This window comes from Alexandromys fortis, unplaced genomic scaffold, assembly GCF_014885135.2.
Source record: "Alexandromys fortis isolate MF-2015 unplaced genomic scaffold, M_Fortis_MF-2015_v1.1 scaffold_24, whole genome shotgun sequence".
Classification (NCBI taxonomy): Eukaryota; Metazoa; Chordata; class Mammalia; order Rodentia; family Cricetidae; genus Alexandromys; species Alexandromys fortis.
The window spans coordinates 14,608,062-14,743,034 of record NW_026067906.1 but is presented as its reverse complement, the minus strand read 5'-3'; the positions used below and the strand labels follow the sequence as shown (position 1 = coordinate 14,743,034).

General features: G+C 42.8%; 2 protein-coding genes across 5 annotated transcripts in view; both read left to right on the top strand.

The window, feature by feature from the left end:
- Positions 1-6,083, top strand: part of Tbc1d15 (TBC1 domain family member 15) — a 57,100-nt gene extending 51,017 nt beyond the window's left edge. For all 3 annotated transcript variants that reach the window (XM_050135495.1, XM_050135494.1, XM_050135496.1), the window contains 3 exons: positions 2,033-2,149; positions 2,658-2,744; positions 4,764-6,083. In XM_050135495.1, coding sequence (XP_049991452.1) covers positions 2,033-2,149; positions 2,658-2,744; positions 4,764-4,982 — 423 coding nt within the window. In that variant the 3' untranslated portion in view covers positions 4,983-6,083. The remainder of the gene's footprint in view (positions 1-2,032; positions 2,150-2,657; positions 2,745-4,763) is intronic.
- A 9,938-nt stretch (positions 6,084-16,021) lies between these two features.
- On the top strand, positions 16,022-112,383 carry Tph2 (tryptophan hydroxylase 2). Of its 2 annotated transcripts, none has more exons than XM_050135581.1 (11): positions 16,022-16,126; positions 18,828-18,977; positions 21,502-21,685; positions 21,804-21,904; positions 27,720-27,787; positions 48,612-48,808; positions 53,381-53,516; positions 76,695-76,821; positions 101,477-101,572; positions 111,955-112,088; positions 112,209-112,383. In XM_050135581.1, the coding sequence occupies exons 1-11, from the start codon at positions 16,022-16,024 to the stop codon at positions 112,381-112,383; spliced, it is 1,473 nt and encodes a 490-aa protein (XP_049991538.1). The 2 variants fall into 2 exon arrangements, with proteins under 2 accessions (XP_049991538.1, XP_049991537.1); XM_050135580.1 differs by having other exon boundaries at positions 16,022-16,134; positions 18,818-18,977.
- The last annotated feature ends 22,590 nt before the right edge of the window (positions 112,384-134,973 follow it).

The following is a 134,973-nucleotide window of genomic DNA, read 5'->3' as shown; positions in this document are numbered from 1 at the left end:
ATGCAGATTTTGTCTTTTATGTGCGCGCGCGCGCGCGCGCGCACACACACACACACACACACACACACATACACAAACATCCTGGTTGACACACTTCACTTGCAAGATCAGTTAGTAAGAAGCAGAATTACAGAAGCCAAAAAGCAAGGGTAGTATATTTAGGGACTTTCCTGGATCCTGGAACTATGGACTACGTCTTTGATGGATTAAGTCTTTGTTCCCATTTTGACAGGTGTTGGAGCCTACATACTGGGTTTGAAGGTCAGAACGGTGCCCACTACCATGGTGTCAGTTGTATTAAGGTCTGGGAGCCTGTTACGCTAGGACTACAGGCCAGTGTCATCATGCTAGGCCAATAACTTCCCATTCTAATTTCTTGTTTGTTTTTATGGTGTTAGTGATGGACCTAGCCATGTGCTCTGTCACTGAGACATACTTTAGTCCTCATTATGCTCCCTCCCTCCCTCCCTCCCTCCTTCTCTTCCTCCCTAGTTTTTCTTTATTTTCAGAAAAGGTATAGTTCTCTTTAATTCCTATCCCTGTTCCATTTCTCTTTCTTTTTCTATAAAGGAGATTCATTATTCTGTATGGGGTGTGTGTATTCCTTTATTCCATTTTCTACTTAGGATAACTGTCATTGAAAAATAGAAATTACTTTATTGCTATTCTTGAGTATCTGTTAATAACAGCTTTTAAAAAGTGCAATATGGGTATAGTGTCTTATTATTGTCATATCTATATAAAAACCAAGGAATGATAGAATTTCTGCCAAGGAAGGAAATGTACTACATATGTTAAGAATAATCTGTAGCAGAAAACCTTTTACAACTGGGGATTGGTCCTGTGCTACCATTAGAGAAGGCTGTGTGCAGTGTGTGTTCTGCATGGATTCATACTTAAATGTGTGTCAGATATGTGTCATCACAACCTGAACATTTTTATTACAGTTTGTTTTCATACAATATACTTTAATCATGTTTCCCCTCCCACAACTTCTCTCAGCTCCCACCCCTCCCTACCTACCCAGTCTTCTTTCTCTCTCTCTCTTAAAACACACAAGAGCACACACACAAATAAAAACTAACAAAATAACACACACACACCCCAAAAACAAAACAGAAGGAAACAAACAAACAAAAAAGCCCACAGAAAACCAAAACCAAAGAACTGTGGAGTTGTTTGTGGTGCTGTGACTCCTGGGCACGGTGCCTGTCCTGGAATGAGAACCTGAGCTCTTTAAAGATGAATATTGTTACCACTTAGCTGGACTAACTCCTCAATCTGTGTTTACCAAATAGCTTGAAACTTTGAGGTTAATTGCCTTGTAATTAAATTTCTGAAACTAGATTAAGTTGATTTATTCCTGATGAAAGTAAAGGATTTCTGCTATGCTCCACTAGATTGTTTGCTGGTTTCTTTTTTCTGCCAAGAAAAGATGTCATTAAATACATTACTAGGGGGAAACAAAGTTCTTGACTTGGTTGACATCAACCCATATTTAGGATAAAATTAGCTATTACTCAATGTAGTCTCTCCAGTTTTTGTTGGAATCAAGGATATTCTTGATCTTGGGAGTTTTTCCTGCACATGGTGTAGAACTATCTCTGGCTCTTTCTGCTCTTCTGTACTATAATTAGGCCTGTTTTAAAAATTAAGGTGGATTTAGTCCACCTTAATTTTTCTAAGTACTGAAGATTTGTGAGAAAGCCAAAGTGCAGGAAAAATAATGAAAGTAGATCTAACCTTTATATTTTAAGACTGACCTTTATGAGTGTGCCATTAGTCAATAGTGCTTTTTTTATTATTAGCTATTTAAAGTAGATATTATTTGAAGTTATTTGAAGAGTCACTGGAAGTATATCAAATGTTACACTTGATTTTAATTTCTTTGTAGCCCCTTCATGTCTCATCTGTTAGGTAGAAAAATTAGGCTATCCCAACTAGGCATGTTTTATTGCTTTAGTATTGGCATGTATCTTTGAGGAAATAATGTAGAGTTGATTTTGTTTACTAAGTAATTTATGTTTTGTAGGTAATGTGGACGGAACTACCCTGTAAGAACTTTCATCTTCTTCTGTGTTGTGCTATCCTGGAATCAGAAAAGCAGCAGATAATGGAAAAGCATTATGGCTTCAATGAAATACTTAAGGTGGCTGTTCTCTCAGTAGATGGTGGTGTTCTGGAGCTTCTCTCTGGTGGTCCTTTCTCCAGAGTATTGTTGAATTTCATGAGTAACTCACATTGTCCATAATACCTGGAGCTGGCCTGGCTTTCTGAGAGTTTATACTTTAGCAAAGACATATTGCTCAGTTGTTATCAGGTCCCTATTTAGGAAGGAAAGTAAATTCAACAAATGTTTTTTTATGTAGATTAGTTTTTGAAAAAACAAATTGCCTTTTGCTTGTAACTTTAAGATAGAAGACTTGAGATGGTTGCAGGTTTAATGTTCTGTAAACTTATTAGCTATTCATTGGCTTGAAAACCTGAAAGAGTCTAATAAAAGATGTATTAGATTTTCTGTGGATTTGTAATTTGTAAATATTTTTATATAAAGCGTAATATCTGTAGTGCAATATAATTAGTAATAAATTGTTAATGTTTTAGAGCATAATAGAGCTTTCTGTTTTGATTATTATTTTCTTCTGTTTATTTTTTAGCACATCAATGAATTGTCCATGAAAATTGATGTGGAAGATATTCTGTGTAAAGCAGAAGCAATTTCCCTGCAGATGACGCAGTGCAAGGTATACAGTGCTGCAAATAATTGCAATATTTTTCTCCCTCTTTTTATCAGCAAGGAAAGATTTTCATATAAAGCAAGTAAATGACAGTCAGCATTTGAGGGCAGACACAAAGCTTTTTTCTTATTTACCATTGTAAGTTTACCTCACTTAATTGAAAACAGTTGACTAATTATACCAGATTGGAAACACTTAATTGGCAAAATGGCAAAAGTAATGAAAATATTTTTACAACTGGAGGCTGTAGACTTTAAGTGGCAATACATTATCCAACTTAATGAATGCAGAACAGGATCTCTTATTATTTATGCAGCATCCAGCACCAAAGGGAGGTTCTCACCAGCAGCATGTGGATGGCAGTGTATCTTACTGCATTGTTATCAGGCTCTTATTTCAAAAAACAAAGACAAATTTAGTGTTTTATCTGAATTTAAACCATTATAGTTTGGCTTCTCTGTCTCTCTGTCTCTCTCTCCTCCCTCTTTCCTTCTTTCCTGTTATTTTAAAACTCAGACAATTTTATTTTAAAATTATATTAAAGATAATAGAAAGTTGCAAAGCTCAGTAGCTGTTCAGAAAAGAGGATGGAAGAGGAAAGGAAGAAGCCATTCTGTTTAGGCCGGTGTGGTAGCCAGCAGCCATGTGGTGGTGGTGGTGTGTGTGTGTGTGTGTGTGTGTGTGGAGGGTTGGAGAAGAAGGAAAGAAGGAATCGCAGAGAATCAGAAAAACAGACTTGGGTCTTGGCCTGCATCAGGAAAGAGAGGAAGAGGATGGGGGTAGGGAGGAAAAGTTGCACTTTTCTCTCTCAAGCTCAGAAACAGGCAGACCGAGCCAAACCCTGCAATTCATAGGAACTGATGGCATTTTCACTTTTAAAAGACTTTTTGTTTCAGTTTCATCATCCCCCACATGGGTCCTTTAGTTGTGTAGTTTAGCTCTAGGGAAGTTTGATAGCTAGTCTGTTTCAAAACCTGCCAGTGAGATAGAATAACTATAAAGAGGAGAGAAAAGGTTAATCCTGAATGTTAGAAAACTAGATGGGTTTGGTGGTGCATCCTTGCAGTTCCACCATTGGAGAGGTAGAGCTATGAGGGTCATGAGTTTAAGGCCAGTCTCAGCTATATAATGAGTTTGAGTCTAGGCCTGGACTACACGAGCTCCTGTAAAATTCAATGAAATGTAAAGACCATAGCAAGCAAGCAGACAGCAACAGGCAGCTCCGGGAGATTCCTGGGATAGAGTAATTTGGATTAACTTGGATAAGATCCAGGAACTGCTCCTGTTTTGGTTTCATGCTGTTGTGTGACAAAACGCCAACTAAAAGCAAAAATAAAGAGGCCTGGGTTTTTTCCCACCTACAACATTCCTTTATTGAGGGAAGTCAGAGTGCAGGAACTTAAAGCAGAAACCATGGAAGAGTGCTGCTTCATGGCTCACTCACAGGCTCATGCTTATTAACACTTTTAACAGATTTATTTCTGTGGTGTGTGTGTGTGTGTGTGTGTGTGTGTATGTGTCTGTCTGTCTGTCTGTCTGTCTGTCTGTCTGTCTGTCTCTCTGTGAGCATATGAGTGCAGGTGACGAGTTGGGTTATAGGCAGTTATGAGTTAACTGAACGTCCTCTCCAGCTCCTCCCCAGGTTTCTTTTGCAGCCCATCCCAGGAGTACTTGTTCAGGGAATGGTGATGCCCACAGTGGACTGGGTCCTCCTACATCAATTAGCAATCAGGACAATTCCCTACAGGCCGCTCTGATCTGGGCAGTCCCTCAGTTGAGAATCTCTTCTCAGACGACTCAAGGCTGTGTCACGTTGGCATTTAAAGCTAACTAGGAAACTTTTCTGAGACAAAATAGATGACTAGAATCTCACTTATAATACAGAAATATGTGAGAAGATTGTGTGGCACTTAACACTGTTAGATGTTCAGAATCCAAAGTCAAGTAGTATTAAAGGATTACTTTGTGTAATTTTTCCTCAGTAGTGAATAAATGTTATTATATTTGATTTTTGTTCATACTCAGGAATTGCCACAAGCAGTTTGTGAGATCCTGGGGCTCCAGGACAGTGAAGTTACAACACCAGATTCAGACACTGGAGAAGACGACAATGTTGGCACTACTTGTCCCACCTCTGCGTTTCCAAGTAACACCTTCCCCGTCCTTGCCGCCAGTGAAGCCAAAGACGACAGCTCAGCACAGACACTAGCATCCCCAAATGCCTGCAGATTAACACCTGCATGATCATCTGTCTTACATTTTTAGAGATACTTTGTTGCAATTTCTCTTTAAGTACGTGAAAGGTAGACATTTACAGTCTTGGTGTTGGTCATGCTTTAAGGTTTCTGGAAAGACAGTGTACTGATGTTCTTGCATTAAAGCTTTACAAAGTTTTAAACTAATTATTTTTGTAGTTACTTCTACCAAATAGCCTTTCCTTCTCAATGACATTCCTTAGTATTTTTATAGCTAAGTGCATTGTATTTTTTTGCTGATGAACTGGGATGGGATGAATACTACAAGTGGATGCCTTGGGAATTACGCACTCTGAAAGGCATTCACTGCGTTTACTCTTAGTAGGCTTTGGATTTGATAAAATTAACTGCTGAGCCTTTATAAAGCATTCTAAGATGAGATGTTGCACAGTGATGAGATTTAAAAATGCAAACAAATTCGGTTTTTCTATTGTTTACAACAATATTCAGCTTAAATATTTATGCTGGTTGAATGTGATTTAAATTAGACATTTTCACCAATGTAGTTACTGTCTGGATAAAGAACATCAACCTTAGCAAGTGGATTGGCAGTCTGTTTTTTACAAAGAACTTTTCTTCACTTGTACATAAACTATACATAAGTACTATTTATTGAGTATAAGAAAGCATAGTCCTATTTTCTTTAACTGAATAAACTTGACTATTGGTTTATATAAGCTGATTCAACAAAATTAATACATGGCTTCAATATAAGATCTTTTTCAAAGCTATTTTCTTAACTGAACATTTATTTAATGAGACTACATTCAACCCTATCTATACCTGGTATAATTTTAAAATTAATCACTGTAACCTCACTTTACTAATAATGTTTATTATCTTTCCTAATAATGCATTAATTAATCAGATCTTTAAATTTTTATAAAATATTCTTTTCATAAAGCTTATGTCAAAGATTTCCAGGCACTGTCATGAGTATCAAAGTCATATTTTTTGTATATGAATGAAGCTGTTTTTACCATGCAGTATTGCATGATTTTAAGTTATGTGGAATTAACATAACTGATTCCGTTTTAATTGTAATTTGTTAAACTCTTGTACATATCATTAAAATAAATTTAAAGCTGAAGTAGTGTTTTCAGTTAAATTATACTTAGACAATACTGGTTCTTCATCAGAATGACAAAGTGGCCCTCCACATACCGCAGATTTTCATTATTTTCATCATCGTTCAGTGAGTTGTAGAGGTGATAAACAAACGACTCCTTTTATACTTGACACTCTTGAAAGCCTTTGTCATCAGTGTGAACACGTCACAGTGTGTCTTGAAGGACACAGTCATGAGTCAGTGAAGCAGCTGCTTTGCAATGGTCATGGAGGTAGACTGGTGTTTTTCCTTCCCTAGAAAGTAAGAGTACCAAAGGAACTTTCCCCCAGTTGAGTATTTACTGACAGTCATGGCACTAGAACCATTAGATACAAGTTTTTAATATCATGTTATCTCCCATCAGTTAATAATGAGTGAGCCTGTCTAGAAAAAGGAAACTGCTCACAGACCAGCATCCCCAGCCTTTCATTTCCTGCTGTTCAGGAAATTGCTCAGAACATCTTGATGTCCTCCTTATTCTTCCTGGACAGTGGGTGTTCGGACTTTTTCCTACGTAATACGATATCTACTTGAGATTAAAGAAAATTTAATATGTTTCATAAGTTGAACTTTTGTCAAGTTCTAAGACTTAAAATAGTTTTACTAAGCTATGCTTTTCTGTCAAGCACATTTTTTAAATATGGGAATGATAATGCGTTAGAGTTGGTAGTCTTAATTAGTCAACAAGATCCAGTTAGGAAGACAGTAAACTTGAGCTGTTGGTATTGTTGGAATATATAGTTCACAGATAAATTTCTTGGAGTAACTTTTGAAAAGATATTTTCAGTGTTCACAAAATGTTCTACCTGTTCTACCTAGACCCATGTAGCATGTAGAAAATGTATGTTATCTGATACATAAGAATGTTAAAATTTAGATAAATTAGTTTCTAATTTTAACTGCATATTTTCAATTTTTATGAGTGTAGGGAAAGGTTTATATTTTAGAACCTGTTTATGTTTCTAGATTTTCATCTCTTTATATGCAGAAAACTTTAGTTTTGGTTAATAGACTTTTTAATTTTAATTTTAGTAATTTTTTTTCAGGAGAATAGTTGTTTTTGAACTTTATAGTGCCCGGAGTATAAGCAAAGTACAACTTTGGAGCTGCAAAGATACCCTGACTTATTGGGAAGCCAGGCTATATCTAGAGCTGTAATAGAACAGCTCTGGAAGTTGGAGCCACAATAGGAGAGCTCAGCCCTCGAGGGAAAGGGACTTGTCTTGTCAGGAAGCCAGGCTACCAAGACAGAGTTGGGATGGGTCCTGATTGAATCTTAGTCCCATGTGCCCATTCCCAGCACAGTTTATGTAACCTAACATGGTGTTTATGGGCTTACCTGTGTGCATTGATGTGCTAGGCATTTATTTCACTTTTGAGTTTTCAGAGGGTGTCCAAAGGTCTTAGAGCAGCAGTGCTCAACCTGTGGGTTGCTACCTCTTTGGGGTTGTTGAACAACCTTCCCTCAAGGATCTCCTCAGACCATTGAAAAACACAGATATTTACATTACAGTTCATAACAGTAGCACAATTACAGTTATGAAGTAGCAGCAATATTACCTCTGGTTGGTGGTCACCACACCATGAAGAATATCATTAGGAAGGTTGAGAGCTACCGTCTTAGGATATATGAAGCCTTGGTGCATTTGTATTTTTATAGCGAAATCATTTCTCAAAAGTGTTTTTTTTTCTCTAAGGTTGAGAAGCATTGTAAATTATTTAATAATATAATATAAAATTTATGATTCATGCTAACTTTATGTGCTGAACCTCAATTAAAATATTGAGTGTTCATCTATACTTCCTTTTACTCTCATATATAGAGTCTTCAACATTCAGTCAGTCAACTCTTAAGAATGCTTCATGAAAAAGTGGAAAGATAATTTAAGTTTATAGATCTGAAAATGGTACATCTAATTAGTTACATAAGAATACTCTTTGTGTTCCCCAAATCTCTGCAATAGTGAAGAAACAGTAGAATAGGACATTCTTCAACGTGCAAGGGAGATATGAAAAGTCAGCTCTTAAGAGGACTGTGGGAGAGCCCGAGGGCCTACCTAGGGGCCCCTGTCTCTGGAGTGGGGCCACTGGGGACTGGACTACTCCCTAATCTTCCTCCTCTGGTAGCCGTCACTCCTGGAGGTTAAAATAAAGGAGGTATCAGTCATTTTGCTGTTTTGCCCAAAGCCCCTGTTGGTTGTGATTTCAAATAATTCTGTCAATTTCCAGTTCTGCCTCTGCTTCCATTTCTTCCTTGTCATCCATGCTTTCAAACATTTGATGATGGAAGTCACAAAATAATTCCACACCAGTTCAGAATTATGAATAATAAAAGGGTTATTTATTTAAGGGAAAACTTACAGATCACTGTCCTAGATAACTGTCCCCTGCGTGAATAGGAACAGAGCCTAGCAACCGGGAGACAGAAGCGAGCGAGCGAGCGAGCGAGCGAGCGAGAGAGAGAGAGAGAGAGAGAGAGAGAGAGAGAGAGAGCGCGAGAGCGCGAGCACACTACAGCTGCTTTTTACAGTATCAGAGACCACACCCAAGTGGGCTGGTATCTTAAAGGCTATTGGCTGAAGGGGCAGAATGTGCTCCCACAGCACCTCCCCTTTTTGTTTAAATAAGAGTTCCAGACCCAATACAAAACTATAAACAATAGGAACAGATATCAAGTATAATTAGAATTACAAGCAGCATAAGCAATATTAAGCAAAGAATGTATGCTAAATGTTTTAATAAACCTTCTATCCTAAGGAGTCTAAGCCTTGGCTAGATCATAAGAATATAGTAACTACATCTAATCTTCAACCCATTGAAGGCCTGAGAAGGGAGACAATATTACTTGAGCAGGCAGGAAGTACAATGAAGCAGCTTCCAAAGTGAGCAATATATGATGGAGACAATTGGCTAACTGAACAATCACCCAAAGTCTTATTTTGCAATGTTGAAGCAACCAACTTTGGCTAAGGGCTAGTATAACTGACAGACTTTTCCAAGGTAAATTTTTCAGAACCATCTTACCCTGTCTTGGCAAGATTTGACAGTCTTTTTCCTTGTGTCTTGCTTATCCATTTCTGGATATCATGTACTTCAGTGTTTGAGGTATGGGCAGTTCCTTGCCCAAAGGTCAATTGTGCCAAGAAGAAAATAAACTCCAAGTGGAGTGTCTTTGGTGCTCAACATTTTCTTGGGAGTAGATTGGTGCTGTCAGGAGCAATCATGTCTCATGTCAACAGATCCTTGAAGTGGTTGATAGGTAGATAGCTCTACCTATCTAGACAGAATACAGTCTCTATGTATCTAAGGAACCTAATTGATCTGACTGTATGTACAACAAACATGAACAACTATTGACCTATAATATTTAATACCTATATAACTTAAAGACTAAAACTTCATGTCAAAATATTAAATAATCTGTAAACAAATGTGCAACAAATGAGGACAATGACTTCAAAATGTAAACAATCTATAAGTATCTTTATCAGAGGTAGGAGTAATACATAGTACAATATGAAAATACATCCTAAAAGTTGTATCAATATACAAAATGTCCTAAACAAAGGTAGAAACATACATATATACAATCTGACAGAATAACTTTGCATAGGTGTACAAATAATGTAAATAAAAATAACAAATATAATTTGAACTTGTATCATTATACAAAATTATACCAATGTAAGTTATTCATAAATAATAGCTCACAAGCATTCACTCTATTACACATTATTATTTATTTTTTAGAACAAACATAGTTTTCACCCTAACCCTCTATCTAGTTCAAGTAATAATCAACAACCCCTAAACAGTGTTCCCAACCCTAAGGACAAACATTTTTGGGATAGGTTGCATCATCCTCTGGAATTGCTTCTTGCTGTCATGGGGGCGATGTTCTCTTAATAAGATCCTGCAAAAGTAAAGTGATGGTTAAGTTTCAAAATTACTCTCTAGTGTAGTTGCAAACAATAGGGTTTTCCAAAATTTTTATTTGGAGTTCTGGCCAGAACGTCATGAGAAGGTGCACCATTTCAGCATCTGGTACCCAAAAAACTGGTCTTATAGTAGCACTATTAGCATCACAATGTCATCTCAACCAGGCAGAGTTGTTGCTGTGGGGCCCCATCTTTCTGGAAATTTCAAAGATTACTGCAGTCTGCAGTCATTACCCAGCCAGAGGAAGCAAGATGTGACTGCCTGGCCGAAAAAGGTACTGAGCCACATGGTTAACTCAGATAAGAATTATGGGTTAATGTAAGTAATAAGAATTAGTTAATAAGCCTGAGCCAATGGACCAGTTTATAACTAATGTAGACCTCTTTGGGACTAAACAGCTGTGGGACCTGGTGGGACAGAAACATCAGTCAACAAACATGGCCTAACATGTCTATGATTTCAGCTTACATGGCCTGGGTTTCTGGGATCTTGACAAGACTTACTGGCTTCCAAAAGTCAGCTACTTGTTGGACCACAGCCTGTTTATTCATCCCCATGAACATGGAATTAACACATATGTTGGTTGTAGAGAGCTTGCTTACAGCCTGCCTTAGCCTGAAAATTCCTCAACTTGAACCACACAAAAGGCATCCTTCTGGCCCTTTGTGGCTCTATCCTTCACAGATTGTTTCCCTTTGGATGTCTCCTATCTGCCATCGGCAACTCTTGTTTTCTTTTTTTAGTGACTATTGGCCAGCTGTTTTTTTTTTTTTCCAATAGCCCATGAGAACTTATTGCCCTGCCTGGTTTTTCATTCCCTCCTCCAGGATAGGGTATATGTCTTTTGTGTTTCTCTCTAGTCACATAAAGACTGTTTCAGAACCAATGACATGTGTACTCTTTAGGACTTCATTACCGGAATTTGTCTCCATTTATTATTGAATAAAATGTGAACAAGAGCAGAGCCTCCCGCAGGGATTCTGAACAGCTTAATCAGTTGGTTCCCACTTGCAGCTGCAGGTAAGAGGTTTCACCTGGTTTGCTCACATTCTATCTGGTTTTCTGAGAAATATCTGGTACTCTGGCTAATCCAGGGAATGGGAATTGCAGGCCTCTGAGTGTGCTGAAACCAATGTCAAGCAAATGAAGAGAAAGTTACTGAACTCACCTATTGACATTTTTAAAATGGTATAGCTTATGTCTTAGTAGATATAAGTGTTGACAGAGATTTCTGTCCTGCCTGGTCCTGCAGTTGTTAAGTCTTAAAGAATCACACAGGGGTCTACATTAATTATAAAATGGTTGGCTTATTAGCTCAGGCTTCTATTAACTCTTATAACTTATATTAGCCCATAATTCTTGTCTATGTTAGCCATATGCCTTGGTACCTTTTTTGGCAAGGCAGTCACATCTTGCTTCCTCTGTGTTTGAGTCATGACTGCAGACTGAAACTTTTCCTATAATTCTCATTACCACGCCTCTACTTCCTGCCTGGTCACCATCACCCCACCTACACTTCCTGCCTGGCTACTGACCAATCAGCATTTTATTAAAAATAATACAAGTGATAGAATAAAAGACCATTGTCCCACAGCACGTAAATATTCTCCTGTGGAGATTGGCTTTTCTGCATGATCACAAAGATGAACTTTTGCCAAATATTTCCACTTCATAGTCAATAGTTTTTCACGTTCAGGGTTAGAGAGTACATTGATGACACGCTGGATTTATTCTTTGAGTTCCAAGATGGAAAAGCCATACTCCTGGAAGTCAGCAGAGCCTATTTCCACCACAGTACAGCAGTGAGTGCACCCAAGGCAATTCCAACATGGTGAAGACCAGTATCACAGAAAGAGGGTTATGGTCAGGCTAACCCAACAGTGGCTGTCCCCTGATGGAAAACCCAAGAATCCAATCGTTGTTCAGTCTACGAGGCTGGATGTCTCAGCTGGTCATCTTCTATGTGGGAATCCTGGAGAAGTAGGCTCTAATATCAGTGAAGAAATACCTTAGCATCAGGATATAGGGGTGAGGGCAAGCAGGCAAAAGGCAAAACTGTTTTCTCCCTTGTCCTGAAGGTGTGGCCCAGATTTAGTGTGGATCTTCTGACTTGGAATGATCCAATCCAGAAAAGTCCCTCATAGGTGTGCCCAGATGCTTAGGTTTTAATTCCAGATGGTAGTCGAGATGACAACCAAGAACAGCCATCACAAGCACTGTTTGTTGGCCACATGGTAGGCTAGCAAAGTTGAGAGAAATAAGGGCTGTGATTATTCACAAGAGTGAATGAAAAGCCTGTCTTCCTAGGGTCAGCAAGGACTTCTCAAAAAAGAGAATGTGGATTGGAAATGCAGGTGTCGTGAGGATTGGCTGTACCCAGTTGTATTTCGAGCATTTGTATGTTGGTATAGGTAGACAGCCATTTTAAGCTATATGTGCAAACCATCCATTCATATTGCCTATGTGCATGAATGCAGGTACTTAATTACTGCTAAGCTACTATGTTCTAACCAATCTCAGGTACATACTTCATGAACTATATATGTGTGGGCTGGAACTGTCTGGCAAAGAAAACGGTGCTGTATAGAAGCTTGTATGGGTTTCTTAAAGGAAATCATTACAGGTTTCTTTTATTTCCTATTGTTAATAAGCTCTTACTAAATCATGTGAAATAGGCTAGAAAGTTGCTTTAGTATAATAAGTGGTTGGAGAAGTTAAGAGCAGATGGTGTGAGTATCGAGCTGTAATTGCCAAAGAACCTGAAGTACATACCCTGTGGGATTCAGGAGTCAGATGCCAATGGAAAACATCCAGACACACTGACAATTGCGTTGGTGTGTATTAGAAAACCCAACCCTTTCTATTGCCTTGTTCAATGTGGAGTTAAGAGATACAAATATGAAATAATGGGCATGATGTTTTAAAATCAATATGACAAGTTACCCAAAGAAAAATGACCAGACTTTGTGTGGCAGGCATCTCGGCCTCCAAACTGCCACTACTGCTTCCCTCTTACACTCAGACTGCTTCCCCCTCACACATCTGCCTCAAGGAACTTCATGGCTGCTCTCTCTTCTTCTTGGGGAAGTCCCGTTCCAGTGAATGAAAGTGGTCACAAAGTCCCATCCGTAGACAAAGAAGCCGTTTGCAACTGATACTTGCTAGGAAAGGGAAACTCTCTTTTCCCCAGTCAAGTGTCATTGGGTACAACAATTCCACTCCAGCTGGAACTCAACAACTCAACTCTTAGGTGTATATCCCCCAAAAGTAAAAACATAACCACAGAAAGACTGTACAAGATTGTTCATGATGACATTAATCATAAAAGAAAAGGCAATTAAAAATCACCAGCTGATGAGAAGGCAAGCAAAATATTGTGTATTCTAAGTTGACTATCACTTGGTGGTGCAAAGGAATGAAATATGCAATCCCTAAAACTGATGCAAGACCACACTATGAGTGAATTTTGAAAATATTGTGCTATGCAAAAAAAAAAAAGCGCCAAACACAAAGAACCATGAGTTTGCATGGTTTTGTTTATATGGAATGCCTAAATGTGAAAATAAACAATAAAAAAGAGGAAAAAAATCAAGGCAGATTTATGATCGCCAGGGGATACGAGGGTGGAAGTGGAGAATTGCCACAGGGATTCTTTAGGGAGTAAAAGCAATCTAAAACATACAATCTAACAGTTGGTTATAATTGCTGTCTTAAAGCAACTTAGAGTGTAAGAGTTTGGTCTACCTGACTCTTCAAGGAACGGGACTTTTGTCTGGCTTGGATTTGTACAGGTCTTGTGCATGCCATCATAGTCTCTGTGGGTTCATATAGGCATCAGTTTTGTGGCATCTGGATGGCACTTTCCATGGAGACGTCCATCACCTCTAGCTCATACACGCTTCCTGTGTTTCTTCTGCATTGATACCTAGAGGGGAAGGGTTTGATAAAGACATTCTGTTTAGGCTTGAGCGCTCCTAGTTTCTTCATTCTCTGCACATTGTCCAGTTTTGATTCTGGCTTAATTACCATCCACTGCAAGAAGAAATTGTTCCCTCTACCTCAAACCATCTCTTTGCTGTTTCCCGTTGCCTATGACACGGCCAAATTATCTTTTAAAGATTCAGCCTGGACAACTCCCCAAAGAGTCTCCGGATTCCATAATGTATTGCTGACTACTCTGTAACTTGCGCTTTTGATGTCTTCTGAAGAGAGGTCAATCTCCTTTGTTTCACTTGCTTCTCTCAGCTGGACCGCTTGTGGGTCCGTGTTGAATCTTATATTCTTTTGCACCCACAGGATTTAGTTACATTGCTCAATACAAACTCAGGGCTCAACAAATTTTTGTTGAGTTAGACATCTGGTTTGTTTGTTTGTTTTTAGATATTTATTTATTATATAATAATATAATAAATAAATATAAATAATATAATAAATAAATATTCTGTCTGTGTGTATGTCTGTAGGCCAGAAGAGGGCACCAGACCTCATTACAGATGGTTGTGAGCCACCATGTGGTTGCTGGGAATTGAACTCAGGACCTTCGGAAGAGCAGGCAATGCTCTTAACCACTGAGCCATCTTTCCAGCCCAGACATCTGGTTTGTTGAGCCTGCTTTTGTTTATAGTCTTCTTTTTTTGCAGTATTCGAGACTGTACAATATCATGATAGAGAACATGGATCCTAGAGTCAAATCACCTGAATTTAAAACCTACACATACATGCATACATATGGGTGTCAATAACTCTCTCTTAATGCTGTCATGATAACTGATCATGTTTTGGCCTATAAAAGTACATAGAAAGTGTTTAGAATAGAAACTAGCAAAATTAGGCATTTCTCAATGTCAACTATGATTTTTAGAATTACTTCAGTTTATTCATTAGTATTTGCTTTCCTATTAGTTTTTAAGCATTGATCTTTGGTGAAAATACAAGCTGAATGATTATTTTCCGAGTTGGATCAAATAATAATTATAAAAACCCACAACTATCCAGAAACAAATAAAACCCAACCAGTGTCAACACATATACTTTTGTTTTGAAGAGTCTTCATTTTGTTTTCTAGATAAACAAACTGTTCAAGTCCCAGGTTTTGTTTAGTTCTTCAGTTAAACAAATACACTTGGTAAAGACTTTTCTATCTCCAAAGGATTGGCAAGCTCTCCAAAGTTGAAAAAGTAAGAATATAATTTTATCTATTGCCTGTCAAATTGCTGGATCTGATCACGTCACAGATGGAAGGAAACATTCACTGGAAGTATCAAAGAAGTGCTGGGTTTGTTTTGGTTCCCATGCGTTTCTTATTTAGTGAAGAGCATTTTAGAAGGTTAGTGTCTAAGTCCAAGCCTCGCACTTCTTTTTCAGAACAAGAGCTTGAGTATCCCTCTACATAGAGATGCTACAGGTTTTGCAAACAGACCTTTTTATGAAAACCATCACACACAGGCACACATGTAAAATTTGCACATCATAACTTGTCAGCTCTCAGAAAACCTTTTTAGAATTTTTTAAATTATTTTTAGAAAGCACAAAGCCCTTAAATTCGTAGTTGCTTAAAGACTGCGGGTAACTTTCCAGTAGCAGGCTTTAGAGCTAACCTTAGAGGACTTGTGTTTTGTTGCAAGAAGAGAAAAATCACCCCGATGCCATTGTTCTCCATCATCTCCTCCCAAAGAGCTACTCGACCTAGGAAACAAGCAAATCTCATCACGAGCTCAGATAACCCCAGGCTTCAGATCTGTAATCTGACTGTGGCCATCAGCAACCAGAAATGAGTTTTTTCTTATCAGCTTTCCATCAGTGCCCAGTCACTCATATAAAAAGAACACAGGGAGGGAGGCAAGCACACTGCTCTTCAGCACCAGGGTTTCTGGACAGCGCCCCGAGCAGGCTGCTGTCACTGGCCTCTTCCTCCTTCGTCTCTGCCAGGGTTGCCCCTCTGGTCCCCCCTGCTGCTGAGAAAGAAAATTACATCGGGATCCATGCAGCCTGCAATGATGATGTTTTCCAGTAAATACTGGGCCAGGAGAGGGTTGTCCCTGGATTCAGCAGTGCCTGAAGAGCACCAGCTAGTTGGCAGCTTAACAGTGAGTACTTGGCACTCTCCCGTGTTCTGTAGGGCAGCAATTGTTTTAACCGCACCATATGGACCTGCTGTAGAGTAAGCATGCACTTCGACTCCCTCCTGCTCTGTAGTCTTGTCTCACCACCTCCCTTCTGTCTACCTGAGCTCTTTACAAAATAAAGCAGGGGGCTATTTGTGAAGAGATATACTTTTCTCAAATAGTCAAGTTCCTTATGGTGAAGAGTGGAAGGTTATGCGAATCAATCTCCTAAATTCACTCCTCCTTCAAACTATAGAACATTGAAAGGCCGATAGGAAGATTTGGGAGAAAGAATTAAATATATTTCTATGGTTTCTACCAGACAGTGCGTCTCCTATATCCCTCCCCACCCCAACTTGTCTTTGAACACAGAATGTGTATTCTTGATTTGAAGCACAGGTTTTGGAATAAAAGAGGAGCCATTGTCATCCAGAGGTTTTCCTGCATGCTACTTTATTCCCCTTTGTATAGGTTAATGGATGAAATAATGAAATACTCCTTGTGTCAATATTTGCAAGATATTTTTGCATTTAAAATATTGACATTAAAGAATGGTATTTGTAAAGCTACAGTTCTTGCAGAGGTTTAGCTCCTAATTTGAGCAATAGTTATGAGATTTAATAAAAACGGTACTTTTGTTTTACTAACAAAATATACCCAGGCTTCTGTCATTAGAACTTTTAGGGGCTTTTTTTTAGGGGCTGCTTCACTGTTGTCTTTCCTGTTTGTCAACAGATTCCAAATTCAGCTTGTCAGAGGAAAAAAAAATCACGTTGAATGCTTTAGTTCCATACACATGCATTCCACTTATTACCTCACACGTGTTGAAAAATAGCCCCAGTAACTTTCTTAGCACTATTTGAATCAATTTGTGAAAATGAGGCCAAAATGTAAAATAGAATTTTTCTGACGCTCAAATATCATGAATATTTGGATAAGAAGTTACATTGAGGGATTCTGGAGCCAGAACAGAATGCCAGGAGGGAAACACAGGAAAAAAAACCTCAGTTATGGGTAATGTATGACCCTTTCACAGGAAAATGCTCCTTAGACATAGGAGATCTGGGGATGATGCGGAGAGGCTGAAGCAGATGTTGAGACTATGAAGAAATTTGAGCTTTTAATGACTAAACCCACTGTCAAATGCCAGTGCCGGCGTAAACTTCTCTCCCTCAAGCCATAAATAATAAAATATCCTTTCCTGTTACATGTAAATTCAGCGAGTGAGACAATCTTAATGCACGAAAATAAAGCCAGGAGAGAAATTGAAGGAAGACAGCGGCAAATCACTTTTCACTGGGGTCCTTATAAATGTGTGGGTCTCAGTTCCATGAGGATGTCATAGGCTAGTGTGATTATGTTATCCTACCATTAGCTAGGGAGACAGAGAGGTCTCTGTTTGCCCAACTCTGCTTTCATATGCAGTGAGTACAAAACAGACCGTCATAATCTCATATTGTCTGTCCAATGAAAAGTTCCCAGCTTTGCTTCTCAAATTCTGCGATGTGCTCTGAATTGCTCGAATCTGTTATTTTTATCTTTAGCCAGAAGAACTTAGTTATTGCTCAGATTCTCTTGGTTGTTCCTAGTGGTTAGCTAGGTGGTTCTTTCTCTCTCTTCTGCCTTTCCGACTGCCTGTTTTATTTGTGACGGAAATGTACCAGTCACTGTCCAGGATCAGTTTCCCACAGCGGGGTTGGTTGGACACACTGTTCGGTCACGGACTTCCTCAGTGGGCAGGCAGCTTTAGACTGATGGTTTGGGATGGCAATGTGGGTCTCGATGGAGAAATGATCCTTTCCCACCCATGTCCTGACTTCTTTCAGAATGCAATAAATACTTCTGTTTTAAGAGACTTCATTGAAGCTACCTTTGCTCTTGCCAAAACTATGTTTGGTCTTATGTTTGGTATTTTTACTCATTAATACAGTCTACAGATGGACCAATGAAGATAAATAACCAGATTTTATGCTGCAAAATTGCCTGAAAAGAAAGGCAGGAATTCCTTTTTGAAAGGAGGAGGAGTGGATGGGGGGGATAGATTTTGGTGAGGGGGAAGGAACGGGGAAAGAGGAGGGTGGGGAAACTGTGGTTGGCATGTAAAATAAATGAAAGAATTTAATAAAAAAGAGAAAATAAAAGGCAGAGATTATCTACATATATTATTTTATACTATTGCAGTGGTTCTCAACCTGTGGGTTGTGACTCCCTCTGCAGTTTGGGGTCGAACATCCCTTTCACAGGGGTTGTTAAGATCATCAGAAATATAAGATATTTACATCACAATTTATAACAGTAGCAAAATTACAGTTATAAAGTGGCAATGAAAGTAATTTTATGGTTGGGGGTCACCACAACACGAAGAATTGTATTGTATTAATGGGTCATAGCATTAGGAAGGTTGAGACCCACTGTTCTTACTGGTAATTAGGTTTTCATCACCATCAAACTAAAGGAAGCCTAGCCTTCCTTTAAGGTAATCCTCTAGACACTACCTTGAAACAGTGCAAAGAGTACCTCAGCATAGAGTAGACTAGAATTTCAGACAGCTGAGCGCCATGAGGACTCCACTGTAAGCTAGTGTGATGGATAGGGCGTCCCCCATTCAAGTGGGATCTCTAGACAAATTAAATTACGGAGACCTCTGGAATCTGGCTGATATTTGTGCTTCTATTTCTTGAAGCTAAATAAAGCCGTTGCTGGCAAGAATGAGGACAAGAGGGGAAGCAAAGGGGGCGGCAGAAACGACACCGCGGAGAGCGGCAAGACGGCAGTTGTGTTCTCCTTGAAGAACGAGGTCGGAGGGCTGGTGAAAGCGCTGAGACTCTTCCAGGTAAATGCCAGGTGCCCGTTTGCAACTTTACGGCGGCCGCGTGCCTGGCTGCAGACCTGTCGCCTGATCTAAAGCCATTCCCGAATCCATTTCTGGTTAACATCAGAAAAAACTTGGACGGAACTGATTGTCCTGAGGATTTTACAAGGGAAGCTGGATCTGCCTAACAGCGAAATAAGCAGGTTCATGGGAACTGTAGTTTATTAGCTCAGAGTTAGCCTGTTGGGAATCCTGTACACTGTTGCCAGGTAAGAAAGTCTGTAATTCAAAAATGGGAGCTTTGTAGTTGAAAATGCAAACACACACACACACATACACACACACACACACACACACACACACACACACACGGTGCTTCCAAATATCAAGATTCTATGCCCTGCTTTGATTTACTAAATTTGAACTGTGCTTATGTAATGAAAGCATATTTATTGCATAAAGTGAGATACGTGATTACAGATACTTCCTTAATAATGTGTGTTATGTAAAGCTGTATTACTATCTATCTATCTATCTATCTATCTATCTATCTATCTATCTAATCTACATATATGTATACACACATATATTTTGAAGAAGTGACTTCTAGAAAGGTATGGCACAGTCTCCAGCATAAATCCCTGTTTTGTGTCCTAAATAAGGAACTTAGGTGAAGGGGAATGCCTTGCACACCTGCTGTTTCCGCCACCTTAAGTAGAAACCCTCACAAATGTGTCTTGTTGGATGCCAATGGCTGGTTGCCAGGGATGTAAGGTGAAGGGTTCGGCTCTTCCTGTGCCTTAGGCTGTGGAATAGTAGACACATAGTTCGGGGATTTGGAGCTGTGCTCGCTTTGTTGGTCAATCATTACCTGCTCCTCAGTTCAATTTCCTCATTTGTAAAATGGCAATAATGATAATTCCTACCTAACTGGGTTGTTGGGATGAAAGAATATGAGGGTGTTTTGTTAAGTGCAGACAGGAGGCATTATTTGTGATGTCCCTAGATGACCAGAGATGGGGATTAACCTGATTCAGAAAACGTCTCCTCGTTACCTTCTGGCCTTGAGGAAAAGATGAGGGACCATAAACAGTGTTAATGGAAACCTGGAGTAGTATTTTACACATAATTATGCCATGTAGGCCTGTGTCCACACAAGGCCCAAAGGCAAAGCCAATTCAATTAGACAGCTGGGTGCTGTGGGGAAAAAAAAATCACCTTAGAAGGGGTTTGCACTTTGAATTTGCACACTGCCCACAGCTAGTCACCGGGCCTTAGACAAAGCCCTCAACCCCCTGGGACCTCAGTGCCCCGGTCTACAAATATCCACTCTGACCCAATCACACGTTAAAAGCCCAAAGTGGCACAAAGAACGTGGAGTCTTTTGGGCCTTGAACTTAATATTAACCCCACTTTGATTATATTAGCTAATTTATAAGATATGGCATTATTGCAAAGCTTAATAAAAAAGAGAATGAGAACATCTAGGCATGTCTCTGAAGCTGTGCTGAAATCCAGTGTGACAGGGAGGCGTGTGCTGATGGGGCAGGGCATGGCCAGGAGACCTGAGCCGACAATTGACAAAGGAGAAAGGCGTGCCAATGGGGAACTTCAGCCACATTTTTAAGCATTAAAGTTACGATTCTTCGTGGAATAGCTTGTTGTAAGAAGACTCACAAGATGGCAGCTGCAGAATATAGCCCAGTGAAGCTAGCCCAGTGGATGCCAGAGAGTCGCTATGTGCTCCTGTTTAGGGGTATTATTTCTGTGTTCTGCCTCTTCTCTGCACTTGGTCTGTTTTCCTTTTGCCTGGGACAGCCTCTCTTCCGTGCTTTTTCTGTTTGTTTCCTAAAGTTTGGGCTGTGCTTTGATCAATATTTTCCAAATCTTAGGTCGTTTTGCACACCCTCTGTTTTCTGCCTGCCATTTTTATTAGTCACAAATTTTCTAAAAAAGGGTTGCTTTATTTTTTATTTTTAAGTTATCGTTATATGTAGAAAGCGTCTTGCTATGTGGCCTAGAGGAATTTGCATCTGAGTGTTGGGATTTTAGGCACGCGTCATCATGCAGGCATGATTGCTTTATTCTTAAACTTTATGTTAAAAGGAAGCCTTTTATTATTGTAAGATTGAGATGTGGAGCTTTGTGTTTTTCAAGAGTATGAAAACACAAAGTTTAGGATACTACATTATGGTAGTGTACTAGGCAGGCTAATGTCCTTGCTAATCTTCACTCAGTAGCTGTGGGATGTGGACCCCTCTGAGAAATGATGCTTACGATCAGGATATATTTTATAGTACCTTTCTTTTATGTGTCTTCAATGCCTTCCTCTTTTTATGATAAGACAGGACAACCTACATGGAGGCATGGCAATTAGTCTTCCTTATGAATCAAAGTAGTAACTGGGAAAATTCTCACCAAAGCATAGCCAGTCCTCTCCTGCAGGTACTTGACACTTCACTCCTTGATAGCCACACACGACTACACACACACTTATTCACCGTGACCGGAGTGTGATTCAGACGTATCACGCATATTTCCACAGGAAAAACATGTCAACATGGTTCACATTGAATCCAGGAGATCCCGGCGAAGAAGCTCTGAAGTCGAAATCTTCGTGGACTGCGAATGTGGCAAAACCGAGTTCAACGAGCTCATCCAGCTGCTGAAATTTCAGACCACCATCGTGACCCTGGATCCGCCTGAGAGCATTTGGACGGAGGAAGAAGGCAAGGGGGATTTTCGCTTTTCTTGCTTGTTGTGTGCTTTTGCAGTCTGACGCATGATGCAGAGGGAAAAGCACGGCCCAGCGAGCTAATACTGTCGAACCTGCGCTGTTCCCAACAGAACTGGCGGATGTACTGTGGTTTCCGCGGAAGATCTCGGAGTTAGACAGGTGCTCGCGCAGAGTTCTCATGTACGGAACCGAGCTGGATGCAGACCACCCAGTAAGTGTCTTGTGGGATCCCTTCCAGGGTCCTCTCCCGGCCGGCTCTGCCCTGTGCCAGATGCTGTATGTGCTGTGTTCTGTGCTGAAATTTCTTATCTATCCCCTGGCAACTGAGAGCAGACTTTGAGATGATTAAGCTTCCCTGTACATGTGTTGGTTGGAAGGAGGTCAGAAAGATGGCATTTTCACATACGGTTTATTTGTAAAATAGTTGGGCAGGGGAGGAGATTGTACGCCTTGGAGGATATTTCTGTGGAATTAGACAGCCTAAAATATACCTGCAGATGGTGACCCTTGGAAGAACGATGAACTGAAAAATTGATCACACCTTTGGGGAACTAGGGAAGACCGGACGTGATGGGGCTCGGTGAGAGAGTAAAATTCTTGCCATTTTCCTTGACTGGAGGTAGTTAGGAGCTGAGTTATATGCTTGACTTCAGTCTCAACGGAAAGGCAGAAGAAGGGCTTTAGAGTAAGGCCGTGATGGAAGAGACATCCTTCCCACAGCCACTCCGAATCTATCCACCATTTCCTCCTCTACTCCAATAAAAGTGACCACCGTTAGGAGAAATATGACACTTGGGCGAGCATTTCCCATCTTTCTCCCCCGCCCCATTTTATATCAGTTTTTATTTAACACAAGAGACCCGGAACTTCTTTATGGCCAGAGTGAAGTACAGCGAAGTAAGCAATATACACATTCATTATGAGCGTCCTTCCCTCCCCCGGCGTCTAGCAGTGGGCGGATAGAACAGTGAAATCTAAGCGGATCTGTCATGCTTAGTGAAAGGAAGCCTTTGTGTTATGAGGGTAGCGGCTCGCAGAAACTCACACTATTGAAGATGGAGAAAATCTGAGAGTGCAACTGTATCATTGTACCCTGAATAATGGTACCTAAGTGTGGGCGTAGGATCGGCAGTAGCACCAGCATCTGGGGCCTTGCTTTAACCACTGCACACTTCTTCAGTTCGGGATCCACGGACAAGTTCAACAGGAACCAACTATCATGCAAAGTAGTCATTTGGTGCAATATCAGACCAGTTCAAGCATTCCTTTCAAATAAATGGTTCGGCAACCTAATGTTGCATTATATGTAAAAAGCTGAGATAATGCATACATAGTGTGTTGTGTTCACAGCATAGCACAGAAATCCACAGTACTTCACACAGCAGCCGCGGAAAACCCTTTAAAACAGTGGCTTTAGTCATCTTTACTAAAGCTTTTAAATATTTCCCCTCTCTCACCCAGTCTCAGTGGAACTGGAATTAGTGCATGCTGGTTCACATGATTTGGAGGATGGAGACTGCATGGATACCAGCTGCTAACTTGCAGAATGACCTTGGCGAGGTCCATGTACCTCTGAACCTTGGGGTTCTTGAATGTAAAAAGCAGGAATAGAAATTCTTATGGTCCTCAAAGGGGTGATTGAAAAGCCTACTTAAGAAAGCAACCGGAAGGCAGTTTGGCAACAGGAAATGCTTTATTTCAGTGAGGGAACTGTTGTATTAAACCATCCAGATCAATATGGAGACAGTAGAGGTGCTTTTGAGGACCTCCCATGTCTAAAAGCTCTCTTAGTGGAGTTTTAAGGATCACTTATCCCAGAGGAAGGAGTATAGCCATTTGGATGAAGCCACCACAGGAGCCACTGACCTTGCTGTGAACAAGAGGTATTCCAACACCAGGAGCACATTTTTTTTTCTGTGCTTAATTTTATTCCATTACTCCCAATCACACCTGCTTTATAATATCTCCACTTATTTTCTGTGCAGCCACTTGAAATAATTGCAAGTCCTTAGCCATCCCCTACGTCTCTTGCCATTGTTATAAGCACACCAAATGTTCATTATGCAAAATCTGATATTGGTAAGCTGGTGTTTTTGTGAGTTTTTATTTGATGTGGATGGGGGGGGGTTGTCTAAGCACTTCTTACATCTGAGAATGATTAAAATTCTAGGAAAGACAGAGGGACTCTTGCCACGGGACAGTCCAGGGAGGGCTTGGAACATATGCTGTGTTCTGGGATTTTTTTTTTAACTAGGCAAAGATGTGTTTCATTTGTTTATACTGCAGAATATTATTTTTACTGCGTAAAGGTTACTTTTGTTTATGCCGCATTTGTTCAATGATATGAGGATGTGTGTTTAATCATGAAAAGATGTGCTGCATCGGTTTCACCTTTATCAGACCAATCAGTTGCCCTAATAAAGAGCCGAACAGCCAATAAATAGGCAGAGAAAGGATAGGCAGGGTCAGCAGGCAGAGAGAATAAATAGGAGGAGAAATCTAGGCTAAAAAAGAAAAACAAGGGCTGAAGAGATGGCTCAGAAGTTAAGAGCACTGGCTGTTTTTCCAGAGATCCTGAGTTCAATTCCCAGCAACCACATGGTGGCTCACGATCATCTGTAATGAGATCTGGTGCCCTCTTCTGGCCTGCAGGCAAACATGCAGGTGGAACACTGTATATGTAAATAAATAAATAAATAAATAAATAAATAAATAAATAAATAAATAAATTCTCTGGCTTTTTGGGACCCTAGTCTGTTTGGATGCACACCTTCCTAGGCCTGGATGGCGGGTGGGGGGAGGATCTTGGACTTCCCACAGGGCAGGGTACCCTGCCCTCTCTTAAGGAGGGAGAGGAGGGAGGAGGGTGAGTTGGGGAGGAGGAGGGGAGGAAGTGTAAATTTTTGAGTGGAAAAATAAAAAAAAAAAGAACAGAGAGGATAAACAAACAAAACAAAACAAAACAAAATGAGAGAAGGACATGAGAGGGACATGTCTGGGGCAAGAAGCCAGGCAGGTGCCAGCAAGCAGACATAGAGGAGCAGGGAAAGTAAGATATACAGAAGAAAGGTAATAAACGCCAAGGCAAAAGGTAGAGAAAGAAAAAGAGGTTAATTTAAGTAAAAAGAGCTAGTCAGAAATGTGCGTAAGCTAGGCCAAGCATCCAAAACTAATGGTAAGTCTCTGTGTCGTGATTTGGGAACTGGTTGGTGGCCCCAAAGAAACACCTGGTACTTACTGTGCTTCTTTGAGAAAGTGTTAAACACATGAGCCCGCGGCTCTCAAATCTTAATAGACAAAGAAATTGCCCGGGAAATACTTTGAGATACAGTGATTCACTAGGGAGGGCTAAGAGTCTGCATGTCTTGAGAGCTCCCAGGTGAAGCTCACACTGGGGGATATGGATCCAGGATTTTTGACTTGCCAGGTCCTAGACTGGGAGGGTCTTCCAAGGTGTGGTCCAAGATTCTCTCTTCTGATGTGTGTGTGTGTCTGTGTGTGTGTGTTAAAAAGAAACTTCAAGATGCTCCCCAGAAGCTCAGGGAAGGAGGCTTTTCACCAGCAGACTGTTTAGGGGGGTCTTTGTGGAAAAGGGTCTGTAGCAGATTCCATGGGGTCCAGGTGTGAGAATTAGCATCCTAGCACAGTGAGGCTCAGCCAAAGCGACCCACTTCAATCATCTGTGGGGAACAAAAAAAAAAATGTTCTCACTCTTCAGAGCTTAAATCAGAATCTCTGGGAGGAAGGGCCAGGTTTGAAGTATTATTAAAATTGCCCCAAGTGGTTCTAATATCACACCAGGGTTGAGCTGCTTGAGATGCCTGCTTGAGTTGCCTCATAAATTGAACTGGGCACATTAGGGCTCAGGCTGAGTCTTCAGTTCACTTTGATTTAATTTGGGGTTGGGGTTGTACAGGAGGCTCTCTCTGGGTCCCAGGGTCACCAGAGTTTTACAAATAAATATATAAGGTTGCCCAGTAGAATTGGAAAAATTTATCATTTATTGGAAATTGAAATTAAACTGGGCATCTTGTATTTTTAGCTGGTACCCTACCCCTGGCTTCAGTTCAGAATAGGTAGCCAAAACTGGCGCGTGTCTGGAATGGCTGGTTCAGCTAGCTAGCGCCTCTTACTGCGCCAGTCGGCGGATGAATCCAGGACGCTCTGGATGCCCCGCGCCTTTTGTAATCACTGCTACTCTGGGCTAATGAGGCATGATGAGCAAATCTCTCTCTTGCGTCCCCGGAAAAGGTGCAGGTGTTTGCTGAGGCGAGGGTTGAGAATCTTCTGGAAACCAGCAGATTTTGATGCGGTTGCCATGGTGTCCAGCCTGGCAGGAACCGGGGGACAGATGCTATGCTTTTCATGGGACTCTTTTTCCCTTTTTTTTTCCTGGCCTACTTTCATTTCGAATCATGAATGTGCTTGGAATTCTTCAGCTTTGCCACCCCAGGTAGCCTGTTTTACTCGTGAGCGAGGAACCCACTTGCCAGCATGATTCTGTCTACCCTCTACAGCAGGAGACCTTTTATTTAGGCCAAAGACCTATTTGTAAATGTGGTAACTATAGTCACAAGCTTTGTCTATAAGCATTTTAGGGTTTTACAAGCATGCCTACCAGCCTTTGTTTAAACAATCTGAATTCCAGGCCCAAAGAGGGGGAAAATGCTGGCTACTGTGTGTGGGTTTCCTCATTTTTTACAGAGTCTTACTGTGATCTGAAGCAGTATTTCTTTCCCTCCTCCATTGCTAACTCTGGCTATTCCAAAAAGAAAGGTAACTCTTCAGTCATGTCCAGCCCATAGCCCATGAGGATTTTTGGCCTTGAGCCCCATTCTCTTTCAGCCAGACAAGAGAATCAGGTTGTTTTCTAGTGAGTTTGTGTTCCTATTGAACATCCCACCTTGCAGCAATGGCTGTGTTGTTACTCAGGCCAGAAGAGGGCGCCAGATCTCATTACAGATGGTTGTGAGCCACCTTGTGGGTTGCTGGGAATTGAACTCAGGTCCTCTGGAAGAGCAGTCAGCCATCTCTCCAGCCCCCTACCATTGAATCTTATAGCCCCTATAGACTACACTCTTGCTTGTCCTATGTGGTTCATGGCTTCTATCTCCTGGCTGCTCATGGTGGTATATGCTTATACAAGTAAGAAGTAGACACAGTTCCTCCAGGACTTTTGACACCTTGAAGAAACAAATCCAGAAAGAATTGGTTGTCTTTGTATGAAAAGAAAAGGAAAAAAACGAGAAGCCCGTTGACGTGAGGAGAGATGGTTGGGTAGACCAGAAAGTAGAACAGGGAGACTTGTCAGGAGTTCATGGGAACGAAAAAAAAATGACAGACTCAGTAGTTAATTTCCCAAGTGGACGAGGTTAGGTAAAAATATTTTTAAATTATAATTTGAAAATTTAGATAAAACTCTGACAGTTGGCTAAGACACATTAATGACGGAGAGTCCCTCAATGGGACGAATGGGGCTAGCCTGCCCTTGTGCGTGAGGCTTGTCCTCCTGCTGCAGGGTGTGATCGCAAAGTACAGCAAAACCTCTTTAATTCACGCTAATTTGGGGATTTGATAATTACTCAGAGCGACCGAGTCTTCAGTAGATGTTTCATTTATTAGTTATTTACACACAGCAATTAAAATTTGGTTAAACGCGTCAAACCTGTTTTAATGAATAGGCTAAGATTAACCAGTTATTAAGATCAATGACTCGCAAATGATACTTGAAAACCTAAAGATACTGGGGAAAATATTAGTTTACTTAACTAAGCCCCGCCGCTTGCCTAGTGGGAAGATAAACTCTGGCCCGAATTCCCACACATCCCAAATTAGCAGACCCAGATGGAAAGAGGTTTTACTGTAAGCACAATTCGCCTTTGCCTGTGTCATCAAGTCGGTCACCTGAGGATAAGATTTACATTTGAACTGAACACTCAATAAACACCACAGTGATTTTCTTTTAGGCCTTCGGTGGCTCATTTTTCGGCACTTTGTTAAGTAACTTAATCTCTTTTCTGTTTAAGGGATTTAAGGACAATGTCTATCGACAGAGGAGGAAGTACTTTGTGGATGTGGCCATGGGTTATAAATAGTAAGTACCTACATAACTCTTTCTTGTCAATGGCTAGTTGGGAAAAGCATGTGCTGTGTTAAAACAGCGCTGCCTTCACTTTAGCTCTTGCGGAAGACGGGCACGGACCGCTTTAAACACTCTCCCATTCCCTTGGCTTTCAATGCTAACTCTGATGTCTGACATCTGGGTGTAACTGTGGCATAATGAGACCTGTGGGCCTCATGCCAAGTGCTACATGGACAACAACCCCTGCATTTGCAGCTCCATTAAGGCAAGGAGCCATTTCCGCTCACTCTGCCAGGCTTGAAGACTCTGCTCCCGTTTTCCTTTGACTTTTCAATAACTCACTTCAGCATCCCCAATGAAAGGAGAGAATTAGGCAAAAATGGACAAAGGAATCCTGTAAGCAGCCAGCCTAGAGCTAAAATGTGCTTGCTTTCCATGGACAGGAAACTATCCTGCAAATCGGATGGATTATGGAAGAGTTTAATAATCACGCCGCAGGGACAACAGGGCTGGGGTGACGTTTGAGTGAGGACTGTATTGTAGATGGTGATCAGAGGCAGTGATGGCTGGGCGTGTGTACTGTAGAGAGATGGTCAATGGTATTGACAGCTGAGCGTGTGCACTGTAGACAGTGATCAATGGTATTGACAACTGAGCATGTGTACTGTAGATGGTGATCAATGGATTGACAGCTGAGCATGTACACTGTAGACGGTGATCAATAGTATTGACAGCTGAGTGTGTACACTGTAGATGGTGATTAATAGTATTGACAGCTGAGCGTGTACACTGTAGACGGTGATCAATGGTATTGATGACTGAGCATGTACACTGTCGACGGTGATCAGAGGCAGTGACAGGCTGAGCATGTGGCTGGCAGGGATGTGCATGCTTATGATATGCTCTGCTCGGAAGAACAGAGTGAGCGTCAGGCCCTTGCTCATGCTCTCCTCGCTGGTACAGCTTTCAGACTTCCACTTTTTCTGGTCTAGGACCAGCAATATGAAGTTTGTTTTCAGGACAAAACATAAATGCATGCCTGGTAGGGGAAAGATTTTTTTCTTACTTTAGTTGAGACTAATTAAGGGGTTTGCTTGATTTCAGAGGCAAATGTACCATTGATGAGGATTTAGGATGCCATGCGTGCTATAGAGGACATCAGTGTTACCTGCTTGCTTTCTTTTTTTCTCTCTTCCTATTTCTTCTACTCTTTACCCCCTCTTCCCTCCTTTCTCTCATTGGGCAAATAATTTGCTCATTCCTAGCTTCCCTTTGCTCTCTAAAACATGTCCCTCCCTACTCCTAAGGCCCAGGCAACCTTCATCCTTTTGCCGTTGTGCTTATAAAAACGAGAACTGTATGGCACAAGCTTTTCCACAGTATCTACTCTGTTCCAGGCAGTGTCTTCCCCATGCTGTGACTTTCTACATCAGCACACGTGACTTGCTGTGGCCTATGCCTAGTCTCACGCCCCCTGTTGCCCAGCCATTGCTCTCTATCCCTGTGTCCCAAAGTATCCCAGTCAGCTAGCCGGGAGAGGACCCTGGTGGACTGAAGTCCCTGTTCAGAGGAAGCTCCAGACGCTGGGCCAAGACAAGCTGGTCTGGTGGTGGTATGTCCCAAGGACCACTCATAATAGAGTGGCTTGAAGTCATTGGCCTGAAGGAAGTGCATTTATATGGGGAAGAGGGGCCAAGTGTTGTTGGGGTTTCTGTCCTGCCCGGTTCCCACAGTCGTTAAGTCCCAAAGAAATCACACAGAGGTCTACATTAACTCTAAACTGATTGGCCCATTATTCTTGTATATGTTAGCCACATGGCTCAGTACCTTTTTTTCAGTGAGGCAGTCACATCTTGCTTCTTCTGTGGCTGGTCCAGGACTGCAAAGGAATGAATGGGCTTCCTCCTTCCCAGAATTCTCCTATCCTCATTGACCTGCCTCTACTTCTTGTCCGGTTGTCCCACCTATACTTCCTGCCTGGCTACTGGCCAATCAGTGTTTATTTAAAATATAATTGACAGAATACAGATCATTCTCCCATACCAGACAAGGGTTTTGCGGGGGGCGCACCTCCATAGTTAAAGAGCTGAAGGACTCGATACTTACAACTGAGTGCTCAGGAGACTGAGCTAGGTGTGAAGCTGCCAACTCACCCACTTCTCAGAAACCAGCCTCACAGAACCCTCTCTGCTATCCTGGGGAACAAGAGGGACTCTTCGGTTCCACAGCAGGGGAGGGTGTGTTGTATCTGAGCATTGTTTGGTAAGGTAGAGAACCAATCAAGAAGTGCTCACCCCAGAGACTTTGTAATCCAGCAGCCTCAAAACCTACCCCTGGGACAGTGTGCTGAGGCTAGACTCTGTAGGCAGAATAACAAAGCGCTTTGAAGCTGGAGTTGGACTGTCTGGGTTGAAAGGAGAGTGGGCTCCACTGTCTCCTCAAGCCCCTTCATCTGTGTGGTGTGTCTATCAGCAGGCCCCGTCTGACAGGGTTTAGCAGGGATGTAGAAAGACGACGCATGCACTGTGCCTGGCACCGCGCCTGGACCCCGATCGGGGCTCAGCACATCAGTTGCTATTAGTGTCTTCCTGCCATGCTTTTGCTTGCTCATTAAGATACCGCCGGGTAAACTGATTATTTCTGTGCTGACAACAGTCCTTTTCATGGAGGGATTTCATAAAGAGAGATTATACTCCCATTTTTCACGTGCGAAAGAAGCTGTCAAGATACTGGTAACAAACTGGCAGTTGTCGCGGGTGCTGCTTGGGAAACGGGAAGAGTGGAGAAGTTACTTACGAGTTGTTAAAGCCAGGAGAACATGACCCGGGGGCTTGTGCAGTGCAAAGAGCAAAAGATTTCACTTCAATGCTGCATTTCCTCAAACTTGTATAGCCAAGGTTTACCCAGGTTTGAGGATGAGTAGAGGATAGCTCACTTGTGTGCACAGTCAAGCACATGTGTGTGTGTGTGTGTGTGCGTGTGTGTGTGTGCACAAGTACACATCTGTGTTTACAAGCTCATGTGTTTGGGCTCCCACGCCTGCTGTAGTCAGGTGGAGGAGGGGCACAGAGACTAAGAAATTCCAAATGGACCTAAGACTCCTGGTTTTTGTTTATAGAAAATGATAGGGTTTCTCATTGAGCTAGGTGGTTTCTAGTGCTGATGGCTGAGTGTACAATGTTGAAATTAACTAATACTCCAATGACTTAATAGAAGGTCCTTTTAGTGTACTTTGACCAGATTTTGCAAGCCCAAACTGGTAGTACTGGTCTGAGGACCAGATTATTTGAAATTAGCGTAGTATTGAAAAAATAGCATGCGAGGGACCCGCCAACTGTTTGATGACCCAATTAGGATCTTTGGGGTGGGGTGGGGATGGGGAAATACTGGTCAAGGGGGGTGTTGTTTTTGATTGACTGAAGGAATAAAGGAGAAGTACCCAGATATTATTTAGGGCCTTTGGTTTATACCTCCTAAACACAATTATAATTTGTCAATATTCAATAAATAAAGATAGGTACTGCCTGGCATGGGGAGAACAATTTGACCTCAGTGATTACACAGGGCATCCTGGACTCTGGGGAGCGGTGGTAGGTACATGGTCAGAAACACTGAAAGCGGTGGAGTACAGGTGTTTTGAGGTTTTGAAGGGATCACAGGTTGTAGTCTGAGGGGGGTCTCGGGTAAGAAGGAGAAAGAGAAATGAGATACAGAATAATATATATTGAGAACACGGCCAAGAAGCCCTCCAGGGGACTTGTGTTGAATGCTATATATATTTTTTTATGATAGTCTTGAAAGGATAAAACAGGGGGGGAGAATCAACACAAGCAGAGAAAAATGAAAAAATTCCACTGTGTGATGAAAAAACAGCAGGCTCAGAGTCCATATGACCGTGAACTCCAAAGAGGTGAGGGAGCGGAAAAGCGCCCGCATGCTGAGAATTGTCAATAGACGCCACTCAGGCACAGGTCTGATTGACAGTGCAGCTGAAAAACTTGATTGATTAGCCAGAGGCCTGCAGCCGCCCGCAGACAGGCCCTTCCGCTCAGTGTCTGCAAGGGCTTAATTGTCTCACCAATAATAGCCCGGGAAACAGTCATTAGTGCAAGCTTTATGCCTCATGGCAGACCTGAGAATGAACACCCAGCCCAGGGAGGGCACTGTAGGAACCTCTGCCATGTAGCTCACACCCTGTCCTGCGCAAAGAAACCTAGGATAAGAGAGGGGAGGATGCCCCTCAATGATGTGATGGGAACGTAGACTTGTAGTTCCAAGGAAGTGCAAGTGTGTGTGTGTGTGTGTGTGTGTGTGTGTGTGTGTGTGTGTAGGGCAGACTGCATATAAAGGAAGAAGAGGGTGGCTTTGGTGGTGCAGCTCCCAGGCGAGTGGGAACCTCTAGGTTTTCTGTAAATGGCAACCTTCATATTTTAACCCAAGTGAATGTCTCCACTGAATTACTGGGGACCGAGAGCCGAGATTGAAGATGTCAGTCATACAGTTTTTATTTTATTTTTTTCTTAAATTAACCAGCACATACATTTTCTCCCCTTGGAGTCTGGTTTAATGATTCCTCTTCAACAGTGTGTATGCATATTTAATTAAATCATATTTTTTGGTGGGGGTAGTGGTGGTTATTTCCGTTTTATTCTCTTGGGAGGAGGCCTCAAGCTCCGACTTTCATTATGCCGCTGTTATTTGCTTAACTTTATCTCCAGCAGTAGTGTGATCCTGCCCGGACAGAAATGTGATTTTCCTGGATGAAATTAAGGTGACACACTGGCACTGTTCCGTTTCTAGCAACTTCTCCCATGCACGCCCCAGGAATCTGTGAAGTAGGTTGGTAGACAGCCGATGTCCCCAGGTAGGCTAGCAGAAGGGGTTCAGAGTTCCAGACCTAATTTAGGGTTGGAACCCCAGCCCCATTTCCCCATAAGACTCTTGGTAGCAAATTCAGGTATCCATGCGATTTCTTACATTTTTACATTTCTTTTCTCTCTTTGTTTCTTTGTTTCTTTCTTTGTTTCTTTCCTTCCTTTCTTTTTTCTTTTCCCTTCCCTTCCCTTCCCTTCCCTTCCCTTCCCTTCCCTTCCCTTCCCTTCCCTTCCCTTCCCTTCCCTTCCCTTCCCTTCCCTTCCCTTCCCTTCCCTTCCCTTCCCTTCCCTTCCCTTCCCTTCCCTTCCCCTCCCTTTCCCTCCCTCCCTTTCTTTCTTTCTTTCTTTCTTTCTTTCTTTCTTTCTTTCTTTCTTTCTTTCTTTCTTTCTTTCTTTCTTTCTTTCTTTCATCCTGGCTGTCCTGGAACTCACTCTGTATACCAGGCTGGTCTCAAACTCACAGAGACCCACCTGCCTCTGTCTTCTGACTGCTGGGATTAAAGGCGTGCATGTGCCGCCACCACCCAATTTCTTCCCTTTCTTAGCTTAAATTTTCTCTGTAAAATGGAGATTAATCAAAAATCTCTAGTGTTTCTCTTCTGGGTTATGCTGACGATTAAATGAAACAATTGGACCATTGCTGTATAATGTATCTCATCATGATAATAATCTGCGAACCCAACTGAAGTCTTGGGGTTTACACAGATATGCACATCACTCTGGGGGTCCTGACTGTGTCTCTTTACTTCTTTTTCGATACAAGAGGGAATCCCAACTTTACTGTTTATCTATTGACTGGTCTGGACACATTGTTTAGGATTTTTCTGCCTCAGTTTCCTTTCGGCAAAATGGAGATAATTCTGGTGATACCTTACAAGACTGTTAGGCTGCTTAGACAAGTGAACATAGAATCAACAAGTAGAATTGCCCTGTGGAAGCCCATGCAAGGGTTTGCTGATACTAGTGTTTCACTACGATAGCTGTCTGCCTTTTGTCAGACTTATTGTGCTAAACCCTTTAGTATCCTTTGTTTGCTCTCTTTCCCTTGACTAAGGTTTTCTTTGTCTTGACGTCTGTTTGATCTTTATACCGTATTAGTCCTTTCTGCATGACAAACTCCCCTCAGATTTAGCAGCTTAAGACAGCAGACATTTCTTCTTCCACACTGTATGTACTGCTGAGAAGCTGGATGCAGCTTATCTTGGGTGGCTCTGGCTTAGGAGTTCTAACAGAGTTAGACAGAATGGCAGTCCCTGCGGGGGCTGGAGATGCTGCTTCACTCTGGTTACCAAAGGGCAGTTGGACTGAGGTCTCAGTTTCTTGCAATGTGAGCTGTCCACTGGGCTGCCTAGATATCTTCAGGCTATTTCAATTGACAGCCCCCAAATCGAGTCCTCCAAATGAGAGAGCAAGCAAGAATGTGCAATGTCTTTAAAAAATTATTATTATTATTGTTTTCTTTAGTTTGGCAGAGTCTCATGAAGCCCAGGTTTAGCCTTGAACTCACTATATTATATTTATATTCTGTGTACCTGTGCTATACATGTGTGATTATTGTATATGGCATAGGTGTGCTATAGTATGCGACTTCAAGGCATATTGTTCTCTGTTAGATATTATCATCACATGTTAAATTGCTAACGATTCCTTGATTCTATGTCATCAATTTTAAGGCTCATATAAATGAATGAATGACCTTTCCGAAGTGGTTGAATTAAGGAATCTCTCTCTCGCTCTCTTAGATTACTGGAGGTTGTTAGAAAGTATTTGCACATGGGAGCAGCTTTTAGCTTTTTTTTTTTTTTTTTTTTTAAATAAACCCACAATTTGTTTCTTTAGTCTGAAGAAGGCTGTCTTCTGTCTTAGGCTGTCAGTTGAAGCTAGGCTTAGGCTGGAGGGTTTGGCTTGGGACTGGACCATATTGTCCTCATTACTGACTGGCTAATGATGCACAGATTGTAGGTTGGTTTCTCAGCTCACATGTTCAGGGATCAACTCCCTTTTATTCAGTTTCCACCAAGAGCTGGGTGTTCTGTCAAGCAGGTCCCCTTGACATTCTGTCATTAGCCTCTCCAGCAACCTTCAAGGTAAATGTCGTCATTATCCTTTTTTTTTTTGAAGATGAGGGGACTCGAGTTCTGAGATACCAAGAAACTCGAGATGACGGATCCTATCACCTGACCAAGCCCGGTCAGTCATGTTTTAGTTCCTCAGAAATGGAGCGCTAAATTGAACAGGAGACCTTAAAGCAGGCACTTGCAACACTGGAGCGATTCCCTGGCTGTCTGGAATGACTTCAAAGAAGGATCAACCCTCTTGGGGAGCAAATTTGTAGAATTTAAAAGTCTGTCTTTGCCCAGAAGGTTACAGTTTTTGCTTTTCTTTCATTTTGTTTTGAAGTGTCTGTGGCACTTAGGCCTGACTTAGACCATGTTGAAAATAACAACAACAGAACCAAGAGATCTGGTATTTAAAAGAAATTGCTCATGTCTTTACAAAAGTCTCAGCCTAGCTGAAATGCGCAGTTCTCGTCAGAACTTAATTCCCTCGAACCTTTCTGTAGTCGGTATTCCAATCAGCCCTGTGTGACTTCAAGGCTACACTGCCTTTTGTAGGTGGCTGGAAGACATCCGTCTGGCTCTAGCCTACGAGTCAACTCTGTGTAGTGTTTACCCTCAGCTGTCTTAGATGCGAGAATCTCTCCTCCCATCCAACGTCTACGGTCCTGCAATAGAGAACGAATACAAACAAACACAGCTGGGCCGAGTCTTCAGAAACAATTGCCGGGGATTTGTTACTTGTTGCTCTTTTCTTGATTAGTTGTTATCCTATTTATTTCATTATTATTATTTTTTTTTGATTTATAAACTGGCACCCTCTGTGATTGGCTCTGAATCTTGGTACTTAGTAAAAAAGAGACTCTAAAATGAAACAGCCCCGAAGGGAGACTAGTGTATTTGAGACGTGCAATCGCCAACCCAGCGGGCACCATTTCAGTTTGGGTGAGCCCGTGCGTGTGGCACGCAGCTCAACTGGGGAGAGCGAGAGAAGGGTTTCTCTTTTTAACATGGCGCGTGTTGATGCTACTTTCCCATCCGCAGCAAAGCAGAGGGGAAATCTTTACCCCCTCTTCCTTACCCACCCCACCGACATGCTAAGGGATGTCAAAACGAAGCTCAACAATATGCAGGCAGTTGTGTTGGAACGGGTGCACGAATCCAGTAGGGCTGTGTCCTGGAAGCAACGGACCAGACTTCCAAGCTAGCGTTCCCTTTCCCTTCTCTGGTCTCTGAAATCCTCTCATTTACTACACAGTTCAGCAGGGGGCAGTCCGCGGTTTCTAAAGGAAAGATGATCAGAGGCAAAGGAAGGTTAGTTTATAGGCCTGGAGCAGCAGAGTCTGCTCAGGGACTGAGAACTGCATACCTGGGTTTCTCCTGGGGAGCTTTGTGTTTGGCACCGGAGACCTCCCGATGCCTTTCCTAAGAGGCATCTGTGATTACTGCAACCTGCAGGAAAATGGCTGGGGTGGCTTCGCCTCTCCACCTTTTCTAGAAATTTCAGTTGACCCTAGCATCTTTTGTTTCATGCGAGAGGAGGCATGATTTATGGATCCTTCTTCGTTTCGGAATGCAGCTTAAAGGGATGCCTTCCTAACTGGAGTCACGGGTGCCACTTGGCCTGGTTTTAGACCGGCGGATCTTAATTGGAAGGGAGGGTTAAGCCTTCTCAACAGGGACCAACTTGATTTAGGGGTTGCAAGTTTTCATCTTTAAATAAATAATGAGGCTTTCTTTGTCAGTTTTTCTGGCAGGCGGTCACCTTGATGAACAGTGGGCTGTCCTTTGATGTGAGGGAAAGTTTTAACTTTTCTTTCTTTCCTTTTTCTTTTTGAGAAGAGTCACCTTAGGAGCAAACATGCGCTTCCTCCCTGCCTGGGCTAATTTTATCCTTTTTCCATTATCCCTCATTGATTTGCTTTCTCAGGTTTTGAATGAAACCGAGATATATGTGGCTGTTTGGGTCCTTCTGCCTCCTGCATAAACACTAGTTGTTGATGCTTTAATTTCTCTGAAATGGAGCGGTAAATTGAAAAGTAGAACAAGCCCAAATATTTGTAGTTCTGGGGTCATTTCCCTGACGACAAGGCTCATTTCTGAGGGAGGGTCACATTAGCGGCTCAGGAATTCCTCTTTCACAGCATCTCAGTGTCCTTACCCACAAGGCCACTCCTCTCCTTTTTTTTTTTTTTTTTTTTTTTCCCTTTTTCTTTTCAAACTGCTTCGTGACTTCCATTTGACTCGGGTGGTACCTCATGCAGGCTGAGAGGAGCAGTGGAACTCAATGACCCGGGCTTTTAAACTCTCTAAGGTGCAGAGTAAAATAAGTCTGTTCTTTACGGAGGGACGTCTCAGCCTATTTCAAACGCACAGCTCCCGCAAGTATTTAAACGACGCGAGGCTCTATGGGAGAGTCATTTTCATGCCCAGTGTTTCCCACTGCCTGAAGTTTAGCTAAGTGACTACAAGAAAGGGAGCCCGGGAACTGCGAGGAAAGACAAAAGGGGAGATTGATTGGGAGAAAGGTTTTGCTTTTCTATTTTGGGGGGCTCGGTGGGTTTTGAGGTGTGTGTGAATGCCACGGTGAGGTGTTGTCTGATTATAGCATGGCTCTCACAACTGCGGGAAGCATTAACTCAGTGTGGCCCTGTGTCACTCACTGACAGGGACAGAGGGTGCGCCGGATCCTAACGTGTTTCACGGAGAAAGAGGCAGGGATATTTTTTACTTTAAAATGATTTCTGTGAACACGAAGGATTCAAATTACTTCCACAGTCCTATCCTAGAGTTGAAAAGATTTACACGGAATGGAGCTGCTTTTGTCAGCCCCAGACCTATTCCCAACCCTGCAGGGAAGTGATGGAATTTTATTCATTTTATACACCCAGAGGGAGAAGTCAGCTACACTGAGTACCTGTTAGGTACTAGGCAGTGCTTCCTGTGCATTTCAAACGGCGTCCTGTTCAGGCTGCAGTTTTGCAACTGTGGAAACAAAGTCACGCCCCAGTTCTGGGTTCCTACTGGATGCATGCATACCTTGCATGGACTTGTGTCGATTAAGAGGGGTCTTTGTGTTCAGTGCCTAACAGCAACACTGGGCAGCTCACAGCCGCCTGCAACTCCAGTTCCAGGGGGTCTGAGGCCCTCTTCTGTTCTTGCCAGGTATTGCATACATATGGTGCATATACATATACTCAGTGCCACACACCTATGTAACATAATAAATACTTAGAAAAGTGAGTCTTGGGGCTGGTGGTGTAGCTCAGTTAGTGGGGTGCTTGCCTACTGTGTACAAAGCCACTGGGTTTGAGCCACGTAAATTACACATAGCCGGAGGAGGAGGAGGAAGGAGGATTAGAAGTTAAAGTTCATCCTCGGTTATAGAGGGGTTTGATGCTGGCCTGGACTACATGAGACCCAAGAGGAGGAGGGAGAGGCATCGGGAGGGAAAAGGGAGGAGAGTACGTGAGAGAGAATGGGGTCTATAAAGCTGGATTTGCCAATTACGAGTCTTTGCTATGCTCCTTATGAGCTGTTTGGCTCAGTTTTTTTCAAGCATATATTGGGGATATGAATAGTTTTCTATAAAACAAGCATAGTTTATGTAATGAGCAGCCATATTATTGTTACTGTTTCAGTTAGATGGGCAGATCATGGATGGTTGCTATTATGAACGTGATTAAGACTGTGAGCTGTCAAATTAACCAGACTACCAATAAAAGGGCCAGGGCCACAAGTCGGCAACATTTATTTCTTTTTGCTAGCCAAGTTGCAAGACAAACCAGATTGAATTTGGAGTTGTGAGGAAATCTACCTGTGGGTACCTTCATTTTAGTCATCTGAGGTGGTTGCCTGCCGTTGGTGACTTGGGAATTTTGGTTCTTTCTGTGTCAGGATCTTTGAGCTTAAATTAACCTCTGTGTGCACGTTGAGCACGAGCATGTTGATGAGTGCTAAGGCCGCAGTTGTTGCTGTTAATATTCAATCGCATGGTAGATTTTTGTAGATGAAAATCGCTGCGCTGTGAAGAGGACTTTCTTCAGGGTAAGAACATGTCAGGAAACCCCATCCTATGGTGCATAGGAACAAAACAAAACAAAAAACAAAAAACTCGCCCAATTTCCAAGACTTAAATCTTCCCTCTCCCCAGGTTCCTTAGGTGCGGGGATTTTTATTTTCATTCCGTCTCTGGTAAAGGAAGCACCGATATTAACACCGTGAACTGAACAAAACTGATGATTCTGTTCGCAGTCATATAAGTGTTCCTTAGGGCCCAGAGCCCCGTTTACAAAAATTCATGTGCGCAAAACCCATTTGCAAAAGCAAATAAAATGTGTGATCTCAAATGCTCTTTACCTGGCAGGCCTAAGGGGGTAGTTGAGAATGTCTGTGCCTTTATGTTTGTCCTCCGGTGTGGCTTCGCAGCCATGCCCCCTCCCCATACAAGTACCAGATCACTTGGACCTGTAGGGACCCTGGCATAACTCACTGGAGGGGAGCTGCTGCAAACGCTTCAGTTTCCTTTCGTGAGGGATGTCATCACATTCTCATGCCCCGTGTCCTGGAAAATATTTTGGCACATTCCTTCTTTAGGTCACCTAGCCCGAGAGGCATCCCTCTGCAGTTAGCCAAGTTTTACATATGTTTTCTTCCTTGGAGAAAAGGATGCATACCAGTACCTGGGTGGCAGTGTCTAGACGGGATGGGAAACTGTTGAGAAAATGAGGAAGAAGAAAACATCGCACAGCAGGAAGAGAGCGACAGGAAAGCTCATCGGATCGCAGGATCTGTAGTTGCGTTCCCATAGCTCAGAATATGCGAGGCAAGGATGACATAAGACAAAGACTTGTGTGCCGACTTCCTGGAGCGCAAATGTCGTTTTTCTCAACACCTAAGATTACAGCCTGCTTTATGCTGATTGGTTGATTTACTCGCTCATCAAATATTGTTTATTGAACACCAGTATATTGCAGCTTTCCCTCTAAGTGTCAGATATAAAAATGAACAAATCACCAAACTAAGTGTTCAGCCTTACACACACACACACACACTCACACACGCACCACGCATGCACACAAGAAACACTAAATGGAATTATGTCCTATGTGTGTGTGTATGTTTATAAATACATATTGTTGACGTTGGAGCAGGAATAGGAAGGGGTAGAAATAAAGTGTATACAGTATTTGTGTATGAAATTATAAAATCAAAATATTAAATTAAAAATGAACAAAGCAAATAAAGATTCTTACATTGAAGCATATATTCTCATGAGTGACAGATTTAGATAGAATACTGATATATACTACTGTGATTGTCTTAAGATTATTGATTATGTATTGGTTGTGCACACCAGTTGCATTCATTGTGATTTTTTTTCAAACATGTCTACTGTGTGTCCTAATAAAAACCCATGGTCTCTTTTTCCAGGCTTCTTTCCTTCCAGGTTGACTTTTTTTTTATTTTAAATTTCCATATATGACAGAGAACACGTGATTTTTACTTCTCCATGTTTGGCTTATTTCACTTCATATTCTGTCCTCCATTTTTTCTTGCATTCCCGTACTCTATTTTATATGTGTGAATACTTCGTTTGCATATACGTATATGCATTTAGCATCCGTAGAGGTCAGAACAGGGTGTTGGATCTCCTTGGATTGGATTTATGGATAGTTGTGAGCTACCATGTGGGGCCCGGGAGTTGAACCTGGGTCCTCTGCAAGAGCATAAGTTCTTTTAATGGCTGAGCCATCTCTCCATCCTCCTGAATTCTTGAAGTATAATTTTACCAAACAAAAGAACCATGGGCATTTCTTCTACATCCTTGGAAATCAGTATGAAAAATAACATTTTTTGTTTTGCTAAACCTTAAGGGATTTCATCCAACTCACTTGGGGTGGTTTTTTCCTGCCAGCATTTTTTCCTAGTCTCACTTGCATAACCCATTATTGCACAACCATACTTTTCTACGTCGCCTGGGTACAGGTGATTTGATTTCACAGAACTTTATGATTGATCACTGACTGTCAGGAAGGACCTTCCTGTGCTGCTGAAATTCCTGGATACGGGCATCGCCTCAATTCTGAGAAGTATAATAAATGCTTAATAACAATTAAAAGTGGATGTAATTAGCGTCAAATTAAACATTATATTTGGTCAAAAGCAGGCTATTAAGATTGGGAAATGGTGGTTTTATTGTTGTGTGTTGTCGTGTGCTTTCTGGGCTAGGAAGGAAGGGTCTATATTAGAGATGGCTCCCGGAGGAGTACGCAGCAGACTGTGGAGAAAATGCCTCTCAAGGCGGGAGAACGAAGATGGAGACCACTAGCCTCGAAGTTCCTGTAAACTTTCTCCGCAGGCCCCGCCAAACCCTTGGAGGATGCCTAATTGCTAATGAGCTGCAGAGCTGATGAATTTTCCATTTCATCTCCTCTCATTTCCCTTCCTTGACCCCACGTAGAAGTGTCAATCAACAGAGACACGCTAAGCTGGGGAGAGAGAAAAAGATGAGGAAAAGTTAAGAGGCAGAGTCTATTCCAGGGAGATAAACAGCTCTGGACTATGTGAGATGCCTTCTGCTCTGAGGAGTGTGTCCTGGGATGAAATAGAAAAATGAATTCTTTGCTGTGTACCTTTATTTTTTTTTTTTTAAATCAGATTCACCCATCTCCTTAAGTAATTCTCTGTTTCCCTTCTGCCCTGTTTGGTCCTTGCTCCTGAGAAAACCCAACCATTTCAAGGAACGTGATATGGGCTGTTTTTCATCCAGTCTTGCCATCTCAATGTAAATATCATCAATTGCAGCCTGCTGTGTCTTCCACCATTGAATAACTGAGCTGCTTCTCCACACTGGGGCTCCTCTAAGATAACACAGGCAGAGAAACAACATCTTGTGTTGGAAATTCTAGCAGGAGATGGCCTGGAAATATGCCGCACGCAAACAGTTTTTCCAGTTATCCAAATTTAAAAAAAAGCGTAAGAAAAATACATTGCTTTTTGTAACGCTGGAGAAGATCAAGCGAACAGTTAAGAGAAATGAAAACCTTGTTGCTTATTGATCTGGCTGTAGAAAGAATTCCCTTCAGTTCTAGTCTCTGTGGGGCGTGGTTCCTTAGATGCCTGTGTCAAAATGTCTTTGGTCAACACCTTTGCTCTAACAAGCTCAGAACTTACACAGCTTCTGTCTGCACTTGCCCACACCTAGGTTTGTCTGTGCCCCTTTGAATCTCCTTTCTGCAGACAGGTATGACTTTCAGGATCATTTCCTGGTTTCCTGGAAGAATGGACTTTCTTTTTTTTTTCCTTCATCCTTCCCTCCCAGTCTTTTCTATGATAGGGACTGAGACCAGGGCCTTGTGCATACTAGGCAAGTCCTCATCCCCAGACACCCATTTTTCATTTGCATATGTATATATGAGTGCACATGTAAACACGTGTGTGTGCGTGTGGGATTTATAGCAACACAAAATACTTTTTTTTCTTACTCATTGCTTTCAACTGTATGTGTGAATGTGTATGAGTGTTTTGTGTATGCATGCGTGTTTGGGTGTGTGCATGTGTGAATGAGTGTGTGTGTATGAGGTATTTCGTGTATGCGTGTATGTGTTTGTGTGGGTGTGTGCTTGTGTGAACATGTCTGTGTTTTCTGTGTGTGTGTGCATGTGTGAACATGTGTGTTTGGACGTTTTGAGTGTGTGTGTGCTTGTGCAGGTGTGTTTCATAGGTTACTTGTGTGTGTATGTGTGCGAATGCGGAATGCACGCATGTGAAGGGCAGAGATTGATGTCAGATGTCTTCGTTTCTATTTGCTTTAGTTTTCTGAGGCTCGTTCTCTCACTGGCCCTCTCATTGTCTGGACTGGCTGGCCAGTGAACTCCAGGGACATGCTTGTCTCTGTCCCCGCTTCCCTCAGAACTGAGGCTGCAGATACTTTCCACTGTGCCTGGTTTTTACCTGGGTTCTTGAGATTTCGGCTCAGGTCCTCAAGGATGCACAGCAGCCGCTTGATTGACTAAGCATCTCTTTAGCGCACCTAGGGGTTTAAACACACACGAAGAAAGATCCCTTTCCCGGCTTTCGGTATTCCCAGAGAGAGGCTGTCACCTGAGTAATCTGTCAGGGTTTATCTTTTCTCCACTGTCAAACCTAAGTCTCCGCAATGGCCATCAGCTCTTTTCTTGTCCTGTCCCCTCAAAGTTGAAAAATCCATAGTTTGTCATTCTGTGACAAGAGTGTAGAATCTGCAGTGACTAACAACTACCCAAAGTCACGTCAACTGTTCTGCAGGCGGAAGACCCTGCTGGATGCTTTCACTGAATAATAACTTCGGTGGTTGTTGTTGAGAATTCCACAATCCCAGCTAATTTTATAAAAGTGGAGGAAACTCCCTGGATAGCCAGTGAAATATTTATGTGTGATTAGCCTGTTGAGGAGGATCGTATTGTTGGGATTTATAGCAACACAAAATACTTTTGTTTTCTTACTCATTGCTTTCAACTGTATTGTGTTGATTCCCACTTACCTGCAGGGAAGCGAGTTCCTTAGCAACATCTAATTTCCTGTCATTTCCAATTATTAGGGAAGTCTCATTTGGGTATTTAAGACCAGATCCCGTTCCTTTAGAAAAGATTAATCTCAAACTTGATTCAAAGAGCATCCTCTCTCCCCCACAGTTATTTGGATTAAATATGTGTGCGGTTTTTTTTTTTTATTGGTTTGGAGGCGTCTTTGAGCCTGAAGTAACCTCTTTTCCTTCTGACTCTAGATTCTGTGGAGGAATTATTGTCTGTCAGGTAGGACAGAGGAAGAGAACATATATATTTTTTTTTCATAAAGTTGTTAGAATGTCCAGGGTGGGTCCTAGGCCATGTTCACCCTGGTTCAGGCAACTTCTCTCTGACAAGGCGTTCTCTGTAAAGTCCTGGTCTCTGCACTGTGTTGTACGTTGTTTTCTGAAGGTACTGTCCCCCTCGTCATTGCTTTGTATGCAGAAACATGATCTGCTTGCTCCCTGGGCCTTTTCAGCCTTCATGTTCCTGATCCTTCTTCGGGATCGGGCACACTGTTGCTTGGAACCCTGCGGTGCCTCTTCACAAGAGGTGAAAGCACCCAGCAGGGTCTTCTGCCTGCAGAGAAGGGAAGAGCGCTGGATAGGGCAGGCTCTCTATGTTTCCTCCCACACACAGCACACTGGGTCGCCCAGAAATCTCTGCATTTTGCTGAGCATTAGGCTATAAATTCGTTTTAATTTTACATCTCAGAGGGTACATATCAAGAGGGCACCATACCTCCAGGCTTCCAAATGATGCCCCCGGGACAATTCTCTTCAGGTGACAGTACCGCGGTGGGTGTGGGCTTACTGCTGTAAGGAGTTTCACCTGGGAAAGTGAACTCAACAGGAGTGAGTACAGTCTCTCGAAATGGTCACGTGAAGGGGCTCTAACATTCTGACAGAAGGAAGAGGAAAGAACCTGATTTCTCCATTAAAGAAATCAAACATCGACCACAATCCTAACCAGCACTAACACCCCATAGCCCTGACAGGTGACATCTGTGATCTGAGAAAAAGGATGGCATGGGGGAGAGTTGGTTGGTGGAGAGGACCTGTAAGGCAGGACTGACCTCAAGTGCTGGGTGTTCTCTCTAGAACGTGGAATGCTGAAGTCACTTTATTGCTAGTCTATAGCAGAGTTCAGGATGCTGAGATAGGAGCCTGTTATGTCCTCATTTTAACATGTACCCACTGAGAACAATAATGATATATATGTGTGTATACACACACACACGCACACATATACATATATCATATGTAATATTCCAGACCTCCAAAAGTCAGGGCACCTCCCTGGGCACTCTTCTTAGGTGGAATTATTAAACAAATCCAAACCAACCCGAACCGCTAGCTGCCTGCTAACCCACAGCAAATGCAAAGAAATGCAATACACTTGGCTTTTTCTCATGACTGTTTCTATTTTTCTGATTGTCAGGTTTGAGCTGTTGAAACACGGGGCAGCAGAGATAGGCCAGAGACTGAGAGCACTGTCGGCTCTTCTGGAGAACCTAGGTTTGAGTTCCAGTACCCGCTTGATAGCTCACAACCTCCTGTAAATTCAGCTCCAGGGTATCTGCTGCCCTTCTCTGGCCTCTTCAGTGCAAGAGGTGCATAGACATACATTTAGGCAAAACATCCATATTAACGTGCTATTAAACAATGCTATTAAATAATGATAAATAATAAATTTAACATGCTATTAAAGTAATGATATAATTTAAAAAATCTGGATGGCTTTATATTCCTGGTGCCCCAACTGCGTCTTTATTCTGTTGAGGAACCCGGTCCAACCTCTAGTCTCATCAAAGAAACTTAAAAAAAAAATAGTGAAAATGCCTTTTGTGATCTACAAGAACACAAATGCTAGTATTGCAGGAATGAGTATAGGTAATATTTTCACATACACACACGCACACATACACACACACACACACGCATGCATGCACACCTGCACCTGAACCCCTTAGTTTGGTATGTGACGTGAGCCAAGGTCAGGAGTGCCTTTTTGATCTCACTAGTATAAGCAAATCAGGGAAGACCACTGTTTTATGCCACAAAATAACCTGGCTCTGAGGTTTGAGGCAATCTCTTGGAGTTTCACTTTCTTTGTGTATGAAATATGGATAATAATAATATCTATTTATGGAGCTGTGAGAATCAAATGGGTTAATTTACGGACAAGCACTTACCCTTGGTCATCTCACCAATAGTTGATATTAGTATATATTTGTTGAAACTACATAGAAAATAGGAGCTTCTTACGTTTCCTGTGCTTTGGATATTTTTCAATTGACACGAAATGGAATAACCTAGCCTTTTCTTTTTGATGAAGTTTTAAACTATTTAAAGAATTGTCCAGAGCAGGGGTCCAAGTGGCGTGAGAAGTCACTGCTCCAGGAGAGCCATGCCTCACCTGGACTCTGGGTACCAGCAGGATTTTGGCCATCATTTCAGCGAGCAGGTGAATGAACTCCCGTGGCGGGGATGAGAATATCCGCAGCCGTCCATATTCCCAAGACTGCGCCGTGGGAAATTCATCAGGCGAGAGACCTGTGCAATTCTCTCTTCCTGCCCTAATTCGTACTTACCCTTCTTTTAGGCTTTGTTGGCTCCATCCAGCGTGCCTTTGAACTTCTGGGTGTCTGCGGATTGATACCAAAAGGAGAGGTTGACCTAATGATTCTTCTCAGATGGCTTTTCAGCGTTTCATTTATTGTTTTGGCCCCATTGCTTTTCCCCCTTCAGGTCATGCGCAGCTCCTAGTAGGTTTATTGGCCTTCCCTGCTGAGATTGATTTAGATGGATTTCTGGATCCAGAGGCAGCCCACTTATACATTTATTTCTTGCATCTTTTCTCATTTTTCTCATATCAAGCTTTTGTTCTAAATTCACCAAGGGTGTTAGGACTCAGCACTCTTGCTCTCCCCAGCAAATATTTGCCAGGTTGTAATTTAATTTGTTATCAATGGCCAAATTTAAACAGGGACAATCTTATTTTAATTTGGCCTGCATAAGCCCTCCTCTTGGTACTTAGCGGAAGCAAATGTTAATTTCTAGTTCTTTCTCTGCTATGCGTTATTCCTCCATTTCTCATGCATTTTAATTAAAAATACAAACAATTTGGAGGCAGCAGGAACTACATTTGGACTTCGGTGTTAAACAGAATGTATTTTGACAGAAGCATAAAGATATGTAGAGGGCTGGGTTTGGGAGCCAGTGAGGAGATCTTTTTGAGAGCCTGTTCTTCTTGTCTTGTTCGTCTTTGTTACGACCTCTGGGATTCTTCAGAATGATCCAGTTCTTTGATAGTGCCCTGTTGCTGCAGTGACCTGAGTGGCAAGGATTGTTCTGTCTGAGGGTGGGCACCTGGAGTGACCACCTGCTGTAGTAGATTGCATTTGAACTGCCAGGTGTGTGTGTGTGTGTGTGTGTGTGTGTGTGTTTACTATTTATAGGAACAGAATTTCTGTTTAAGAGACAGGGTAGCTATTGGGACAAGCTGCTAAAAGCACATTATAATAGATTTCTCAAACTTAATTCAAAATACATAGCATTGTAACTCAGGCTAACCTAAAAGTTGCTATGTGCCCAGGCTATCCTTGAACTTTCCCTGCCTCAACTTCCCAAGTACTGGGATTACAGATGTGCCTGGATTTGGAATAGACATCATAGTCAGATGCTAAATTCAGATTTAAGTTCCTTACTTAATAGCTTGCAAAGGTACCCACCCAGCAATGGTCCCATTATCTCACAGGTCTCAGTTGAGACTGGGAGCTGTGTTCTTGGCTCATAGCCACTATCTACTGTTAAATCAGCACTTCTTGTTACCATTTTATCAGGGAACTCTGAGGACTCTGTAGTCTTCACTTGCTAGCGCAAGCTTGCCTCCTCCAGGGAGCCTTCCATGACTGCCCTGATTCAAGATGATCTGTTATTAGTCAAATCCAGCCACCCTCACACTAATGCTTATGGGTCCACAAAGAGGTGTTTATTAGGACATAGGTAGCTTTTCTTTATCCATTTTCTCTATGGCTGTTTTGAGGGTACTGTAGCAGAATTGTGGCAGAGATCACGTGATCCCAAAGCCCACAGTATTTGCTTTCTGGCCCCTTTTCTGGTGAAGTTTATTAACACTCGTCTAGAACTAAGAGGGCTTCACATGTCTGCCTTTCAGTATGACCTCCAATAAATGTTTCTTATTTGTCAGTTTACAAAAACTCTTCTAAATTCAGCACAGACTTTTAGTGTTTGCCAGACATTTTGGGCACCGAACAAATAATCACAAAATTACACTTGGAAATTGGGGTGAGTCTGGGCAAGGAACAAAGAAAACTCAGGAAGCAATTTTATTTTCAACTGAATAATCCATTTATTATTGTTGTCTTGTAGCTGCAGAAAAGCCCCTCCTAGGAGTCTTGCACCTAAACCACCCCCTTCCAACACAAGACTATTACTTGTTACCCATCTCAGCTTAAGAGCATAGATCTTGGAACCGGGGAGATGGTTCAGTGGGTGAGAGCACCTGCTAGACAAACACGAAGACCTGGGTTTGGATCTCCAGCACCAGGGGAAAGTTGGGTGGGACTGTATGCCTTTAGCCTCAGTACTTGGTGTGTTGCAGGGAGAGAGGAAGATTTGTGGGGATGGGTGATCAGCCAGGCAAGCTGAAATACTGAGTTCCAGGTTAGTGAGAGATCCTGCCTCAAGGGAAGAAGGTGGAGCACGGTAGAGCAGAGGATACTTAGGTCCTCTTCTGATCTCAGCCTGCATGTGCACACCGCTCCACAGTGCACAGAGCTCCACACGTGCACACCACTCTACAGTGCACAGCACTCCACAGTGCACAGCGCTCCACAGTGCACACCGCTCCGCATGTGCACACCACTCCACATGTGCATGCACATCCACACACCCCCTACCATCCAAAGACAGACACACATAACAAAGACCACGAGTCTTATCGAGTTTCTAGGAGGATACTGAAGATGTAACAATGGAAAAACTCTTTTTTCAAGACAGGGTTTCTCTGTGTAGCTTTGGAGCCTGTCCTGGAACTCGCTCTGTAAACCAGGCTGAGCTCAAACTCACAGAGATCTGACTGCTTCTGCCTCCCAAGTGCTGGGATTAAAGGTGTGCACCACCATCGCCCAGCCTACAATAAAAAACTCTTACAAGGATCCAGATAGGAATGTGGAATTGAAGATTGGCATTTATTTTAGCACTTAATGGAATCCCTTTGGGCACTTAGTTTTTTGTGTGTGTGTTTCTGAAACGTGTCTTGCATTGTCAGACTTTTTGACCTAGTGGCATAAAGCTAGATTCACTGACTGTCACTCTTCCTGCCTGCCTAGTGGCCAGCCCATTCCTAGGGTCGAGTATACAGAAGAAGAAACTAAAACTTGGGGTGTTGTGTTCCGGGAGCTCTCGAAACTCTACCCCACCCATGCTTGCCGAGAGTACCTGAAGAACTTCCCCCTGCTGACCAAGTACTGTGGCTATCGTGAAGACAATGTGCCTCAACTGGAGGATGTCTCTATGTTCCTGAAAGGTAAGACTCTGCAGGCTGTCCTTCCCGATTCCCATCCCCATTCGCTTTTCAAGGGCATGACGGTACACCATGAGCCCCTTTTCTAAAAGGAGAAAATAGAGGCTTAGAAAGAGGAGCACCGAATCAGCCAGCAATGGCCTCTTGACTGGAGAAATGGATTTGGCTATTTATACAGCTATGGGCTTGTTCAGGTCTTTCTCTGAGGCTTGCTGTTATAAATGGTAACCTGGAAAGGAGACCTGCCAAAAACACCAGCTTTGAGCATCTTCTAAACACAAATTATTACTTATACTTATTACCGGAGATCATACGTCTATGATCAAGGAGTTGAAGGTGTGGCATTCCTTTCGGGGGGCTTCTGTTCCCTTGCCTTTTTCAGTTGTTGGAGTCTTCCTGCACCGCCTGGCCCATGGCTACTGCTTTTCATCACTCCGGCCTTAGACTTCCATTGTCTCCATGTCATTTCTAAGTCTTCTGCTCCTTTGCCCCAGACAGGCTTGCTCTGTGCTGTAGCTCTGACTGCCTGGAACTCGCTTCATAGACCAGGCTGGCCTCGAACTCACAGAGATCCTCCTGCCTCTCTCCCGAGTGCTGGGATCAAAGGTGTGTGCCTCTACTGCCTGGTCCCTGCTTCCTTCTTGTAAAGACCTTTATGATTTTAAATCCTCCATTTGGATAATATCCTCATCTCGGAAGCATTATTAGATCACCTCTCTAAAGGTGACTGGTCCAAGTTAGGCATTTGCAGACTCAAGGCGATTGGGCCGTGCGCATTTTGGAGGTCTGCTACTTAGCTTTTCACTCTCTTGCGGCTCCCTGGAATCCTCCAGGCTGCCACTTGCTGCTTTGGGACATTTCCTTCATTCCACTTCTTCTACCCACATTAAGGGTACCCTTCTACCCACTATTTGGCCATCTCCATTCTTAAGCTCCCCTCCCCCCTTTACTACCCTGTCCATTGCTTTCACACAAACATTACTTTCCCCCTCACAGATTGGCTTAGAAGCTCGCAGAGGCTCCTTTTACTTGGAGACAAAGGAGGAGCTAATGGGGGTGGGTAGAGGAGAGGGGGAGGGAGGGAGCAAGAGGAGAGGAAGGAGGGGAAACTGTGGCCGGTATGTAAAATAAATAAATAGATAAAAACAACTGGAATTGACAATTGTTAAGGGTAGGGCTAGATTGATCGACATTTTGAGTTTTGTGGCCTAAGATGAAAAAAAAAAAAGCCAAGGGATTTATGTGGGCACTTGTGTAGTCATTTTGATGTGAACATTGAAAAGTACAAAGCTATTCTCTGATCATTATCAGGATCTCAGCCTAGACTCCCCCTTCGCTCTGGTGAATGTGATAACCATCAACAGAACCCCTATAATGAGACACAGAGAGACTAGTGTAGAAAACAGAACTTATTACATAGTAAAGCCAAGTACACCCTCAAGGGGTGAGAGTAGGTAATGGCCAAAGGGACCTTTGCTTCAATCTATGCTTTAGGTAGGTTTTATACTATTTCCAAATTCCTTAGAACAAGCAACTTTTCCTGTGGGACTTTGTCCTGTCTAGGTGATGGACAGGCCTGTTTGGATAGACTCTTATAGGAGGGGACATTGGTGTGTGTCTTCGTTCTGTAAAGAATACCGCCTGCTCCAGAGGGACCTGACTCGGTTGTGACCTCCCGCAGCCGGGTTAGGCAGTTGTCTATTAAGGGCCTTCGCAGGTGTTTAGGATCTTTATATCTCCTCCCAGGAACAGTGACATGATTCAAATCTCATTTCTGTGATGTAAAACTAGACTCCCGCTGCCCGAGTTCTTGGCTTATAGAAGGAGCCTGATCCTCAGATCCCCCAAGCTTACTGATATCTCCCTGTCTGCTGAACACCAGGACAGACAGACAGACATAGACCAGGGCTGAATTTGGAGGAGCCTGAATTGCTCAGCCTCAATGTAAAGCCCCGACCCAGCTCTCCAAGCGCGTCCTGTTGCATCGTCCTACGCATATGATCTGTTCTGGCTGCGGGGTGTGTTCAAATGCCATCCTTTAATTCTTCAAGGTGCAGACAATGTCCTGTCTCCTCTGTGATCCCTGGTGGTAATAGCGATTAGGACTCCCTGTCCCCTGCTTTTGTCCTATGTCATAAGTGGATCAGAATGCATGATAGTTAGATTTATAGCTGTGCCTCTGAGAGCCATCGCTAGCCCTGACCGTGGAGGATAAGTCTGGACGTGTGAACGTTGTCCACTACACTGCATTTGTGACTTAGGAGAGACAGAAAGCCACTGATCAGCCTCATTTAACTAGCACCTAGTTCCATAGTGAGTTTTGCTGTGGTTGTAGCTAGACCATTCTGGCAACCTGGCAGCTCACAGGGAGGCCTGCAACCTGTATGTTTATAATGGGATTCATTTCTCATACATAGGGTTTATATTTTGCTCTCTTGTTTCTCAGCCTTAGTCATTAGAATAATATCCCACAGCTTTTGCCATCTCCTTCTCCCAAGTTGCTATTTTCACTCAAGTCGGCGTAGAGTTCCGTTTGAATCACTCACTGGCGCACAGCAGACACAAGGCAAGTTCATGTGCGTGGGTTCGAGTTTCTTTTAATTGACTCATTTAGAAAAATGCCTCATTTAAATGAAGCAGAAACTTCTAAGCCAGTAGTATATACAGAGTCAATGTTCTCAATGACAAAATTTTACATTTTTCTAATTTTCATGAAATAAAATATAAAACTATTAAAATAAAAAGGTACTAACTTATGCCCCACCTATGAGATATATTGTCATAACTGATATAATATAGGAAAGGAAGAAAACACACTTATCCTTTTGATACTCAGGAGAACAATCTAAGTTGGAAATTCTTGGCATAAACATAATGCTGCTAGAATTATGGCTCCAGGGAGGCCTGAGAATGGTGTTATTTATATGCTGGTACCAGAAATCCCCAAATGGGTTTGTTTTACAAACTTTGTTGGCTTTGCCTTTTATTGCTGTTTCCAACCATCCTGAGGTACTCTCTAATAAGTTGTTTTCAGAATGAGGGCCTGTGCAGCGCTCGCATCCTGGGAAAGTCCTCCTGGATACGACGCTAAGAGAGATAAGCCAAAAGCCAGGAAGACAAAGAACAGATGGGCCCCTTGTCCACGGAGTCTAAAACCATCTAAAACAGAACCAGACAATAGAGCAGTAGTTACTGAGGTGAGAGAGTAAGAGAAATGGGAGACGTTAGTCAAAGGCTACAAAGTTGCCCTTATGCACAGTGAGTAAGTCTAGAGACCTAACTTGCACAATGACTCTGGCTGGGCACACTATGTTACCTAATGGCATTTTTCTTGAGAGTAGATTTTCATGGTGCTTTTAACCTTACACGTGGATCTATGTAGAATAGGTATATTAGGCTGACTTTGCAATCATTTGACTGTATAGTTATCAAAATGTGTTTGACATTTTAAATATATATGTTTTTACTAGAAACAACCATACTCCTAAAAGAGAACAATCAATATAAAATAACCGTTTTCAAACACACTATTTCAGTAAAACACCTTATCTCTTTTTTCATCAAATTGAGATCAATGATGAGCCGTAGGTTTCTTCTGCGAATGGTAACTTCAGATTTTAATCGTATTCTTATTTTCGTTCTCACTCTCATAAAGCGATTTAGTGCTTGGTGCTTCGGGGAAACCTCAAATCACGGTGATGCTCTGTGCCATAGGACAAAGAGCAGCATAGCACGGTGTTCGGAGGGACTTGCACAAAAAAGCTACAGAAAAAGTAGTTCCACGATGCTGACTGAGGGAGAGCCTCCGCTGCGTGTTGCTCAACACTGGCACGCAGAACGGATACCCAGGGGAAGAAACTGAGAGTGTGTAGTAGGCACCATGCTAGGTTATAATCTCCTCCTACATCTTTGAGTTTTCTTATCCACATTTGGCTTCTGAATTTAGGTCCCTAAAAATACTTTTAACCTTCTTTTTTAATGAACATCTTGTTCCCCTGGAAACTATCACTCGTGAGCAAAAGCATATTTTAGTCACCAGAGTCCACAAGCATGATGTCTGTTAATAGGATGCGTCATCCCTTCTTCAGGAGTTTTAAAACCTGGATGATTTTGCAAATAACAGAGACCCTAAGACTTCATCATGTAAGAATGAATTATTTAATGAATAATTATTTAATGAATGCATTATCACATATGAATGTATTATTTAATGACTATCATTGCCAAAGACTTTTTCCAAAGGGTGAAAGCATGTACAACAAGTATCCAAAATAGTAAATGTACTTTTGTTTTTTTTTTTAACTATTTATTTATTTATTGTGTATGCAATATTCTGTCTGTGTGCATGTCTGCAGGCCAGAAGAGGGCACCAGACCTCTTTAAAGATGCTCATGAGTCACCATGTGGTTGCCGGGAATTGAACTCAGGACCTTTGGATGAGCAGGCAATACTCTTAACCACTGAGCCATCTCTCCAGCCTGAACTTTTAGTTCTTAAAAGACTATTAAGAAAAAATATATGGGCCCTCAGGTCCCAAGGTCTGAGTTTAGTTGATTCTTCCTCTTGTCTTTTTAGAGCGGTCTGGCTTCACAGTGAGACCGGTGGCTGGCTACCTGAGCCCGAGAGACTTCCTGGCTGGCCTGGCCTATAGAGTATTCCATTGTACTCAGTATGTGCGGCATGGCTCTGACCCCCTCTATACCCCAGAACCGTGAGTACTGTATTCAGAGTGAAACTGCATGAAGGTCACTGCTGTGTAAGCTTGCTTGACTTGATTTTCCATTTTCAGCACTGAGAACCACAGCACTTGTCTGGAGAAAGGAGAACAGTCTGGAAGATCAGCATCTTCAGCTGCTACCTTGGGCCACTGATATTCTAGCTGAGGTCATCTCTCTTACTTTACTGCAATAGTGAATGTTCTGCTCGAGCCAATCTCTGTTTCTTTTCCTTCTTAGCTTTCTCCTCCTCCTCTTCTGGTTTTCAAGATATGGTTTCTCTGTGTAGCCCTGGCTGTCCTGGAACTCACTCTGTAGACCAGGCTGGTCTCGAACTCAGAGATCCACCTGCCTCTGCCTCCTGAGTGCTGGGATTAAAGGTGTGCGCTATCACCGCCCGGCATTCTTAGCTTCTTGAATGTTCTTCCATTCTTCTCATCATACCTAGATAGCAACAAAGCATTTGATTCTTTTTTGCCTGTTAGTTTTCCTCAAAAGACTTGTCTGTGGCCCTTACGTCCATTCCTTCCTTGCCAATGGGAAGTTAAGAGCAGACAGAGAAGCCATAAGATTGGGTCATCTAATGAGGTTGTGGGTGAGCAGTAGGGTGGTGGGGTGCTGGTGAACAGTGAACCCCTAACTGTTGAACAGTTAGCTTTTCCATAAATGGGATTATACAGTCTACAAGTGCCAGATAGCCTATATTCTACTTACCATACTTCAAAAAGTAATACTTATTAGGAAATGCCTATGTGCTTGGGTCATTTGGGAAAGAGACAACCCCTTGTTGCCCTGGGCTGACAGGATGGAGAGCAAGGGTTAGTATATAAGTAGACCAGTAATATGACATTAGGTGTTAGTCGCACCAGTGACTGCTGGTAGGTCCTGTGAAGGCAGATGGAGCAGGGGGAAGAGATGGAGAACCAATTGCTTTACCTATTGCTGTGGGTCCCCCAGGGGCCCATTGGCAGAGGACATTGGAGCAGAGATCTGAGTGCAAATATTCCAAGTCAGAAGAGCAAGGAAGGGAAAGACCCTGAGGCTGGGCCCTGCCATGGTTATCTGCCTCCCTGGGCTTCATTCAGATGAATGCCTCACCCCAATTTTAGGCTAATTTCTTGCTCACTGTTCTTCAAGGCACTCAAGTTATCACTTTGCTTATGATGCTGTTTTCCTTGAATAAGCACATGATTAATGGGCTGCCAAGGTCTTCACAGGGGAGCAGAGAGCCCTCGAGGTCCAAGCAGTTAAGTGGCTGATAACTGCGGAGGTGGGCAGGGATTAGAGCTGAGATTCTGGAGCCCCCCTCCCCCTCCTAGGCTGGCACGAACCACTGGCCAGGTGGGTCCCTGTAGGGTCACTATGTTGTTTTTTTAAGCTCCATTCAGCTTCTCTGAAAGCATTTCAGGGTAAACAAAGGTTACTTATAGGACTCCAGACATTTGGAAAAGCAATGCCTCTTAGAGTGGAGTACTCAAAGGAGCATTGTCAGAGTTAGAAAGGCAATCTCTAAATCTAGCCCAGAGGGTTTACAAATGGCCCTGTTTACAAATAGCAGGCACTTTGTTAGCTCTTTTTGAGTAACTGGCCCTCCTGAGACCCTTGATAGCGTGCCAATAGGTATGCAGAAAGAGAGGGCCAAGAAATGAGATTTTAGCCACAGAAGTCTATAAAATTTTGGGATAATGTGTTACATTTTTACCCAAGTACTTGCAGCCAATTCATTCAGCAATATTTATGTGCAGTGTTAGCAGGGAGGTACAGCCGATTTAGAGATGAATAAAATATAGTTTGCTTTTCTTTTTTTTTCTTCTTTAAAGCAGTTGACATCTGGCAGGGGAGGTAGAATCACAAATAATCAGAAAAGAGTTTGTTTATGGGTATTGCATTAGAGAGTCCCAGAGGACAGAACCATCCAGAGAGAATAGAACAAAAATAGAAGTTGGGAATGGTGAGCAGAGAGCTCCAAGTAAAGGGACAAGCAAACCCAAGGGACAAACAAACCCAAGGGACAAGCAAACACGAAGTCGTGGAGGCACACAGAAGGTATCAGTAGCAGCTTTCATAGAGCATAGAGTGGCTACGGTACAGTTTATATGAGAGGTGGAAGTCATCTGAGCAATTCAAACTCATTTGTCAACCTAGGACAAATGGGATTTGGTTTTCGTTGAAGGGGTTAGGGAACTGTCCAAGGTTCTGAAGCATGATCTGGTATTTATGTTTGAGAAAGATGACTGGGTGCTGTGGTAGTGTGGAGAATAATCGAGATGGAAAGTTGGCTAGGGTGCTGACAGGTTCCATATCAGGTGTTGAGTTAAGGGGAGGCAATGAAGCAGTGGGGTGTCTCTTTCATGTTCTTTTAACCCTATAGGAAAGGACTTAATAATGTTTTCTGACTGTAGTTAAAGACAAGGAGAGGGAAGTCCCCTAAGGTAATGGTAAAGTTTTTATTGAGAAAGTAAATGACTTGTTATTTCTAGTAATTGTTAAGATTACTGGAAGAAGACGAGGAGGAAATGAAGAGGAGGATTTAGATTGGAATATGCTGTCTTTGAGATAATTGGGGTTGGGATTTCCTGATAAAGAAGACCTTAGTTCTGGAGTTCAGAAGTAAACTTGAAGATTGTACTAAAAAGAATTGAGAACTTGAATTTTTTTTATTATTTTGAGGATTTAAGACAATGTATTTTGAGCATATTCATGTCATTCATGCCTATAACTCTTCTCAATTCCTCTCTCATTCCTCTACCTCTTTCTTCTCTGTATATATAATGACCTGAGTCCAATCTGTGCTGCCTAGCTATTTCTAGGTCTGAGGGCTATTCACCAGCACATGGTTAATATACCAGAGGCCATAGTCATAAAGAAAACTGACTCTCTTTTCCCTGGAAGCCATCGGCTATCCAAAGATCTCCATAACTGAAGATGATTCCTGAACTCCTCCCTACTCTGTGTGAGAACGTTGATTGGCTTGACTTTGTGCATGTGACCACAGGTACCATGAGCTAATGAGGGCTGCAGTTCTGCCAGTGTCCAGAAGAGACTGCTTCATGTCTGTGTCCGGACTTCTGGAGAATGGTCCTTTCAAATTGTAGGAGTCCCATGGATGCACAGACAAGAGGAGAACCTGGGAATTCACTAATTTTGTGTTATCTTGTTTATCAACTAATTCATTCAATTGTGTATTGTTTAGTCTATATATGTGTATGTGTGTGTGTGGTGGTGGTGTGTGTGTGCGTGTAGATGTGTATGTGCAAAGGATGACCTCGAGTGTCATTCCTACTCTGGTGTCATCTACCTTGAGGCTCTAGTGCTTGTGTGGCAAGACATTAGGGATTAGTTTCCTTAAGCCTTAATTTTCATAATATTTATTTGTTTAAAATGATGATTTTGTAACAACTGATGCACATATAGGGCCCAGAATTCAAAGGGTATACTGTACACAACAAGTTCCTTTTCTTCCCCTTGATACTGGTTTCTATTATGGCCTTCCAGAAATATGCTATGCAGAATAAATTCTCTACAGAGATCCTTTTCATCCTTGTGGATCACAAAGCCCAGTCTCTTTTTAGTGGCATGGTTTGGACCCATAAAATACTGTACTTAGAAGTGCCCTTTCCTGCCCAACAGCTTTCACAGACATTGTCTTTAAAATGAAATCCCGCTTGCTCAATTGCATGCCATCAAGAAGGGCAGAGTTTCCAATTTGTGAGGTTCAGCTTGGCTGCTGTGTTTGGTGCCCGTTCGTTCTTTCTAAATTGCAGCCCCCCCCAGGTGTTGAACCATGGTGGTGGAAGCGGCCCTAATGAGACAAAGGTGAGTGGTGAAGACTTGGGTAGAAATGGGAACGAAAGCCACAAAAAGACGTTATCTGAAAAGGGACTATTTTCTCTCTGCCAGTCCAAGAGTACAGTTTGCTATCACAGATTTCAACATATAATGGCTTTTCTTCAGTATATTAACTGATGTGAAAATAGTACTCTGAGTTTTCTTAAATTTATCTGTTTTTATGTCCATTGCCATTTTTGCCTGAATTTATGTCTGATTTCTAACACACGTTTTTGGTTTGCTTATATGTTTTCCTCTTTAAAATGCTTTTATCTTATTAATTTTTAGAATATTATTATTTTATGTGTATGGGTGTTTTGCCTACACATGACTATATACCACTTGTGTTCCTGGTACCCACAGAGGCCAGAAGAGGGCATCAGTCCCTTTGGACTTGGAGTTACAGATCGTTGAGAGCAACCATGTGGGTGCAGAGAATCTAACCCTGTCCTTTGCAAGAGTAACAAGTGCTCTTAACCACTGAGCATATTAGCCCTTTTCTCAGCTTTTATTTTTATTTTATTGAAAAATTGTTTTCATACAATATATTCTGATTGCACTTTTTCTCCCTCTCAGTTCCTCCTAAATCCTCACTACTCACCCAATTCCATGCTCTTCCTTTTTCTCTCTCCTTAAAACGTAAATAATAATAAAAAACAAATATAAAAAAACCAAGAAATACACACAACATGAAATCAGAATTTACAAGCAAAACACCAATAAGAGAAAAAAAAAATAGGCCCAGGCAAAGCTATGTGAGACAAAGTTTGCAAAAGTACTCCTGAGTTTATTTCATGTTGGCTGTCTCCTCCTGGGCATGGAGCCTGCCCTGAAGTGTGGTTGATATGGCCAGTGAGACTCAGCTGCAAAGGACTACATTTTCCTTTCAGTGGGTACCAATTGCAGATCGCTTCTTGGTTAGGGCTGGGAGCCCTATCAGCTTCTTCTTCTCAACACTGGGAACCTGTCTGGCTTGAACTTGTGTAGCCCTTGTGAATTTATATGTGAAGCCGTTCTATTATGTCTGGAGGACACTTTCTTTGGAGCCATCCACCTCCCCTGGCTCTTACAATCTTTCCAACTCCTCTTCCTCATAGCTCCTTTGGTCCCAAGGGGAGAGTTTGATGAAGAAATCCTACTTAATACTGAATACTCCAACATCCCCTTATCTCTTCACATTGTTCAGTTCTGTTGTGTGATACTTCTGGTCTTTTGCAAGAAGCTTTTCTGATGGTTGAGTCAGGCCCTGCTTTATGGGGATAACTGAATGTCATTATGAATCCTTTGGTTGATAAATTTCTTTAGCAGGATAATAATGGCAGATTTCCCCTAGGACCATGCCCTATCGAGTCTCATGCTCCTGGCTACACTGGCAACATCAGGCATAAGATCTATAAGATCTCATATGTCTTAAACCCCATCAGAGAGTGACCAGTCATCCCCAAAACGTTTGTGCCACCATTGCGTCATTGAGTGTATCTCACAGGCAGGCCACCATTGTAGATTATGAAGTTTGTGGCTGAGCTGATGATTATAGTTCCCCTCTGGTAGCATTCCAGGACCATCAATAGGGGTGAACCTCTAGTTAGGAATGGCTTCTCTGTGTTCAATGAGATATGTAAGTATTATCTTCAGTAATAGGGATTTCACATCAGTTTGTGGAGAGCAACCAATACCTTTGACAATAGCCTAAGATGGTTGGGGGTTTCCATGGGGCCCCTTTGGCCAAAGACTCAACTATATATAACTCATTCCTGGCACTCAGAGTTTTGCTTGTTGGCATAAGATGTCTAGTTGGGGCATTGTTCCACTATTGTTTGGTGAACTCTATTCCGATTCTTATCATACATGTATATATATATTTTAGGAAGTGTCTTCAGTAATGGTTTGGGTTTGGTTTCAGTAATGGGTTTCTGTACGGGCTCTCCAGTGGCTCTTATTGTTGCCCCTTTCCATATTTCTTTGCTTATACCTCTCTTTCAACCTCTTCCTCATCTAACCCTCTTACTCTAGTCTCCCAAGCCTCTGTCTCTCCATAACAATATGGTATTCTATTTCCCCTTTCTTGGTAGAACCTCTCTTTCCCCCTAGTCCCTTGCTGGGTACCTAATGTGGTTAGATGCATTATAGCACACTTGAGACTGGTTTTCATGTAACCCCGGCTGGTTTTGAACTTCTTATGTAGGAAAAGATGGCCTGGAACTCCCAATTTTCCTGCCCCCCTCTCCAAGGCTGAGTCATTTATTTATTTGAGACAGGGTCTCATGTAACCTAACCTGCTGGCCTTAACCTCATTATATAACTCAGAGTGACCTTGAACATCCAATATTCCTGTCTTCACATGTCAAGTGCTGGAATCACAGACATGCATTACTTTGGCTAGGGATCAAACCCAGTGCCTCCTGTATGCTAGTCCAGCACTCCACCAAATGAGCTATATTTTCACTCCCAGATTTTGCATTTTAAAGACTCCAAATTCTTTGAACTTGGGCAGACAGTAAGACTTGAATTAAAAAAGTGATGGCATATTGGATTGCTTCCTTGGGAGAAATCTTTGTAGCCTGTAGTACTGTAGAGAAGTCCTGTAAGTTGGTGACTCCTGACTTTTCTGATTGCAGGAGATACTTTTCCATGTGTTTATGTCTGATTGAAGGTCACTGATACACATCTGGATTGAAGGTCACTGATACACATCTGGATTGAAGGTCACCGATACACATCTGGATTGAAGGTCACCGATACACATCTGGATTGAAGGTCACTGATACACAAAAAGTAGAGGATGCTTACTATTTTCTCTGGGCCAGTGCCTGAGGCTGTGATTCTTCACTTCAGTATAGGCTAGTCGAATACTTTGATTCACTGTGATCCCAAATAATGCTGTGGTTAATCAAGTATCAATTCCAACAAACGATTTTCCAACAGAATATCAATTGGTCAATTCTAAATTATTTTAATAAGATCATTCATCTCACACAGTGGAATGAGTGAAGACGGGCTCCAAGTGCCAGGTTACAGGGACGTATGAACATAATTGAGAATGTATGCAGATAACAAGATTTGTGGCACCCTTAAAGCTACTTGGTTTGAGTTTTGCCTGTGGGCTTTACCATGTTGTTCCCATGGCCACTTTATCTTCTTTCAGGACAGACTTTCTTGGCACTTTGTGGCTGCTGTTATTGTGTGTAGGGAAATGTCTTGTGCATTTTAATGCATTTAGGAGCATTGGTAGTCACCACCTATTAGCTGTCAAGAGCATCCTTATTGGAGACCCGTCCCATTTACAGAATCACAAGTTGTTCCCCAGAGGACAACGTTAACTTGAGTTAAACACTGCAAGGGAGTAAGAAAGCCTGGCTTCTGCCAATGACTGAGCCTTCCTTCAGAAGCCACCTGGAGATCCTTGTCTTCTTCCTGACATAAAAACACTATCATTCCTTCATTTGACATTTGTTAGTTCCTCTTCCATGTAGATAAGAAAGTCTGATCTTATCAAACCATTACTTAGTCCCTATGAGATTTTCCACATCAGTGGTGGGGCAGGGAGAAGGGAAGAGAAAGAGGGAGATAGGCAGACAGACAGAGACAAGACATATAGTCACATCTAAGAAACGTACAGAAAGTGACACAGAGAAAGAGTCTCGATCTTCCTTGAAAGTCTTGCCAGGTGGTTCATTCTTCTTTGGAGCAAATCTGTTGAAAAATTTTTTTTGGATTCAGCTCAGTTCTAGCCTTCTTTTGAAGACTTTTGCAGTCAGTTAGATGCATCTATGGCACTCTGTCTTACTTCTATGTCAGCCTTTACAATGCTGCCTGATAATTATTTGGTCATGTGCCATTTGTTCCGCAAGACTCTCATACACTTAGACCAGTTGGCACAGGTAACTTCAGAAGTGGGAAGAGTCAGACTTACTGTGGAGTGGATCTCTAAACATGGCATAGGAAAGAAAAACCGAGTGGAGAGTGTTCTAAGTCATGGGTGGTAGTGCCTCTAGGAGATGTCAGATTTTGAGATACACCCGGAGTCTCAGACCTGGTCCAAGAGAATCCAAGGTTGCAGGTCCAGCTCTGTAGAGAATCTAAGGTTGCAGGTTCATCTCCGTAGAAAATCCAAGGTTGCAGGGCCGGATGGATCTCAGGCACTGTGCAGTAGCAGGCCCTCTTTCTGAATGGCTGTAGTCCTACACCAATGGGTCTTCCACCCCTCCCCCACAGCTTTGCTGATTCCAGGGTCCGACCATTCCTCCATGAATCAGAATTTTTCACTTGTTCATATCACCAGGAAAACTCATGAAACTTTTATGGCAGGGTTTTCCAATACCAATAGAAGTTCCAGGGGTAGGTCCTTTGAATCAGCATATCCTTTTCTTTAAATCACACCCACACATAAATCCATTATGTCCGTTGACTTTACTTGTAGGATGATACATACACATCTTAGAAGAAAAGGTAGCTATTGTGGAGCTGATGAAGAAGAACTAAAGATGTGAAGGTTGCTTCTATTTCCCCTTAAAGAAAAAGAGAAGGCAGGGTAAGCAGAGGGAGATCTAACCATATATCATCAAGTATTAAAAGTGTATTTGTTTTATTCTTTGGGTAACTAACTTTATTGTTGTACCTAGAAGGTAGAGAAAAAGTTTTGCCTGCCTTTCAAATAATTCACTTTGTGCTATGTTTAAAGTTATATCTGAGCTATGTTAAATATTAAGATAGAAATTTAGACAGAGAGGCAGAGTTGTCAGATGAAAAAGAGTCATCAGACAGATAGTCAGACACCCAGAGTAGGGAGGGAGGCAGAGACAAAGAAGAAAGATTAGACCTGGCATGGGTTTTTGAAACCTCAAAGCCCACCCTGACTGACAAACTTCCTCCAACAAGGCCATACCTCCTAATCCTTCTCAAACAGTTCTGCTAACTGGGGGCCAAGAATTCAAACAAATGAGCCCATGGAGACCATTCTCATTCAAACCACCTTAGTGGATGATAATGAAGTAAGTGGGAGCTTCTTCCCCAGGGAGTAGACTGAACTAGGGAGGTAGGGACAATTCTGGAATTGATTTAGTTGAGGAAATTCTTGCCTGTGCAAAAATAAAAGTTGTTGGGAAGAGTCTTTCCCTTCCCCTTTTGCCCAAGCAGCTTAGTTGGGTCTGGTCTCTGACATCAGGCTTCTGGTTCTTAGATACTTAACCCTACTGATTCTACTCCCTAATATCTATTTCAATTCATTTTGACTTTCCTTTCCAGGGTATGCTCTTCTGGTGGGATTGTGATCTTGATTCCTTGGAGTTCCTGTAGTGTTATTTTATGTATCCTATGCTAGGTAGTTGTTGAACACTGGTCATTCCATTTGGATGTGTCTGTTACATGTATATGTGGTTTGTAATTCTCTTCGTGGTTACTGTGGCCAATGAGACTGGCAATAATGCAGAGTTCATCAGCAAGAAATATGGTTCAAGGAAACATCTTTTCCTGGACTCATAACTCATGCTTGCTTTAGTTACTTTTGTGTTCTTGTGGCAACATAGAGGAAAATTTATTTTGGCTTATGGTCCCAGGGGGATAATTCTGTCATGGTGGGGAGTGAGGGCAGCAACAGTAGGCATGGTGGCAAGAGCAGAATGCTAAGGGCTCACAGACTTTTCCATAAGCATGAAGAAGAGAGAAAGCTGGAAATGGTGTGAGTATCTAGACTCAGTCTGTAACTTAAGGTAGACCTTCAATCTCCAATGAGGCTGTACCATCTAAACCTCCCAAAACAGTGCCACAACTGGTGACCAAGTGTTCAAATGCACAAGAGTGTGGGAGACAATTATTGTTCAAATCACTACACTACCCTTGATATTAATTTTTTAAAAATATTTATTTATTTATTATGTATACAATATTCTGTTTGTGTGTATGTCTGCAGGCCAGAAGAGGGCACCAGACCTCATTACAGATGGTTGTGAGCCACCATGTGGTTGCCGGGAATTGAACTCAGGACCTTTGGAAGAGCAGGCAATGCTCTTAACCACTGAGCCATCTCTCCAGCCCAATACCCTTGATATTCTGCATGAATTGACTGAGGATTAGTAAATAGAGAAGGTCAGGGCAAGAAGGTCTTTCCTTCCAAATTATTGCTACAGAACTATTTAATATAATATAGTCTCATTCTCTTCAATATAGGCTAAGCCTGTGTTGTAGACCAGCCCGGACATAAACCATTTCTTGTACCAGTGTGGGACTAAATGAGGCACAGTTCACAAGACAATACTGGGAGGGAGTCTCAGGGTTCATTCAGATCCTGAAGCTCACCCATGTTTATTATCTAAACAGCTTTTATATCAAAACATAAACTGAGGGGGAAATTCATTAGCATGGTTTCCTACGTGGGGGGGGATGACTTAGGTCATGTCCATAGCTATGTTTTTTGTCTCCTCTATGCCCGTTCTCATTTTGTTATATAGACTGAGAAACACTTCTTCCCCGGCCACCTCCTAAATTACAGTAGAAGGAGCAGAGCGACATTAGCATATCCTGACCACTTGTCTAGGATGGTTCAGGTTGTTTCACTGTCAAAAGGCTAGGTGACCACCTTCTGTGTGGCAGGTGCAAATTGTGCCTTGTAGGTCGCTCAGAATTCTCTGACTGCCAGACAGTGTAGGAATATGGGCCTGTGTAATTGGGCCCATTCAAGCCTGCCCTGCCTGGATTTCTGGTTGGAATTAGAGGTGTCCAAGGGTCTCAGCATTCAGTGGCTTGTGCCCTCTAGGACATAAACATTACTCACAACAGAGTGGAAATCACACCCACACTGTGACTTCCTTAAGCCATTTCCATTTTTGAGAGGGGGCAGCCAGAATTTAATATGTAAACACTTTCAACATTGTTCAACATTGTTCTTTTTTTTTTTTTTTAAATATTTACTTACTTATTATGTATTCAATATTCTGTCTGTGTGTATGTCTGCAGGCCAGAAGAGGGCACCAGACACCATTACAGATGGTTGTGAGCCACCATGTGGTTGCTGGGAATTGAACTCAGGACCTCTGGAAGAGCAGGCAATGCTCTTAACCTCTGAGCCATCTCTCCAGCCCCTCAACATTGTTCTTTGAGGTCAAACCTGAGCAGTGAGCTTTTCTGTGAGTGGTATCTTAGTTTGCTTTCTATTGTATGATAAAGTCCCCATCAGGAGAGGAGGAAAGGCTTTTTTTAAAATTTTTTTAAAATTTTTTTATTTTTTCTTTTTGCCTTGAGGGTCACACTTTATTATCCAAGGGAATTCGGGGGCAGGAACTCAAAGCAGGAACCTAGAGACAGGAACTGAAGCAGAGGCCATGGAGGAGTGATACTGGCCTGATCCTCATGGCTTGCTCAGTTTGATTTCTTATACCACAGGAATGCCAGCCCAGGGATGAAACTGCCCCCAGTGAACTTGGCTTTTCCACATCAATCCAGGGCATGCCTTATAAACTTGCCTGCAGGCAATCTGACAGAGACTTTTTTTTTCAAACACAAGGTCCTTCTTAGACAACACTAGCTCATGTCAAGTTGACAAAAATTTAACCAGGACAAGAGCCGATGCTGGAATGTAAAAAAAGAAAGGCACAGTTGCACCAGAAATTCCCTTTACATAGTCTTAATGGAAGCATTAGAAAGGATATATTTTCTATTACATCTTAGATGGTGGGTTTAGCTTATTGGCAATACAGATACACTGGATACAGCGTAGCGTTTGCTCATTAGATCTCAGAGCTGTGCTTTGTGCTCTGTGGGGATGATTGCTCCTCCAGCATATACTCATGGGGCATAGCTTCTGCCCTGGTGCCATTGCTTGTCAAATCAAAAGCAGCCTCTGACCGTTAGGAGTAAGTCACGACACCGTAGATGGACCCTGCCTGCAGCGTTTACTGCCATGATACACCTAAATGCATGTGTGTGCTAAGTACAGTCTTTCTTGCTCACAGCTGAACAGTTTAGGTACAATTAATGCTAGTTTGAAATATCTTTCCCCTCCCCTCTTTGTAATCACTGCTGTGTTTCTACTTTACAGGAAAAATAAAGGCGAATGACCTAAGACCAGATTATTCATTGTGCCTTAGGGAAGTGAGTGCATTTTAAGCTTACCCGTTGCTTATTATGACGGAATCCTCCCCGGGCTAGCGAAAGATGTGGTCTGTTTCCTTTCTTTGGGGGCTCAGCCGCGAATCCTTGTTTAAGTGAGAACAGCAGCCGGCAAGGATGCCAGCTTTCACGTTCACAGAGGCTGGCTGCTCCCGTTGGACAGACAGGTGCCTCCTGCTAGGCCTGTAACAAGACCGCAGATACGATCTCACCTTTCCCACCTTTCTCTGTTGGGGGGCTCTGGGTCTTCACACTGGTCCAGCATGAACCCCAATCACTGTGACTGTTTTCGGGACAGGCTCTTCCTGAGGTCAAGTCTGGGTCTGATCTCAATGGAAGAGTTGCATAGGCAAGCCCGTGCTTCTGCTTCCTCTGTCCCGGAGGACACACGAGCTCGGCACCAAGCCTGCCCAGCCATCTGGTTTTCTTTTTTATGCTGTTGTCACCCTCGCTGTCCAAGGCGGCGACAGGGATTCTGAGACGATGGTGCGTTTTCAGAAAGCCCGACTCCTCTAGCCTTTCTTGTTGCTTTGTCATCCAGAGCTCGTATGTGCATTCTCTTACCGTCTTCTCTCTCAGAAGAAATTTGCTTTGGGCTATACCCAGGGCCAGTGAAGATAGATGGTAGAGCCTTGAAAACATTGTCATCCCTTCTATCCGTGCCTCTGAGTGACGTAAACAGCCACCAACACCACCGACGGCGTCAGTCGTGACGCTTCTTTTAGTAGTAGCCAACAAGTGCAATTTGTGTTCCTATTCATGAGTTTATAATTCGAGTGCCAGGACCTCTCGGTATTGAATGTGAAGAAACCCATTGGGAGCTCAGAACTACCTGAGCTGTTCGGAATGTATGAACGGGGAAACGAGGCACAGAACTGTTAAATTTTTCTATGGTAACGTAAGCAGGGAAGCCAGGATCTGAACCGGGATAATGATGCCAGCATTTGTGGATTTAAACACCGCTTTTTGATACATAGACACAAAACCTCAAAACTTCCACATATGTTAAAATTGAACAGTTGTCTCAAATTTTAATTATAAAGTTTGAAAAGAGCTCAGAAATGACTTTTTTTGGGGGTGGGGGACTCTTCTTTGAATACGCTGTGCCTATCGGAAAGACTAGGTCTATGTTTTTCTGTCCCATCCTTGACCCAATTACCAGGTTTGCTCTAAGCTGGCTCTCCGCTTTGATCTTCATGGGGTTGAAGCTGCTTAACTCTCGTTTATTATGAGGAGGCAAATCTCCCATGTCACTGGGAAAAAGAAGGGCGCAGCACCTCAGGACAGCACACTCAGGCCAGAGGAGACCGCTGTGCTTTGTCCTCGGGACAGCAGCATGCAGGACGCAGTGCCCTGGCATCCAAGTCCTACCACCAGCTCCCAGTGTGAGGCCGGCAAGGCATTTAACCTCCCTGCGTGCAGGCTGATGAAATAAGTCTTTGATCTTTGGAGGGAAGGAAGCTTGACATAAATACCAAGCAGGTCCACTCATCCTCTTAGACGCATGCGGAGACTGATGTTTCTCAAAAAATTCCAGAACATTTTTAGTGACAGGACGACAGTCCTAGACAAGAACCTCCTTGTTTTCAATCACACTATTAGGCCTTGTTTTGTGGAGTCCCTAAAAGCCAAACATCCCTCCAAGACTTTCCCCTACAGAACTTATTGGGAGCATCGAGCGTACTTCAAGGTACTTGGTTATATTTTAAAAGTCCTCTATATGACTTAAAGCCTGGGCATTGTGCAACCAAACTTGTGCCTTATAGGCTCACTGGAACCTGGATTTTCCTCTATGAAAATATCTGTAATGACTTGGGATAAAAACTCTAGTCTCAGCCGCTCTTTTTCTCCTTTTCAAGCTGATTCGAAGCAATAGTCCTCCGTGTCCCATGCCCCCACACCTGGGATTGGCATGTGCCTGGTGCCCATGACCCAAAGTGAGAACACTCACAGACAACCACATCTGAACGGAAATTCATATTCCCCCCAGCAAGCTGGAGTCGGGGAAGAAGTTCATTATGCATCTTCAGGTGTGGAAGATAGTGATGATCAGGGAGCATTTTTTTTTCAGAAATATTTGCATTTTTAAATTGAAAGTTCAGAAGAAGAAATTCAAAATGATTGAATTCCAGGAAAAAAGAGGTAATTACCACTCCAGCCTCTTCATTGCGGTGTGAAGAATGACATCCATGGGTAATCCCGTCACAGACACCGCCACTAGAGAGAAAGAAACGGAAGTTGATACCCCCTCGCCCTCTCTCCCTCATTCTATCTGTCTGGCTTCAGTTGGTTCGCTTTAGAGAGGTCTGCAGGACCTTTGCCGTTTTACAGATGGCGATTCTAAGGTTCACAGCAACCAGGTAATTTCCCTAAGGTCGTTCAGTTAGGAAAGAGCAGAACCACGATTTGGTCCGGAGCCCTAATGTGACTGGAAATTAGGAACGGCGTGCACACGGGCGGGTTTCACTTGAATTCATCCTGGTGCGGAGCAGAGGAGTCTCTTCGACAGCTGCTGTGTTCCATCGAGTTGGGCGTTTCTCATGTGCCAGACTTTTCCAAGTGCTAGCAGCTCAAAAGGAATGTGGTATGACCTCTTTTCTGGATGTGCCTGCAGTTCGTTAGTGATGAAGGACTGAGAGAGCAAAACCCGTTCGAGTATGAAAGCTGAGACATAAACTCAATTTAATGCAATATGAGCAATAATATTTAACTTATGGAAACTTAGGTTTCCAATGCATTTACATTTCTACGTTTTTAAAAGATGTAGGGTGAAAATGACTCAAAACCTCCGTTTTTCTAGATGAGAAATTATTAGGTTTCTGTTGACCAATATGATAAAATGTGATCACTGATACTTAAGTGAAATTAATTAAGGTTATGAGTCAAGTCTCCAGTTATATTAGCCACATTTCAAATGTTCTGTGGCTATAGGGCCAAGTGGCCATTTCGTTGAACTGCATAGAGAACCCATTTTAATCACTGCAAAGTATCCTATTGGATAGGGCTGTCTAAATCATTTGCCTTCGTGGGAATGTGGGGACTTGACATATGAGATGACTGCAGACTACATGCTTTTAAAAATCTATTTCAATTATCCACTACCAACAATGTGGTGATTTGACTGAGAATAGAAATTTAGACTCATGTTTGAATACTTGCTCTCCAGTTGGTGGAACTGTTTGGGAAGGATTAGGAGGTGTGGTCTAGTTGAAGGAGGTGTGTCACTGGGGGTGGGCTTGGAGGTTTCAAAAGTCTATCTCATTTCTAGTTAATTCTCTCTCTCTCTCTCTCTCTCTCTCTCTCTCTCTCTCTCTCTCTCACACACACACACACACACAAGCTCTCAGCTACTGCTCCAGCACCATGCCTGCCTGCCACCACGTCCCTTGTTAAGATGATCATGAAATCATGAGCTCCCAAGCTAAATGCTTTCTGGCATAAGTTGACCTTATCATGGTACTTTGTTATGGCAACACAGAAGTAGCTAGGACAGCATTTGTTTTGTGGTAGAGCAAGTTCATGGTATTATTCATGCTGGGCAAGTACTCTACCATGTTCAATCCTCAGAGTTCATGCTTTTACAGAGTTTTTATTACTGCCTTAATTTTAGTAAGGTGAGAGGGGACTTTAAATCTCTTACTTTTATGAGGAACATAAAATATTCTTGAAATAGAGGGGGATTAGTGGCAAAGATGAATTTTCATTACAGTCCTATAGTCTTCGGAAGAACCAGAAGTGATTTCTTCTGTTGGAAGAGAACTAGTACTTTTGGTCATTGTCCTTCTTGGATAGACATCATAAGGTAACCTCTGCAAGGTCGTCTGCTAAGATTGCGCTTTATTTACTTTTAGATTTTGATTCCTAAAATAGTACCTAGTATATATAAAACACACAGCAAGTGTGTCTGGAATAGAAATTTTAAGTTTTAAGAAAGAGCTGGAGGATGATGGCTCAGCAGGTAAGAGGACTTGGTACATAAGCATGAGGACGCGAGTTCAAATCTCCAACATCTATTTAAAAGTGAGGCATGGCTGCGTATCAACCCAGGACTGTGAGGGGCGGAGAGGGGGTCACTGAGGCTTGCTGGTGGCCAGTAAGGTTTAGTGAAAGACCCTGTCCCTGAGGAAACAGGTGGTGGAGGGTGACGGCGCATGGTGACTGATGTCCTCTTGGGCCTCTGCGCATGTGCATGGATATATGCACCACCCAAACACATGAGACACACAGATATACACATAGACACATACACAGATGATACACACGGATACACACACAGATACACACACAGATGATACACAGACACAACAGAGAGAGACACACAGACAAGCACACACTTGCACAGATGATACACACAGATACACACATAGATGATACACAGACACAACAGAGAGAGACACACAGACAGGCACACATTTGCACAGATGTGCACACAGATGCAGCACACACATGGACACACAGACAGACACATAAAGATGGGTATGCACACACACAAAACACAGCCACACCCACAGAGACAGACACAGAGACACAGAGAGAGAGACACACACAAAGATGGACACACAAATATGCACATAGACACTCATGCACACAGACACACACATGCATAGAGGCCTATGTACATGCACTCAGAGAGACCTACATACAGACACACATACAGAACTATGTATGTGTGCGTGCAAGTGCACACACACACGCACCCACAGAGACTTATGCTCGCGTGCATGCACAGAGACACCTACACACACACACACACACACACACACACACTCCTATAATATCCTCCACTCTCAAAAGAATATCATGAAGAATAGGATTATTAGACTCCTGTATAATTCCTTGAGGAAGGAAGTAGAGATTTCTTCCCAGGCGGCGTGTGAGTGGGCGACTTTGCAGAACGAGGGCTGTGTTTTTGTGTATATATGCTGTGATGGGGATACAGAGGAGATGATCATAAGAGCTGCCAAAAAGCTCACGTGGGGCTTATTCTATCTTATTTTTTGGCTTCTTAAGACAGTCACATGTAGCCCAAAGCTAGTCTTGAACTTGCTTTCTAGCAGAGGCTGGTCTTGAACTTCTGATCTTCCTGCTTCTATTTCCCAAGTACTGGGCTCTAGGAGTGTGCCACCAAATCTGACTTACGGTCTGCTGTTCTAACTCTAAACTAAAGAAACTCTATGGCTCCCAAGCAAGCCCCGAGAACAAATTGCCTCAGTACCAAATTAGTTCCCCTCATCATCCCAGTGCCATGAAAACAAAGCAACTGGCATGCCGTCTGTTTGTCTGGCACCCGATATGTTCTGCCATGGCACTTGCTTGCCCCACCAAATGTGTGGAAGCTGAAGAAATACTCGATTCTGGCTCCTGGCTCACTCTCTGCTTCTTTTCATCAAGGCTGACTTCCACGCCACCCTCTTATCTTCTTCTTCTTCTTTTTTTTTTTTTATGATTTAGTGACTGTGTTGGCTTCTGTCAAATAGAACAAACAAAACCTGTGGAGAAAACGCCACAAAAGACGGGACACGCTGATTCGGGCTGGGGAGCAAATGCCACACGCTCACTCAACCACCTCTCAAAGGCTTTAATTTATGGCGAAAATAAAAGGCAGTTGTTCAACACTGAACAAGAGGAGTCAGCTTTGGGAACCGATAAGAGGAGAAAAATGCCAGACTCATTTTGAATTTGAACTTAACAACCAGGACCCTTATTTCCCTGCGGCAACATGATCACAGCTTTCTTAGGATGATTTAAGAATTCCCCGGGAGACACTTCGCCCGGGCCCTTTTGTGGGCCTATCTCAGTGCCTTAGAATCCTCCTCACTGGGCTTATCAGAGAAGATTCCAATTTAGAGCAGTAAAAGTCTAGTGTCTGATAGCAGTGCTGGCCTTTTTTTTTTTTTTTTTTTTTTTTTAAAGAGACATGATGTTTTACAGTGCTAACAGTTTTGAAAAGGTCCTACATTTGCTGGGGACAGAGTGCTTTTGTGTGAAGGACTCTGAAAAGCATTATTCAGGAGAAAATGCATCAAAGGGAATAGAGAGAGAGAAAAAAAAGGAAAGTTTGCTGATGTAGAGATTGGAGGAAGCCTGTGCTGGCAGGCGCAATTATGACCAAATAATTGGATCTTTGAAGAGAGATAAGATGAGATAAAGCAGTAGTTGTCGGCTCCGGATGGGAGCCCGTTCATTAGTTACCACAGAGTCCAGCTGTGGAGAAGTCAACGGCCACAGGGGCCATGGTCTGGCTTACAGGCAGGGCATAGCAGCAACAAAACAGGGCGAAGAGGCCCGGCTTCAGTCCCACAGGCCTCGGCTGGCAGGAAGGCAGGCGAGGAGGCTCCTCTCATGGGCTGCACCCCGGCACCTCTCAGACTCCTTAAAACTGCGTGCGCTCTGCTTCAGCTCCGTGTCCGTCAGAAAGAAACAAAAGGAAACTTTTCATAGTTCGTGGGTTCTTTAGAAATGGTTTCATATTTATTTCCTGTGTTTGAGAGTTTTTTCTGCATGTCTACATGTGTGCAGCATGCCTCACGTCGTCTATATGGACACAGCGTGCATTTCTGGTGCTCACAGAGGCCAGAAGATGCTCTCCAAGTGGCATTACAGATGGCTATGAGTTGCCGTGTGGGTGCTGGGAATTGAACTGAGATCCTCCGCAAGAGTAACAAATGCTCTTAATTGCAGAGCCATCTCTCCAGCCTATAATGTGTGTGTGTGTGTGTGTGTGTATGTGTGTGTGTGTATGTTTATCAGAAATGTTGAAAATCTTTCTTTGCTCATTGGTTTCCATGTTTATGGGCACTTCCTTCTTTATCTGCCTTTCTTAAAGGCACAGGGAGACAAAAGAGTATAGTGTTGATTTCAATGTCTGTCCCACCAGCCCTAAAGGAGAATAATCTCTCTTGGCCTTGAAATACGGGATCTGGTAGCGTTGGTCCATGAGAAGTAAGGCTGTTATGTATTCTGCATCCAGATTTTCTTCAGGAATCTCTCTCTGGGCTCCTGCATGGAGTCAAAATTGAGCAGAGAGCACAAAGTTGTGAACTATGGCACAATCATCTCTACCCATAACAGAGGGAAGGCCACCCTAACGTTCCGCTAAGGATTCTGTTAGACATCTCGCTTCAGGTGTTCATCTTTAATGGGACAATATAACTCCCTCTGTTACACTGTATGACCTGCTTCTTCCAGATCCATAATTTCTTTTACCCTATGTACAGTGTGCCTATTATGTTATTGTGAGGATCGTGGAGATTTTTAAGTTGGTTAGTGTATGACTGGCTTCTGATAATGACATCTTAATTTAAAATACAAGCCACAGTTCTTTCCACTGAGAATTGATTCCTTTGTGTTCTTGGCCATCTTGTGCTTTTTTTTTTTCCCTTTGTAGCTGCTGACTTTTACTTTGAAGCGACTTTTAGGTCTCTGTTCTTACAGTCTTACATGAGAGACTGTCTTTCTATGTAAGGCTTTTAAATTTCCAATAAGTTACAATAAATCAGGCTTTTAGGTTTATTTGACATTATTCTAAGAATCAGCCACTTACTGTAGTTACGACTTACTCTGTTATAGTGTAAGGCCCCCAGCCCCATGCCTGGCTCCGTACAGCATTCACGAATTGTTAGTCTCCTTTCTGCTCCCATGATTTTACTGATACTAGGCTAATACCAGTCTCAATATTTTTTTCTAGGTGCTAGATATCTGGTCTGATGTGGAGTTCTTGTTGCTGCATTCCTTCCAAGACCAGAAGGGGAGCTTTAGTATTTATTGCAAAGGCTACTATGGGAGTACCCAGAGTTTTCCAGGGCAGGCCACTTGACCTTAATTCTAGCCTTGAGGGAGACTCCAGGAATGAGATCAGAGTTCTCCCAGCATGGAAACGTGAGGCGTGCGCCCGAGTTGACAGCAGGTGGAGGCCGAATTAGCTTCCTGTTCTTCAGTCATGGCTTTTTCATTATTCTCCAGGATTACGATGCAACTTCAGTGGACAGCCGCTTAGTTTCCTCAGATCATAGAAGCACCTTTAGCTTAAAATTTCAGCACTATTTCTTTGTCAGCCCGCTGGGGAGAGAGTCCGGTGCCATTAGGCATGAGAATGGGTCTCGGCTCTGGCTGTGGCTCGTTTTACCTGGGGAGCTTTAAAAAATGATTTCCCGGTCAATCCAGGAAGCCTGATTGAACTGGTCATGAGGGGAGTCTAGATGCTTGGTATTTTAAAAAGGCCTCTCAAGTGATTTGGACGCATGGGGCTAGAAGTGGAGGAAAAGGAGACTCAGTTCCTGCTAACTACGGCTTTCCTTATGCTAACTATGTTGGTTATGCTGGCGTATGCTCCGAGACATGGCTTCCTCCTCATTTATACTGTATCTATAAATTAAACTGGCAGAGAGCAGAAAGAATGCAACTTTGAACCAGAAGAATTTCGAGTCTCGTCCAAAGTCTTTTACTAAAGGCAGAACCACGGAGAATATTAGTTTACACAATTTTAGTTTCCCCACTGATCAAAAGGTTATCACAATAAAGCTTCATTGTGAGGCAAGATTAAATTGTTCACATGACACGAAACTTTAAGCACTGTATCCAGTTCATAAAGTTTCAATACACTTTCTTGTGTTCATGCATGTATGTGTACATGTGTGTATGCACATGTGTGTGAGTGTATGCATGTGTGTTGGAGGCCAGGAGTTGATGTAGGGTGCTTTCGTCTGTTACCCTCCCCCTGACTTTTGGGGACAGGGTCTCTTATTGAACTTGTCGAGCTTACTGTCCTGGCTAGCTTGTCTCCATCCCTCGGGCTCTGAGGTTACAGATGCCATGCTTTTTACCCGGGAACTGGGGATCCAAACTCAAGTCCTTATGCTTGTTTAGCAAGGGCCTTAACCACTGACCCGCATTCCCAGCCTTCTCAGTGTATTCTTTCCTGCTTCATTCTTGCACAGCTCTGGGGACTGTGGCATCACGGGAATGAAGAAAAAACAGACCCAAGGACACACAAAAGCTGGAGAAGTTACAGCACCTCTGAAGCCCAGTGTGTTTAGTTGGACAGACAGGTCGTGTATTGTATCCCTCTGAACAAAGGGGCGGGGTTACTACATCTATATAAACACTCAACCTGGTCTGTCTATGGCATTCTTGGCCATGTGATTTGAGTTGTGAGCTCAAAGTTGCTTGAGTGGTATCATCTGTTTTACGTGGGTGTCAAACTCATACCATTTACCACGATTCATTGTATTCCCCCAACTCTGTTCCTGTAATAATGGCAGTAGCACCAGACTTTGGTTTCAGAGCATCTATGAAGTGATACATTTCAGCACAGGTGAATTCAGGAATATCGTTCAGTTACTATATAGGCACCCTATTTTTTCTTTATCATGAGCATAAATCTTTCTGTCTCTCGACCCATGCTGAGAGAATCATGGGAAAGCTAATTTCAGTGTACCCTGCTCTCAGAATACAGTTTATAATTCATGGCAATGACTTAGGAGGGCAACTGCCTTATTCAGTGATGACACATACCCATCCCTTGCCCTCTTACCCAGCTCCAAATGGGAAGCTCAAGCAAATGAGAATATGGCAGGCTTTTGCTGTTTCCAGGTTTATGTCCAGCTCTGGAAACTGGGAGGGTCTTCTAAGGCTCTTTCTCAAAGGAACTGAGCACGTGCCCACAGATCAAATCTTCCTGTGACTTTGGTGACAGCCTCCGGTGTTTCTTAGTACCCCGTGAAGGCTCACAGGGGCACACAAGAATTTAAAGATGAGCACAAGGCTTTCAAAACCCTAACAAGTAGAACCCAAATTTTGACTTTAGCACTATTGTCAAAAGACAACAGATTTAGTCTAAAAACTACAATTAGTTCGATTACAAGTAACACACGCGCGCACACATCCCCTCTCTCACACATGTGCTTAGTTGGCTTTTATTTGTGATTTCTGAATTGGGCCTTAAAGCCCCGGTGAGGCCAAGGCTGCAAGGTGGTCAGAGAACAATTATGGGCACAAAATGAAAGTGACCCACAGGGACAGTTTAACTGATGATACCTGGGTGATTGCCTTATTTGAATCAGCCAGCCACCTGTGATTGAAGCCGAGCTGCTGGAATTGGCTAAGACTCGGCTATTTGTTACAAGACTCTACTCCCAAATGAGGCTTTCGGTCACTCTCTACCAAGTTAGGCTGCCATGGTCACACAAGGACTCAATTTCAAAGGCATCCTTTGGCCTCAATTTAATTTAGTTTATTGCTACCTATGCTGAAAACCAGCAAGCTTTCTCTATCAAGGGGGTCAGCTCGCAATGATTTTAGAATCCTTGGAACTGGGATCTCAGTTACAGCTATGTGATTCTGCCGTTGTTGACAACAATGACAGCTGTGGACAATACGCGTATAAACGGGCCCAGCTGCGTTTCAGTCAAACTTTGTTTATAACGTCGTGGCCAAATGGTGAGTGATCTTAGGAGCGTGTCCATCGTGACGTGCAGGACCTTACACCGAGAAGTTCTGTTTGCTAAGGCTGTCTGGAGAATGACAAGGTATCAAATGTAAAACAAACACCATGGTCTCAGAAACAGAAATGGCTTCCCGAAGTGGTAGCTCACGCCCGTTTGGGTAGGCTTCTCACCCGGGAAAGCAGATCTGGGAAGAGTACAGGTTCCAGGCCTCCACTGGCCACACGGCAGGGCCATCTCCCCCAAAGTAAGGGCTTTTTATTATGCTTCATTAAAATGATTATACCTCAGCCTGAAGAAATGGCTCAGTTGGTAAAACGCTTGGCTCTCAAGCCTGAGAACCTAAGTTTGAGCTCAGAATCCATGTAAGAAAACAGTCAAATTCCAGAAAAAAGGAGGCAGAGACAGCTGGATCCGGGGCTCACTGTCTAGGCAGAGAGTCTACTAGGTGAGTTCCAGGCCAACAGAAGACTCTGTCTCAGAAGAGAAAAAAAAAATGGTACCTGGCACCTAAGGAATGACACCTGGGATGGTCGCTGGCCTCCATGGGCGCACAAGCACGTGCTCTCACGGGCACATGTCCTCTCTCCACACTCTCAGGCCCTCACTACGAATGAATGTATGATTTATCATCCAACGTAAGTGTCATTAATCATACGCTGCGTCTGCCTTTCAAGTATGATTAATGGTAATCATTTATAGACTACGATTCTGTTTAGGATTTCAAGTCTTGTTCTACAGGTTACGGTAGTTTAAAGCTTCTTGTGTGACATGACTTCAAGATTTTTTTTTCCCTTACAGAGATACATGCCATGAACTCTTGGGACACGTTCCACTGCTTGCAGATCCGAAATTTGCTCAGTTTTCACAAGAAATAGGCTTAGCATCCCTGGGAGCATCCGATGAGGACGTGCAGAAGCTAGCCACGGTGAGTTCATTTTCAACTGCAAAGTCTGCTCGGTGGTTAATTGTATGGTGAAATAAAGCCCATGGCCAGTAACTGGGAACCCTAGGTAAATGTTCTGTGGAGAGCGTAATTTCACTCTAGCTATGTTCTTGTTTTGCAAAAGATAATGAACTCTTGGTTTGTTAACTACTAAAATATGTATTTTAATCTTCCTATATAGAGGTCGACTAGATGCAATACAAAGGGTTAGACAGTATTTTAGGGTTGAGAGCTGTGTAATTATTGACAAAATTAGTTCAGCTGCTATGAAACAAAAATAGCTATAGATAATATATGAATGAATGCTTATGTGTGTATTCCAATAAACCTTTATTCATAAAAGCCAGAACTGGGCTAGATTTGACCTATAGCTGTAGTTTACTGAATACTGTGGAAATATTTGTCATAGTAAAAGGTGTGCATTTGTGGCAGAGTAGAAACTGCAGCTAGAGTTATTTCTTTGGCAAGTTGATATGGTTATAATCAGATATGATTTGAGACAGCAGTAAGAAACTCAGGCTCAGCAGTTATTCTAAGCAGAAACCCAGAAAAGACTAAGTCGATGTTATGATATCAGGGAGGGTCTTCCCCAGACAAGTGACGCAGGAGGAAAGGGAGGGTTGGATGTTGTGTTTAAGATGTCAAAGAGTCAAATCTAGAAAGCTTACAACCTTACTTCTTCATGAGTTCAGAGTCTAGGAGTAGAAAGATGCTTAGAGGCTCACCAGCCTGCAGGGACAGAAATATTAAATGAGTATAGCTTCCTGGTATGGAGAGGCAGCCTTCAATTGAGTGTGTTTGCCACAGTTATGTATTGAAAGAATGCTCTTTACTCCCAACAAGAGATAATTTTTCTCGCCTGGGAAATGGCTCACTGGGTAAAGTGCTTGCTATGCAAGCTTGAGGACCCGAGTTCAAATCCTCAGCACCCAGCTATTAAGTATGATGGCATGTGCCATAATCCCGGTTTGGTGGCGGTGGTCGTAGTGGGAGGCAGATCCCTGAATCTTGCTGGCCAGCAAATCTAGCCAGTCAGTGAGGTCTGGGTTCAGTGAGGGCCCTTGTCCCAAAAACTAAGGTAGAAAGCAATAGAGGAAATGTTTACTATTGACCTGTGACCTCCAAGCAGGTGCACTTACCTACACATATGCATACAGTACGCATACACACATATAAAAAGCGGAAATACGTTTTCTTGTGTATATGTATGTGTGCACGCACATGCATGCGTGCATTCACGTATGTCTGTATGTGTGAGCAGAGACCCAGAGTACAGCCTCAACTGTTGTGCCTCAGGCACTGCCCATCTTTTCTGAAACAGGCTCTCTCCTCACTGGCCTGATCTCTCGGCAAATAGTTAGCCAGGGTCTGCCCATTTCTGCCTTCCTAGCAATGGGATTGCAAGCAAGTACTACCACACCCAGACCTTTTATTACTTATTTAAAAAAATTATTTTAATTTTTATTTATTACTTTAATCTATTTTTACTACTTAATTTATTCCTCTATTTTAAATTTATTTTCATTACTTATTTTTTATTAACTATTTATTCTCTCTTTATTTTTCTTTAAACATAGGTTCTGGAAATGAACTCAGCTCTTTGTGCTTCTAAGAGAAGCACTCCACTGATTGAGATGTCTTCCCCAACCTTCTCTTAATTTTTTTTTGAAAACAAAACAAAACAAACCCCAGCAAGTTCTTTCAGTGTATCTTCTCTTTCTTTGCATTAGAGAGGTAGGAACCATGAAATATATGAAGAAGTAGAAGTAGCTCCGCTTTTTCATTTGTGATAATCTTTCCATCTCAAGACCAGGACTAAGACTTTTAATCCCAGCACCTAGAAGGCAGAGGCAGGCAGAACTCTGAGTTCAAGGCCAGCCTGGTCTACAGAATGAGTTCTAGAACAGCCAGGACTATCTTGTTTTTTAAAAAAGGCCTGTACATCTAATAACATCTAGAAGAGGCACATGTTCCCAGGTTCTGAGGGTTAGATTAGGGTATGGGTAGCTTCGGGAGGCATTATTCTTTGCTTCTACTTTTCTATTTTTTCGGGGGAAAACATAATACCCATAATACCCTTTGTTACAAGAGCAGGGAGAATTTTTTTTGATAAGAAAATTTCTTATTATGCTCCTAATACCCTTGGCTGTCTTTGCTCTATACGTTAAAACACTTGTAACTGATAGAGTTTATTAGGCCATTTTTCATATTCTTCTGTCTTTTTCTCTCTCCCTCTTTTTTAGCCCCCTTCATTGTCTTTTGCCTGAACCGCACCTAGTTTGCGGCTAGGTTTCTGTGATAAAACACATTGAGCAAAAGCTAGTTGGGGCAGAAAGGTTTTCCTTGGCTTGCACTTCCTTGTCACAGGCCATTGTTGAGGGAAGTCAGGGCAGGAACTCTAGAGAAATGTTGCTCGCTGGCTGACTTCCCACGGGCTTGTCAGTTTGCCTATACAACCAGGACCACCTGCCCAGGAATAGCACCCTTTCACAATGGGTTGGGCCGCCCACATCAATCATCAATCAAGAAAATATCCCCTGAACATGCCCAGGTGCCAGTCGTGGAGGCAGTTCCTTAACTGAGCCATCTTCTTCCAAGGGGACTCTAGTTTTTGACAGAAAACTAACCAGTATTGGTGTTTGAGACTAGGATTTGTAATCGAGGGCAGAATCTAGAAAAGACAGCGTTTTCCAACTATGAAATAACTTGTGCCAGGTGAAGGGGGATTAACTGCCCACTGAGAAGGGCAGCCTGCTTGCAATCTTGCAGTAGTTTTGACCTGTAAAAAGCAGAATGTAAGCTTACGAAAGACTTGAATGCAAAACATTTTGCATTTCTGTCAATATAGTAGAGACGTGTATGTATGTGTGTTCAAGTGTGTGTATGAGTGTGTGTATGAGTGTGTGCAGTGATCCACCTGCTTTGCTTGGTTTCCTCCCTTCTCTTTAGTCGACATTGCCTGACCTCCCAATATAACTCCCTCTGACTTTCAGTTTCTTACAAGCCTTGCAGTTCCAATTCTTTCCAATTTCCTAAATTGGTTGCTTACTTTGAAGTGTGGCAAGCCAAAGACGATTCTGGAAAGAATTTTCTGGGTAGCATGGAGAATGTGGAGAGGGACGCTCACACTGTGATAAAGCGGGCGACTTCTCTGAACTGGGTAATACAATTGCTGTTGACACCCAGAACTATGGCCTGTCTCTCAGTGAAAAACAGACTTGAGTGGGGAAAGACGGGGAAAGTGGTCTTGGAAGACAATGCAGAATCCAACCAGACCGGTTCAAAGTACACAATGCCCCAGCACTTGGGAGGCAGAGGCAGGCGGATCTCTGTGAGTTCGAGGCCAGCCTGGTCTATAAGAGCAAGTTCCAGGACAGGAACCAAAAGCTACGGAGAAACCCTGTCTCGAAAAATCAAAACAAAAACAAAAAAACCCAAAAACAACAACAACAAAAAACAAAGTACACAACGTATAAACAGCCTGCTGGCTAACATGCATATTAATGACTTTCCGAGCCACACACTGAAGCTAGAAGGCAAATTGGTTGACTTTATTTGTAAAGACCGAGAGTTTAAGAGTTCAAGTCTCACCTGCAGGGGCAAGAAGTCCAGTGGCTGGGGAAGAGTTGTGGCTGGCTACACCTGATGAGAAAGGGAGCCATTATTAGTCCATTCCACAAACTCCTTTGTATCAGGTCTCCTGAAGAAATAGTAGGTGAAGATGAGGGATAAGAGGGACCGAAGGAGAAAAGTCGCAGAGGGGACAGACGACAAACTACCACCATTGCTGTTTACGTAGACAGCGAGACAGGCTGTATTATTATTCCTGTCCTCTAGGTGAGGTTTATATTATTAATGCTTCTGTGTATACAGTGCCCGCTTTTCCTTGTTTATATTGAATCTTAGCACATATAAACACATAATTATGACTCATGAAAGGAGACACTTAATAACTTTATGGGATGCACTGTCAACAAATCTGTCTAAGGGGGAAAACAACATCCACTCAGGCTAATTGCCACTGCCAAACTTGGTTTAGTCTCAGGCTGCTTTTGGACATGTGGGGCTGTTTTACAGAGGGTTCAGGCTGCGCTGCCTGTAGACACTGTATTCCCTTGCTGCGTCTCTGCCTGGCATTTTATTTTGACAAGTTAATGATGCTCTGTTTTGAGAATGAAGCTATCTCTGCGGCTTCCTGTGGGCAATGGTTTCTATGCCCCGAGAACCGTTTAAATGAACCTCTTTCGTATCGAAAGAAATTGATGATGATGCTTGGAAAATGGGTTTCAAATGCATTGTTATACATGTAAATAATTTGCCCTCCGGTGGGTAATGAATAAGGTTATTAGTTTTGGCCGCTAGAGTCTTACTCCTCATAGCTGTCCTGGGTCTGTGCATGACAGATAGGCAAAAATATTTCCAACAAGGGCTACATGGCATGTGTTATAATTTTGAGATAAAGTACTTCTCCTTGCTGGTTATGGTGGATTTAATACATTCGTGTGTACCTTGGGTTTGTAAACTCAGATGCCTTCAGTGGCCAGATAGGTAGCGAATGGATAGGTATGAACCAGCCTTACATAAACTAATAAGAAACCGTAGAGTCTGTGGAGAACTGGAGAAAAATATATTATGCCTAAAGGCCTGTAGACGCAACATTAAAACTAAATGTCCTCTGTTAATGAATCACGTCTATAAATAGAAACAGAGCTGTAGAATCAAAGTGGCCTGTCTTTGTTTTGGAAGTGAGATTTTACACTAGACTACACCATGTTTAAGGGATGGGATCACGTAAGATCCATCTTTACAATATGCTGTTGATCCCCAATTATGCGGTCCTGTTGGGAGACAACAGAATCTTTTTTTTTTCCTAAGAGGGGATGGCTACTGCAGTACAGTATCTTGTGCTGAAAGACAAGTTGATTTCAATTATAACTTAAAGTTGTTTATGTCTGTTTATTTACTTGTTTTTTGCCTACATGTGTGTACACATGTGTGTGCACGTGTGCCTTAGTACAAATGTGCAAGTCAGAGGACAATTTATTGGAATTGGTTCTCTCTTCTACCAAGTGGATTCTGGGAATCAGTTTCAAGTGGAAAATGTATTTATCTGCAGAAACATTTCACAGACCCTGAATTATAACTTCAAACGGTTGTAAACCATGACAAAAAAAAAATGGAAGTGAGAAAGTGTTTATTTTGGTTCACAAGTCAAGGGTACAGTCCTTCATGGAGGGAAGTCAAAGCAACAGGAGTTTGAGACAGCCATTCCCACACACTGGCGTGTGTGCCAGTGCCCACGCATGTACGCCAGTGCCCATGCATCTATGCGAATGCCCACTTGTCTTTTTCCAGCTCAGGCTGTTCTGTCCAGCCCACAGTTTAGATGGGCCTTTCCACATCAATTAATGTAAAGAAGCTAATCCTTTATAGACTTTCTCAGATGGTAACTGTAGTCTAGATAAGCTTTCCCAAGTATGCCCAGAGGTCTATCTTCCTGTCCAGTTTTTGAGACCTGTCCAGTTGAAGACAGTAGCCTTCAGTTTGGCAGCAGAAAAAACAAGTGGCATTGAAGAGAAGATAGGTTAGTCAGACAATGCCCCAGCATGACTTTCCAAAGCCACACAGTGATCTTTCAGTCTCGTTTGTGTATCTAGAATCCTTTCTATTGAAACATCAGTACGATAGGATATCCTCTTTGTTATAAAACTTCCTGCCGCACAGCGTGAAAATGGACCCAGCCGTGCGCTGGTTCCGTTGTGTACCACTCTGTTCTTCAGTCTGTGAGACCGATTACTACTCATCTGCACAGTGATGCGCAAGCAGAAATGTACTGATCAAGGAAACCTAAGAACCAGACCTAGAAGTACATAGATGTCCCTTCCGTCCAGAGTTAGAGTATACAGGAGGGAATCTGTCAGCAAACGTGCATTCCATCCTATGACACAGAAGGCTTCTTCTGACAGTTTGTTCCTCATATTATAAAGGCATTTGCGATGGACTAAGTAGCTCAACATCTGTAAGAGACACAATCAATATGAACACAGATGTTTACTAAGCAGAAAAAATTGGCCTCTGGCCCGGTTGGCATTTTCCATCTCTAGAGGGTTTTAGGTCATCCATTCAGGTCTGCTGACCCTGAAACATGTTTACCTTCCCTTTCTGATGGAAGGGATTTTATTCCTGGGCCCCATAATGCTGCTGAGAGGAGAGTTGTAGCCAAGGACAATGGAGGGGTAAACAGTCTTTCCCAGGATATGTCCCCGGAATGTGAGCCTCGTGAAAAAGAAACATCTATGGGCAGAGTTTGGGAAACACTAAGTGAACAGAAAACTTTGCTTTAAATTATAGGGCTTTTGAGGGCTGGAGAGATGGCTAAGAGGTTAAGAGCATTGCCTGCTCTTCCAAAGGTCCTGAGTTCAATTCCCAGCAACCACATGGTGGCTCACAACCATCTGTAATGGGGTCTGGTGCCCTCTTCTGGTCTGCAGGCAGACACACAGAATATTGTATACATAATAAATATATAAATATTTAAAAAATTATAGGGCTTTTTAGAACATTTGATAAGATAATATGCAAGTTGAGCTTCCACAAGTGGTAAAAAGTTAATTTTGTTACGTTTGCCACATTTCCTTCGTTGCGAGGTGCCACTGGTTTTAACTTATACTGCTAATTTAACAGTGGGTTTTGTTTTGTTAGTTTAGGGGGAGATTTCAGCTAACAAACTTTTTTGACATTGACAGATGAGGGTCCATTTTGAAAAAGTCAGTGTGAAAAAAACCGAGCTTGAGAAAGGAGAACAGACATTAAACAGCGATCCCCTTTGCACGCTGGCATTCCGCTCTACTGATATTCTAAGAAGCACAGTGTTAGCAGATAAAAGTCCAGACTATCTTCTGAAATGGCAGAATTCACTCTAAGCACAGCATTCTGACCAAGTTGTTTTTTTTTTTCCTAGTAGAATCACCTGATATTAGCCATCCCGAGTTCTGTTTGTACTTAACTTATCAAACAAAAACTTTGTTTCTGAAATAGTTTTGTGCTGATCGGGGCTTTGATGGCCATCACCAAATTGTGTCTGAATTTCCGTGTCTAGCCTGTACTTCCTTCTGTTGAGAGCTGCACTGAAGTGTATAATTGGTCTTAAGCTGAGAACCAAGTCTAGTTCACATTATAAGTGTAATTATAAGGCTGGTCTTAGTTGACGAACGTCTTACTGTTATTTCCCATTTGCTGAGCATGCCGGCTTGTTTCTTAAGCTCCCTTCTCTTCATATACCTGACTGTGGGTAGAGATGCTTCCGATGCTAGAAGACGTGTGTCCAGGGGTCGTTCTTCCTGAACATGGATGACATTAAAATGACCGCGTTAATATCTTTATGGAAAGCCCGAATAAGCCCCAGGCTTATTTATTCTGCATAGACTCTTTTCACCGGTTCAGCTTCTGGAGTCATTTACTCCAAAGCTGGCCGAGAGCTGGAAGGAGGAACGTGCTGTTCAACATCGTTAATTGAGATGTTTGGGTGGACGATCAGTTTGTATGTTATTACCAAGGAACTTAATTAAAAGTTAATAATATCTATTCCAACTCATTACACTCACTTTTCTATCTGCTGTGCACATAGAAAAGGAGAGTCATCTTGCGAGCAATGCTTTAATTCTTTAACTTGTCTTCCTGGTTTTTATTGCCGTCTCTCCTCATCACTCTTTCTGTCCAGATACCTGAGGCCATGCTTTCTTTGGACTAATTCTCTTCTGAGAACGTTTAATATTACGGCCAAGGCGGTTTTGTTCTATCCCTTTGTGTTGTTGCGATTATGAGGCGTTTGTCATTGATTCATATTACGAGAGCCCTGCATTGCCCACCTTGTTCGGGAACAAATCTGTCTGTGGCGTGAAATAGTTGTACACTTTAGCAACTCAAATCTGTCTTGGTCATTTATAACTGTATCCCAGGGGCCTCCAAGAGCTATCATATAACAGATGAGAAGAGAAAGCAAACACAGAATACTTAGTTTAGAAATTTGGGAACTCATAAAAACAAAGCTACCGTGGTAACATTATTCCCGGAGCACCGAGAGAACACTGAATCTACCTGTTCTATACTAATATCAGATTGTTCCCACACTACCCCACAGTCATCAGTGCCACCCCTCAGTGTTCCATAGACTTTGCTGAAGAGGATGTTTGGGATGTCTGGCAGGTAGCCTGAGGAAATCCACCCCATCTAACTTCCTTTCCCCTGGTGCTGGGGATTTAACCTAGGACCTTGCCCTTGCCATGCAAGAGCTCTCCCCCTGCGAGCTAAATCCCTAACTAAGGATGGAATTTTCTACCCCCACCTTCATCTTTCCCTTTAAAGGCTCAATATTGGAGTCTCCTCCGTCAGAGATTAGCAAGACGAAGACATACAAATTTATTAATGCGCATAAGCATTGGGGTCAGATTTAGAAATTCAAATGATCAATATGAAATATTGATTTCTGAGCCCTAAGGGCAGTAGTCACAATGGAGAGGAGAGGACCTACATTTAAGGTTTTCACAGTAGGCTCGAGCGGCTGCTTATCCTCAGGTTAGGCACAAATTCTCTTACCTCCTTATGCCTCTGAGGAAATATTGTTCCATCACTTGGTGTGGGGCAAAGAACAAAGGAAATAATTGACCCTTGTCTTGGGGACCATGATGTCAGTGGTACCCAACTTGGGCACAGCCCTAGTTCCCTCATCATTGCCTAGGAAACCCAGCTAGGAAGTACAGCGTTGGTTGAAGAAGTCTCCAGATTGTACTGCGGTTTAAAGGTCTTGACACTGAGGATTTCTTACCTTTTCCTCTCAAAGAAACTTTGAATGCATTCATCAAGTCCAGGGGATTTCCGTAGTCGCTTTAATTTCCGTGAAGATGTGGTGGAGAGAGAGGTTTCTGGTTTAACTACAATGGCGTAGGCTCCCAGGCTCTTAACTTGCGTTAACAGAAATATCTGCAGTGTAATTCCATTCCCAGCAAAAGCAGAAAGAAGATGGTTGGGATTTTTTTTCTCTTTATCAGCTAGAATAGTGGAGGTAATGTTATATCAAACTATAGGAATTTAATTACCCAATTCCACAAATGTAGTTTTCAAATAAAGGCGTCAAAAGGATTTTCAAAGCCATTCTTCTGGACCGTGGTATAAAAACTCAGGAGCACATTTAGGAGATGTAAAATGTATTACTGTACGTTATGAGACACGGCGATGAATGGTGGCATGATAAGAAACGCGTCGACATGACGCGAGACTGAACACACGGCGATTAAAACTCTTGTCGCTTGCTTCTCAGAAACGCCACCATTTGCCGGCCGCGTTGCATGCTTGTCTCTGTGAAATAATTCTGCTGGGTGGACTGCCACTTTAGGACAGGTCTTACCGAAGGTGGGAACACTGCCATTTGAAAGCTTAAATCCAGACGAGGTGTAAGGAAGAAATGCAGTTAGGGTTGGGAGGAATCAATCACCAAGTGGAGCACCATTATTCTTCCCAGGGCCCGAGAGTCTGTCCTTTACAATGGCCATAAAAACACCCTTCTCTCAGCAGCGCAGGGGGTGCCGGTGCCGGCTGTCTTAGGGATTCCTCTCCTGAAAAGTCATTACAAAAGCCATAGTTTCTCCTGCTTCTTACACGCTCATTATAGAAAATTTTGAAATGGATGGGGGAAGGAAAGAAAATACAGGTCATTTGTAATATCTCAGCGGCAATGGCCACACTTAGCATTTTTGGCATATAGACTTCACGTTTTCCTGAAAAGTCATTTTGCCACATCAAATGAGAACTTAATGGAAGCGACTCCTGGCTCTGGAGGAAGGAGTAACGAGGTGTTCATCCATTTATCAAATATGTGTGCTGCCCAGAGAGAGAGAGAGAGCCTGGCTTCTACATCTACAGAAGAACTGAGAAAACTCTGGAAAGCCAGGCCTTGTGGCTTTCTACCCAACTGAGTTGTAACGTGGTTTTGTGACCATAACACAGGGCTGATGAGTTTTATTTTTGCTCTTTTTTTTTGTCTTCAAACAAAAATGAACAGATACATACTTATTTAAAAACCTGGTTTCTGGACTTATTTTTGTCAATCTTTCATCGGTCATGTTCCCATTAGTGACATTTTGTCTGATTTCATCCATCTTATTCTCTTTATGAGTCTAATCATCAGCGTCTATCAGTAGCTAGAGGTCTCAGGTTTCTCCATAGTGCTTGTTCCCAAGATGCTTATACTAGTAGTGGGTAAGGGAGGACCTAGGGTCCTTACAGCAGAGTGAACACTTTGTCTTTCCTGAGCCTGCGTCTATCTTAGGGACCAGCAAGTGAGGCAGTGTGGTGTAGTAGACAATTCAGAGTGTAGGCATTAGTGTCCAAATCCAGGCTTTGTCAGTGACAGGTTGGGTATCATCAAGGCAAATATTATTTATGATTCTTATCACAGAATGGGAAGACAAACTTGATTCATCGGTATCCTAGCCAGTATAGAAGCACCATGATGGACTTTGCAGTAGGGAGTTAGTTGGGCTCCCACTTATAAAACAACAAAGGGAAGTGGGGATTCATAGCCAAGGAGCAGAAGGGTGGTGGTCAGTACATAGAAAATTTCTAAGAGAATCCTGAGAACTAAGGAGGGGTTCTGGTTTTCCTGATACTGTTGGACTCTTGCTGAGGTTGCCTGGGAGATGGTGGGTGAGAGGAGTCTGTTAGATTCTGGAAATGGGGGAATCTGGCTACCCCAAACTAAGAAGTTTCTTGCTAAAACTGGATAATGTAGCGATGAACATGGAAGCCTACAAGTCGGGGCCTGGCTGACAATGGCTAGCATCTAGCCAAGGAAAGAATGTTCATAACGTCTGCCGTGTTCCAATTTCATCATCTTTAAAATGAGACTAATACTGCTATCTAATGTCATAGAGATGCCGTAAAATCGATGAGCTAATGCACCGGGAAGCGGCTTGGCACAGTTGTGCGTGTTAAAATAGTGCCAGCTAGTCCATTTCACACCGCTGTGCTCTTAGGCATCCAGGTGGCCGTAGCAGCACTCACACACAGGGGAAGCCCCCTGGAGAGCTTCCACTTTTGCGTGTGACCTTGGGGTAATCTAACTTTCAGCACCCTGGCTTTGTCTTTCTGAACATGCAGACTGTTCAGTTTATTTCATAAAAGGGTTTTAGACGGGGGGGGGGGGTTCTGCTATTTTACAATGTAAAGTTTTTTTTTTAATCTATAAATAATAGAAGGAAGTCCTCATCTGAACGATGTCAAGCTTCTCCCTGGAGATGGAGGAGCTGCCTCGGACTTAATAGCACACCTCCCCTGAGCAAACAGAGAAAGACAAGTCACAGGAAACAGCGTGGGGAAAAGAAATGAGAAAATATTGTTTGTGCCAGAGAGAGCACGTGGAATATGAATTCCTGGTGGAAAGTCTCAAGCAGATTAGGAGCGAGGCTGCTAGCCAGTGCGACCCTCCCTCCATAATCAAACAAAGCAATAAATTTGGGGTCTCCGATCTCGTCTGCTCCTCTTCATGAGCTCATGCTTCTGATAACCCCATCCAGGTGTTTGCAGCTTGGCTGGAGGAGGACTGAATTTAATATAAAACTAGATGAAGAAGCTGCCGGAGGAGAGCCAAATGAGGTTGTTTGTTCTGGTGCTGGATGGGCTTTAGATTCTTCTCCACACATTCACACAGGGGGTCCCATGTTGATGCCCGGCCAACAAGGTTTAGAAAGTTTTTCGTAATGAACCAAGGGGAGGTACCTTTAAATGATTTACTTTAGACATGCTTAAATGCTGAGCTATTTGTTACAAAGGCATCTTTTTGATTGCTTACTTTTTCCTTTCTCGAATCTAAGAAGTCGTAATTTTTTCAAGAAAAAGTCAAGGCTATAATTGGTCAAAGGGCACTGGATCTGGATTCTTTATAGAAGCGTTGTAGTAGACCCAAAGTATAATCTCTCTCTCTCTCTCTCTCTCTGGTATGTGTGTATGTAGCTATTCTTGCTCATACGCATACACTTGCATCTTGTTTAAATTAACAAATTGTATTTAGCCACCAGAAGTATCACACAAATGCCTTGATTCCCAGATTTCCCAATAAGAGCAGCTTCATGGCAATTTGATTGCCTTTGTGTGGCGGGACAATTGGCTAGAACTGAGATGCTCTTGTCCCGTTAGGGAAGGCTAATTGTAACGTCATGCTGATCCACCTGTTTTCTTTTCTCCACCTGGTGAGCAAAGGCAAGACCAGTGGAGGGATTGTCATTCCAGGCAGCCATAAAACATCAGCTCTCCTAGAGCCAGAGAGAGTCTGGCAAAAATCATTTGTCAGAAGACCAGAAATATCTCAAGTCATGATATTCTTTGTTGTCTCATGAATTCTCAGTGATCTGGAATTAATCTTGTGGCTGTAAAATAATGGATCGAAATCACATGCAAGCACATATTGCCATAGTTTAATGCTATGCTTTACTTTATTGCAATAGGACTTTTGAACTATAAAAATGATGCGTTATACTTCTGATCTGACCTCATTTGTCACAGTCTTGGTTCTCTTGAGCTACACTCTTTGTGGCATTGTGTCCCCTCACTGAGACCTGGGTGATTTAGTTTCTTTCAAGCCTGGTTTATAGTGTGTGCCTTTCACTGGCTTCCAACAAGTCTGTTTTGTGATACCTGGCTGATCTAGGGATCCCAAAGACAGTGAGGGTACCTAGCCCAGAGCCGTCTATAGAAGAATGGCTCGGGGTAGGCTAGAAGACCTTCATCTGTTCTGGTGCTGTGTACTCCACTGTCAAGAATCTCAATTCTAGTGTCCCACAGAGATCAGTCATGTTGGGAACAGAAAGAAAACATTACTGGATAAGGCAAACCATACAGAGTTAGGTTCATCTGCTTATAATCCATCTTTAGTGTCTCCTAAGTTTGCAAATTGGAGTCTCAGGTACTCTATCATCAAAATGGGGGGCGATAGCATTGAAATAAAGTTCTATAGGCTTCTTTTATGTTGTTCTCTCTCTCTCTCTCTCTCTCTCTCTCTCTCTCTCTCTCTCTCTCTCTCCTCCCCCTCTCCATCTCCCTCCCTCCCTTTCTTTCTCCCTCTCTCCCTCTCTGTCTTCCCCCTCTCTTTCTCTCTTTATAGATAAAGCCCCTAAGGCAGAGAATAGTAAAATAACTTTCCTAGAGTTAATATGGAGGCTGCCCTTGAACTGTAGTTCTCACTTTAAAGTCAATGTGCTCAGACCCCCATGTCCACAGTGCCTTCCTCTCAGGGCTGCTGAGGATTTGATGTAAAGGGCTCAATGCTGTGTCCGGTGGAGTGTAGGCGCCAGTGACTGGAGGTGATTATTATTCGAGACGGTAGCTCAACTGAGCTTGAATGCTATCTAGAGTTTCAGTTACTGTAGCTCCTCATGTGACAGGGACTCAGACCCATGGGGTACAGCTTTTCAACCCCTTTCCACATACAAATGGTTGGTGCCAACTGTGAGTGTGAGAGACAGTGATGGTGGTGTTACTGTTAGTGACTAGAAAGGAAACAGGACCTCATTAATAAAAGCATAAAGTGGAAGGCTTAGTGCAACGGGAGCTGAGAACTGCTTTTTCCTGTTAAAAATACTTACCCCCACCACAAGTTTATAGACAATATTTTAGAATTCCTGGTCTTGCTTGGAAAGAAATCAGTGAGTAAGTGTAAGGTTGTTAGCCCTAGAGTCTGGGAAGGTGTTGCTTTTAGTAATGGGGGGATGAGAATAAAATGACCCTCTTAAGGTAGTGGTTGCCCACAGCTCATTTGTAAGTCAGTAAAAACCTCATTTTTTATATGAGCATTGGAGAGCTGACCTTTAAAATCACATCTGGGGAGGATGTGTGATTTGATGCAGAACATTTTTTGGGGCAAGCCTAAGGATGGATGGCCGGGGATAGGCTCATCCGTTTTCTTCTCCTTCAAGGAGCACAAAATTGCTGAAGCTACAAGTCAGTTCTTGGGTAGTTCTAAACCTGTAGCACATGCTTAAGTAGGTCTTCTGTGCAAGGAAGAGTAAGCACATCTGTAGAAGGGATGCTGATCCATGCATTTGGTAGGAAAATGATGGGAACACGTATTGTGAGTGTGTATGTGTGTGCGTGCATACATGTGTGTGTGTTCACCGGAAAGTTTAGGCATTTTAAGGTAGCTGGTTGTGTAGTGTGTTCTGTGATGTCTTTTGGAAAAAGATGCTGGGATTGCTTTAAAATCATAGCCATATTCTGAGAGTTTCTGTGTTATAGAGATATTACCACGGGGCTCATGCGTTGCATCTAGGGTCCGGGAAGCAACGCTGTGAATCTAAAACTAGCGTTTGATTTGTGAAACTCAAAATAACCTGCAAGTTCATGGAGCATGAAGAGAAGCCCATCCGTATTCATAATACATTTTTTTAAAGAGCCGTGGGAAGCAGAATTGTGTGGATGGACATCTTAGAGATTCATCTCCAGGAGAAAATAGTATCGTATCCATCTGATCTTGTGTGCTATCATTCACAGAGTGACGGTCTGGGTGGCGATGCTGTTGGAAATTCCTTGCAGTTGTTAATTCTGAAGAGTCTAGGCTAGGAGGCACTTTAGTGCCTGAATCTGTCACATAGTAAACTCCTTCATACTTTGACCAGGGACCGTTAGCATTTTCCCTGGCTAGGCTTCAGCTGGCTACAACCTTCAGGAACAGCAAACTGAAAAAGTTTCCCCCTGACGGTTTCAGACGAGCATCCAGATGTCAGAATCAATGAGCCTTCAGTCACCGCTTGTAACGAGGAAGCCAGAAGCCACTTAAACACCAGGCTACCTTACTTCCCAGCTTCTGTATGTAATGCCTGCCAATTAGCGTTCAGTCATGCTGCTAAGGGCCTGCAATGCACAGGGCTTGGCTGTGGCAAGGAAGCCGGCTCTTCCCTTCCTCACTGACATGGGGGGGGGTCTACTGAGAGGGAAAAATGTTGAATGAGGTCACCAGTGGGCAGATCTATTTCTGAACCTGCAAGTGAAAAATCTATTTGAGGGCTACTGTAGAGATGTCCTTATTTTTTTTCCCCGAGACTATAATATTAGAAAAATTGGCTGGGATTAGAGACTACTGATCCAGGCTGGCTGGCATTGACTTTGTAGGCATGGCCAACTGGAAAGCTCTTCTTAGCTTCTCTTCATTCCCTTCTTAGCTGCCATATTTGCTGAGTACCTACTATGTGTTAGTGAAGGGGGTAGGATAAGACGGGAAACTGAAACAGCTCAGGAAGATAGATAAATCTTGTTTCCGAACTTCATGAAGCTTAGTGGGGATGGGGAGGGGACAGGTTTAAAGACCGGTGATTTTAGTAGGACTCCGTATTATGTTGGGGGATGTAAGGAAAACCCCCTAACCTGGACACCAGCAGGAATTTGACAAAGGGCTGTGAAATGACAAGGATATTTCCAGGCAGGGAAACCACAAGTGTAAAAATCAAGACAGAGCAAGAAGGCCAGTCGCCACTGGCCCAAGGGTAAGGGGCAGGAGAAAGGTGATTATCTAGTGTCTAGAGAAGACGGGGTTGGGAATATGGAGTCTCTGCTGCTACCTGCTGTGAGAACTCCTTCAGCCAGTAGCTTTTTAAGATACCGGCCTACTTTAGGCATGGCCTCATGTACTATAAATGCAGATGAAAAGCTTGGTTGCTGGATTCGGTTCCAGTTCCCAGTGCTCGCAGAGGACTGTGGATCACTACTCTTTCTGTGAGTGTATCCTGCAGAAAAATAAACCTTGGTTATACTCCATTCCGGGCTATTGTGAACCAACGTGATCTGAGTCCATGCCACTGCTGGGCCTTCCCCAGGCTACCTTGTCAGTTTTGACCTTTCCTCCAGGGCGGTGAGTGGTACAGTGAAGAGGTGGGATGGGGCCACTCCCTGTCATTGACATCACACAGCTCTTTGTCAAATTCCTTCTTGTCTCCAGGTTGGTTGCCTCTCCTGACGTTCCCAACATAGCATTCCTAGCATGGCGCCCTATGGAAAGCACTGGCCTTTGACACTGAGCTCTGGGTTGTGGGGATGTCTTAAATGGGTCTTGTCTTGAGTATTAGGATGGACCCATTGCTTAGGTGGTTCTGATGTTGATTAAGTACATGAATGGCATTCCCATTAGTGCTTGAATGGGAGAAAGAAGCCAGGGATCAGTTGATCTGTCTGTCTGTCTGTCTTTCTTTTTCTTCCTTCTTTCCTTCCCTCCCTTCCTCCCTTCTCCTCCTTCCCCCTCTCTTCCACTCCCTCCCTCCTCCCTCCCTCCCTCCCTCCCCTTCCTCTTTCTTTTCATTAAAAAACACTGTTAAGTTCTGGTACAGAGAAAGTCAATTCTAAATGAAAATAAGTCAGGCCGCCTTCTTTGAAATGGAAAATTCTCTCAGATAAGCTGAAGATGAGGTAGTAAAACTGAAATGACCAGAGGGCTCTTAAAAAAATCATGCATTTATTCCAAAAGCACCAAAAAAAGCTCTGAGGAGAAGCAGTTACTTAAACACGGAAATTCTCCTAGCGCAGGGTGCTGAAAAACCCTTATGTCGTATTCTTCAATAAAAGTTGTTTTTCTTTTTGCTGACGCTTTTCCCTCCCTGTAAGTGTGCCTCTTATATTTGATGATCAATTTTCCACAAGGTTTGCCATAATGCCTCCTCAGAGCTCAGGACTTTGCATTTTAATTCATTCAACGAGTGCTTGCAACTAAGACAATGTTTGTTGTTTTTACAACTTAGGGTCATCCGTAGCTGGTAGCTACAGTATGGTACGCAAATCCTGGGCCTTCTCTTTCTTTCCTTCGGGTTTTGGGTGGAGGAGGGCTACCAGCAAAAGAATAAACTTCTTTTTTTTCCCTTCTACTCTTCCTCTCTCTGCCCCCATCTCTTTGAGACAGAGGACATCTCTTCCTCCATGTATTAACTGAAAGAGCAGTACAGTAGATTTTATATTATTATTATTATTATTTTGTTTTTTTGAGACAGGGTTTTTCTGTGGTTTTGGAGCCTGTCCTGGAACTAGCTCTAGTAGACCAGGCTGGTCTCGAACTCACAGAGATCCGCCTGCCTCCTGAGTGCTGGGATTAAAGGTGTGCGTCACCACCGCCTGGCAGTATAGTATATTTTAACACACACACACCCACCCACCCAACCACATATCCCACGACCCACACCACATCCAACACACACACACACACACACACACAAATACAGCCCCCCCCACACATCCCACACCACATCCATACCCCACATTCCCCATACCCACCATACACACTCATACATACACACACACACACACACACACACACCATACCCTACACATATCCCACACCACACCCACTACGCACACACATCTCATACCATACCTACCACGCACACACAGATACACAGACACACCACACCACATCCATACCCCACATTCCCAATACCCACCTTACACACTCATACACACACACACCATACCCTACACACATCCCACAGCACACCCACCATATATACACATCCCACACACTCACCCCTCACATCCCACTCTACACCCACACTCAGAGGGAGTCTGGGCCTTGACTCGGAGGTAGAACATGTACCTCATAACCTCATATGCACAAGGCCCTGTCTTCCATTCCTACACCAAAACCAAAAAAATCTCCATGGGAGTTGTGTGTGTGTGTGTGTGGTAGGTGGGTGTGGGGTGTAGAATGGAATGTGAGGGGTGTGTGTGTGTTAAATTCTACTGTACCTACTGTACTGCCCCTTCAGTTAATATCTGGGGTAAGAGATATTGTTCAGGTGTCCTCGAGCCGATCCCCAGGCCTCCTCTCCATATTATAAGTTGGGCCTAAGTTGTGACCTGCTTGTGCAGTGGCGTTTTTTATTTACAGATCTGTGTAGTATGAGGACCTAGAATGCTGGACCACGTCTGATGCTGTTTCTAGTACTTTCCACTCTTATTGTACACACTCTAGCCAAGAAACCCAGAGCCAAGCATCAAAGCATGCAAGACCCCATTCTTTCAACCAGCCAGATTCCCGGGGTGGGTGGTGGGGGGGAAGAGTCATCCTCAGGAACCCCTGCTGCAGAGATGGAAGCGCTGGATGGTCATTGTAGTGTGATTTGGATGACTTGGGGATATTTAGAGTTCAAAGGGTTTAAGAAATGACACCAGAAACTGATGTGTGCTGGGGATAGGGGAGGGGGCCGTGTGGCATCACCTGCACAGGGAGACCTCCAGGGCTTAAGAGACACAGCCCCTTTTCACTTTTGTTCCCAGTATTTTATCATGCGAATATTTCTATTCTAAAGCTTCCTGCTTAGCTATCAGGCTCCGTTCTTATCCCAATCCCATTATCAATTGCATTTTAGGCAAGCTTAAGGAATTTTGGCTAAAGGTAGGAAAGAAGGCAGGCATCCTTTGTGAAGGAAAAGTTTGATGACTAGTAGCCAGGAGTGGGTGCTGGGGTGGGGGTAGAGGTGGTGGGGCAGGTGGTAGGAAGGTATGTGGGAGGGGCCTTGGATAGCTCCTTTTTCTCAACCTTGCAAAGCATGCACTTGAACCAAAGCAGAAACATTTTAGCCAATTAACGACCCTTAAGTCAAGTATTCCTTGATGAAGCTGAACTTCTCTTAAACTGCAATCTGTGACTACAGCAGGACCTTCAGGACGCTGACACCAAACGGAAGGAGAGCGTTGCAGTCATTTTTTTCAGTCACCGCAGGAGACCATTCTGTATTTTGTAGGCGTGACTTCACTTTGTCAGACCTGTTTTGCTTCAAACTTTGGTCAGTACCCATGTGTGTAGTACCGGAAGCGACCTGAAGATGGCAGCATTGTGCGACCTATCTGTTTTGCTGAGCGGTCTTAGGTGTGCTCCGCATCCCTTTGGATTTCAATTGTCACTCTGGCTTTCTTTTTTCCACTGAATGACTACGTATGTAAATGACTCTGCTTTTCTTCTGCGGAAGAGGTCCCATCTATCATCCCTGTTTTGGTTTTAAGCTAATGATTATATGTAATTATATTCAAATAAAATATTTACAAATAATTATATATCAGCAGAGCGTATAAAATTTAGAATTCATGAACATCAGTGGTGATGAAAGGCACCCTTCAATTTGGGAGGTGCAAGTCTTACTATTATTATTTGTTTCTGTTGAAAAGACATTAGCGGCCAAGAATCAGCAATTCTCTCTTGCAGGTGTTTTTATAAGGCTTGAAGTGTGTTTTTTTTCTTCACCTTTTGCATATTTATTTTCTGATAACAGGTAGGCTATTTGTTTGGAAAATCTCAAGGGGCTATATTACAGATCCACATCTGGAGAATTCTATGAGGAAAATAAATATTATCTTAAAATTTCCAGAAGCGATTAGTTACTCTTGAACTCTAGGACATTTTCAGGGGGTCATCCAGCCCAACCCTATGCAGGCAGTAGACGTGCGTGGCCAGTCCCTCCTTCAATCACTGATCTGACAGAGGTGTTTTACCACTATTGAAGGCAGAAAAGAGTCCCGAGCAAGTCCCTAATTCAAATTTTGCCAACACTTGAGTTTGGGATGTAATTCACCATTACTTATTATCTGTCAGCCACACGCAGAGCTGAAAATGGAAAAAACGGTCTCAAGAGCAAAAGGTCTGGTTCTCCGAGGAAAGCAGGCTGCAGAAGCTGCATCCAGGGGCTTTCTCTGCTGATGGAGGCGGGGAAGTCAAAAGGGAGAGGTAGGCAGAGAAGGACCAGATGGAGCTGTGTAAGGGCAGGGCTTTTGGAGGGACTCCCAGATGAGGTAAGGGGTCAGAGAGCACGAGAGTCATGGGCAGCGAGATGCACAGGCTCTTCTCTTAGAGGCTGTTCTGCGTCTAGGAGCATATTAGCTAGAGACAACACTGGCTAACCCGTTACTTAACTTTTGAATCTTTAGTCAAACCAAAGCAGGCCTTTCAATTCTTGCTGTAAAATCAGACCGAAGGCCAAGTCCAGGGGAAGCAGCTGTGACTGGGAGGTAGAGTGGCTTTTTTTTTTTTTTTCTCCGAGGCTCTCTCTCTGCCCTGTTTGGCTTTGGAAGAGAAGGGTGGCCATGCATTATGTATGCAAGTGCTGTAATATGAGGGAAATTAAAAACGCACTTAATAGCCGACCTAAATGCTCCTGCCTCTGGCTCCATATGTGTGTTCTGGATGTCTTTGAATATGACAACACATTTCCCCACCAAGTTTTCTGTATTCAACATTAGGGTTCCAGGGATGTTATGTGGTAAGATAAAAATGCAAGATGAGTCAGGGAGGCAAAGGACCAAAGGTGCTCAGAGAAGATGCCATGAGCTTGCAGGTCCTTTGCTTTGCACTCTCCTCTCCCCATCATTTGGTTGTACAGGAGAATCACACACCTACTGATTTTTTATTTAGAAGCCTTAAACGACGGCAGATGCTGATGTCGAGCTCTGTAAAACATGGGGCTCTAGATCTTGTGGATGTCACTGTTTAGACGAGTCCTGGATAAACCTCTCATCGGCTTAAGTTTTCCACTTTGTGACATAGAAGGGCTGGGCTACCACATGTCTGCTGGGCTTCTCTGTGCGTATATGAGCGCTTGGCTTTGCGTATTTAGGATTGTGCACAGTTGTTTGGTCAACAGACTTGAGGGTTTGATTAAGTGTTAGCACGCTGACAACTCTCATGTTTTTTGTTTTCAGGAGACCTCAGTGAGAGTGACTTCTTTTAAAGTCCTGACATCCCACCCTGTGTATCCTCACCTCCCACCATGGTGCTGAGGACAGAGCTGAGTTTTAACAAGCAAAATGTTCTAGGGATGCAATGCCATCCCTGGTTGATTGATAATAACTCCTGCAGCACTTTAAGAACTTGCTGAGTATTGGTGGATGCCCAGTGAGAAGATGAACAAATGAATAAGTTAGATTTGTGTGTCTTCCATGAAGCATAAACCCATCAAGGAACCCGAGTTGCAGTCTAGAATCCACCTCTTAGCTACGTGACCTCTCCCCTCCTGTGGACCCCTTCACCTGCTCTGCAGATATCTCTAGCAATGATTTAATGCTAGACTCTGGTCTAAATGCTAAGAGTTTGCAGAAGGAAGCAAGCTCCCGATCTGAGCACCACTCATGCAACTGAGCGACACAGGCAACAACAGCCACAAAAGCCAATGGATAGGATCATGTCAGGGGCAGGATGTTCTTCATGTAACACGTCAGACAGGCTAAGCAGAAAGCAAGGCTCCCTTCGTGGCCAGGGAGGTCCTCTATGACTAGACCAACATTTAATTTGCAGTCCTTTTAACAAGCCAACTTTTGACTGAGAAATGAAAAGGGCTACTATATAAATACCTAGGGAGAAGAGTGTACACACCAGGGGAATAGCACGTACAAAGGCCCCAAAGACAGTCTCATTTATATTTCCAGGGGCATCAGGATGTCATTCTGTGATTTTTTTGGCTGCAAGACAACATGTTCAGATATAGCTTTTAAAATGGAGAGCTGGGGATAAAAATACAGTCAATAGCAGAGGCTGGGAGATGGTTCAGCAGTTAAGAGTGCTTGAATACTCTTCCGGAGGTCCTGAGTTCAATTTCCAGCAAGTGCATAGTGGCTCACAACCATCTGTAGTGGGATCCAAATCCCTATTGTGTTGTGCATGAAGACAGAACACTTATACACATAAAATGCATGAGTAAATAAATCTTTTTTTTAAAAAAAAATATCCTCCAGTGATAGAGCAATTCCGGTGTGAAGCTCCATACCTATTGTGACCATATACAAACAAGTCCCTTGGGATGACAGGCTTTGATCTGGTTAACTTCAGTGTGTGATTTTTTTTATTTGAAAATTCTTTATGAAAAAGGTTTAATAGAAAATCCACTCACTTAGTCAGAGGTTTGATTGCTGCAATAAAACACCATGATCAGAAGCAACTTGGGGGAGAAATGGGTTTATTTAATCTCACGGTTTCTAGTTATTTTCTCAGGAAGGCAGGTGAGGTGCTTGAGGCAGGAACTTGGAAGCAGGAGCTGATGCAGAGGCCATAAAGGGGTGCAGCTTAACTGGTTTGCTCAGTTGGCTTTCTTCTAGCAGGGCCTAGGAGTGACACACACCCACAGTCAATCATCAGTCAAGAAATGTCCCCACAGACTCGCCTACAGGCCAATCTTATGGAAGCATTTTTCTCAATTAAAAGTCCATCTTCTGAAACAGGTTTAAGGTTTGGGTCAAGCTGACCAAACCAAGCAGAACAGCCACTTTGTGGAGCTGCTAAAAAGTCTGAGGGTTGGGGATTTTATTGGCACCTAGAATGGTGCTAAGCATCCTATAACACGTAGGATAACCTCCTCAAACAAAGAACGGTATAAAGTGTCAACAGTGCTGGAATTTCCATTGCTTCTAAGGAATGGGGAGTAATACCTGCTGTGTAGAGTTTATACTTCAATGTGGAGATCATGCACCAAAGTACCCCAGATGGTGTCAAAAAGCAGAAGACTGTAAAACAAATTAAATGTAGGACAGTGTAGTGATGAGGCCAGCAGGCCTGCTTTTCATCCTGCTGGGCTCCCGCATGGCTAGCTTAGCCCCGGAAATAATAACACGGAAACTGTATTCTTTTAAACACTGCCTTGCCCATTATATCTAGCCTCTTCTTGGCTAATTCTCACATCTTGTTTAACCCATTTCTAATCATCTGTGTAGCACCACGAGGTGGTGGCTTACCAGGAAAGACTCTAGCCCATGTCCACCTTGGGTCGGAGAATCATGGCGACTCACTCACCTCCCTTCTTCCCAGCATACTGTTCTGTCTACTCTGCCCACCTAATTTTCTGCCCTATTAAAAGGCCAAGTCAGTCTATTTATTAACCAATGAAAGTAACACATAGACAGATGACCCTCCTACATCAGGACAGCATAAGGAGGTGTATTGATAGGCATTGCAGATGTTCTGTTGGTGGCATGGACCATAGTTTTGCCCTCTTTGGCAACTGGGTCTGGGAAGAGGCTCTGCTTCTGGAGGTGAAGCTCCATGGCTTGGAAGTGGCCAGTCCTTTGGGTGCAGCTCAGGTATGCAGAGCATGGGACCATGCAACCTCAGGGTCATCCCTGCATTAGAAAGCAAACAAAACCTCCAGAAGCAAAGGACATCTCCACCCTTGTATAAAAATAAAGCAAGCTGTCGTGGGCTAGACATTATAATTATTTTCTGCCCTGTTTCTGGAGTGTTTAAATTCTCCTTCTCAACACCTTCAGTGCCCTAGCACCACGGACACAGGACAGTGCTATTTTGATTCAATTCTTATTACGTGTTGCTAGCTTCTCGCTTTTCTATTAGAGCAGAAATAGTGTGATTTCAGTCTCTTGCAATAGCACTGTGATTTTTTTTAAGTTGTGCAGATATTTTTTTTTTCTTCTGTCTAGGTCGGTTTTTTGAACCTAACAGAAGTAACAGCAGATTTTATTATTACTTTCTTGAGAGTTTTGTACAGGGTGTTCTAATCATGTTCATCCCTTCAGTAGCCCCCCCCCCCCAGATTCTCCCTCTAAACCCACCCATCTGTGCCCTTTTTTTGGACAAATAGTGCATACACACGTGTATACATATGCATATATTGGTATGCATTTAAGACGTTACTAAAAACATGTTGACACTGTAGTTTTGATAGATTGGTAAGTATATATTTTTATTCTTGGTCTCTTTTTTATTCTTTTACAAGCATTGGTACCTAGTAGGTTTTCAGAAAATGCCATTTAAAAAAGATTTGTTTGTGCATTTATTGCTTTGGTGTGTTTTGTATGTGCCTGGGTGTGGTTACTCATGTGTGAAGGCAAGAAGTTGATGTTGGACATTTTCCTGTGTTATTGTCCATCTTAGTTCTTGAGATAGGGTCTCTCATTGAATCTGAAGCTCACCCTTTTTTAGATTGGTTGACCAGTGAGATCCTGGGGTCTGACTGTCTTCCCCTAGTGCCAGGATTACAGACGTGTGCTGCCTTGCCTAGCTTTCATATGAATGCTGGCGACCCAAAGTCAGGCCATTGTGTTTGTTCAGGAAGCTCTTTATCCTCCGAGTCACCGCCTCACCTTATGTCTTCAGAATGAATAAACAGATTAAAAAATAAGTTTGCAATGACTAGATTCCAGCTTATTTTTCCATATCTTCTTGAACTCATTTATGCCACTGAAACACAATTTGGTAGTGCAAGTCCCATATTCTTGTGGAACATCACTAAGATGTGCTCATTTATTAATAATTTTAAAATTGTTACAGGAGATATGATTTGATCCATAAAGTTTCTGTATACAGGAATCACTGGATTCCTCGTGGTTTAATTTCCCTATAGTCTTTCAACTTAGGGTAAGAGTATTAAAACAGTAATCATAAAAATGTGCAAAAAATCATGTTGACATTAAATAAAATTATATTGAAGTATATAAACTTAGGGCAAGGTTATTCATCAAGAAAATGGATTACAGTAAGTACTCCTGATTTAAATTTATTTTAAAATTCAAGGCAATTATGTACAGTGCAACATTTTATTTTGGGTGCCATTTTATTCTGTGAAGGAACTTATTGGCCAGTTCACTGAACATGGGTCCATCTTTTTTTTTTTTTTTCTAGTGTTATTTCTTCACAATCGAGTTTGGTCTTTGTAAGCAAGAAGGTCAACTGCGGGCATATGGAGCAGGGCTACTTTCCTCCATTGGAGAACTGAAGGTACGTAGCTGTGAATGAAAATATCCTTCCCAAACAAACTGGTTCAAGGTCATGGAAGCTATTGATTTGTTTGTCTGAACGTTTCCACTCGCAACTCCCCATACATATTTAACACAGAGGATCTGGCACCTCGGATGTGGGTGCTGACCTGACTTTTTGCACCTCAGAAAATGGGTCAAGCCCTTCTGGGTTTGTGGTGTGACTCAAATGGATGAGCGGCCATGTGCCCAGATCAACAGGGATGACTAACATATGCTCGAATTCTGGGGAACAAATGGCTGGCCTAGCCTGAGTGCTGAGAAGTGGGCAGTGAGCTAGCAGGGGTACTTCTGATTGACACTTGCGTCAATCAGGGAGTCTGACTTGTCTACTCTGATGTCCGTGACCTTCATGGCGCCATGGACTTGCCTTCTATCTCTCAAAGAGGAGTCTGAGGACATTCCATCTTCTCTAAAATTAATGCAATTAAAATACTGTGCGTATCAACAGTTTACTGGAAAACAAGCTGAATCAGCATAGTATCAAAGAAGCACATAATATATATTTATTATGCTTAGAAATTATTTTTTTCCTTTAACAGTAAATGATCATTTATTTGGAAATGGCAGGCTCTGGAGCATTCCGATACTTCTAGCATTTTAGTGAATTTGGATGCATTTAGGAGGCAATATGACATGCAACCTGGAAATTATACTGAAAATAACTTAATCTTTCTTTGATTATTCTGTCTTAAGATCAGGATTATAGACTAGCTTAGGGTGTTCTCTTCAGCATTGATCGTTGTTGTATAATACAGTTGGGAAATGCATTGTTTCCAGAATGTTTGGCTTATTTGTATTCTCAAAAGATGCAATCTCACTGTACTTTTTATTGAGTCTGCTAGTTTTATAACTTTATTAATTAGATAATTTATTCATCTCTAAAACCCTTCACTGGATGCTTACAAGTAGCACACACTGTGCCAGACACTGGGAATCAAAAGATAGAAACCGAGGAAGAACATAAATCCAAAGAAAATAACACCAGAAGTTATCTTAAGTGGAGTCTAGGATTTTGTTGCACACTAACTCAGTCTCTGTCAGAACCTGATCGTGTTGTTAGAGATGAGACAGCTGAGGACAGAAAGCCATTACAGGACTTGCCTAAACCGCACAACTAACGTGCGAGAGCCAGGCCCAAGATCAGGCAGTGTAGACGGTGGGAATCGCTGCTCTAGATTCCACAGCCCGAGGCTTTTCTTACCCAGGACTTGACACCCACTGCCGGATAAACAACCTAGCAGACAGAAAAAGTGTTGACAGCTGTGTCTGGCACACGAGAGGCCAGGCTTGAGAAGGGTTTCCGAAGGAGGATCCTGTGTTGCTCATGCTGAGTCTTGAGAAATCGGGAGGTGGATTAGGAAAACAGAAGACGCACAGATGTGCAATGGATCAAGGTACTGCATAACACCTGGTCAAAGCTCTGTGTGCGCATACACATTTGTACAGGCATGTGCATGTGCGTGCGTGTATGTGTGTGAATTCACAGTACATGTGTAGTCAGAAAACAACTCCGTGGAGTTGGTTCTCTCCTCCCACCATGTGGTTTTGAGGATTAAACTCAGGCTGGCAGGGACACATAGGAAGCCCCTTTATCTGCCTAGCCATTTTGTTCTTTACAAAAAACATCAGTAATAGTACATTCAGTAAGCTCACAGCAAAAACAGGACATCGTACCCTACAAGACCATGCCCTCTAAGACTACTTCTTGTTTCTCCCGAGAAAGTCAGAAAACCAAACTCCCTGAGCCACATGTATTTACATTCTCTTCCGATGGTTTATAAATTATTCAAGAAACAAAAGAAACAAATCTCTTTCATGCCCCCCAACTTTTGACAGGGTCTCCTGGTCTGGCTAATGAGGCATGTGTAAGGCAGCATTGGGGTGAATCCATTGTTTTTGTTTTCAGTGTTGTAGACAGAATCATCTAGAAATGGAAATCAGCGAGAAATATGTACCGCAAAGGGCATTGTCTGCCGTGCACCATCCTGTTCAGGTCCATCACCTCCGGTCATTAGCATCCTTCCATTCTCAGATTTCAGCAGGCCAGCATCCCCATGATTGTCGTGCTGGAGCATTTTTACAATTTAGATGTTCTTTTCGCAAGAAATACCTTCTAACTGTTTAGAGAATACAGAGCAGAGGCGTCTTCCTTAGCAGCCCCTCTCTTCCTGCCTGTCTCATTCCTGTAAGAGCCCAGAATGCTTCCCAGCTCATTTAAATACTTAATTATATTTGTGTGTGTTTGTATGTGTGTGTATGTGTGTGCACATGAGTGCAGGTGTTCACAGAAGCCAGAAGAGGGTATTGGACCCCCCAGGTGATTGTGGGCTCTTCCGCTACCCTCTGGAGGAGCAGCAAGCACTCTGAGCCACCGACTTGTCTCTCTAGCTCCCTGAGCATCTTACTTTTGTATTTGAGGAAAGATACTATGGTTTGAGACCCAATGTAGCCATAACCTTATTAATAGCATTATCATAATCCTTTTGTAAATATCCTTACAGTTTTTCATGAATTGATATATTGCAGTAAAATATTTTCTGCTGCTCCAACTGGTCCCTAAGTTTCTGGAGGCTTTGGTATAGTCTTCCTAACTTTTACATAAGTACACACAATCCACCTTCTGTCTTGAAACATAAAACTTCTAAGATGCCTGCTGTAGTTTTCCTGAGGGCACCGATGTTGCTCTTCAGAGCTGGCCAAGTGTTTCCAAGAGTGGTGTCTGTCGCTTGGAGGAGGACTTTCAGTTTTTTTTTTCTCCTTCATAAGAAAAGCACTTGATTTTACTTTCAGAGACAGAAATAAAGCAAACGTGGAGAATCTTATAAAAGTTAGCATAAATCTGATTGAAAGCTACCTGCACCATGATGGTTGACATACTGGTTGGAGCTCCAAAAGCCTGGGAAGGTGGGGCTTTTCTCCATTTCTCATCATTGCAGAGAATGGTTAACCATGAACTGGGTCACCTGGAAGATCAGCTTTGGAAAGCAGGCTGAAAAGAGGATGACTGGTTCCCTTTTACCCCCCATCTAGCATGTGCTGTTCATGTCACACCTTGTATCCCTGCCCTACAGTATACTCTGTTATTTGTTCATTTACCACGCCCTTGCCTTATTCATTTTCTATATAAGCCGCAAATTGATGGCCCAAGCTGTGAGACAGAGTCTTGTAGGGACTTCCTAAGGCAGGGGTTATTATGTTGGAGTCCAACAGCAAAATCTGTTCACTTTGGGAGGAGTATTAGTCATTTTTTCCTCATTGCCTGGCTAGAACAACTCAAGGAAGGGAAGGTTTCGTTGGGTTCAATGAAAAGTTCAAGGGGAAACGGAACATCATCAGCGAAGGCATGCTGGTAGGAATGGCTGATGACTGTGGTGGCGGGAGATAGTGATGAACCTTGCTCAGCCCCTCCTCTTCATCCCCCCCCCCCCGACCCTGACTTAGAAGCAAGAATCAGTGCTGGGCTACAAACTCTAAACCCTACTATCCAGTGATCCACTTCCTCCAATCAGACTCCACTTCCAGAAAGCTCCATGACTCCCCAAACAGTGCCGCCGCCGCTAGAAATCAAATGTTGAAACCTCTGAACCAATGGAGGCACACTGCATGTTTAAGTGATGAGGGGTGGTAGGAAATGCCTGCTAACAGTGAAACGTGAGTCTTGCCTTTAAAAAAAATTCATCTACTTCAAAAGCAGAAGGCTCTTTTTCAGGAATAAGGGTGAGTTCTTGTTCTTTATTCCACTTCAGGGCAGAAATTAGGCGACCTCAGAATCCACGCTGCAGTAATTGCTGGACTATTGCATATAAATATGTCTCTTTTGTGTTTCAGGGGTAAGAAAATTTGATTGCGCATTTTGGGCTTTAGTTTTAGGATGTCCTTGCATGGTGAATTATCGGTTTTACCTTTATACAGCTATTAATCAGCATTCTCCAAACAGCTTTCTATTTATTATGATCATTGGTATTTACTGCCACTTCAGCTGTTGCGGGGAGGTGGTCAGAATTACTGCCAGGCTAGGGAGGAAAGCCTCTAGGGCTTTGCAAGTTTTCTGAGCTTACCTGGAAGGTCAGTGTTGCTGCCAGAGAAAGGACTCAGCAGCTGAGCTCCCCATCGTTACTGGACAGCTCAAGCCTCCCTTCCGGTTCCCTTCCTTTCTTGAAGTGGGGGCACTGTTAGTAGTGGCAGAGACGCTGGAGGACTGAGGGCTGGAAATTCCTCAGCTGCATCTGCTAAAGAGGGAGGGTGCTCCCTTGCCCCTGCAGCTGATTCAAACCCAGAAAGCCCAGCAACGCTGAGAAAAATGAAGTGTGATGAACCATTGCTGAACTTGGCAATAGGGCTATTGATCCCTGGTAGGGAAGGCTTTAATGAATGGCATTATCCTAATCCCCGTGTGAGCATCCTTGTAGTTGCGAAGGAAGTTATCTACTGCACTGAAATTTTTTCTGCTGCTGCAACTGTTGACCTGATGTTGGCCCCTCGGTTGCTGGAGGCTTTGGTGAGTATGTAAATGAGGCTGAAAGAATATTCCCTGCGTGCATGCATACTGCACATATAGGTAATCAGATCCACCTGTTTGTTGTTCTGACGTGGGAACAGACGACTGTGGAGTGAACATAGGCGTGTTTGCACTGTGCTGTGCACATAGGAGTCTTTGCAAAACCTTATCTGGAATCTAGGACCCAAACTACCCACGAATCTGACTTCACACTTCGGATTTTTTTTTTCTTTTTAAACTTTAACCAGTCCTAATATAGAGAGTGAGGATCACAGGGTTTCCATCTAGAGTAGCTGAGATAATACCTCTGTGACATTGCATAAAGGGGTGGGTGTCTGAGAGGAAGGAGGATGCCAGGCTGATGAGCTAGAACAGACAAAATAGCAGGTTAGGTCTTAACAAGTCTCATACCTGGGGCCATTTTTTTTTGCTACCGGTTTTAGACCCCTGGGGGAGAGAGAGGAAATGGTTATTGGGCAGGACGAGTGAATAAATAGCAATCCTATCTGGATTGAATTAGGAATGATAACTATGTATGTTGAACACCTCGCAATGCTACCCATTTGTATACATTTCCCATTTAATTCTGACCACAGCCTTGGGTTATAGAGTTTATGCGTTCCTTCAAACGTCATGGGAAGGGAAGGAAGCAAATTTAAACTCCATAGTTAAGACATATTCTCTGAATTATCTTGCATTATTATCTATTGGTGTCTTACAGTTTCTATTGCTATGAAAAGACACCATGACTACAGCAATTCTTACAAGAGGAAATGTTTAATTGGGGTGGCTCACTTACAGTTTAGTTCATCCCATTATCAAGGTGGGACATGTTGGCATGCAGGCAGACATGGTGCTAGAGGAAGTAGCCTGTCTCACTGGGAGGTATCTTCAACATATATGAGACTCAAAGCCCACTCCCCCACAGGGACACACTTCCTCCAACAAGGTCACTCCTATTTCAACAAAGTCACACCTCTCATTACTGCCACTCCCTTTGAGGGCCATTTTCTTTCAAGGCACCATTGTCAGTAACTGGGAATTTTTGATGTCAAAAGGATATTTATAAAAACGAGAATGGAAAATAAGTCTTAATTTACTTTCTAGAGTCAACTGATTAGTGCTTGGCACCTATGTGAAGGGTAACAAGGCTATCTTCAGGCCCAGGAGGAAAGGTTGCTTTGATTAACACTGGCAAAGTGGAGGGTTCTATGTGTTTACAGCCCTTGATAAAACAATACTGCAAGAAGATGCTTAGATTCTTAGACTTTTAGATTTGTCGCTGAGTTAACTGCAGCTCATCCTGAGGTAGTTCTTCATTTGAAATGACACTGTTACTGCTTGAAGTTTCCTTTTCATTTCTTGTCATCTTGAAGGAAAGAATTCAGGTTCAGGTTAGAAACAGCCAGGCCAAGCAGAGCCTTATTTAGCAAATACTCAAATATTGACTTATTTAGTCAATACTCCAAAGGAAGATTGGAACAGGAGACCTTAAATTAAGGGAGAAACTGAAAGGGCAGTTAGGAATTGCTTTAAAAACTTTGATGAATATTTATCTCTCTCTCTTTTTTAAAAGATTTATTTATTTATTATATATACTATATTCTGCGCCAGATCTCATTACAGATGGTTGTGAGCCACCATGTGGTTGCCGGGAATTGAACTCAGGACCTTTGAAAGAACAGGCAGTGCTCCTAACCTCTGAGCCATCTTTCTAGTCCTATTTATCTCTCTTAAGGTGCTTTCTTTCCATGATCTTGAGAAGACTATAATTTGGTGGGGGGTTTCAAAATGTGATACAAATGACATCATGTGGAAGCCAGCATCTCTTGAAGATGCTGACTCTTTGTTAGCATGACAACTGGGCAGGTTTTCTGGGTGCTTTAATTTTGAGGTAGTCAGAAAAGCCTAACTGTAGCCCCCAAGACCCTTAATCACAAAGGGGCATTTGGGCCCTTAAAAAACACAGTTTCTAGGGGCCAGATGCAATTTTCCTAGGTTTTTTCATATTTAATTCTGTGCCTATCCAGGCTCGATATGTCTAGATTTTGAGACAGCTGTATTGAGAAGCCAGGAGTTCTGATTCCAGTTGTATACCCTTGTCTTTAGCACGATGGGAGAAACCAAAAAATGGTTCTTTGAGAACGGTGGTTTTCAACCTGTGAGTCATGACCCCTTTTGTGGTTGATTGACCCTTTCATAGAGGTCATATATCAAATATCCTGCATATCAAATATTTGCATTATGATTCACAATAGCAAAATTACAGTTATGAGGTAGCAATAAAAATGATTTCATGATTGGGGGTCACCACAACATGAGCAACTGTATTAAAGAGTCGCAGCATCAGGAGGGTTGAGAACCATTGTTATGGAGTGTTCAGGTAGGAGCAGATGTCTTTGAAAGATTCTTACACATTTGCAGTGGTTTGAGGTAAAAGACTGTCAGCCAGATTTGGTCAGCATTAAAAAGTTCCTCTCTATGGAAAATCAAATTAATTCTTGAAGACTATAGGACTTAAGATGGTTGACACTTCAAAGAGAATTCGCCACAGAGTCCCTCTGGAACATTAAACAGACTTGGGTAGCATTCCCAGAGACTGCTTCTTTAACACATAGGAGAGGGTGTAGTAGCTACTTCTCCAAAGTGAGATGACTTACTAGAATAGAGATAGACTCAAGAAGCCTAATGGGTCAGTGGCCTTTTGTGTCAAAGAAGTCATGGATGCTATTTTACATCTCTTGGAATGCATGGGAGATTTCAGAGATGGAGACCTCTTGGGCAGCGTGGATGTTCCTGCTAGTCACCAAAAAGATGAACTGGTTGTTAAGGAGATGCCACTGTTTATAGGCTTGGGTACCTCATTTACTGACTGCTTCCTCAACTCAGGCTAATCCATGACTATTCATATTGTCCTCACATTTATTAACAGACAAGAGGCAGCCAGCCCTGGCTTCATGCTTTATGGATAGAGGCTTTTGTGAACCAGAAATATTAATGTCAATATTTCTATATATTATCATATACAGTTCTTGAGAATGAATCAAAACTTTGAATACTTAAAAACAATTAACTTCCTGCTGGGTATGTAGGGTGCTTTCCTATAATACCCACACTTGGGAAACTGATGTAGGAAGGTAGTGCTGGGTAGCCTAGGCTACATAATGAAACCTATCCTTAAAAAAAAACACTAACAAACTACACAACTAGCCAACCACACAAAAAACCAACCAACCAACCAACCAACCAACCAACCAACCAACCAGCCAGCCACCTAACCAGCCACCCAAATAACCCACCCACCAACCAACCAACTACCTAACCAACCAGCTAACTAACCAACCACCCAAATAATCAACCAACCAACTGATCAACCAACCAAACAACAACAAAGTCCAGTCAATCCCAATTTCCACATATATATTGGCCATATGCCAATATATATATATATCCTAGAAGTCTTTGCCTTAAACTATAAGCGGTGTACTCATTGAGTTTTTCCCCCTAGAAACCTAAGGGAGGGCATCCTGTCCTCCGAGGATTTTCTTGATCTACTCTAATCCTCTTTTCCTACTATATGAATGTAGACATCGGGAGAGTCAGGGCAATAGCCCCGTGATGAATGTTTCAGAACCTTCACTGTTTTCAGTCTCTGCTGTTGAATACATACATTGTGCAGGTGCCCTGTGCACACACTGGTGGCTAAGGTCTTCTAGAGGGATCGGAGACTGATAGCGTCACTGAGTTTCATTTCCTTTTGTGCTTCTCCTCAACTTCGTGAAAAGTGTTCGGCTCAGCAGAGACGTCTCAAGGATCCATGGCTTACTTGTTCTTATAGCTTGTTGTTGCTGCCGGTCTGCCTCTGCCTCCCAGAGTAGGGAAGAGAGTCGGAAGCCTGCAGACACTGAGTGAGTCAGTCGGTGTCCTTCCTTCAGTGTGGACCCATGGATGAATGGACAATTTAAGCAACACACGTCAGTTAAATGTAATCATAGCGTGTGGTTGCAAAGAAAGCATCTTCTAATTCTGAAAACCACAGCAAGCCAGCAGGAAGCCAGCTCTTTGCAAAGGGACAAGAGCTCTCATGAAAAGACATTTTTGTTTTGTAAAACTGCAAAGTTTGGGAAATGTGGACAGGCTTTATTGGTCATGTGGAACCAGACTTCCCAGATGGTCAGTGTGCTGAGCTGAGGCCCACAGAAGTGCATTTGTAGGTGTAATGACCTTCTGCCTCAGAGTGAGGCTGTTCTGCAGTACGGAAAAGGAAAGTTTGCTCTGAAGGTCCTCTGCATTCTGTGATTTGTATATGCATTGATCTGGACAGCAGGATTTTGTGGAAAAACAAGCCGCGAGCCCCTTGCCCCCTTCTGTTCATGTCAGTATTGCTTCTCAATTGTATTTTCAAACATGGAAAATCACGGCCTTCCTCACCAAGGACTGTAGATAATCGTGTGCACTCTGAAATTGTTGGAGGAAATGCACCAGGAATGTTGATGGGGGAGGGGCAGGGGAGGCCATTGGTTTGTAAGTTTTCCAGAAATTCTTACCATTTGGTTGAGAAGACAAAGAGGCAGAGATATGCTTTGGGTGGGATCAAGGAGATGCCTGAGATTGAATCTTTAGAACCACCCAGTCTAAATGTCTCCCTCGAGGGAATGCAGGCTCATGTATGAATCATGGAATATAGAGGACCTTCAGGTCAAGTGATCTACCAAGGTTACACGTAGATACATCAACTTGTGGGCTAGAGCCTCCGTTTTGTAAGACTTGGTTCAAGGCAATTTTTGCCACCCCCTTCTCCCTTTCTACTGATAAAACTACCTCGTAGGTGAAGAATCAAACCTACAGGAGTACAGGTCACAAGCTCTTATGTCAGAGTTGCCTTGGACGCCTTTCAAATACTCCTTTCTGGGTTTCATCTAGTCTTAATGGATTGAGTGAAGGCTTGGGTGTCTGCAGTTTCCTATGCGTCTCAATGGTTCTTCTGCACCCTGTTTCAGAACCATCCATTAAGAGTCTAGAAGTAGGCAGGTGGGATGTGGTAAGAGGTGACCGCTAACCTTTAACATCACTGAGTTCATCTTGAAGACCCAGCCATTCAGAATTCCTCGCTGTTCTTCGGGCCAGGCATGTGGTGAGCTGAAAGGATCCAATGATGGCCCAACAAGTAATTATACTGACTTTCCTGGTTTTCTAATGCCTGCTTCAGGCTTAAGTATAACTATTAATATTGGTTTTTTGCCCCCCAACTGGCAATATTTATTTGCTGTATATTACTCTGCTGTACTTTATGGAAGGTAAATGATTACTTTGCAAGCACACTCCAATGCACGAGCCCACTCCAATCTCTGTTGACACACAGTACCTGGCCTCAAAATGTCTCCCAACGAGTCCACAAATAGTTAGGCGAGAGTCTCAATTACCTCTCCACGCAGGTAATTATTACTTCTGCCATTTAAGTGAAATTTTAGTACATTGCTTATAGCAGCAAATTTAGGAGCATATATTTTCTTTTCCCCCGTCCCTGCTTCTATTCATGGCGTACATTTAAAATTCCATTTGTGTCAGGGGATAGCTCTGAACTGTCCTTCAGCATGAATTTGCCTGATATTATCTGAAATAATAAAATGAGCTCATTTTCTTCTGCAACTTCCAGGAGACTTAAAAAAGCCCAAATAAAACCCTTTCCTAACAACCGATTTACCCTGCACAGAGAGGGTTCTTTGCTCCATGGTGGACTAGTAACTGAGCAGGTCTGTAGATTACTGGCTTGTACGTGTGATGCCATAGCATTTTGGAAGCCTCATTGTGGACTTGATGAATTCTTTGATATGTTTTTGCAGCATGCTCTTTCTGACAAGGCGTGCATAAAAGCCTTTGACCCAAAGACAACCTGCTTGCAGGAATGTCTCATCACCACCTTCCAGGAGGCCTATTTTGTTTCGGAAAGTTTTGAAGAAGCCAAAGAAAAGATGAGGTAAACTTGCTTTTGTTTCTTCTACAGAAAAATAACTTTGAAACTTCTCTGGCTGTTCTTCCTTCCTGTTTCTTTCCCCCCTGGTGGTTGACTGTGTCTCTGTTTTCGTTGATTCTACAGGGACTTCGCAAAGTCAATTGCCCGTCCCTTCTCAGTATACTTCAACCCCTACACACAGAGCATTGAAATTCTGAAAGACACCAGAAGTATCGAAAATGTGGTGCAGGACCTACGCAGTGATTTGAACACGGTGTGCGATGCCCTGAATAAAATGAACCAGTATCTGGGGATTTGATGCCCAGAACCAGCATTGTTGTCAGCATGAGCTTTTGGGGGCTTAGCCACAACTCAATCGATGTTATCTGACATCAATAACTTTCTGTGTCATGGTTAACGAGTCAGCATGCGATTCTGTATGTCTTTGCCTCTGAGTAATTTTCGTTGTTAATATACAAACCTACTCTAAGGAACCCATGCAGATAACCACCCGTCATTTGAAAGACTGCGATGTTGTTTTATGTCTCAAATAGAGTTGACATTTCTGATTAGCAGGCAAACTTCAATGTAAACAGACTGTGTCTTTAAAATTTGCAGCAGACATCCCTCACAGTTCTAGTTGTTAATTTTTTCTTTCTTGACCCGGGGACTTTCCCTCTATGTTCATTAAGTAAAATGAGAATAGCCGGGGACTTAGTGTCTCATTTCATAGTAGCAGTGTTATTTGAGACAAACTAGAGTTGGTCCAAGCTTCTCATCACAGTCACAAAAGATTTAGTATTCGACTCCAGCGTTGTTATGAAACACAGTAGTTGGAAAGATTCTGGACAGAGTGTTCATCCCATGCAAGAAAAGAAAGCTTCTTATGAACAGGATGTATAGGTTGCACTGACCTTGTTGAAACTGATTTGCGGCAAGCTTCCTGATGTGTTTTCCTGAAGGAAACACTTCGAGACTATTTGGAGAGCTTAAACACAAAGGCAAAACATCTTGGGAATGTTGAATGTGTATTGTTGGAATAAAGGGAATGAATTGTTTCAGGCATTTGACTCATTTCTTTAGGCTGAAACTACCAAATACCACAGGGGTGTAAGTACCATCTCTGAATCCAAAGATCTGGAAGCCGAGTTATAGAGAAACAAAGGGATTTGCTACAGCTTGGCACAATGAGGTGTGTAGGAGTCACAATCCACTGCGTTTTCATTTTAGACTTCTGACAAGTCCACTGTAACGTACATTTGTGTTTATGTGTTGGCACAGAATGAATAGTAATGTTTGAACAGCCAATGCTTATCAATAAAGATAAATTTGGCCCCATCAGGACATCTATTATGTCACCTCATGGCTCTAAAATGGGTCCTATCTATGGGGAGTGGTTTATTTTCTCAGTGTCTGGGTAACTCTGGGTAAACACTAGTGATTTGCCACAAACTTCTAGTGGTCCTTGCTATAAAAGATAGAACAAGTGTCTGAGTGAGCAAATGGAGAACCGCTGAGTTAATTTATTCTTCGAATGAGTTTCCCCACCTTACAATCCCCCTGATCCTGCTTCTTTTGGGAGGGAGTACAGAGATTAGATGGAGTGGGAGAGGATGAGAACAAGAAGTAGTATGGAAGGAAGAGATGGAAAAATGACTTTTAAGTCAGTGTTACTCAGTTACTTTTCTATTATGGTGATAAAACACCACGGCCAAGGCAACATATAAAAGAAAAATGTGAAATTGGGGCTAACTGTTCAGATGGTTAAATGAGGGTGAAACAAAGGAACGGTGGCAGAAAGAGTTGAGAGCTCACATCTCCAACCACACGCAAGAGGCAGAGAGTGAGTGGCATGAGACCTCAAAGCCTGCTCCCCAGTGACACACCTCCTTCTACAAAAAAAGAGTTCTTAATCCTTTCCAAATAGTTCCATCAACTGGAGACCAAGTATTCAAACAGATGACCCTATGGGGCCATTTTCATATAAACCCCATTCTACGCCATGGCCCCCATAACCTCATGGTCATATTATAATTCATTTAACCCAACTTCAAAAGTCCTCATAGTCTTTTAGTCTCAACACAGTTCAGAAGTCCACAAATCTGAAAATCTCTTCTGAGACTTAAGGTAGTCTCTTAATTGCTATGCCCTATAAAGCCAAAGAAATTACAAACTTCCAACATACAATGGCACAGAATATATATTACCATTCCTAGAGGGAAGATTTGGGGTAGGGGGCAGTGGAACAATACTGGTCCAGCAAGATCAACACCCAGCAGTGCACGCTCCATGTCCTTTATGTAGCTGTTTCTAATGTCTTAGGGCTTGGGGCTCTGCCTTCCAGCTTCATTGTGGGCAGCCTGCTTCTCTCTTAGGATGCTTCCACTCCTTGTCTGCAGCTCCCCTTGGCAAATGTCTCACAGTTCTGGCATCTCCAATATCCTGGGGTCTCCAGCTCTATCCAGATAACAACTTTGACAACTTCATGCAATGAAAGACCTCCATGAAGGGAGATCCCTGCCACATGTATTTCCTGGCTTCAGTGACCCTCTGTAACCTTGGAGGAGGATTTCACAATCTAGGTACTTACTTATCTGCCATGGCTTTAAATCCAGCACTACAGGGATGAGATTGGCAAGTTTGACTGCCTTCTGGGATGGAGCCTGGCCTCTTTGAATCATATTGGCAGGAGCTTTTGTTTGTTGCTCCTTTCCAGAAGCAGAGAATTCCTTAAAGCATAGTCTTTACAATTTGGAAGCTTATCGGGGTCCAGTGTTGTGAGGGTATCTTTCCATTTATTCCAATACAAATTTGAATCTCATTAACAGAACCAATCTCTCAACCTTTAATAAGCCTTAGCTGTGCAGTAAGCTCACCAGTGTTCTTCTGATCTCTAAACTATACATTTGGTATTTCTTTTTCACACCCCACTCCTGGTATTAGTTTCTGTATTAGGTATTTTTCCATGCTGGGATAAAACACTATTTTAAGCCATCTTATACTGTAAGGTATAAGTTGAGCAGCTGAGAGTTCACAACTTAAACCACAAGCAGGAGGCATAGAGTGCACAGGGGCCTTTTGAAGCTTCAGAACTTGTTTCCATGACAGGCTTCCTCCAACAAGGTCACACAGTCCCTCCCAAAGAGTTCCACCAATTGGGCACCAAATATTCAAACATACAAACCTATGGGGGATCATTATCATCCAAACCATACAACAAGAAACCTACTTGGAACGGAGCCTTGAGCAATTTATAAGAATGTCCTGTTAATAATACATAACATACAATTTAAAATCAATTCAGATTCTTATGTAGGACCCACTATTGGTCAGATAACTTAGATGTCAATATGTAGAAGAGAATATAAGAAATAGTTCAAATACATCTCAGTGAAAGGTCAAACTAAGATAAAAATTCAGGGCCTCAGAGTATGTCTACCTAGAGCATGTGCTTACCAAGTGTTGTTGGTGGAGGTTTCTGTCCCACCTAGTCCTGCAATAAACACACAAAAACCATATTATTTGCAATACTGTTTGGCCAATAGCTTAAGCATATTTTTAGCTAGCTCTTATATCCTAAACTAACCCATCCCCATTAATCTGTGTATCACCATATGCCTGTGGCTCACCAAGTAAAGTTCCATCCAGTGTCAGGTCTGGCATCTGTCTCCAGCAGGGCTACATGGCTTCTCACTGACTCCGCCTACTTTCTCTCTCTATCTCTTTCAGCCTGGCTATATTCTGCTAAGCCATTGGCCAAAAGCAGTTTCTTTATTAACCAATAAAAGCAACACATATACAGATGGACTTCCCACACCAAAGTGTGAGGGCTCAGGTTCCATCTACAGCACTGCAAAATAAAAACCAAAACCACATATATATGCAGAAGACCAACACCAGACAGCTAAACCACAAAAGGAATGAATTTCAGAAGCTGGAACAGTGGTTTCATAACTACAGGAAGCCTGTCAGTTCAGAAGCATTTTTGGAGCAGCTGAGTTCTTGGGAAGACATTTGGTCTACAGGATGTGAAGATCCTGCAGCTTGTTTGCTACTCTGGAGAGGGCGAGGGGGACAGTGATTTCAAAAGCTATTGGCGGCAGAGAAACGATGAACAGAGAAGTGGGAAATCAAGTCAAAACATTCTAGAATGATCAAGGAGCTGTACATTTTAATAGTTTTACCAAACCACTAACACAGCTTTTCACACCTTATTTTACTAGACCCAAATGACCCTGAATATTTCTGATAATAACCCCGAATAATAATCTGCAACAATCAACTCTAACATGTTTAGAGTAAGTTGCTGACTTTTCTTGGAGGAGAAAATTGGCTACGAAATCCGAAATGTCTGCCATCCTGCTGTTTCTGTGATTGAGGATGGCTTCCGACACAAGTCCCGGAGAGTGTTGTCCCATTCTTTTTCATTAAAAAACAGACAAACAAACACATAGCCATAAGTAGCCGGAGAGCAGTTTGCTTGAAGCCCTGTGAAAAGACAGACAACTTCTTAGTCAGATGCACTCGAGGGAGAATTATATTTAATTGTAAACAAGTCCCCCAGACAAAAATAACATTCGAGGTGTCTTCTGCTTGGCTGATTGTAAGAGCTTCAGTTTCCTTGTGCAAGAATCTATCTTGCTTCAAAAATAGAAGAGCCGTGAAGTAGACAGGCTTTCCCACAGCGCTTGCATAGGTGCCTCGCAAGGAGGAGGAATGAAATGTTGCCCTTTAAATGTGTTCTCCATGTGGAATAGCCGTAATCATGGCTTTCACCCCGTGAAACCATGGAATCACGCTTTTCATTTGTTGCAAGCATTTAACATGGAAATGCCCACAGCTAATGGTGAGAGAGAGCCTATAAAATTTTATAGCCATTCTAGGAAAAGTGTTGGCTGGAAAACACTGAAAAGTGTTGGGTGGAAACAGTGCAACAAAAACGAGCCGAGGCAGCCTCTTGTCATGTCTGGTACCTGCTCTGCACAGCCATTTGTCTCAATTATGCCTCGTGACTTTAAGCTAAATTAAGTAGATCCAAGGGCAATTGTAAATTTAAAGACACTTGCTCCCTGTCGTCTCAGAGTGAGTCATCACTTCATTTTGGTATTTCTTCTGACTTCTATAATCAGCTAATCAGAAATCAACGTATATTTCAGAGCAAAATCAAGTTTCTTATGCGTGACTATTTGCAAAAGATAGACAAAAAAATCCTATGAAGGGCTTAATTTTGAACATTTTTGTATGTTGTGAGACAGGTAGGGAGGGTATCTAGTAAATTCCTGGGTAAACTGTCTACTTGAACTAGTAAAAATGCAGTGGACTATTTATAAACTTACCTCTTACGAGCAAGAAACCTTGACCTGTGTTTTACTCTTTTTCACCACATTAGTGGAAGGGTGGCGAGTTGGGTTCTAGCCCGGCTTCATTTGTTTGCTGTGTAATTTAGAAATTACGCTTCAGAGGGACTCGATATCTGTGCCTGTCTTACTTGCACAATTGTAATGAGCCTGATCCTAATAAATGTAAAATATTGAAACATTCACCAACACGAGGAGTCTAAAAGGAAGGGGAAAAAAAGTGTGCTTTAATGTAGAAGCAAATAGAAATACAAAGTTTCATTTTCAAATGGAGTCATGGCTCACATCCTCTCATTTCCTTCACTCGAGGAGGAAAACATTAACACGAGATGCGGTTGTCCTCCAATTCATTTGATCTCATTTTCCACTTCTAAGTGTCGAGCACGGAGGCTAACTCTCCTGAGCCTTGGCTGACTTATAATGAAAAAAGAAAGCAGCCTAGAGCTTCCTGGTGAGCTTCAACTAATTTTTTTTCTTCTTCTTCTTCTTCTTCTTCAATTTCCAAAGACAGTGCCTTAGTTTGAAAAATGATTCCTACGTAGATTGCCATATTGTCGAAAGAGACAAGAGAATTAACTGTGGAACACTGCTATTCAACAGTAGGTTTGTGTATTTCAAAATAACTGGCGAAACATGACCTGGTGATATGTTTTAGACTATTAGTATCTCAAAACACTTTTTTCATTGGCTTAGAATATGCCAGGATGTATTTTGGAACGCAAGGATGGAATGGAGAGGAAGGCAGAGGAGGTTTATAACCAGTCCAAATTTTCGTTTGCGTGGGAAAGACACAGGTAAGAAAATAATCTGTGTGGTTTGAAATGATGACATATTTCATAAAGAAAGTAATCACTGCAATCTGAGAAAAAGTAATGGTCTCTGTCTTGTGAAGAGAAGTCTCCTTGATGAGAGGCGAGAACTACACTTATATGTGGGCACAAGGGCAAATTATTAAACGTGTAGTTAGATATTATGTTGGTTTAGCAAAGTGGTGCTTGTCTCTTCTTGGAGATACACTATTTCACCAGCCCTAGGCTGTATTTGCGGTAGCAAGCATGCTTCCCTTCCTGGTGAACTGGTATCAAGTCCTAGGAAACTGACGTTTCCTGCTAAAGCATGCATGTTACTACCATACCCTTAGGTTTATTGTGCCATGCTGGTTATTGCTGTGGTCCATAGGTGTCATAGTGGGGTCGGATTGTTGGTTGCTTCCCTCCTTTGGAACCTTGCATAGCTGTTACAGAAAATCACGACCAATCAGAATGCAGAGCTGTGGATTCCAGTCCCAGTGGATAAACCTACTCCTGTATCTCAAGCTTATGGAATATTGTGGAGGAGTGTGGGAGAAGAGTGTAAGAGCCAGAGAGTTTGCTGTGAGATACCCATCCCCTTAAAGTCTCACTGATATGTTGCCAAAGTAGGACCTAAATCAGGATGACAGCAATAGACGTGCCAAAGTTGACAGGGGAAAGCCAGCAGGACCTCATCCCTACATAAAAACCTATAGGCAAGCAAGGGATATTGAGAGCAGGAGAAATAGTCTTCCAATGGAAAGAGCGTGCTTACTGGTTATCCAATACTGAATGGCCAGCCCTGAAAACATACAAGTAACGTTATACAGATGGAACAGGTCATATTTGGGAATATATATGTATTTAGCACTACTTTGCTAAACCAACATATATGCAACAACAATCACAAGAAAGGAGGCCATGAATTTGAAAGAGAGCAAGGAGGGGTACATGGAAGGGTTTTAAGGGAGGAAAGGGAAGGGAGAGATGATGTAATTGTATTATAATCTCAAATATAAAGGGAAGAAAAGTAATGGGGAGGGGTATTAAGTATGATGGATTTACCTGTAGATGACATTGACCAAGAAGTGTGATGTCGGAAGATAACACAGGGAGCAAGGCGGTCAGGGGACTGGAGTGAGATGATGGGTCTGGTGGAACCAGGGTGAGCTAAGGCAGAATGACCCATAGCAGTCAGGGACATTCTTAAGACAATGTCGCCAGTGGAGGGCTGGAAGGAGGACGGTGACAAGATGCACTTTCTATTTCTTCCTAGCATTGCTGTGTGCAATTGAATTGGTGTGGGAAGAAGAATCCAAACAGAAAAAAAAATAACCCAAGTAAGAGGTCATTGCAGTGCTGGGTTCTGCAAAGCCAGTATCTTGCTGGATCTAAGCTCCCAACTTGGCTGGTGGGTGAGAAATCCCAGATGAAATTGGAACAACTGGTACCTGGGTTGGTTCTCATTTGGTCAGAAAACCACTCTCCCAATGAGAACATTTGTCTTTCTCAAAAATAATTAAAATGTTGACTAAGCAACGTGGTGCTGAAAGTTCCCTGGACAGCACTTAAGGGAGAAAAGGCAGTCAGGAAAAGAGATATGTTCCCTGTGCAATTCAAAGACACCAATGGCAGGAAAACAAATTGGAAAATGGGTATCTTCGAGGAACATGGATGCTGCTGATATGTAGGGTAATTCAGGACCAAAATGTTCTTTATCTCCAGGCAAAGTGCATGCTACACACAGTCCGTCTACCCTGGCTGTTCCTACAGGCGTGCACATGATTTTGTCAAATCTATTTCCACTCTTCCTGCTGCCTCCTGTCTCCCCATATGCATATTTTACACACTCTACCGAGGGCTCGCTTGCTGCGCTCCCCCTCTCTCCAAGAAGGATGAGTCTGCGGTAACAGCTGGAAGTATATTTCCTTCTTTGGAAAGACTGCCGTGAACCTGATGTTCAACCCAAGGGCATCTGTGGCTGTGGCGCCAGCACACAGCGTTCTCATAACCCAGCCTGGATACAGTTTTTATAATTGAACAGCGAAGGCATCTGACAGATGTGGGCAGGGTAATTTGAAAGCTAGATGGCACAAAGAAATCAAGTTCATTTTCTGTCAAAATCAAGCCTAAAAAAAAAAAAAAGCAAAGCTACACAGCTAACCCTCATATTTAGCATGAGAAAGAAAATTTTAATTTACGGGAAGGTGATGGGTTATGGAAACATTTTGATCTCGTTCACCTCTATGTCCCTTCGGTCTCTTCACTTCTTAGCTTGTTCCCTTCCATGGAGCCAGCGAGATGCTGATTCAGGAGTCTATTATTCCCAAAGGTTTGCAAACCACTGAACACATCTAATGTACAGCTTGCCCAGCTTTAGTGAGCAGCTAACTTCACAGACGTTAATGAGGCCAATTATTGGCAACAGAATTCCAAGTGAAGAACCCATTAGGTCGGCCACTATCACAGCTATTTGTTTATCGGGATTGATTGAGGTGAAACTCCCTTTTGATCATTACATCTGATTGATCACAGCACGTGGCATTATCAAAGAATGAGGCTCCCAAATCAGATAGCTACTCTGAAGAAAAATCTCTACCTTGCAAGGGCAGAACACACTTCCCTCTCTATTTCAGTGTGAAAGCCTAGCCATTAAAATGGAATAGATCCTAATTAGTCTCCTTACAGATCTCGGAAACTTTTTGGTTTTTCCTGTAGAGCAGAGTGTAAAAAGAAACCTAAATTCCTCTCTTGCCCACATAGAGTCAATGCTAAAGAAAATAAGTTGTTGCGCGGTAATGCGCACTGCCAAAAATGAATGCAGACAGAGCCATCCTGATTTGAAGTGGCATTGGAAAGTATAATTTGATTCACCCAGCCAAATGATTACTGCAAGTACAGATCATCAGGCCGGCCCACGCCAGGACATTTGAATTGGTGATCAGCTGACAGCTAATTGCCAGCCTGAGTTTGCCTCTTGAGCTACGGAGACAGAGAAAAAAATTCCTGTTACTCCTGCAGACTTCTAGCCTCGACGGAGGCCTTTTGCATGCTGGAAATACATCTTTTGGGGCGGTTGTCCCTCTGCTTATACCACCCAGTTGTAGTTTATCTAGCTGCCTGCCTTCTTTGTCCAATAACTATATTCCATTTTTTTTTGAACTCATAGCAATAGCCTTGTCCTAATTTGCTTACGGTTGCTGCAGTAAACACCGTGCCCAAAGACAGCTCGGGGAGGAAAGGGTTTATTTGGCTTACACGCCCTCAACACAGTCTATTATCCAGGGAAGCCAGGACAGAAGCTCCAGGCAGGAACCTGGAGTCAGGAACTGAAACAGAAGCCATGGAGATGGGCTGACTGCTGCCAGGTTCCCATAGCTTGCTTGCTCAGCTTGCTTTCTTATGCAACCAGGGATTCTTGTCCATGGTGGCACTGCATGGCAGTGGCACTTGCCACAGTGAGCTGGGACCTCTCATGTAATTGGTAATCAAGAAAACACCTGACGGACAAAAATCTGATGGAGTCAGTTTCTCCAGTTGAAGTTCCTTATTCCCAAGTGACTTTCTCTTGTGTCAAGTTGACAAAAATCTATCCAGCATACCCCCTGCCTCAGTCTGCTGCCTGCAGGTTTATGATATCACCATGTCTGGGTTGATGATGTCACCATGTCTGGGTTTATGATGTCACCATGTCTGCATTTATGTTACCATGTCTGGGTTTATATTATCATCATTTCTGGGTTTATGATGTCACCATGTCTGCATTTATGTTACCATGTCTGGGTTTATATTATCATCATTTCTGGGTATATGATGTCACCATGTCTGTCTGGCTCTGTATTTTCCCTCTTCTGATTCCCACCCCTGATTCAGTTAACACCCTGGGTGGGGCTGACGTCATCACTCAAATCTAGCCTTTGACCAGAGTGTGATTAAGGAGCTCTGTCTGCTTACAATCACTGGTTCAGGGGTAGCCATCCCCTGAGTTGAGCCAACTAGAGCCCTTGAGAAAGAGACATGCTTTCTCCTGTAACTTAACGGGTGGTAGAGTAATTCTGTATCTTACATCATACCTGTATAGAGAAAGTCAATTCAATAGCAAAAGGCCAGAATGTCTTTTTTTTCCCTTAATTTTTTATGGGGAAGGATTATAATATAATTATAAAATTCCCCTTTCTCTTTCCTTCCCCCAGACTTTCCCATCCATGCCTCCTTGCTCTCTTTCAAATTCACAGCCATTAATAATTGTTATTACGTGCACGTATGGCATATGTATATACATATTTGTTGCTAAATATAACTTACTTGGTTTGTATAGTGTTTCTGGTATGTACGTTTTTGGGGATGGCCATTAACAAATGTTCTAATGATACTTCAAGTTCATGGACCGACTTGGGCTGTTTTTCTGAGTTTAAAAGCCTGGGAGTCCTTTCTCCCTTGCTCTCCTTTTCCTGCTCACTCCTGTTACTGACAACGGGAAAGTACTAACACACAGAATAACACATGGGAGGCAAAGAAGATGATTTGAGATCTTGTTGGGAGCAGTGAGATCCCAGATCCTGAATTTCTTGTAAACAACTTGTTTTCCCCTGATCTGAGTGCCTACAGCTGCTCTGAGCACAAGACCTTCAGGAGTTCCTGATGGCAGGAGAGTGGTTTCTGGTGGGTTTGGCTGGGGCGTGGCTATCTCTATATAATCTGCCCCTGAACACAATAAAGGGGGCATTCTTGGGGAATTCAAGGATGACCCGGGTCGCTGTCTCTCTGTCTGTGTGTGTCTGTGTATTTTAACCTCCAGCCCCCTTGCCCGAAGCTCGCGAACTGGGTGCCGGCGCACAGAGCACAGACACGGGGGCTCGCTGCGCGGCTAGAACTCTTTCTTCACTTTTCCCTCCTTGGTCCTGGGAATTGGAGCTTCCCTGAAAAGTGCTATTGTCCTTTTGGCTTGATCTGTACTATCAAAATATGGACAGTCTGGCCTGCTTCTTCTACTCTAATTCTGAGAACGAGGAGACTTCTCCCAGTAAGACATGGCCATCCAAACTGCTCAACAGAAGTGTTTAACTGGGCTATGGGTGGCAACTTGTGATTCAGTGTGTAGGTCGTTGATCTGTCCAATGGGAAGAAAATACTGAAGTAACTCAACTTTTAAACAGGGACAGCTTAATAACGGTAAATCTTTTATTGTTGCAGTTTTTTACTGCAGTTTCCCCTTATGATTGACAGTCTTAAAAATAAAAAGCAAAAAGCTTTTTCCCAGTGCTGCAGAGATGGTCCAGTTGGTAAGGTGTTTTCTCCTTAAGCGTGAGACTCCAAGGTCTATCCTTAGAGCTTATATAAGAGGTGAGTCCTACAGAGAAAGGAGGGTCCTTGGAACCCTCTGTCCAGTCAGCCCAGTTTTTGGGGGTGCTGAGTTCCTGCTTTCATGAATGGGGCAGAACACACATTACCATTTCAACAGAGAGGAATGGGAGCATGGTGAGAAAATACTGTACCAAAGCAAGACCAAAACCCAGCAGGGCAAACTCCAAATCTTGTAGCTTCCATGTCTGGTGTCAGAGGACTTAGGCGCCTCCGCCCCTCTAGCCTTTCTGCCTGAAACGTCCTTCTCTCCCTTGGGAGGGTCCCACTCTCTGTGTGCAGATCTCCTTGGCAGATGCCTCACAATTCTGGCATCTCTAACACCATGCGGCCTCCAGCTCCATTTCTCATTCAAACTGTCACAGGAACAGAGACAAAACTTAGTTTTCTAAAATAATGATAAAAAGCATAATTTAGTGGAGGCCCAGTCACTTACTGTTATCAAATGCTATGCACCGCACATAATTGTATGTGTTAAATTTTTATACGGTTAGTTATGTGGTAGGCTTGCTTGCATCTGGGCTACCATGGAGGCATAAGTCATGTATGATGCTGTGGCATCATGGTGGCTCCGTCCTTAGGTGTGAGAAAATTTCTAATTCCATCATAATCTTCATTGGCCGTTGTTGGATTTTATTGACTGCAGCGCCATTATGTTGGATATAAATGTGTATTAAATTTGCACACATACAATTTTTTTAATTTGTGTCAAGTTGGAAAAGAGCCATCTTGCAATTGTTTAAGACTGAAAATAGAAGACTAAGTGGTTGTTGGATGGTGTGTTCCAGTCACCAGACCGTCTACTAAATCGACGGCCCAACTTGTCCCATCTGTGTCAGAGGTACTGTGTCCCAGAGGCTTCGTTTCAGTCAGCAGTCACGCTTGTCTCCGACAAAAATAAAGTCCTCGTCAGAAGGAACAGATAAAGCCCAGAATACAAATGCGTTTTACTTGCCGAATAGGAAAGGGAAGTGCTAAGTGAAATTGGAAATTGGAATATTATGAGTTGGAAGAGCAGTTCTTTCATCCTGGTAGCTAATGGACTGAGCAGACACTGAACAATTGGTTTCGTATGATGAGTCTCTAACGCTCACCGACAAGGTTTCCATTTCTGAGTTCCGCTCGGCATTCAGCTGCCTGTTTTGTAGTGCAATAATGCAATTAGCTGCCCATCCTTTGCACCGCACAAACAGGATGGCTGAAATGTATGCGAGGAAGGGCTACGACTGCATCAGCCTTCCTGTTGAGGGAAGGCGACGTGGAGCATCTCCTGCTTGTCTGAAAACAGCCAGGGTTTCCTCTCTGATCTCCTCTTCTCTGGACAATTCACTTTTAGAAAAAGAAAACAAAACAAAGCAAACACCCAGAGAGGGGAAGGAAACAATGACTGGATTTAGTTTTAGATTTGAGGTTCATTTTTGCCTCCCTTTTGTCTCTGTTATACATAAAACTTTGAAGAGAGCTCTTATCCTAACACCTACTCTTAGCAAGGGCATTTACCCTGTGGCTTGCTTGACCCCAAGAGCTAGGCTGGTTGTGGAGCAACTTGGTGGTATGGGCTGGCTTTGTGTGTCAACTTGATACAAGCTAGAGTCATTAGAGAAAGGAGCCTCGGTTGAGGAAATGTCTCCATGAGAGTCCTCTGCAGGCATTTTTCACTTTGTGACCAATGTGGGAGGGCCCAGGCCATGGTGGTTGGCCCTGGCTTCTCTAACAAAGCAGGCTGAACAAGCTATGGGAAGCAAGCTGGTAAGTAGCACCCTTAATACATCTGCATCAGCTTCTGCTTCTAGGTCTGCCCTGTTTCAGGTCCTATACTGACTTTCTTGGGTGATGAATAGTAGTATTTAAATGTAAGCCAAATAAACCCTTTCCTTCTTAACTTGCTTTTAAGCCATAGTAATTCTTTTTATAGCAATAGGAAACTGAACTAAGACAAGTTGGTACCAGCGGAGTGGGGTATTGCTGTTACAGACCTGACTGGTCATGTTTTGGGGGGGGGGATTGTGGAAGAGTTTTGGAACTTTGGGCTCTTTAAGCCATTGTGTGTTAAAACCTCAGTAGGATCTTCTGTAGGGGCTTGGAAGATAAGGCTGAGAGCAGTGCAGAAGATGGGGGCCTGGCTTGTGGAGTTTCAGAGGGAAGATTAAAGACTCTGTTGGGGTTGTTTGCTCTTTTGATTTAAGCTTCTGTGGTTCTGGTTGGTTGGGGCTGAAGATCCTGGAACTACTGAAGTGAAGCCTTTGTGTTACAGGGATAATTGATGTTGCTCAGCTGGAGCTGAGAAATTAGCAGTGATTAAGAAGAGACCAGCATCACTGAGGTAAAACTTTCTGGAAAGTGTTTCCTGAGAGCACAGAGAACCTGTGTTCCTGAGGTGGCCAAGGCTGTACCTCATGCTGGCAGAGGGACTTGGAAATATGTCAGAGTCGCCCAGGTGGTACTGGTTTAGAAGGGGTGGAGGGGTCATGGAGAGCAGCCAAGGTTTGGCACCGTGAGAGGTCAGAAAAGGCTACTAGTGAAGGTGCTGCCTCAGTGGCAGTTGAAGGCCCAGGACTGAAGGGGTCAGGCAAAGGAGTTTAGGCACCATGAGGAGAGCCTGTGAGCGGCTGTTGTTGAAAGTGCAGCCCAGTGGCATCAGAAGACCCCAGCACTTTGGAGATGCCAGGACCATGGGATGACCACCAAGAACAGGAGCAGCAGTGGGTGGAGCCAGCCTGAGCCTAGAAGACAAGCTGTGTGTGCCACAGAGGGCAGAGCTGGAGAGGTGATCCAAGGCCTTTGGAGGATTCCAGAAGATCATGAGTGGATCCTAGGTAATTGGACATTGAGTTATTTATACTGTTGGAGTTTGGCTTTGCTTGGTTCAGACTGTTACTGTGCCCTGGTTCTTCCCTCTTGAAGAAGATATTTTAATTTTGGATTTTGTAGGCGCTCCCAGATGAAAGCCTTGAACTTCCAAACTAACCAATCTCTTTTTAAAGGAGACTGAAATGTTAATATGTTTGAATTTGTAAAGTTTTTAAAACTTTTAAAAATTATTTATGATTTTAGTATGAGATCTTGGGGATGAATAAGAAAGGAAGGACTGTGACTTCATAGTGATGGGTTTGTGTGTCACACACCTTGACGAGGGGTCAGTTGTCCTGGCTGGTTTTGTGGGTCAGCTTGATGCAGTTAGAGTCATCAGAGAGGAAGGAGCCTCAGCTGAGGACGTGACACCATGAGATCCGTAACAGGCGTTTTCTCCACTTCTGATCAATGGGGGAAGGCCCAGCCCATGTGGGTGGTGCCGCCTGGACTGGTTCCACATCCTCTGCTGTGGAATAACCCTTTTGTACACCGTAAATATGTATTGCTCTCATTGTTAATAAAAAGCTTACTGGCTGATAACTGGGGAGGCAGAGATTCGTTGAGAAAGTCTGAGACAGAGAGAAGGCTGGGATGAAGATGGGCAGAGGCAGAGGTGTCACCAGCCAGAGAACAAGCTGGACACACAAAATGGGAAAATGGGAAAAGCCACGATCCACGGGGCAGCACCTAGATGAATACAAATGGATTAAGTTGTAAGAGTTAGTTAGTAACAAGCCTGAACTATTGGCTGAGCATTTATACGTAATCTTAAATCTCTGTGTTGGTTATTTTGGAGCAGGCCTTCAGGACAGAAAAACTCTGCCTACAGTCTGCTAGTGCCTTCTGTTTTTTAAAAGGTTTTTGATTTTTGAATAGGTGAAATGAACCCCTAATGAGTGGATTTTACCTTTTTCTCTCCAGGCTCTTTAACCGTGTTGCACCTGGCATTGGGTCAGATACAGGCTAGACAGAAGCATCCTTCGGCAGACATGGGGGAAGCACTGGGAATAGGGGTGGGGTGTCCAGAGGAGGGAAAGGTTTAGGAAGGTGTCATCCTGGAAGCTGGAGGACAAACTTTCTAAGTGAAGCATCCTGAGTGCTGGATGCTGACCTGAGCCCCCACCCCTATAGGGGTGTCTGTGGGCACCTGAGCCTCGCACAATGCTGAGCAAAATAGAGTAACACGTGTGTGGTACAGTGTAGTGTATGTCCCAACCATGATTTCCACCTCAACCCCAGGAGTGGTATAATTCTTTCTTTTGAGAGCGAGGCAGATTTTATTGCGGTGTAGTTTCCACCCAGATATGTTGCTGACACAGCGGATCAGATCCTCTTTGCACAGGCAGAGGCCATACTTGCGGAGGTTCGTGGCTCCCACTGTGGGGAAAATTGGCTCCTGTTTTCTGTTTCTGTCTCGTACTTTTCTAAGACCCTCGTAGTGGGGGCATCGTGACCTTGTAGATATGTTGGTTCCTGCTGCACAGCTTAGAGAATAAAAGCAGAAGCCTAAGCCTAAGAGGTCTATCCAGTGTCAAGTGCTGCCTTTAATTTTAGGAAGAAGCATACTCATTAACTTCGCCAAAGCTTCAGGGAAGCAGCCTCCAACGGTACGGAAAACGCTGGCTTTGAATAACGATGTTCAAAGAAGATAGATGCTTAGCTCTTCCTTCCCTTTCTGGTCAAGTATAGTTTTTTTTTTTTTTTTTAAAAAGGGTTAAGATGTTGCATTAGCTAATCATTGTTCATCATTTAGAATTGTCTATCTCAGTCCGGGGAATATTAGGTACACTAATATTAACTGGCTTGTTTCATCAGGATTAACTTAATTTTCAAATTTAATTTTTATTAATCTTAGATACTGACCACATTTTTCCTTCCCTTCTCTCCCCTTATTCTCCCCCCACCTTCCTTCTACCCCCACATCCACTCCTTTATTTTTAGTATCGTGGCTATATATCAAGTGTATTCAAAGATAACACCACCATATTGCCCTGTTATTTTAGAGGTGCAAGATTATTAAATGCCTTTAGTTTATTTTATAGTTTTATTATATTTTCTTTCTTTGTGCGTGTGTTTGTATGCATGTGTGTGTGTGTACATGTGTGCATATATGTGTGTGCATGTGTGTGCGTGTGTGTGTATGTGCATGTGCATGTGTGTGCATGTGCATATGTGTGTATGTGCATGTGCATGTGTGTTGGCTTCAGATGTCTTCCTCTGTTGCTCCCTACTCAGTTTTTGAGCAATTGCTTCTCATTGAACCTAGTAACCACCACTGGGAATAGCTGGTCAGCGTATCCTGGGGATCCACTTGTCACTGCCCTCAGGTGCTGGGGTTATAGGCTAGTGACGCCACCCGTGACTTTTATGTGTATGTGGGGGACCTTGCCTCCGGTCCTCATGTTTGTACAGCAAATAATTTGTATACTGAGGCAAATTGCTATCTCTGTGATAAGTGTGACTTCTTCTGTAGTGTGAGCTCCTTCATTCTGTCGTAGAGGAGACAGGAGTAGAATTATTGGGGTCGGATAACCCAGTTGAGCACTTAGATCAGCTACTAAGAATCATGATTTCAAGATTTGGTTTAACTACTTTATCTGTGAAATGGTAACTAGAAATAATACTATAAAAACAGTTTTTTTTTTTTAAATAGAAAACCCATGTTACTGTTACAGTACTTAAAATAGCACATACCCCAGGTGGTGGCAGTGCTCACTTTTAGTCCCAGCACTTGGGAGGCAGAGGCAGGCAAACTCTCTGTGGATTTGAGGCCAGCTTGGTCTACAGAGTGAGTTTCAGGACAGGCTTCAAAGCTACACAGAGGAAACCTGTCTTGAACAACAACAACAACAACAACAAAAACCAAAAACCAACTAACCAAACAAAAGACACCTCCCCTCCCATCACATAGTATCTCACAAAATTTTCTTGAAGAGAAAAATATGGGGCAAGCATTTGGTTCAATGTCTGGCACCTGATTTTGCAGACAATAAATGTGAGTTACTTTTACTGTTCCTGTTGTTCTTTTCTAGTATCCTTTTAAGGACAAATAGTTATCTCTTCATAATCTTCTTGTTATATACTTAATAATCAGTGCACCCTTAAAAATTGGTAAAACTCAAAGACGCATAGAGTGGAGAAAAAGTCTAAACATGGCACTTCCGTCCTCCACCCTCATCAAACCTAGTCCCTTCTTAGTGTCTCTCTGCTCAGACAATTCATTCTGTATAGTGCTGGCTAGAACTGAAGTCCGAAATGCCCTAACAGGCTCGTGTGTTTGAACGCTTGGTTCCTAAGTGGTGGCCGTGGTTTGGAGGTTTAGAGCATTTAGAAGATAGAGTCTAACTGTGACAAGTCGGTCACTGGGGGTGGCTTTGGGGGGACATATTTATCTCTGTGTCTTTCCTTTCACTCTTTGTACTTCCTGATCTGCAAAGACAGAAGCAAATCACCTCCTAAGCAACTGCGGGGACCCAGTGGGTGGAGAGAACTCAGTCTAGTGGGACCGGGCTAGACAGGGAAGACCCTTCTTCTACAGCATATTCCCATCACCGCAAATGAAGTCACTCCCACAACCGTGCCTTCTGCACCACGACGGACTGTTGTCCTTAGAAGCTGTGAATCGTAACAAGTCCCTTCCCCCTTAGACTGCTGTTGTCCAATGATTTTATCACAGGTATAGGAACCTTAACCAATGTTGTGACACTTTCTGGTTTTTCAATTGTGTCGATTTCTAAGTAGACACAGTTTGGAATGGGGTGTCATGTTAAAGGTTTCTAATCGTTGTGCCCCTTTTTGCACACTGTGTTTGCAGGGACTGGACTATCATATTCATATTGTGCCTTTGCAAGCATTTTTCTTATCAAGGTGGATAAGTCTGCTTTATATATATCTTATACAACTGGATCATATGTGTGGGACCAATAGACCATGCATCATTAACCATTTGGATCTCACAGACATCTTTATGTATACTCTTTCTTTCTTTATCCCACCTATTGTCAGACATAGCCTTTCTGAAATACACATTATCCAAATAGCAGGTGGTCAATTCAGGGGCTAAATTCATTTCTGGAGGTAGCATTGCAACATCGGCGAGTGTGCACATTTGTAACTTTGATGGCGATAGCTATCAAAACAAAACCTTCCTAAGTGTGTCACTGATGGAAAGAGCCCCCGACCTTCTCAGAGGTCCTACTTCTTATCTGCTCACCAGCTTGGAAGTTATTGGTCTTAAATAACTTTGTCAGTTAGAGAAGCAAAGGATGAAACTTAAATTTATTGCTCGATTCTTAACCACCCGTGAAGCTGAATTTCTTTTATCAGTTTGGGAGTGTCCACTATTGGGTACTTGTGTTAGTTGTCTTTGCTTTTCAGCCTCCCTTTAGGACTTAAGTACAGGGGTGTTAAGCCATCTGCTATGGTTCCATGGGTCTCTGTGGGTGTTTTTCCCACCCGCTCCCCCAGTCCATTTTCTCTCCGCTCTTTGCACTGGTCACTTTCCCTTGCTTTCTCTCAGGTTCACTGATTCCTTACCCGTCTCACTTGCTCTATCGAGCCAATTAGCTGTCTTTTTAATTGTTTAATTACTTCTTAATTGTTTCGCTTCTAAAAATTATGTCTTTCATACCCATGCTGGGAATTTCTACTCTTCATTCGTCTTAGGTGTTTGTGATTGTTTCTCGAAGCCTTTTTAAGGATAGAATCTTTAAAATATTTGTCAGATAATGCTAGCCTCTTTGGGACTGATGTAGGGACTCACAGATGGCCTTCTCTCATGCCAGACGAGCTCTGTCGGGCTCCTGACATGATGAGTGGATGGATAGAAATTTGCTTACTTTGAGGATTACATTTTTGAGAGTCTGAGGTTCAATGCCTTTTCATATTTTAAAATATTTATTTATTTATTATGTATACAATATTCTGTCTGTGTGTATGCCTGCAGGCCAGAAGAGGGCACCAGACTCCATTACAGATGGTTAGAGCCACCATGTGGTTGCTGGGAATTGAACTCAGGACCTTTGGAAGAGCAGGCAATGCTCTTAACCTCTGAGCCATCTCTCCAGCCCAATGCCTTTTCATTTTATTAGTTTCCTCTGACTTTCCTCCTACAGCAAGGATGGGGAGCCCATCCTGGCACTATCAGGTGAGGGTAGAAGGTTAGATTCCTCACATAGCTCCCATTGGCACAGATGAAAAAGGTCCTGTCTTACTTCTGAGAATGGAGCGTCTGCTCGCTGTTTCTCCTGTTCGCACAGAGGCCAAAATGGGAGGGTCCCTTGGAACTAGATTTGAAGGCATGTGCTAGCTTTCCTACGTGGGTACTTTTAACCACTGAGACATCTCTCCAGATCAACCATGTTTATTTATTTAACCTTTGAGATGTTTCAGTTCATGGCACACTAGAATCTATAGTCTGAGATGTATAAGGAAAAAGGAAAACACAGTAAACAAACCTCTGGATAGTTCATTTGGCCTTTACATTTTGAACAGGCCCAGTTCCTCCCCACTTTTCAGAACCCTTTCTATGTTTTTAGCAATCATTAGGAGAGGAGGGCATCATTAAAAAGAAACACAGAGAAACTGAGGAAGAGATAGGGAGGGGATGTTGGGTCTGGCCATGAGGAAGGGCCGTATCTAGTAGGGGAGTGGCAACAGGAAGCTTCCAGGTGAATTAATTTGATCAAAAATGGGCAAGAACCACAAAAATGTGGGCCGATTCTTATCCCCACCCCTGTTTTGTGATTCTGGGGTCAAAACTAGTGTCTCAAGTGTGCTAGAGACCATTCTGCCACACTGAGTTCAGCCCAAGGCCTTGTTTTACCTTCTAGTTGAACTGTACCATGTACTCCATGCTTCTTTTAGTGCTCACTGGCAGTCTGGACTTCTAAGTGCTATTTCAAGTCCTGATGTTGCAAAGTCACATTCGGCCAGCAGAAAATGTTTCTCTGCTTTCTAGCCGTAGTGTCCTTCCAGGCACGCACCAGTCAAACTGTTGCGTTTTTCTTGATGATTTATGGGTAAAATTTGCCAATTTCCGTTAGTACTAGGATTCATGGAACACTGATTATACATTCATGTTTCTAGGTCACAGATAAAACTGTCTTGTGTATGTGAATATGTGTATCATTATACATATATCATGATATTATATTATACATATAATATATAGTACATATATTGTATGTGTTTGTCATTGCTCTGTGGTACAAGCTTGTAGCGAGCTGCATGGAATCACACCTGATGGAGATGTATAATCAACTCCTGAGATGGCTAAGGCCTGACCTATGCTATGATCACGCAATGATTATCAGCTGCCTGCATATGCGTGAACCTATGCGCAGTGCCCACCTGGCAGTTCGGGGTTGGCAGCCCATGCCTACTTAACGGCTGGGAGAGGTTTGCCTGGGGAGAAAGAGAGGAGAGAGGGGAAGAGAGAGAGAAAGTGAATAAAGTCCTGGATAAAACTGCAGTGAGAAGAGCTCCGGTGGTCGCGTCATCCTTGCGGGACGAGGGTGGCCGTGACACAAGCTTAATGGTGAGCAACAAAAAGAAGACAGTTCTCCTTTCCCCACATCATTGTCAACACTTCCTTTGTGTGTTTTGGATGCTACTTCCCCCCCTGTAATGAAATGGTGTCTTGAAATGTTGATCTGAGTTTTCTTTTTTTTTCCCCTCTCTGCGCTAACACCCACATCTGTGGGTTTTTTTAATTCATTTATTAAAGATTTCTTTCTCTTCCCCCCTACCGCCTCCCATTTCCCTCCCCCTCCCCCAATCAAGTCCCCCTCTCTCGTCAGCAATAACTACTGATATTAAGGGTATTTCCATACACTTGCTGGTAATTTGTTTTCTTTTGACATTCACTTGTTTGTCCTAAATACTATTATTTGAAATTGAGTGTTTCAAACTCTATGTTCTGAAAATCTAGAAAGTAGTAATGAGGTTCCTCAGAAAAGAGAAGAAATTCAATAAAATGGTCTAATCCAGTGGACCCCTTTCCTGGGAACATATCCACAGGAAGAGAAATGAGAACACTGAGAGTTGTCTGCACACCTAGGCTTTTCACAGCACTGTTTAAAATAGCTAAATATACAGACGGAGTTAACATAAGCATTCATTGCGGCACATATGCCCACATGAGAAATTATTTGATTACAGAAAAGAGTGAAATCTTACTATTCGTGGCAACCTGGGTAAACACAGACGACTTGAGTTTAGTGAGATTCATCAGGCACAAAGAGATGAATATCCTATCTTCTCACTTATACGTAGAAGCTAAAAATGTTTATGTCATAGAGTAGAGGATAGAAAAGCGGTCATCAGAAGCTGGGAACAGAGGATATAGTCAGAAGACTGTTGACAGGTATAGGGTGCCCATTACACCATTCTGATTATTACATACCGTATGGATGTACTGAAACACCACATTTTAACCCCTCCCCCCAACATGTACTACTGTTAGGTGTCAGGTCAAAATATGCATATGCACGTGTCATGCTAACATTTTACAGTCTGGAAGAGGAGACATATGATATAATCTCAAGACTAATCATAGGAGATGTTAGTTTGTCAATGTAATCATTGCTGTAAAGAAAGGTGCCGGTTCTGGCCGTTCACAAACTGGGTAGCTTTTGCTGAGGGCTTCAGTAGAAGCTGGAAACCCAAGGACAGTGACGGGGTGACTTAGTGAAGGAAACAGAGGCACCTGGCTGGGATGGAAAAGGGTTGAGGCCATGGTGTGTGCCACATGGAAAGGTGGGCGGACAAGGATAGCGCGGCTGTGGACAGCACTGTTTTTCCTAAGTGAGTGCTGGTGTCTTACTATGTAGTTCTGGGGAGTGGAACTCGGAACTATGCACACACTATCCAATGATCTACCATTTAGCTGTTACCACTCCACCCCCGCCCCAGCCCAGAGAGGATTGTGTTTAAGAATTATGTGGCTCAATTAGGAAAACACACTGTGAGCCAATAATTGAATCTGTCTATAGTCTGGGTTTATCAGACTAAAGGGGATGATTATGGAAAGTCAAATATGATAAAAATCTTTCACTTCACACAATAATGTCAGTTATAGCTCATAAACTGTAGAACCACATCCATACAACTGCTGTTAATTGAGCCCCTCTATAAGTAATAGGGAGAGGTGCCAAAATCTGGTCATTTCCCTTAACTGACGATCGAGGTAGCTGGGAGACAGAGATGCTGCCCATCACTGTATCACCTGCTGTCAGAACAAGATCGTAGCCAAAATACGATAGGAAGGATTCACGTGGTTTCCTGAGCTCTGATCTGTCTTGTGCTTAATGGGTAGTTCCTTTATTTATTTATTTATTTTGCTGCCCATCACTGTATCACCTGCTGTCAGAACAAGATCGTAGCCAAAATACGATAGGAAGGATTCACGTGGTTTCCTGAGCTCTGATCTGTCTTGTGCTTAATGGGTAGTTCCTTTATTTATTTATTTATTTATTTATTTATTTATTTATTAAAGATTTCTGTCTCTTCCCCACCGCCGCCTCTCATTTCCCTCCCCCTCCCCCA

Excerpts from the sequence above, each read along its gene's own strand:
- Tph2 (XM_050135580.1), top strand. The coding sequence starts at position 16,022 with ATGCAGCCTGCAATGATGATGTTTTCCAGTAAATACTGGGCCAGGAGA. Across the intron at positions 18,978-21,501 it reads AAGCGCTGAGACTCTTCCAG|GAAAAACATGTCAACATGGT; the intron begins GTAAATGCCAGG and ends ATATTTCCACAG. Across the intron at positions 53,517-76,694 it reads CCCCTCTATACCCCAGAACC|AGATACATGCCATGAACTCT; the intron begins GTGAGTACTGTA and ends TTTCCCTTACAG.